The 144179-nt window shown below is 43.8% G+C and overlaps 3 protein-coding genes across 3 annotated transcripts; 1 reads left to right on the top strand and 2 right to left on the bottom strand.

The window, feature by feature from the left end:
• Nucleotides 1-10850: 10850 nt before the first annotated feature.
• Nucleotides 10851-24500, bottom strand: CALHM4 (calcium homeostasis modulator family member 4). The gene is made up of 2 exons (XM_066607343.1): nt 23743-24500; nt 10851-11431 (listed from the first exon to the last, which is right to left on the bottom strand). Exons 1-2 carry the CDS (start codon nt 24301-24303, stop codon nt 11009-11011), a joined length of 984 nt encoding a protein of 327 aa, XP_066463440.1. The 5' UTR covers nt 24304-24500; the 3' UTR covers nt 10851-11008.
• A 31663-nt stretch (nt 24501-56163) lies between these two features.
• On the top strand, nt 56164-113751 carry TRAPPC3L (trafficking protein particle complex subunit 3L). Its single transcript, XM_066607330.1, has 6 exons — nt 56164-56317; nt 89292-89339; nt 91034-91131; nt 94699-94798; nt 109058-109243; nt 113580-113751. Exons 1-6 carry the CDS (start codon nt 56276-56278, stop codon nt 113697-113699), a joined length of 594 nt encoding a protein of 197 aa, XP_066463427.1. The 5' UTR covers nt 56164-56275; the 3' UTR covers nt 113700-113751.
• LOC136632435 (calcium homeostasis modulator protein 6-like) lies at nt 113589-138789 on the bottom strand. Its single transcript, XM_066607316.1, has 2 exons — nt 137896-138789; nt 113589-117832 (listed from the first exon to the last, which is right to left on the bottom strand). Exons 1-2 carry the CDS (start codon nt 138451-138453, stop codon nt 117434-117436), a joined length of 957 nt encoding a protein of 318 aa, XP_066463413.1. The 5' UTR covers nt 138454-138789; the 3' UTR covers nt 113589-117433.
• Nucleotides 138790-144179: the final 5390 nt, after the last annotated feature.

The following is a 144179-nucleotide window of genomic DNA, read 5'->3' as shown; positions in this document are numbered from 1 at the left end:
GCTTGTCTCACAAAAAATAAGCCCTCACAGTGCTCCGTCCATAAAAAAATAATATAGGACTTTGAATGCAGCGATTTAGAAAAAATAAAATTCCAAAAAAGGGTTTTTATTGCAGAAAAGTGAAAAAACCTAAAAAAATAGAAATAGATTTTGCTATCCTTGTAACCGTACCGACCCGCAAAAAAAATGTATTATGTCATTTATGCTGCATAATTAACGCTTTAAAAAAAATCTATGGCAGAATTTATGCGTTTTCTCTTCCTGCGATCATAAAAAAATAAAAAAAGTTTTACAATATAGTCATTGTACCCAAAAGTGGCACCGATAAAAACTACAGTTTGCCGCTCAAAAAACAAGCCCTTATACGGCCGCATCGACGGAAAAAGTAAAAAGTTATGGCTTTTGAAAAATGGAGATAAAAATCCGCCAAAAATCATTTCGTCCTTAAGCCCAAAATAGGCCATGTCATTAAGGGGTTAAATAACCAGGAAGAAATTTGCAGCTTGCTGGGAAGCAGCGGTGGAGCAGGTCGGTACAAAAAGCTACTGGAGTTCAGTTTGATTCACATGGATGTTTGGAATGACGGCAAAAAGTAGTCACTTTAGGGAAATTCTGAAGATTTTGCCCAGTCTCCGGAATTCCCCTTTTAACCTATAAGAGGTTCCATCTATGACATTATAGCCTAAAATATAACTGGGAGATAATGTTGCAAAAAAATCTCACCCTTGCATTCCCTGTAAGCTACATGGCCGTGAAGTGTAATGTGGTGGAACCGTCCTGACAAGGACGACCCCACCCGAGGTCTAAAATAAAGACACAAATAGACCTGAACAAAATGTGCTATATCGCCTTCCCAGCGCTGTGCTTCACTCAAGAACAATGGAATCATGAGGGTATGGTTAAGTAATTGTGATTACAATAATGTGGCAGTGGACACCATATAAAGGGTATAAAAAATAAGAAAAATACCATCGAATATAGAGGGTATGACAGTGCGTATGACCACGCTACCATATACAATATTTGCTATTCTAGGCCCTTTTATTCCTATTTTCCTATACCCTCTATTTGGTGCCCACTGTTCCATTACTTATTTATTGAGGCTCTGGGTTTGTGCTATATTTACAGATGGCGGTAAGATTGTTCCATTACTTATTTATTGAGGCTCTGACTTACTATTTGCTGTTGTGTGTGTGTGTCTGTGGCGGTTCATACATGCATCTATTAGTTTTCTTCCTTCGGTTACTGTATGGTTATATATGGATTTTCTATTTTAATGCATATTTATAAAAAGATACATTTAATTGTACTACTTGTACCCTTCTATTACTTATGTATGTTCACACAGGGCGGACTTTGCTGCAGATTGTCCACAGCAGATCGACAGTGCAAAATCTGCATCAAACGTCTCAATGTTTGATGCAGATTTTGCTGTGAAAATCACCACCCCGTCTAAAGAGGTGGGACCGGCGCAATTTCCATTGCTATATTTGATACGCTGCAGAATAAAAATTCTCACCGCATTTTAATTTCCACAGATTCTTTGCAGATGTTTTTCCATAGTGTGTAGATGACATTTGGAGAATCGTATCCACTTTTCTGCTACTGTAAATGCTGTGAATTTTCCATGCAGAGGGTCCACACAGAAAATCTGCAGCAAATCTGCCCATTGCGAACATAGCCTGGAAGGAAAGAAACCGTTCCAAGGAGGAATAATCGCACAATACTCTCCTGCCCACTGCTCCTTTTTTCCTGGTCCCCTGCTTTTCCGATCACTACCTGGTAGGGTCCTGACTAGAGATGAGCGAACGTGTTCGGCTCCGCCCCTTTTCGCCCGAACACCGAACTTTGCGAGCAATTTCGTGCTCGGGCGAAAAAAGTTCGGGGGTCGCCGTGGCAGCGCGGGGGGGTGCGGCGGGGAGTGGGGGGGAGAGGGAGAGAGAGAGGGCTCCCCCCTGTTCCCCGCTGCTGCCGCCCGCGCCGCCGCGCCTCTCCCCGCCCCCCGGCGCCCGCCGAAGCTTTACGCGCGGACACTGAAGTCCTCGGCAAAGCCGGTGTCCGGGTGCGTAAGTGTTCGTTAAGAACACGTTCGCTCAACTCTAGTCCTGACATCAATCCTTTTGGTAGAAATATTGTGTAGCAGCTGTTTCTCATAACAGTCTGCTAGTCTCTGACTTCTGAAATGACCGCCATATTGTCACACGCCAAACCTTTCCAGAAAGAGATCATGTAGAAACAAGTGAATCAGGACTTTTGCAGACTCTGTAGAGGCTGAACTTTTAGGGGTGAGTTACACAGACCAGAAAAGGACATCATAGTAGGAGCCCAACTATTAGCCAGAATCAAAGCCTCCACAAAGGCCTGCTCTGGTGAACCCAGACCAACCATGATTTGTGTAGATTATTTTGGGATAGTCGGCAGTCTGGGTGTGTATATGGAATCTATAGAACAATTCAGTAATTCTTTTACGGCCTCATGCCCACGGCCATCGTGGGAGTACCGTGGTTGTAAAAAAAACACGGCCGCTGGCGATCGCGGAAAAACACACGTTTTTCCGCGGTCTCTGTTAATACTGTGTTAATGGAGACCCCACAAGGCGGAAATCTGCGAGAAATAGAACATGCCACGATTTGTTTCCCATAACGGAAATCCGCGGTAAAATTCTCCATGTTGGCATTGGCAGGTTAGTTTCAATAGAACCTAATTGCTGCGGAATTCTGCCTCGGATTTACGCCATGGGAACTGCGGTAAAAATCCAGTCGTGGGCATTAGCCCTTATTGTAACACAAATTGTATATTTACCTATTTAAATTTGATGACTAAAAATTAAATTTGGCTCCTACATTTTTCATTTTAGGTTCAATCAGTTTTTATTAAACTTTTATATCTTCACAACAAATAATAAAAATGCTTAAGTCCTAGCTGAGACCTGAAAACACCACAAATTCAAGAGCAAAACTCTGTAGCTGGGTGTTGTGGATAATAATTAACAATATTAAAACAAACAAACTTCAGGGAGCCTACCACTGAGGCATCTCAAAAATAAGGGATCGGAGGGGTTGCGGGAAGGGAAAGAAAAAAAAAAACAGGTAGGGGGGGAGGGTGTGTGTGTGTGTGTGTGTGTGTGTGTGGGGAGGGGGGGGGGGGGAGGAAGGGCTCCACTCTTTTCTGTGATCCCGCTCAATAAGCATACGACTCCCTTCTTCATATCTGCCCCAATTTGTCCAGGACCTGTGGCCCCCAGGACCTCCAGGCCACCCCAATCCAGCCTGAGGACCCATCAGGCCTGTCTTCAACCATCTCTTGAAAGGATCTGATGCCCTCATGGAGATCCATGGTCTCCAAATATTTTAAATCCTGTCTCGCTCCCTCTCATCTACTTCCTCCTCCTTCTCCTCATTAGCATGTTACATTTTTCCATTGAAATGATCCCTGTAGGAGGAGAGGTGGAGCGCCACAGGCCAGGGACCTAAATTTTTCAGTTTAGGAGTCAAGGCCTCTAGGTAAGATCTGAAGCACTGAATGGTAAGATGTAACTTCCTCTGACAGGACCTGTAGCCGGCCCCATGCTGATCAGATCATTGTTGGACCAGCTTCAATGTTATCAATTTAAAGTTTTGTGGCAGAACCTCATAGAGGTTATCTCATCAGTACAGCCCCTTTACTAAAAGCAGACTAATAAGTAACCAGATGATTGCTGTCGGTCCACACCAATGGTCGCTTCAAGCCCTCTGAGGCTAGGGGGGATTTTTGTAGAGGAATAGTCTTGATCCAAATATTAAACATTGATTACATATCCTAGTGACTCGCATATATTGTGATAAAGGGCAATGTAGTGTTCCAGAGTCATGGCCATTCAAGCCATATTGATATGTGTGGCCAGTGAAAGCTGGTCCGTCAGATTTGATCCCACAGAAGAGTTACTATAGCAGAAATTGCTGAACAAATGAAGGCAAGTTATGGTAGACAGGTGTCAAAGCACATTGTGCATCCCAGCTTGCTGTATATGAGACCATGTAGCCACAGACCTGTCTGGGTGTCCATATTGATCACTGTGAACCTCCAAATTTGCCTATAATAGGCACATGGGCTTTAAAACCAGAGCAATGAAAGAAGGTGGCCTAGTCTAATGAATCCCATTTTCTTCTATATCGTGTGTAGGGCCAGGTGTGTGTACGTCCCACTTACCTGTGGAGGAGATGGCACTAGGATGCACAATGGGAAGAAAGCAAGCCGGGGTAGGCAATGTGATGCTCTGGGAACCTTAGGTCCTGGCATTCATGTAATTAGTACTTTGACACATATTACTTACCTAAGCATTGTTGTGGACCAAGTGCACCACTTAGTGGTAACGATATCCCCTCATGGCAGTGGCCTCTTTCGGCCTTCCACCTTAAAAAAAATAGTTCAGTAATGGTTTGAGGACAAGTTCAAGATGTTCAATTGGCCTCCAAACTTCGCTGCTCTTACCTAATTGAGCGTCTGAGGGATGATTTGTGGAGGCCCCACCTCACAACTCTCAGGAGGTAAAAGATCAGAAGTCTTATGTAGTCCATGCCCCAACAGTTCAGGGTGGTTTTGGCAGGACAAGGAGGACGTATACAATATTAGACATGTGGTTTCATTGTTATGGCTGATTGGGATACATATAAAAAGTTACTTTTCATTTTACCATAGAGTGGACAAATTTAGTTAAAGGCCTTTTCCTCTCCAAATCCATGTATATTGAGCTGACAATTATTTTTGCCATGGGGTTTATTTAAATAAAACATTTTGCGCAGTTTGTCCTCTGTAGCCTTCATGTATCATTGTATATAGACACTGCAGCCGTGCATATGCTGGACTGATGGCTCAGTTCCCCTCTGCTCTCTCCTCTCCTGAACCTTCTTATAAGCTAATTTATGACCTCCATGAAGTTTGTCTTTATTGTGGTTATACATTAGCTGATAAAAAATGCAGGAGGTGAGAAATAAGGGCTGAAAACTAAGCTGTCAGCCCAGCACCCTGGCAGATCTGCTATTGAGACTTAGATTGCAATTTTCTATATACAGTGGTATGTAGAAGCTGCAGAAGACAAACTGCAATTTTTTAAAATTAAACCCTATTAAAAATTGATTTTCAGCCCAAAATACGTGCATTTCGGTGAGAAAAAAAAAATTGTCTTTAAAAAGTTTAGTTTTTAATTCCTATATGGCCATTAGAACGCAATGATTTTTGGGGGGATTTTAATCTCCATTTTACAGAAGCCATAACTTTTTTTATTTTTTCACCGACATGGCCATATGAGGGCTTGTTTTTTGCGTGGTGAGCTGTAGTTTTTATTGGTGCCATTTTTAAGTATATATAATGTGTTGAAAAACTTCTATTACTTTATTTTTTTTTAGAGCGGGGAGAGAAAACACTTAAACTTTACCGCATTAATCATACAGCATTAATGACATAATACATTTTTTGTGGGTCAGTATACTTGCAACGATACAAAAAATACTTTTTTTAGGTTTTCTTTTTTTTTTTTAATACAAATTGGGGGAAATGCCCCAAAATGGGTTTGTTTTTCTTGTTATTTCGTTTACATGGTTTTTTACACTATTTTTATTTTTTACATTTCTTTTTATATCCATGTAGGGGACTTGAACCATAACAGTAGAGATGAGTGAGCGTACTCGCTAAGGCAAACTACTCGAGCGAGTAGTGCCTTATGCAAGTACCTGCCCCCTCGTCTCTAAAGATTTGTGTGCCGGTGGGGAGGAACGGGGGGTAGATCTCTCTCTCCCTTTCTCCTCCCGCTCCCACCTGCTCACTCCCGCAACTCACCGCTCTCCCCCACCGGCACCCGAATCTTCTGAGACAAGCGGTCAGGTACTCGCATAAGGCACTACTCGCTCGAGTAGTTTGCCTTAGCGAGTAAGCTCACTCATCTCTACATAACAGTCATAATAATGCATTGCAGAATCTCTGTACTGCAACGCCTTTTTGCTTACAATAACGATAGCTATTACATAGGCAATGGCAAGCCAGGATGCCAGTATCTGGCATGCTGTTGCCATGGTAACTCATCGACCCTCCCCGATTACATCACGAAGGTCCATTGATGTCACAGAGGGAGCGTGCTTCCTCTGTGAACTCTTTACATGCCGCGATCTACATAGATCGCAGCATATAGGGCGTCAACAGAGAAGATCGCGCTTCAATCTCTGCTGTTGCAGCAGGAGGTGGGCGATCGGTAGCAGCTGGCTTCCACTGCGAAATGCTACGAGCTTAGCTTCTGATCCCGCTCTATCCACAGGACGTAAGATTATGTCCTGTTGCGTTAAGTACCTCGTAGCCAGGACATGATCTTAGATCCTGTGGCATTGAGGAGTTAATGCTCTGTTCACACCTGCACTTTTTATGACATTACTCTGCTCCACAATGGTTTCAGAACAATGAAAATCACAAAGTGCTAGATTCAGCACATCACAGACAGGAATTGGCACCCTGTCGAACACCACTGGCTATAATGAGGTCTGTCAGGTTTACGTCATGCTGTCTGTCATTTTACCGGACAAAAGACTGCCACATGCTGCACTAATTTCTCCTGCATTTTGAAGCCGATCAGTGATGGCGGCTCCAGATATGAACAAAGCCTACATTTTAGGTGCACATTGAATCCAGGTGATGGAAAGCCTAGCAATAGCTCTGTTATTCTCCCCTAGAAGCTGATTGTTGATTTTTCGGCATTAAAATGCTTGCTGTTTGGTTGGCTGTACATCTCCCCATGTGAACAGAAGCTAGTCTATGGGGGCGAACGATCATACTGGGTATTGTTCTCGGACTCTGTAACCAAAAACACCGATCACAATGAAAATATTTTTGACTTGGAAATGGTTAATTCTTATTGATTTCAACATAAAAATAATAGAGATATGAATGGTAAATACTAGTGAAGGAGTTTCCAAACCTGATTTACAGGTATGATGAGTCATTGGATGCAGTAAATGAAGGCTCTGATTGATTTTTGTTTTTCTTTCAATTTTGGAGTTGTAAGAAGCCAGAATGCCTCGCAAGTGTCAAAACATTACAGACAATTTTTGTTTATTGTGTCATGACATTTTTTTCCCCAGAAGCACCCAATTACTCCACTTGTGAAGACCACCTACCATCATTATTTTGGTGTCTAGGTAAAGGATCCGGACAAACAAAGGGCGCCTTATGTTTTTTGCAATACGTTCTGTGAATCTGTGCAAGAAAAGACAATCAGTACCTTTTGGTGTTCTACTGATTTGGAGAGAACATTCAGATCGTAAAGATAACTGCTTTTTCGGCATGGTACCTCCTCTTCAGCATGGAATGTCAAGAAAAAAGACAGGAAATATGGAATAGCTCAACTTCCCACCGGCAATCCGACCAGTGCCACATAGGAATGACCTCCAGAAGGGAACGGTGTACAGGCAGATGAAGAGGAGCACTGTGTGGGGAAGGAAGTGTAAGCTCAAAGTTCCGTATCATAAGATGCTGATTTTGTGCCGCACTGCGAGTCATCAAGCTATCCATACAGACCTACTCAGGGGGAGCTAAGTGAACTAATTAAAAACTAAAGGTACCCTTAAACGGGATGACTGTCAGCCACATAAGTGCCCGACAGCCATCCCAGGAACTATTGCTCCTGTTTTCTCATGCAGGAGCAATAGTTCAGTGAATGGAGGCGGGGCAGGCCAGAGATCTCTTATGGCCGCCTGACTCCATTCACTTCAAACAGGCAGTCACTCAAAGAATGAGTAACTCCTGTTCATACTGAGCCAGAAGTTGCTTAGCAGTCATTCCGTTTCAGAAACAGAACGACTAGCGACTACTGAGCAAATTCTCACTCAGTACCCTGTTGGGGGTCATGTATACACGGACCAATAGTTGATCATAACCGCTCATTTAAGCAATGCTCATTCGGGCAACTACTGGTCAGTGTAAGACCCATCGAAAGGCAGAACAGAGTTTGTAGGATCAAGACTCAAACAGTGGAATCTTCTACAACCTAATGTCAAAAAGATGAGATGTTTCATCATCTACATTATCAGAATATATTAGATTATTTTCCTTATTGTAGTACTATGGTGCAATTGATGTATGTCAAAAACTAAAGGTAATAAATAACTTTTTGAAGACATATATGTTTTTTCTGAGTCAAATTCAGTAAAGTCTGATTAATTTTAGAAAGGAAACAAAAATGTTTTTGTTGAACAGTGAAATTAAATAAGTACCGGTACTGATCAACATGGATGTCCATCGTGGGGCAAGAATTCACCTGGTCTACACACAGATGTAATAAAATTCGTCAAAAAACTGACAGTTTTGAGCGATCATTTTGCATAGTTACTAATGGGCTAAATCAGTCCTTTAGTACTTTATTGAATGTATTTAGAGAACAGTGGGTGGTCTGTTCTCTAAATACATCACTATTCTCCAAAGGGACAGCTGCTGTTAATAGCTTGTCAAGAATGTTATCAGCACCACCGTGGAGAACTAAGCATGCGGTCCCTCTTATCGTCCTAAGGGACGAGGATTTCATGCGGACCTGAAGTCAGCGATGGACGAAAAGTGCATGATGGGCACACATTTACACACAACAATTATTGCTCAAAAGATGGCTTCTGAGCGAATTTTGAGAGATCATCGTTTGTAAAAGGGCCTTTAGTCTCAGTTGTTAAAATATTATATTGTAATGGCAAGAAGGTTTAAACTTATGACAAAAGTAAATGTGCCATAGAAGACAATGTTACAATGATAGCAGGTATTGGGCTCTGAAATGTTAGTAAAGTTGAATAATGCCAGCACAGACACCAGATAGTAGCCCGGAGTTCTATCAGCCATCCACAGTTTGTCCTGCAAGAGATTTTCACACCCTTTAGTTGCCGCCACAATAGCAGCTGGAAGTGCTGTCATTCAGCATTTCTGCTAATGTAAGACTAGTAGGAAAATGCTAGAAAAGCAGATTCCTCACACTTAGTGAAACTGTAGCTGAAAGGTAGAACAATGCTGTAACTCTTAAAGAAAAAGGAAAAATCGAATGCCTTTGTTTCTCCGTCATAGCTTGCTCATTATAGCACATGCACTTGTTATTTGTGTACATTGAAAGAAAGGACATTACAGATAGGGTGATTAATAGAGATGAGCGAACGTGTTCTTCCGAGCTTGATATTCGTGCGAATATTAGGGTGTTCGGTATGTTCGTTATCCGTAACGAACACCATGCGGTGTCCGGGTTACTTTAACTTTCTTCCCTGAGACGTTAGCGCTTTTTTTTGGCCAATATAAAGACAGGGAAGGCATTACAACTTCCCCCTGCAACGTTTAAGCCCTATACCACCCCCCTGCTGTGAGTGGCTGGGGAGATAAGGTGTCCGCCTGATATAAAAGTCTGCCCCTCCCGCGGTTCGCTATGGATGCATTCTATATGCGCTCAATGGGGCCAGCGGCAGCAGCGCTGACCCCATTGAGAACATATAGAAGACAAATCCTTCTTCTCTGGCACAGCTGTAACAGCTGTAGCAGAGAAGAACGATGTTTGCCCATTGAATTCAATGGAGCGGCAATACAGCATGTTCCACTGAATGCAATGGGCTGCCGGCGATCGCAGGATGAATGGTCGGAAAGGGGTTAAATATATAACCCCTTTCCTGCAATTCATCCAGAAATGTGTTACACTAAAAATATATACCGGCGTATAAGGCGACGGGGCGTATAAGACGACCCCCCAACTGTCACCTTATACGCCGGTAATACAGTGGAGCAAAGAATAAAAATCATTACTTACGTTTTTAGATGATCTGCGGCGCTCCTGCAGGCTGTCACTCCCTCCTAATCCACGGCAGACAAGCTTTCTCTATGAAAGGCTTTAAATCCCTGCCTCCAGAAAGACACGTGCCTTCAGCCAATCACAGCCAATGACAATGATGTCATTGAATGGCTGTGATTGGCTGTGTTTCTGGAGGCGGGGATTTCAAGGCTTGAAATCCCCGCCTCCAGAAACACAGCCAATCACAGCCATTCAATGACATCATTGTCATTGGCTGTGATTGGCTGAAGGCACGTGTCTTTCTGGAGGCAGGGATTTAAAGCCTTTCATAGAGAAAGCTTGTCTGCCGTGGATTAGGAGGGAGTGACAGCCTGCAGGAGCGCCGCAGATCATCTAAAAACGTAAGTAATGATTTTTATTCTTTGCTCCACTGTATTACCGGCGTATAAGGTGACAGTTGGGGGGTCGTCTTATACGCCCCGTCGCCTTATACGCCGGTATATATTTTTAGTGTAACACATTTCTGGATGAATTGCAGGAAAGGGGTTATATATTTAACCCCTTTCCGACCATTCATCCTGCGATCGCCGGCAGCCCATTGCATTCAGTGGAACCTGCTGTATTGCCGCTCCATTGAATTCAATGGGCAAACATCGTTCTTCTCTGCTACAGCTGTTACAGCTGTGGCAGAGGAGAACGATCTTTATGCTGACAGTGGGGGGGGGGGCACTCTTGCCGCTATTGTGGCTTAAAAGTGGGACCTGTGAACTTGAGATGCAGCCCACCATGTAGCCCCTCGCCTGCCCTATCCGTCACTGTGTCATTCCCATCACTTTCTTGAATTGCCCAGATTTTCACACATGAAAACCTTAGCGAGCATCGGCGAAATACAAAAATGCTCTGGTCGCCCATTGACTTCAATGGGGTTCGTTGTTCGAAACGAACCCTCGAGCATCGCGGGAAGTTCGTTCCGAATAACGAACACCCGAACATTTTGGTGTTCGCTCATCTCTAGTGATTAACTCTATTTTAGTTTAAGATCTTTATGCACTATGGGTTTTGTTTGATGTAAATATACAAATGACCTTTCAGACAAGTTTTATTACTTGAAGTCAATCGTTTCTGTCCACAGTCTCTATGCATGAAATGATATACCTGCTGAGCCCCCATCAGTGTAAATGTCCAGGGACCTACATCATTTTCACACACTGAGCTACCTTTTTACAAACCATAGGAATTTTAGGAGGATTCAGCTTGGGGAAGCTGAGCCACGGGAATTTGTCCTACATCAATAGGAATAAATTTTCCTTCCGATAGGTTTTCTTCTGCCCATGCTTGAAGAAGACTGTAATGACAGTGGTCCTGACTGACTACCTTCAACAGGTCAAGGCCAGAGATTGACCTCCAATCCATACGTGAAGGGATACGGATTTCAGTAATGTTTTTACTCCCAGGGGAGAACCCCAAAAACTTCTTGATGTTTTGCATTGCATAAGCTTTTGAGTGCTGATCTGCTGCTTGCTCAAACAGAGTCTGTTCATTGTTGACATAGCTGGTCCAGTACCTCAGTTGAAGGTAAGCAAGAGGTGAACAACACCTAGCGATACACAGGGTTATGAAGAAAAAGACCGTCACAAATGCTATCAAGACCCATCCACTGATCTGTAAGAAATCACAGGAAAGGACGAGTAAAAGCCAATTCTAGTTTAAAAGTCTGAAAACAGTATATGAGCTAGAAAAAGCTGAGCCCTAGACAAAGTTGTAAGGGAACACAAATTAAGTGAAATTAGATAAGGTTAGCTTTTAAAGGGAATCTGTCAGCTGGAACATGCTGACCAAACTGCAGCCATGATGTTCTAGAGCAGTTTTACTTAAACCTCTGCTCATTCTGAGCTGGAGTCCAACGGGCGGTCCTATCAGTGATTACTGCTGTCTATGACTGATCATTGATAGGACCGCCCATTGGACTGTTCAGCTCAGAATAAGCAAAGGTTTAAGTGAATAAAACACAAGTTATATTGAATTTTTCCCCACAAAATATATATCAATCTGCTCAGCTTCTCCTGCTCTATAACGTGATGCCTGCAGATTAGACAGCATGTTCAAGCTGACAGGTTCCATTTAGAGGTTGTCCCACAAAATTAGGTTATCCCAGGATAGGTGATAAGTAGCGTTGAAGGTCCAACTGCTAGAAGAACAGAGGTCTGAAGTGTCCCCGATTGAATGAAGCACTTAAACTCTACTATCTCTGACAGTCCCATTGAAATGAATGCAGTGGTGATGATTATGTGGAACTATGGCTCCATTCAGTTAGAGACAACCAAACCCCCTTCTGCCAATTGTCAGGGGTTCCAACAATCGTACCCCCAACACTCAGCTAGTTATTCTCTATACTGTGGATATAGGGATAACAATTTTATGGGACCACCTCTTTAAAATATTAACAATACCATGACTGTCACAAGCATTTCATCCTCATGCTTTCACCTACCAAATTCTTGTTGTTTTCACCCGTTCATACCACTAGCCTCAATGTCACATTTTAGCATTCGTATTCTAAATGTAACTGCCATAGCAGTCACTGTTCTAGTGAATCGATCTTCCTTCAACCATAGGGTTTGATCAGGTAAGTAGAATCACAGGGGGTGCAAGTCTGAATAATGCTTGTGGATGTAGAATAAGACATAGCTTGATTTTCAGGATTTTTGAGGATGCAGAATGATTTTTCAGGCTTTTTGAGTATGCTTGAAAAATAAGCCCTGCTCCAAAATTAAGATCTAGTTACAGTTAATAAGAAAAAGCTATTTAAATAGTGTCCAGTCAGCTATACATGTAAAAAAGTTAAATCTTTTGGAGCAAAAATTAATATAAGACACTGTCTTATTTTCGGTGAAACGGGTATATAACACAGGGCTGTTTTAATTAACTTTATGCTGTCTTGAAAATTTCAAGCAAGATCAAACATGATTGCTATAGGGTTGCGAAACTCCACATGCATTAGTTGAAAAACAGCATCTACCGAAAGAGACAAGATGTAAGAAAAGTTATGTAACATGTATGGGAGGCTTCAAAAGGCCAATATGGAAGCCTGTCAGATAAGTGTCAGAATGATGAAAGACCTCTTCATCTCGATATTATTGGTTTCCCTCCCAATCTTTTTTTGTGTAGTATTCACAACAATTTAAGAGCACTGAGTGGGAAAAGATTACAGGATGAAAACCCAAAACAAATCGCACCTTAAAACTTTACTTTGCACTCATTACTTTCTTCCCAAATAATTAGCCATCTGTTTATAGGGAAATACTTTATTTCCCTATACATAGATTTGAATACTGTCACTGCTCTAAACTACAAATCCTACTAGTAGAGGTTGGCTTTATATACTGTGGCCCCCAAACAAAACTTTAGTTTCACTTAGGAAACAGCTTTTACAGACCTATTGTTGTCCCAAAACTACACAACATTGGTGTATATGCCTTATTAGGACATACAGACATCGTAGAAGACGTTCTCCACTCAGGACCCTCTACACTGAATGTGATGGGGTGTAAACAAAAACCACTAGTTGCATGGCTTAATCCGGTCAACTGTAATCATAGAAACATAATGGTTGCCAGTACTGCTTGAAGTAAGAGAATTACTTTATTTGAAACCCACATTTAGTATCCAGGAGCAAGGAGATTTTACTTTTCCCGGGCCCTCCTTAGCTTCTGCGCTTACGTCCGCCATTTTGCCCACAGGCGCATGCGCCAAAGTTGGGGAAAGGTCTGCAGGTAAAGACCCCGTCGGGGGACATCGCCGTAGGCCTTAGGTAAGTAACTTCACCTCCCCTCATGGATTGGATTCATGACAGGAGGTGAAATGTTAAATCTCTAGGCTCTCAGCTACGTTTGGTAGCCAGGAGCAGGGAGATTTTAAATTACCTGGGCAATCCAAGGGTTTTATGCATGCGTACGCCATTTTGGCGATGGGCGTGTGCGTAGAAGCCTGGGTGAGGTCTGCGGATAAATCCGGGGGCCTTAGTCACATAATTTCATCCTCCCTCACGGATATGATACATGAGGGGAGATGAAACATAAGCTTTTTAAACTTTTTCTTTTACACTTTTTTTTTACTTTAAATGATCACTGGTATCCATTGGATAACAGTGATTATGTCACCGTGAACCACATATAGCGGTTCTCGGTGATATATCTCTGCTCCTGGCTGTACATACTGGCCAGGAGCAGAGGGATTTTAAATTTCACGGCGCGCAAGCCCCTCTGTGCACGTGCCCGATGTATGACATCAAGCTCACATGCGCAGGAGGGAACGTCAGGTCCTGGAAGACCGGGACATCGCGGAGGACGGGGGTGAGTATTTTCACGTCCCCTCATGGATCCGATCCATGAGGGGAGGTGAAACTTTTACTTTATTTAACTTTTTTTTAACTTTTCTGTGATCGCCGCTACCCTTTGGATAGCGGCGATCACGGGTCCAAGGACTGGTCACTGCGGTCCCAAGTGACATCTCCTGGATCCCGGCTGCCTTTAGTAGCTGGGAACCAAGCAATTTCAAATGTCCCGCACCTATCTTCTCTTCTGCGCATGTGCCGCCACTTCTCCTTAGGCGCTCATGCTCAGAAAACGCCAGAGGGTCCTTTCCAGACCAGATCATCAGGGGGACATCGCGGAGGATGGGGGTGAGTAGTTTCAGCCCCCCTCATGGATGTGATCCATGAGGGGAGCTGTAACTCTAACTTTTCAAACTTTTTATTTACTTTTATGCGATCGGCGCTATCCACTGGTTAGCGCCAATCGCATGACCAGGTGGGCTTCCTGCACCCCCCCCCCATGACAGCTCCATGTTGTTGGCTACCTCCCGGAACTGACAGCATGGAGCTGTCACGTCCTGGCTTTAATCCTCAGAGGAAGCATGTTTTTACGTCCTCTAGGGTTAAAGTCCACTTAGCTAGGACGTAAAAACACTATGGGGTTAAACAATTGCATTTTTGCAATTTTCAGCTACGCACAAAAAGACACCAGGTTATATAAGAGGGACAAGGAAATATGTATCCTGAAAAAATATGGGGAAAATAAACTATGAATGTTCAAATACACCCAGAATACTGCTATATACATATGTACATATTAAGGGGGGTTGTCTGACATATTTTTTCATTAAAGTTTTGGGCCCTCACGCCACAAAGTATGCTTTACATAATATACTTGTCAGAGTGCTGTTTTGGCTCCATGGCGTCTGACAGGTGACGTTACCAGGTCTTCTGGCCTGTTGACATCGCTTAAATCTGTCACATGAGCTTTCAAAATAGAAGCCCAGGCAGGTTTATGGGACGTCCTTGATGACATCCCTGTTGTCCCTCCCTAGCTACAGCAGTCACACAGGTAAACAATGCATATGACCAATGCACACCAAGTAAAGCAACAATGGACTAGAGCTAGCGTGGGGAAGCAATGCAGCATTTTTTAAGTAAATATTTTGCTTGGCCACCCCCCACCCCCCTGCTACTAATGCATGTATATAGCAGAAAACCCCTTTAATTCACCACCTTTAATAATAAACTACTTTTTGACAGTCCTAGTTGCCAGGGATGGTCATATCAAATACCCTAGTATTAACTTGTAATACTGCATGTGTCCATGCAGGGGTTTATCAGATATAACTCATCCTGAATCTGTAGTCAGTAAAAGTATAGACTTGTCTGAAATCCTGGGCGGGGTTCATACATACCTGTTTTTCTTGTCTTTTGATTACAACAAAAGCAGTGACTCCTCAATAAGCTACAGCGGATATAAAAAGTATACACATCACTGTTAAAATGCCAGGTTTTGTCATGTTAAAAAAAATCTGACAAAATGAATAATTTCAGATTTATTGCCACCTTCAATGTGACCCATTATCTGTACAATTCCACTAAAAATCTTTTAGGGTGGGAAAAAAAACTAAAATTATGTGGTTGCATAAATATGCACACCCTAAAACTAATACTGTATTAGTTTTAGGGTGTGTATATTCAACAGGGGTGTGTAGACTTTTCATATCCACTGTACATACCTTCCAAGTCCGTAGAAAGATAAACAGGAAATCATCGTTGGGGCCCTTTTACACAAAATAACTTTAAATATTTGTTGGATCGTGCGAATTTAAACAATAACACTGGTCAACACTGAAATTGTTACCGACTTAACAAGGTCCTAATCTAGTATCTTGATGTGCTGAACACGAATATGACCATGAAATTTTTTTTTTGGCTCTCGTTTTAAAGATATTTCATATAGTGAATTTCATATAGGGAATTGCACTACTTGCGGAAGGAATGGACTCACAGACAAAATGTAGCAGTTGGAGAGAAGAATATCCAGCACCCAGCTCTGGTCGAGGCTCACAAAATCCTGCTACCACCCCTTCACATGAAACTAGGTTTGATGAAGAACTTCATGAAAGCCATGGGCCAGACTTCGCCAACTTTCCGATACCTTCATAAAAAATTCCCTCAACTCACTGAGGCAAAGATTAAAGAAGGAGTTTTTGTGGAACCTCAGATTCAAGAGCTCTTCAAAGATGACCGGTTCAAAAACTTGCTGCAGGGTGATGGAATGCTTTTCGCCTAGTGGCTACAAACTTTCTCGGGCATGTTAGGGCAGAAAACTACAAGGAATTAGAACAAGACATGCTGATGCAGTATCAGAAATTTGGAGCAATGTCTTTAAAGATCCACTTCCTTCATTCCCATCTGGATTGCTTCCCAGACAACTGTGGTATGATTAGTGATGAACATGGCAAATGTTTTCATCAAGATATCACAACAATGGAACAAAGATACCATGGAAAATGGTCCAGTACCATGCTGGCTGACTACTGCTGGACACTCCACAGAGATGCTCCCGAACAGCCGTACAAGAGACAGGCAAAGACTTAGACTAGGACTTAATTCTTTACAGGTAGTAACCATAGGCCTATTACTATTGATCTGCATTTTGTGATGTAAGCAATAATTGCAGATTACAAAAAAATAGCGCCAATTTTGCATTTTGACTGTCATATTTATGTTGGGCAGATAAGAAATGACTAATTTTATTTCAGTAACATGACTTTTGGAAAAATTTGTTGACCGAGTAATCATTCAGTGTAGACACAGCCAACAATAGAACATGAATTTGTTCATCGTTGATTTTATAAAAATAACCATTCGCTCGTTTCCACGTCATTGCTTGTAAACAGCAATCGTTCACTGCTACAGTGAATGTGAACCATTTGCGAGCGAACATTGTATCTGCCTGTACAAACAGGCATGTGCGGATGATAAATCGCTCTGTGTAACTGGAGCCTTAGAATGCAGAGAACTATAGTGCACAAGAGACAAAAGCCTAAGGCTTCATGTCCACGGACAAAATAGGATTTAAAATCTGCAGCGGATCACCTGCATGCGGATCCGCATCCCATAGGGATGCATTGACCACCGGCGGGTAGATAAATACCCGCGGATGGTCAATAAAAGGGAATTTTAAAAAAATGGATCATGAAAAAAAACGTGACATGCTCCATTTTCGTGCGGGTCTCCAGCGGGGACGGCTCCCGCAGGCTTCTATTGAAGCCTATGGAAGCCGTCCGGATCAGCGGGAGACCTAAAATAAGAATAACTCACCCGCAGCGGACGGGGCAGTTCTTCTCTTCTTCACGGCCGGGCGAAGAAAGAAGATCCGGCCGTGAAGAAGAGAAGATCTGCCCGGTCCACTGCGGGTAAGTTAATTCTTATTTTATGTGCGCGGGGCAGGAGGGACCCGCTACGGATTCTCCATGGAGAATCCGTAGCAGGCCTGATTTTCCCAGTGGACATGAGGCCTTATTAAATCATGATCAGTGCTTACACCTTCCAAGAGACCCTCTTTCTAGGAAAGTCTAATGTTCATCCTAATCTATTTGTCCCACTTTTTGGAGGTAATATTAACCCCTTAACGACCAATGACGTACCTGGTACGTCATGGAGCGTCGGGGTATGTATGAAGAGAGGTTGCGTGGCAACCTCTCTTCATACAGTGCGGGCATCAGCTGTTTATAACAGCTGACACCCGCGGGCAATAGCCGCGAGCGGCCGCGCGGCCGATCGCGGCTATTAACCATTTAAACGCCGCTGTCAATTCTGACAGCGGCATTTAAATCCCCCGAACGATGTTCGGGGGTCCCGCGCGGCCCCCCCGCGGTGAGATCGGGGGAGCCTTGCACGTATCATGGCAGCCGGGGGCCTAATGAAAGGCCCCAGGGCTGCCTTAGCAGACTGCCTATCAAGCCGTCCCCGTGGGGTGGCTTCATAGGCTGCCTGTCAAAAAGCAGTATGACGTAATGCTATAGCATTACGTCATACTGCAGGAGCGATCAAAGCATCGCATCTTAAAGTCCCCCAGGGGGACTTCAAAGTAAAGTAAAAAAAAGAATCAATAAAGTTTTTTTTTAATTGAAAAAAAAAAAAAGTTGTAAAAGTTTAAATCACCCCCCTTTTGCCATATCTATTATTAAAAAATCTAAATAATAAATTAAAAATATGTATTTGGTATCGCTGCGTCCGTAAAAGTCCGATCTATCAAAGTAGCACATAATTTTTCCCGCACGGTGAACGTCGTCCGAAACAAAAAATGAAGAACGCCAGAAATGCACTTTTTTAGTTACCCTGTCTCCAATAAAAAACGCAATAAAAAGCGATCAAAAAGTCATATGTATTCCAAAATGGTACTATCAGAAACTACAGGACATCCCGCAAAAAATGAGACCTTGCTCAACTACGTCGACGGAAAAATAAAAAAGTTATCGCGCGCACAAAATGACGACAGAAAATAATTGAAAAAAATTTTATGTCTTTAAAAAAAAAAAAGAGGAGTATAGTAAAAAAAAACCTAAACAAGTTTGGCATCGTAGTAATCGTACCGACCCATAGAATAAAGTTATCATGTCGTTTTTGTTGCCATTTGTGCGCCGTAGAAGCAAGACGTACTAAAAGATGGCAAAATGTCGTTTTTTTTCCATTTTACTCCACTTAGAATTTTTTAAAAGTTTTTCAGTACATTATATGGTACTTTAAATAGCACCATTGAAAAATACAACTCATCCCGCAAAAAACAAGCCCTCATACAGTGACGTGGATGGATAAATAAAGGAGTTATGATTTTTTTAAAGGGGGGAGGAAAAAACGAAAATGGAAAACGAAAAATGGCCGCGTCATTAAGGGGTTAAAGGAAACTGCTTCCACCAGTAGCATAGAGATGGAATGGAGGACCAGTATGTAGTTTCAATTACCGCTTCATTCAAACTCCTCCTCACCTCCAGTTTTGAGAATGAGGAGGAAGGTGTAATTGTGGACCCCATTTTATCTATCACCTATCCTGTGTAGAGGTAATTAGTGGGGAATCCCAGGTACAATTAACTAATACACGTCTCTAAGGCAATCACTATGTCATTTTGTTATGTTAGGCACTGCTTCCCCATTGTGTTACTATCCTGCTCATCAAAGTCTGAACACTGGGATTTCCACCAATTATGGTACCCAGTGGAGAATTGTATGGCCCTGTCTGAAAAAAACCACAACCCCTTTCTTTTGTGGGGTGTCCCAGCAGTTGATAGAGGTAAATTCCCCTGATGCGTGACTGATTCATAGGGTGACATTTTCTTGGCAGACTGTTTTTGTGGGGTGGTTTGCCATTGCCATCCGCAGTCATATTTTACCCCCGAGCAAGCTGGAGATTCATTTTACCAACCTTGGAAAGAAGGCTGAGTCAACCTAGAGCCAGATACGTGAACCACGTGGGGATTGAACCCACAACCTTCAGGTCATGAGCAAGAGATATAGGACTGCATTTCTGCTGCCTTAATACTCTGCACCACATAGGGCAGTTGAACCTGCACATTGACTGGATAATTTAGGGCTTGTTCACACTTGCTTTTATCTCAGTTATGGATTTCTGTTCCATTTTTGAAACAGAGAAATGGAAGTAAACTATCAATAGTTGAACGGCGTCTGTACACTGCTCACGATCCTCGCTAATTAGCTGATCCTCCGGCCCACTATTACTGCAGTGGGCCGGTCGTCGTCGGTGGACTGGAAGAATAAGCCTGCATGTCCATGGGCGATGATCGGATCACGCTGTGTGAAGCTTTCCATAGCGTTGCAATGGAAAAGCGCAGTGTCAGCGTCCATAAGTGGAGAATCATAGTAATTCTCCGCTTGCCGGATCTAAATCGCGGCACACTGCGATTCTCCGCAGTGAGCCTATCTCACCGCAGAGACCTGACAGCGCTCCCCCCTCATCCCCTGCGGCAGAATATTGCTAGCGATATTCCGCCTTGGCCATGGACAGGGGCCTAATAGACCCGACTGTAATGAGGAGCTGAAAGTGTAATAGAAGAGACCGTTTATTTAAATGGGAGTGAAGCCATATATAATACTTCTGTCAATGACTACTGATAGTGATAGGGGCCAAGAGGGGCTGAAGGAGTTAATATATTTTGCTTAATAATCTATTTGAATGAATAAGGTTGAATACTGCAAATATTCTATTCTGCTCTGAAGGACTCATGACTATTGAGTAATAGGCCTTACGCCTGTGGAATCAGGAAGTTAAGAGCAGATGTTGATAAATTTAGCAAAGATGGCCTAACCGCAAAGAAGATTATCAGCAATTTCTTAAAGATGTGTTTCTCTGAGTCATATATCACACGTCTAAAGTTAAATGTCAAGTTATAAGATGTAAAAGTCATATGAAATCAGCTATTTCTTTAATGTCATATATCACAAGAATTAAGTCATGTGTTTTTATCAGATGAATGTATGTATCACGAGGTTATTCCCTGTTTAGCCACACGTCCCGTCCTGCGAGAGGGGCTGGCTATAAAAGCCAAGAGATACAGACAATAAAATAGAGTTCATTGTTTCACCATATACCGTGTGTAATGGTCAGTACTTTGACTCTCAAGGAGCGCTCCTCCTGCTTAGGTCAATTCGGAACCGGACAACATAACTGACCAGTCTGTTTGAACAAATTAACCCTCGACAATAGTGACATCCATCCCACTGCACTGACAGCAGGCAGGAGGAACAGCTGATCGTTGGGGAGCCTGAGTGTCAGACCACTGACCATCAACTATTGATGACCTATCCCAAGGATAGGCCATCAATAGTAAATGCCCGGAATACCCCTTTAATGAATAATCTGTACATGTACAGAGCTTGCTAGACAGCCCGTAATTAAACCTGCATGACAACAAGCATGAGGAGCTGGTGGTACATATAGCTAACACCACCAGAATGTCCAACTGCTGCAGTTTACAAGGAAAGACAGCTAATAAGTGCATTTTGTTTCACATTTGGTACAAAAGGGGAAAAAGGGATAAACTAGTAGAGAAAAATAGGATATGGGGAAGATTTACTAGTCAAAATGTGCCAAAATTCTGGTCTTTCGGTGTGTTGAAAAGAGGGTGTGGCTTAGTGAATTAGTAAAATGGCACTACTGTAAATGTATTAATTATTTTGGCACAAAACCTGATCTAAACTAAACCAACCGTTTGTCTAATTTGAGAGAAAAGTATCTAACGTCTGTCAAGATGCACCAAATCTATAACGTGATGTGCATAGTGAGTGCTCCATTCATTTCAACAGGGCTGGAGGAAATACCTGAGTGCTAGCTAGTCAGCTTTCTCTGGCAGTCACATTACAAATGAATGGAGCTCCAGTGCGCTTGCAGAATTCTCGCAGTGGGACCCGACCCGAGCGCCTGCAGAGAGCACCGCGGACTCGCCACTGAACATTTGGCGTATTTTCTAACTGCATAATTTCACTTTAGACTACCTAAATATTAAACAGGATAAGTATCTCTGCCCCTTTATCTTCCTGCTATAGGTCTATTATCTTTATTTTAAAGCTGGTCACAACCTTCAGATAGTGATCTACTGTATTACCCCACCATACACATATTCTACATGGGGAGAGTGGAGTAAGCCGTTACCAGACACTTCTGGTGGCAGATTATATCTCCAAAGAAAAGGATTGGGCATGCTAAAATCCACCAGCCCCATCTTTCTTTCCCCTAACATCTACTGTTGAGAAAAATTTGGGGCGCTTCCATACAACTTAGCTGAGCAACATTTATATGTATGGCTGACATAAAAGGGTTGTAACAGAATCGCATATCATTTCCTATCCACACCACTGAGAACCCTGCTGATCTCAAAAACAAAGGTCCTGTGTCCCCTGTCCTCCTCACTGTGGGTTTACTGCACCCCTGCATTTAGGCCGCCTGCAGACAGTCGGAAATTCCGCAGCGGGATTCCCCTCAGAATTTCCGCCCCTGGACGCCTGCATAGGATTGCATTACAGTACGCAAAATCATGCGCAGCAAACAAACCGCTGCATGCTCTAATTGTGTGCGGGGCTCGCAGAGCCCCGCCCAGAAACGTCACTCACTGGCTGCCGGCTCCGCTCTGCGCATGCGCCGGCTGCCCTGCAGCCGGGACATGAAAGGAGCCGGAGCTGCGGGAGCAGGCAAGTCCGCGGTGCTCTCTGCAGGCGCTCGGGTCGGGTCCCACTGCGAGAATTCTGCAAGCGCACTGGAGCTCCATTCATTTGTAATGTGACTGCCAGAGAAAGCTGACTAGCTAGCACTCAGGTATTTCCTCCAGCCCTGTTGAAATGAATGGGGCACTCACTATGCATGTTCAGCCAGCGCACCATTCATTCTGATGTCACTGCATTGGGGATGGGGGTAGGGGAGCGACCCTGCAGTGGCAGGCAGAGAGGGACACTGAAACCCTGTTGCGAGATAGGCATCTCCGCTGCCTTGTGACAGCTCTCCTGAGAATCATATGCTGAAAGGCAAATACTAAATGTAAATGTCGCCACCACTGCCATATATGGTTACTGATACTGCCAGTGATGATTTTCAGGTATCCATGACCAATGTCAATAATTTATCAATTATTTCTGATTTTTATGTGTATTTGCATTGCCCAAACACTGTAAGAACCCAGTGTCCAAAGCACTAAGCATTAAAGGGATTGTCTCTGATGGGACAACCCCTTTCAGTATGTGATGCCCAAAACAAACTGCTGATTTGCCCTGGGTCCAACTCGTGACACCCCCAGTAAATAGCTAATTTTGTTGGCCAAGCATTTCTGCAGAATAAAATGTAGTATTTCAGGATAGACATTTGGAGGAAGGGCCACCTTGTAATACAAAGATGGCTCAAAGTCTACCAGAACAAGAGCTGATCTTGCAGAGCAGCAATACTTGCAGTCCACAGAGTAGGAGAACCGACGATATGACATTTATATCCCTTAGGGGCTCATGCACACAGACATATTCTGTCTGTATTTTTTATGCATGCAATACGACGGCATATACCCCATTGATTTGCAGTGAGGGATTCAGATGAGCGTTTTTTCATGCACTGACCAGTGTGAAAAAAATCGCAGTATATCCTATTTTGGTCCATAATCACGGACCAAAATCGCCCATTAAATTCTATAGGATCACATAAAAATGCAGCAAAAACACAATTGCATGTGTATTCACTGCATGTTTCCAGGAGATAGTGGGTAAAAAAATAGTGGCAACAATTAGCCTTCTTGCATTTTTTTTTTTTTGCGTTTGTGAAAAGTGCTGTGTATATGGATGCAACATGCGTGTAAAACGCAGACACCAAAAATTCAGTATATGCATATACATGCACAGTGTGCTTTTCATACACTATAATTGCATACGCCTGTATGTGTGAGCCCTGATAGAGTAAATGAACAAGTTCAGCTCTGCTACATGTGCAGTTGCACACAAACTGTCTTCCTATTTATGGAAATGTCCCAACTTCTGTATCGTTATGTAATTTGGAAGTCGTTTTCCTGTTGTATCGTTCCCTGCCCGCAGTATATGGCGTATCACCATTCACACACTAACTGCTATAAGGTTGGCACCAATACCTGACATTCACTTATACCTGCGACTCGTACTTGAGCTCCAGTAAAACTTCTTCTCTGATATTGGAGAAGTTGCTTGCAACCAGCTGGGCACAAGGGAACTGTGCCAGGATGATCTTCCGGCTGTCTGCACTCAAGTTATCAAAGATGGCATAGCGATCCACATTGGCAAACTCGCTGACAGCACACGAATAGTAAGAGCCATTGAGCAGGGTGACTGCCAGCCAGGTGATCGGAGCGACCACAGCTCTGCTAGTGATTTTGCCCAGCACGAAGCAGATGAGTTTGTACTTCATGAGGCGGCTCCTCCTGCTCCTCTCCTGGACGCTGAAGTCATAGGTAGAGCCTGTGAATAGTCTCCAGGTGTTGTCATTGAGCACGATGCCCACAGTCAGCAGGATCAAGGCTGGTACTCCCACGAATGCCAGTCCATATCTCACATTTTTACCGGGGCTGCACGGGCAGCTGAAAGCGAAGGAAGAGAAGAGCTGCTGCCCTCCCAGGGTCAGTAAGGCCACCAGGGCATTGAAGATGAAGGTCTCTTTACCTTTCAGGAATGCTATAACAGAATCTATAGCCATGTCTGCTGCTCCTGTAACCTCCTGTCCCTGCGCCTCAGACTCATCTGGGAGTTCACCACTCGTCCAGCCTCCACATACCAGTACCTGTGTATCCTCCCAGGTAATTGTATAGTACTAGTGATGACACCACTCCTACTAAACCTACACCCCAGGATTTACTAAGTACACCTCCTACCTATACACTGAATACACCCCATCCTATATACTGACTGTACCCATGCACTAATACTCCCACTACCATATGGAGACTACACCTCCTACCCATGCACTGATACACCCCCTGCTATGTACCTCCTACCCTTGCACTTATACACCCCTCCTATACACTGAATACACCTCCTACTATATACTGACTCTACCCATGCAGTAGTACACCCACTACTATATACTCACTACACCTCCAATTATTCACTCTTACACCCCCTCCGAAATACTGACTGTACTTCCTACCCATGCACTAATACACCCCTCCTCTGCACTGAATACACCTCTTACCAATTTACTAATACACCGCTTACTATATACTGACTACACCTCCAACCATGCACTAATACACCCACTATTATATACTGACTACACCTCCAATTATTCACTCTTACACCCCCTCCTATATACTGACTGTACCTCCTAACCATGCACTAATACACCCCCTGATATATTTGCTACCCATGCACTAATACACCCCTCCTATACACTTCCTACCCATCCACTAATACACCCCCTCCTACAGTATATACTGACTATACCTCCTACCCATGCATTAATACACCCACTACTATATACTGGCTGCACTTCCTACCTATCCACTAATACAACCCCTGTTATATACCTCCTACCCATCCACTAATAAACCCCCTGCTATTTTTTGAATACACCTCCTGTTCATCCACTAATACACCCCCTGCTATGTACTGACCTTATATCCTACCGATCTACTAATACATACACCTCGTATTGTATACTGACTACACCTCTTACCCATCCACTAAGACGCCCCTTACTATAGACCAATTAGACCTCATTCCCATTCACTCTTACACCACCTGCTATATACTGTTCACAAATGCTCATCCACTAATATACCCCCTGCTATATACTAACGGTACCTCTTACCCATACACTAATACATCCCCGGTTTTATAATGACTCTACCTACCCATCCACTAATACACTCTCTGCTATATAATGACTTCACCTCCTACCAATCGGCGAATACAACCCTGCTGTATACTGATTGCACCTCCAACCCATCCACTGATACACCTCCCCAGCTATATACTAACTATATGACCAAAACATCCACTAATACACCCCCTGCTATATACTGACTGCAACTCCTAAACATCCACTAATACACCCCCTGCAATATACTGGCCACAAATGCCCATCCACTAGTACACCCCCTGCTATATACTGAAAACACCTCCTACCCATCCAGTAATAAACCCCGCGCTACATGTTGACTACACCTCTTAACCATCCACTAATACATGCCCCTCTTTGTAATAACTACACCTCCTACGCATCCAGTATTACACCACCTGCTATATAATAAATACACCTCATTCCAATCCACTAATAAACTCCCGCTATAGAATACTACACCCCTTGCTATACAATAAGTTCATCCACTAATACACCCCCTGCTATGTACTGACCTTACCTCCTACCAATCCATTAATACACCCTCTGCTATATACTGACTGCACCTCATACCCATCCACTCATACACCTGCTGCTATATACTGACTGCACCTCCTTTCTATCAACTAATACACCCCCTGCTATATACTAGCAATACCTGTTTCCTGTCCACAAATACACACCCTGCTATATACTTACTGCACATCCTACCCATCCATTAATACTCCCCCTGCGATATACTAACAGCACCTCCAATCCACTAATACACCCCTTGTTACATATTGACTGTACCTCCTACCCATCCTCTAATACACCTTTGCTATAGACTGACAACACTACCTACCCACCCACTAATAGACCCCCTTGCTATATACTTGGTAAACCTCCTTTGCATGCACTAATTCACCCTCTGGTATATGCTGAGTACACCTCCTACCCATCTGCATGGCCTTATAAGTCACTCACCTTCTAGGTGCTCTCCTCAAGGAGAGTTGTTATTAGAGATGAGCGAGCACGCTCGGATAAGCCAGTTACTCGTGCGAGCCTCGCTCTTCTCGAGTAACTGCATTCTTGTCTGAGCGTGCTTGAGGGGGGGGGGGGGCAGGGGTAGCGGGCGAGAGAGTAAGAGATCCCTCTCTCTAACCCCCCGCCGCCCCCTGCTCACCCCCGCCGCCCACCCCCCAAGCACGCTCGTACAAGAATGCAGTTACTCGAGAAGAGCGAGGCTCGCTCGAGTAACTGGCTTATCTGAGCGTGCTTGCTCATCTCTAGTTGTTATCCCTCCCGACTAACGTCATAGGCCTCATACTAGCCAAGCCAGGATTCTACTGCACACTGATGAAGGGCAAACACCCCGAAACAGCTGTTCCTGTATGGCTTCTGGCTTAGTTTTCAATTCTCAATCACTGTTATAAGACCTGTATAAAGGGTCGGACATTGATTTGCAGGAATGCTGGCATCCTATTGGTGGTGCTGCAGAGGTATTGTTCCATCTTCCTTATTTGAATTAATTATATATATTATATGACATGACAGTTACTCGACCAACAGTATGTTACATGCAAATAAAGTTTATGTATAGACACAATAACAGAACCAAGTTTACTGCATAGATACGAGCAAAATCAATCTTTGAGGGGCTTTCCAAGTTGGAGGTACATTCAGAAAATATCCTTTTCTGTACCCACATTTAGGATGACTGAACGCCACAGTCACCTGATGTGACCGCTTGGTATTCCAAATACAGACCAGTGCAGTGGCAGTAGCAGGCCATGGAGGTGAAAGAGGGCATACACTAGATTGAAGGGTTGGGTAGAACTGTGTGTGGGCTGTGAGTAGGTCAGCCGGGAATTTATTTAATTATTAACATCTGCTGCTCATCTTTACTAGCATTTGATTGGGCTGGAATAGGGGCAATGCAGCGTCCAAGTGAGATGCGCTAAACTGGGGGAGACCATGGGGATTGCGAGATGGATGTCACAGGTGGCTCTGCAATATCTCCCGACAATTGCGGCAAAGGTGTCCTACTTGGTTGCAGCACAGTGGCACAAAATACACATAAATCTCTTGTTATAATGAACGGTGGTTTGTCACGTGACACCAGCACTTCATTCAGGACTACGGTAGTCAATGGCAAGAATTAATTTGACACGATTCCTGGTAACTTTTTTTTTAAAGTAAATACAATTTCCTCTTCAACACTCTCTCTATTTGAACTTGGAAGGTTACCCAGTATGAATTCCCACATGCCTAGTTATCTCTTGGGCTACTGGAAGGTGTTGAAATTAGAGCTAAGATGGCCGCTTTACTAAAACTGGCTTTAAATTCACCAGGTTTGGTGTAACTGGTAAGACTAGGGAGCTGGTGAATCCTGGCTTCCCTGAAGAGAAACACTTACTTCAGCTGCTCGCACTGCAGACCTCCTCCGTGCACATCCTCCTCCCACGACCTCATACGCAAACTGACTACTGAAGACTGCTCTGACTCCTCCTTCACTTCCTGCCTTCTTCCCGCACTTTTTCACCTCCCCCCCCCCCCTCAGCATAGACACTCACTGTCTAGTTTCCCACTCTGACCTCCAACCACACCCCATGACCAATCAGTGGGGGCTTGACATACAGCCAATTAGCAGCCAGCCATTGCCAATCTTTTAACTTAGGAAGGGGAGAAACAGGGTTTCTCTGATGTAAGATACCTCCTATGCATCCTTGAAGTACATAAGCAGCTGTGACAGGACAATACAGTCAAACCTCTAGTTTCATTGTCTTCTAGTTTAGCCGGTTTCAAGTTTCACTGATTTTTCAAGCCAGAATTTCACCTTTAGTTTCACTGTCTGCTTCTAGTTTCATTGGCAGACGCCAGCCCACGTGATCTGCTCAGCATCTCCTCCTCCTGATGCTGAAATGCTACCCATCCTTCTCCAGCGTCACTGTGGGCGCTAGTAAAGCAGTACTGTAGTGTAATTGCAGCGTCCGGTAGGGTGATCCCAGACACACGTTGAGGAGCTGGGAGGGTAGAGTGGTCACTTGTCACGGTGACCCTTACCAGGCTTCCTACCGGAGGGACACACATAACCTCAGCCAGAGCAGCGCTGTGCCTCTTCCAGACACTCCTAGGATAGGGATAGCAGATGCCACGGGTGACACCACCATTCTGTTACCCACCGGTATGACTCTTGGCAGTAAATAATGGAGCCGCAGACAAAAGTAACGTACCTCAGGTGTGTCAGGGCCTGGCAAAACTTTACTGAACACAAGTTCCAGATGATGGTACAAGTTACACAAAATTGGCAGTGCAGGTAAAGAAGCAGACTTGAGAGTACCTCCACCTGGTGATCCCAGACTTCTGGACGACCGGATGTGAAAACAAACGGGTGTACCTCTACGTGGTGATCCCAGACTTCAGGACGGCCACATAGGAAAAATAATCACTGAGTATCTCTGCACTAGGCCTGATCATATGCACCTTCTCTTATTCATGCTCTCTCTCACTCTTCTCAAGAGACTCACTCAGCCACGGTTGCTGTCACACAGGTAGTCAGGAACCACTCTTCCTCTTCCATTCTTCACCACATGGGAGTTGAAGGTACCTCCATGTGGCTGGCACTCTCTCTCAGTAACCCAGAAAACCAGAAGACCTTTTCCCGCTCTCACAGACTCCTATTTATAGTTTCACTCATACCACATGACAAGACAAATTAATACATTGCAAGCATATCCCACGCTCATGCAAACACTTAACTCCTAACTTACTGCAGCTGTGCAATGCACATAACAGAATGACTTGACATTTTTGCACAGCGCATCTACAAAAGACATGATATGTATGACATTTATGGAGGGGGCCAGGAATGGGTATACTGGGCCACTACATAATGTAAGTGTCCATTTTTACCCAGATAACACAGTGATAACTTAGGATACATAACCCAGTGATGTTACCTGCAGTCCTAAGTAACACCACCGAAAACACACAATGATAACGCTGAGGACAGATAATGATGCCACCTGCAGTCCTATGTAACAGCACAGAGAACACAGTGATAACGCTAAGGCAGTAGATGTGACCTGTAGTCTTATGTAACAGCACAGATAAACACAGTAACATGTTCAATAACATGTTAAATGTTCATTTATTCTTTACAGTCTTTTATAATAATTTATTATTGTTATTGTTTCTGGTACTAAAAAACATATTTATTCTGTATTAAATGTGGTTTGGTGTGATTTTGGAATGTCTAGAACAAATTAATTGGAGTTACATTGATTCCTAAGAAAATAATTGCCTTGAGTTTTATTGGTTTCAAGTTTGGCCGATTTGCTTTCGAACGGATTACCAATAAAACTAGAGGTTTGACTGTAATTGTGTGGCTATTCTGGAGGACCCTCTGGGCCACTACAGCTTCCCCCTACTTAAAAACACAGCCGCCCTCGGCTGTACTGAGCTGCGAGGGGCAGAAAGGTGTACCCACTGAATATGTGTGTCAGTACAATTTTAGATTTGTAAAGTACTTGTAAGTATTATTTTTAGAAGTTGCATTGGGCCAAAGCAAGGCCTTGGATGCCAGCTAGCTATGGGGCACCTACATAACTCTTCTCCCGAAAGATAGACATTATTAGCATAAACATTAATGCAGTAAATAAATGACATTTTCAAAGGCATGTACTGAACAGTAGGCAACCTGGAAGGGAAGGAATTAATTTTGTTAGGTAACAGTCACACATCATTATTTAATAAAGTACTGTGCAAAGTCCATATCCATATGAAGACCTGAAATGGAAGCATGCAAGAAGACAGTGGTTTTTCAAGCTTGGTGGCTACCTTGCTACAAGGGGTAGGCATGAGTCCATGAAAGGCTGCCTGTCCACTGGCGTTCCGAGCGGAGGATGCAGAAGAAAAGCGGGGTGGCCCTGCTTGTCTTAAGCTGCCTGTCAATGGGCGTTGCAGTATCCCATAGCAGATCTCCGCTGCAGGAGCCGTCACCCCAGGAGCAGGAGTCGGCAGACAGTAGGCTCACCGCGGAGAATCGTGGTAATTTGCAGCATGCTGCGAATTGCCGCCCGCGAGTGGAGAATTGCAACAATTCTCCACTCGTGGACAGGGGGCTGCGCTCTCCATAGCAACGCTATGGGGAGCGTTCACTGCGTTTCCCGCAGCCGGATTATCGCCGCGGGGAGCGCAATTCAAACCCGCCAGTGGACAGGCAGCCTAAATGAGCAGGATAAGCAAAGAATCCAAAGTGCTTTTAGTGCGTGGCACTAAGTCTAGCATTTTTGAAATAACAGGGCAAAGGTGAGCCTATGAACAACAAACAGTAATTTGTAGGATAATCAACTAGTCTCTTGAGTCACTTTACTTAAATTTTGCATAACTGGTAGAACACTCTGGGAAGTCTCTCAGGGCACAAATCTTGGTTACGGAACTTGAATAAATTAAACGGTTTCTGTAGTATCCATAGGATTTAAATAAACGTAAGCAGCAAAGTTAATCCTGCAGTCCGCAGGGGTAATTGTCCACGGGTACTCCTGGTGGATCTTCTCGGAATGGGAATTCCAGGTAATATTCTTCTAGGTGTTGCTGGTGTTGGTGCTGTGGGCACTTATAATGACTGAGGTGACGATGAAGTTGGGATTACTGGTGATGATGGTGGTAAGGAAGAAGTTAGATTTGCTGGTGGGGAGACTTGGGATCCACTTGGGGTTGGTGGTGCAGGTGCTGGTTTTTGGTATAGTAGTCTGGCAAAAGGGTTTTGATACCACATCATTTGTTTTTTCCAATCAAAGGCTGTAGGGCATTCAGCATCTGGACTTTTATCTATCTCAGCTTCTCAGTCACTGTCAATCTCCTCTGTTCCAGAATCAGTTGATACAGATGAAGAAGGTGGGGGCCACACAAGTTTTCAAGCGGTTTCTGTGGACTATTTGAATGTTTCTGTGCATTATTTGAATGTTTCCATTAGGATGTGCTATGCGATACAGTACTTTTTCAGCTGAGATGATAATGATCACAGTATAAGGTTGTAACTCCCATCTAGGGTCTAAATTTCTTTTCTCAACCATACTTGGTCTTCTACTTGTAGAATCTGCTGCATGGGCATTTCTGTTGAAGTCTCTGGTTTGTTATTTTCTGACTCTGATTAACCGGGTGTCTACTATTTCTTCAGCTCCTTTGAGGTGACGCTGGTGGTCTTGAATCCAGTCTGTTTTAGGTAAAGGGTTATTGCATTCGGAGACTTGTACTCCAAGTTTAAGGTCTGCTGGTAATTTCCCTTGACGACCAAACATTAGATAGTATGGGGTGTAGCCAGTTGAACAGTGAAGATTATTATTGTATGTATAGATTAGTTCAGGCGACAAGGTTGGCCAATTGGATCTTTGTCTTTTCAAGGATGGTCTGTTTTAGCTTTTTCCCATAAGCCATCTCCTTGGGGATGATACAATGTGGTTCTCAATTTTTTACAATCATAAACATGACATAGTTCCTGGAAAAGCTGGGACTCAAAGGCAGGACCTCTGTCAGACAGTATTTGGTCAGGAGATCCATAATTTAGAACTATCTCTAGTAGTGACCTACAATCTGCAGCTAGAGGAACTAAGGAAAACCGCAAAGAAACTCCACCATACCCTACACAAGGATGACTGTCTGAAAACCATATTCCCGGACCCTCCACTTCTGTGTTACAGGCAACCTCCAAATTTGAGGAACTTTATAATCAGGAGTGCATTGCACTCCAACACACAAAAAGGAACTTATCCATTTAATGTAAGGAGCTGCAAGACCTGCTCAGATTTACTGACCGTGAACAGGATACAATTCCCCAATACACAGCAGGACAATAAGATCCTGGGGACATTCACATGTTCCACGTCTGATGTTGTGTACCTGATCCTGTGCAGTATGTGTCCTTTATGTTGGAGAAACAGGACAGAAACTGAAAGCCAGGATGAGATCCCATTGCCACACAATTAAACAGAGAAAGAAAGAATTACCTGTGGTCGAGCACTTTTTTAGTCACGGACACAACATAAAAGATATGAGAGTTATGAAGAGCAGTTTCAAGTCACAAAGCCATAGAAGAATTTGGGAATATAAATTTATAACAACTTTTGACACTCTCAATAGAGGGTTAAATTCTTCACGAGGATTCATGCGTGAATGGGTGGTATGAGAAATGTATAGCACAGATAACACTGCTGGCCTGGTGACCCCTCAACAGTAATTCAGGGACCATAAAACTTTTACTCCCTTATCAGTGTCTAGTTAAACATGTTTGTGTTTCTGTTGCAGTATTCCTTTAAGTGCAAATTAATCCCATCCATGTAAGTGCCTTGTCATAAGTATGTGTGTATAAATATACATGCCTCTTCGAATCTATTTCAGTTAAACCTGAAGAAGAACTCTGCATTGGTTTGAAAGCTTGCTATAACATGTATTTTTGTTAGCCCTTAAAAGGTATCATATATACAAGATTACATGGTTTCTCTTGCTTGAAACAATCACATTTTAATTTAGAACAAAATGTTTCCAGACAATAGCGGCTGTGGTCCTGGTAGTTAAAGGGGTTGTCCCGCGGCAGCAAGTGGGTCTATACACTTCTGTATGGCCATATTAATGCACTTTGTAATATACATTGTGCATTAATTATGAGCCATACAGAGGTTATAAAAAGTTTTTTACTTACCTGCTCCGTTGCTAGCGTCCTCGTTCCCATGGAGCCGACTAATTTTCGCCCTCCGATGGCCAAATTAGCCGCGCTTGCGCAGTCCGGGTCTTCTGCTGTTCTCTATGGGGCTCCGTGTAGCTCCGTGTAGCTCCGCCCCGTCACGTGCCGATTCCAGCCAATCAGGAGGCTGGAATCGGCAATGGACCGCACAGAAGAGCTGCGGTCCACGGAGGTAGAGGATCCCGGCGGCCATCTTCACCGGTAAGTATAGAAGTCACCGGAGCGCCGGGATTCAGGTAAGCGCTGTGCTGTTCTTTTTTTCAGTCCCTGCATCGGGGTTGTCTCGCGCCGAACGGGGGGGGGGGGGTTTGAAAAAAAAAAACCCGTTTCGGCGCGGGACAACCCCTTTAAGCCTTTAACTGGTAGTGCTACTGTGAATTTGGTGTAGTGATCAATAAAAGTGAGTACATAACTGAACCCGGATTTACTCGTCATAATTTTAAGATGATCAATGGCCAAGAGTTCAAGTGGTTTGGTGGAAACAACAGGGTGTAAAGTAACTTTTTGGTCATTTTTAGTCCTCCTGTGGGTCTCGCAAATAGTACATTCTTGACACCATTTCTCAATGTTGTTGCGCATGCCAATCCAGTAGAATCTTTGACAGATGATGGCTTTGGTTTAATACACTTCAAAATGACCGGATTGATTGTGATAGACTAGTAGTACTTCACTGGCATCTCTATGAGGGATTCGAATTTGGTAAACTCTATTTCTAGAGGCCGGATCAGTAGAACTTCGGAATATGAGATTCTTCTTCAGGAAAAGTCTTTTCCTCTGTCCCCAAAAGAGCTGCAATTCAGGGTCATATGATTTGCGAAGGATCCCCTTGGGTATAACTCTTGATGACAAATGTTCCTGTAATTCACCAAACGTTCTGCTATCTTGTTGCAGCAGGAACCACCTGTGTAGAGTATGTGTAGATTCAGGTGAGGAATTGGAACAATTGGTCGCTGCGTAACAGTTTTGTTGGTCTTGATGGGCTGTGAAATTAGGTATCTCAATGTCTTCCCATTGATCCTTTTCTTGGGAGTAGTCTATTGTTTCAGGTAACCTAGAGAGAGCATCAGCATTGGTATTAGTCTTTCCAGCTCTGTATTTTACATTAAAGTTGAAATTGAGTCTTGAAAGCCATCACTGTTCAAGGGCTCTTGGTTTAGTGGAGTTAAGGTGTGTGACTCGGTTGTTGTCAGTATAAGTAGTGAAGGCAGCAGCAGCTAAATAGTCTTTGAATTTTTCTGTTACTGCCCATATTAGCGCAAGCAATTCTAAGGAATTGTAATTTTGGTAATTTTGTTCTGAGCTTTATAATGAGTGACTTGCATAGGCAACTACCCTTTCCTTGCCTTTAAAGCTAGCGTCAGTATAGATATTGAATGGAAGGGTGTAGTCTGGATATGCAAGAATAGAAGGAGTAGTTCATTTTTCTTTAAGGGCTTGGAACGCCTGTTCCTGCTCTATTTCCCAATTTATGGGCATGGGTCTTTTGTGGATTTCTTTAGAGTGCCCTCTTAGGACTTCTTGAAGAGGAGCTGCTATTTGTGCAAATTTTGGTATGAACCTGCGGTAGTACCCCATGAAACCTAGGAAGCTTCTGACATCTTTGAGGGGTTTTGGTGTAGGCCAGTTTCGGACAGCGTCAGCTTTGTCAGGGCCCGAGATAGTGTGCCTTAGTCTGGAGTAAATGGCACTTATAAGGTTTAATTTTTAGGCCATGGTCAACAAGGATTTGGAACACTTCCCTAAGGGGCTAGAAATGGTCCTCATAACTTTTAGAATATACTATGACATCATCAAGGTTTGAGAAAACAGATTCAAAGTTCTTTCGCCCTAAGCACTTCTTCATTAGTCATTGGAAGGTCCCAGGGGCGTTGCAAAGACTAAAGGGCATACAGTTAAACTTGAACAACCCCATGGGGGTGGTAAAAGCAGTCTTCTCTTTGTCCTTCTCACTCATAGGTACCTGCCAGTAACCCCTGCTCAACTCTAGAGTGTAAAAGTAGGCAGCAGTACCCAAGGCAGTTAAGGATTCCTCAATATGTGGTAGTGGATAGGCATCTTTGTGGGTCACATTATCTAATTTGCGGTAATCCCCACAGAAGCGGATGCCTCCATTTTTCTTTTTTACTAGCACGATTGGAGCAGCCCAGAGACTATAGCTGTTTCTAATGACCTGACTGTCCTTCATCTCCTTAATCATCATCTTCACCTGCTGATAAGGTGAACGGGGAATAAGCCTGTATCTTTCTTTTATAGGGGCATGGCCATTAATTGGAATGGAATGGGATATACCTTTTACTTTCCCAAAATCCGTGCTGTGCTGACTAAAGGTGGCTTGTTTCTCCATTACTACATCTCTGACCCCTTGAATTTTAATACTAGACGTCTGATCATTCCCTATATGGAGTTCCTGTAGCCAGGGAGGTAGATTACTGGCCTCTGGCTGGACAGACTGTGCCCCCTGCTGGAAGTTTTCTGCCTCTCTGTCTAGTACGTTGTCAGGCAAGAGCAAGGACACCTGATCTACAGCTGTGTACTTTTAGTAGTTGACCGGGATGTTACCAATGTTAATCAGGCGGATGGGGACTCTCCCATCTTTAACTGTGGCTAGTCTATGGGCAGCCATTAGGAATGGGTGACCACCTATAGGTATGGGTTCCACCAATGCCTCAAACTCACGGTCGTAAAGACCAGGCTGGGTTTGGCACCACAGAATGAACTAAGACCAGTCTGACGTTTTTTACACGGGCTCTACCAACATGGCCCTGGGGGTTGGTGAGCCTTTGTTGCGCCGTAAGGGCCTTAACCCCTTGAGTGGCACGCCCGGAAATTTTCCGGGGACGTGCTCCACTGCTTATAGCGACATAGCCTGGAAGATTTCCGGGCTATGTATCACTATGGGAGCTGCAGAGCACAATGCCACAAGCTGTGACAGTGTGCTCTGCCTGCACAGACCCACACAGAGCAGTGCAAGGGCTTTGAAAAACCAGCAGAAGATATTGCCGATATGCCGGCAATGTCATGCACTGGTTTGTTTACAGGTTGCCATAGAGACCAACGGCTTGTCAGAAGCAAGCCGATGGTCTCTGTGGCAGGGAGAGCTGGTTGTTAGCTGTCAGAGGACAGCTAGGTTCTAGCTCTTACAGCAGAGATCAGAGAAAACCTCTGATCTCTGCTGTGTTAACCCTTTACATGCTGCAGTCTATGTGACTGCAGCATGTAAAGGGCTGTCACTGCAGCATGTAAAGGGCTGTCACCATCGGACCCCCGGAATGTGATCAGGGGGTCCTGATGGGTCCCTGTTAAAGTCCCCTAAAGGGACAAAATAAAAAAAATAAAAATTAAAAAAAAAAAGTAAAAAAATTATAAAAAAAATAATAAAAACATTTGTCTCCCTTTACTTTGTAAAAAATCAAAAATATAATCACACATGTGGTATCCATACGTCGTAATGACCCAGAGAAGGAAGTTAATACATTATTTAACCCCTTAATGACATGGCCCCTTTTTTTCTTTTTTCCCCATTTCTTTTTTTCCTCCCCCCTGTTTAAAAAATCACAACTTGTCCCGCAAAAAACAAGCCCACATATGGCCGTGTCAATGGAAAAATGAAAAAGTTATGGCTCTTGAGACGCAACTGCAAAATTAGTTGAAATTCAATGATTAGACCATTTTAAAAAACCTGCCCTGGTGGGCACGACAGGGTGGTAGGAAACCCGCCACTCAAGGGGTTAATGGTTTTCAGCGCGGCCCATTGAGCCTGTGACACTGTGCGCATATTTCTTTGCAGAGCCTCCAGCATTTCAACATAACAATTTCGGAGGATGTTCATACCCAACGTTATAATAGGTGCGTTTTTGTCAGGTACGTCTACGACTAGAATACGTTGGTGATGCAAATCAGCTTTACCAGCTATCATGGTGGGTTCCCAGTATCCCACTATCGGGATCGGTAAACCATTACTGGCCACAACATTTATTAGCTGTTTGGGGGGGCTGTTTAGAACTTCAGGTGACCAGTATTTCTCAAAATCTATCTAATGATGGTCACTTGTGACCCAGTAGCTATCAATGCAGGAAGCGGCATACTGTCCACATGTAAAGTTATTTCAGGACGAGGGCCTACACACTTAGAAATCCCTTTCAGGGTGTGTGGACCTATTGGATGTCTTCCCGGGGTACCGTCCTTCTTCCCAGGGGTCGCCCGTTTAAACAGTAGCAGGCATTGATTTCTTGGCCAAACTGGTGGCAATCATCACAAAATAGCCATGGAGTGCGCGGGAAACTTCTGGCCGGCTGAGGTGGTCCAGGCAGTAGTCTGCGCTCAGGGACTAATGGCCGGGGCGATGCTTGTAAGCTCTCCATCTCACTGATCTTTTTGCAGAGAGCTGCAACACTGCTGGTTAACTAGACCATTTGCTGCTGCAATTCTAGCAGGGTCTCACTAGCAGCATCGCTGTACTGTTCAGCCTGCCTGTACACATCATGCTTGTGGGGGCGGGACAGCTTATCGTCACCCATGAAAGTCATCCAATACTGGGCTGCATACCGAGAATTTTAATGGCCAACTCTTTAAATTTATTAATAGTGCTGTCTGGGTGTTGGATGGACAACATTCTAAGTTGGCTCTGGAGGGTTTCTGTCAATGAGCCTGTAATAAATTGTTCCCTCAAAGCCTGGACAGCGCCACTGGACTCAGCACATACTACAGCCTTCATATTCTCCTGAAGGGACAACACATATTCACCAAATTTTCACCCACTTTCTATCTCTTATTAAAAAGGTTTCTTCATTGTATGTACATCAAATATGGCCTATAAGCACTCAAATATATCTTCTACTGTTTTCTAAGGTTCGCGCAGCCATGTCTTAGCTTCTCTGGGGGCAGCTCCTTCCAACTGTCCCATTAGTATTTCTACCTTTTGTTTAGCTGCTAACGGGTACAATCCAAATACAGCTCCCATCTTTCCTCTAAACTCTCTGAGGGTGTGTTTCTCAGCCATGGAGCTCCTAAACAGTACGGCAAAGCTAATGGCGTGCAATCAGTTGCACTACCGCCTACCAGTGCATTTTCTGCAAGCGCTAAAGCAACAGGTGCTACAGCATCTGGCGTGCCAGCAAGTGTGGGGTTTGGGGCAACTACCAGAGCGGTAGCAACTGCTTGTTGGTTGCCGGAGGCATTATCCTTGTGGTCAGACATTTTGGAAGAGTCATTTCAATTTTTGGAGTGATTGCGGGCAAGTTTTGTGTTAAAACAACCATGTGGATGAGGCACAAAGGTGTTTTATCCTGTTCATGATGCCAAACTGGTGGGTATTCAGCACCCGAGAGAGATGCGCCAAAGTGGGGGAGACCACAGGGATTGCGAGATGGATGTCACGGGTGGCTCTGCAATCTTTCCCGACAATGGTGGCAAAGGTAGAAATAGGAAAGTCCCGCAGCACACCTAACACATGCACTTCAGTGCAGAGGTTCCAGTCTGTATATGCCAAGCCACCTGTGGGGTCATGAACCAAACCCCAAATAAATGCAATGGTATCCAAGGAGGCGGCAGCATCAACGGTGTAGAGATTGTAAAAAAAAAAGGTTTTATTGCTCCATAAAATGGCGACGTTTCGACTTAGATTAAGTCTTTTTCAAGCCTAGACTAGGCTTGAAAAAGACTTAATCTAAGTCGAAACGTCGCCATTTTATGGAGCAATAAAACCCTTTTTTTTACAATCTCTACACCGTTGATGCTGCCGCCTCCTTGGATACCAATGGTGGCAAAGGTGTCGTACTCGGTCCCAGCACAGTGGCACAAAATACACATAAATCTCTTGTTATAATTAATGGTGGTTTGTCACATGATGCCAGCACTTCACCCAGGACTATGGTAGTCAATGGCGGGAAATAATTTGACAGGAGTCCTGGTAATTGTTTTGTTAGCAAACCAGAAGTGCACAGTTTACTTCAGTATTTTAAAGTAGTTAAAACACGGTACAATTAACAGTGGCAGTCTTGCAGAATAATAGCAGAGTAAATGGTTATGCACTACAGTTGATTTTCAAGTAAATACAATTTCCTCTTTAACACTCTCTTTTTATTTGAATTTGGAAGGTTATACAGTATGATTCCCACAGGCCTAGTTGTTTGTTGGGCTACTGGAAGAAGATTATGCAGGTGTTGAAATTAGAGCTAAGATGGCCGCTTTACTACCCTTGGCTTTGAATTCACTGGGTTTTGTGTAACTCATTGTTTTAGTGGAACGGCTTCAATCTCAATCCTCGACACTGCTGGTAAGACTAGGGATCCGATGAATCCTGGCTTTCCTGAAAGAAACACTTGTTTCAGCTGCTCGCACTGCAGACCTCCTCCCTGCACATCCTCCTCCGACGACCTCCTACGCAGACTGACTACTAAACACTGCTCTGACTCCTACTTCACTTCCTGCCTTCTTCCCGCACTTTTTCACCTCCCCTCCTCCTCAGCATGGAGGCTCGCTGTCTAGTTTCCCGTTCTGACCTCCAACCACACCCCATGACCAATAAGTGGGAGAATGACATACAGCCAATTAACAGCCAGCTGTTGCCAAGCTTTTAGCTTAGGAGGGGGAGAAACAATGGTTCTCTGACATAAGGCACCTCCTATGCCTCCTTGAAGCAGATAGGCAGGTGTGACAGGACAATGATTGTGTGGCTATTCTGGAGGACCCTCTGGGCCACTACAGCAAGACCATTCAGCCCAATGCCACCTTCATCCATGGGCCCCATAGCAGCTACATGGTCTTCCTCAATTAGAGGTATGCCACTTAGCGTAAGTAAGCTGAGCATTATACTGTATGGCTGTGCTACTGGAGAGTAGACCATCACCCTACCAGCTTTTTTCTTTGTCCTTTAAAACCCCTTTCATAGCTATTCTAGTGATCATTGTAAAAGCTGAAATTGACATAATTTGGTTTTATTTAAACTAGTTATATTTAGGGTCATTAACGTTATCATTATTAGCATCATCATCTCCCTCTGTAAGCATGCATGCCACGCGGGTGGCTGCCACGCGAATATAATGCTGTTATGAAGTATGCTGTAGAAAGTATGAGACAGTTTGACCATGGCAGTTAATAACATCCATCTACCTTCTCCCTCTCTCAACAGGTACGTTCATTTCTGCATCATCCTACTCCAAGCTGAACTGCTATCTCCCTCTGCTTAAATCCTCTGTGCTGCTTGCTTGCTGTGAATTGTGTATTTTGCATTTCATCTGTTTGCATCGGTACGTTCATTTCTGCATCATCCTACTCCAAGCTGAACTGCTATCTCCCTCTGCTTAAATCCTCTGTGCTGCTTGCTTGCTGTGAATTGTGTATTTTGCATTTCATCTGTTTGCATCGGTACGTTCATTTCTGCATCATCCTACTCCAAGCTGAACTGCTATCTCCCTCTGCTTAAATCCTCTGTGCTGCTTGCTTGCTGTGAATTGTGTATTTTGCATTTCATCTGTTTGCATCGGTACGTTCATTTCTGCATCATCCTACTCCAAGCTGAACTGCTATCTCCCTCTGCTTAAATCCTCTGTGCTGCTTGCTTGCTGTGAATTGTGTATTTTGCATTTCATCTGTTTGCATCGGTACGTTCATTTCTGCATCATCCTACTCCAAGCTGAACTGCTATCTCCCTCTGCTTAAATCCTCTGTGCTGCTTGCTTGCTGTGAATTGTGTATTTTGCATTTCATCTGTTTGCATCGGTACGTTCATTTCTGCATCATCCTACTCCAAGCTGAACTGCTATCTCCCTCTGCTTAAATCCTCTGTGCTGCTTGCTTGCTGTGAATTGTGTATTTTGCATTTCATCTGTTTGCATCGGTACGTTCATTTCTGCATCATCCTACTCCAAGCTGAACTGCTATCTCCCTCTGCTTAAATCCTCTGTGCTGCTTGCTTGCTGTGAATTGTGTATTTTGCATTTCATCTGTTTGCATCGGTACGTTCATTTCTGCATCATCCTACTCCAAGCTGAACTGCTATCTCCCTCTGCTTAAATCCTCTGTGCTGCTTGCTTGCTGTGAATTGTGTATTTTGCATTTCATCTGTTTGCATCGGTACGTTCATTTCTGCATCATCCTACTCCAAGCTGAACTGCTATCTCCCTCTGCTTAAATCCTCTGTGCTGCTTGCTTGCTGTGAATTGTGTATTTTGCATTTCATCTGTTTGCATCGGTACGTTCATTTCTGCATCATCCTACTCCAAGCTGAACTGCTATCTCCCTCTGCTTAAATCCTCTGTGCTGCTTGCTTGCTGTGAATTGTGTATTTTGCATTTCATCTGTTTGCATCGGTACGTTCATTTCTGCATCATCCTACTCCAAGCTGAACTGCTATCTCCCTCTGCTTAAATCCTCTGTGCTGCTTGCTTGCTGTGAATTGTGTATTTTGCATTTCATCTGTTTGCATCGGTAAATGAAACTTTACTTTTAGTCATTTCTGCCATCCACCTCCCCCAAATGGCATCTTTCACCCTTCCTTGCTGAGATGCTTTCCTTATCTAAGGAGAGCAATAAATTTCACCCCCCCCCACCTTTTGGTCATTAGGTTTGCAATGCTAAAGTCAGCTGGCCAGTCAATTGGAACCTGATTAGCCACTCCCAGCTGTTTCCTAGTCATACCTTAAACTTTTACTATAATATCAGTGTAAGCATGCATGCCACGCGGGTGGCTGCCACGCGAATATAATGCTGTTATGAAGTATGCTGTAGAAAGTATGAGACAGTTTGACCATGGCAGTTAATAACATCCATCTACCTTCTCCCTCTCTCAACAGGTACGTTCATTTCTGCATCATCCTACTCCAAGCTGAACTGCTATCTCCCTCTGCTTAAATCCTCTGTGCTGCTTGCTTGCTGTGAATTGTGTATTTTGCATTTCATCTGTTTGCATCGGTACGTTCATTTCTGCATCATCCTACTCCAAGCTGAACTGCTATCTCCCTCTGCTTAAATCCTCTGTGCTGCTTGCTTGCTGTGAATTGTGTATTTTGCATTTCATCTGTTTGCATCGGTACGTTCATTTCTGCATCATCCTACTCCAAGCTGAACTGCTATCTCCCTCTGCTTAAATCCTCTGTGCTGCTTGCTTGCTGTGAATTGTGTATTTTGCATTTCATCTGTTTGCATCGGTACGTTCATTTCTGCATCATCCTACTCCAAGCTGAACTGCTATCTCCCTCTGCTTAAATCCTCTGTGCTGCTTGCTTGCTGTGAATTGTGTATTTTGCATTTCATCTGTTTGCATCGGTAAATGAAACTTTACTTTTAGTCATTTCTGCCATCCACCTCCCCCAAATGGCATCTTTCACCCTTCCTTGCTGAGATGCTTTCCTTATCTAAGGAGAGCAATAAATTTCACCCCCCCCCACCTTTTGGTCATTAGGTTTGCAATGCTAAAGTCAGCTGGCCAGTCAATTGGAACCTGATTAGCCACTCCCAGCTGTTTCCTAGTCATACCTTAAACTTTTACTATAATATCAGTGTAAGCATGCATGCCACGCGGGTGGCTGCCACGCGAATATAATGCTGTTATGAAGTATGCTGTAGAAAGTATGAGACAGTTTGACCATGGCAGTTAATAACATCCATCTACCTTCTCCCTCTCTCAACAGGTACGTTCATTTCTGCATCATCCTACTCCAAGCTGAACTGCTATCTCCCTCTGCTTAAATCCTCTGTGCTGCTTGCTTGCTGTGAATTGTGTATTTTGCATTTCATCTGTTTGCATCGGTACGTTCATTTCTGCATCATCCTACTCCAAGCTGAACTGCTATCTCCCTCTGCTTAAATCCTCTGTGCTGCTTGCTTGCTGTGAATTGTGTATTTTGCATTTCATCTGTTTGCATCGGTAAATGAAACTTTACTTTTAGTCATTTCTGCCATCCACCTCCCCCAAATGGCATCTTTCACCCTTCCTTGCTGAGATGCTTTCCTTATCTAAGGAGAGCAATAAATTTCACCCCCCCCCACCTTTTGGTCATTAGGTTTGCAATGCTAAAGTCAGCTGGCCAGTCAATTGGAACCTGATTAGCCACTCCCAGCTGTTTCCTAGTCATACCTTAAACTTTTACTATAATATCAGTGTAAGCATGCATGCCACGCGGGTGGCTGCCACGCGAATATAATGCTGTTATGAAGTATGCTGTAGAAAGTATGAGACAGTTTGACCATGGCAGTTAATAACATCCATCTACCTTCTCCCTCTCTCAACAGGTACGTTCATTTCTGCATCATCCTACTCCAAGCTGAACTGCTATCTCCCTCTGCTTAAATCCTCTGTGCTGCTTGCTTGCTGTGAATTGTGTATTTTGCATTTCATCTGTTTGCATCGGTACGTTCATTTCTGCATCATCCTACTCCAAGCTGAACTGCTATCTCCCTCTGCTTAAATCCTCTGTGCTGCTTGCTTGCTGTGAATTGTGTATTTTGCATTTCATCTGTTTGCATCGGTAAATGAAACTTTACTTTTAGTCATTTCTGCCATCCACCTCCCCCAAATGGCATCTTTCACCCTTCCTTGCTGAGATGCTTTCCTTATCTAAGGAGAGCAATAAATTTCACCCCCCCCCACCTTTTGGTCATTAGGTTTGCAATGCTAAAGTCAGCTGGCCAGTCAATTGGAACCTGATTAGCCACTCCCAGCTGTTTCCTAGTCATACCTTAAACTTTTACTATAATATCAGTGTAAGCATGCATGCCACGCGGGTGGCTGCCACGCGAATATAATGCTGTTATGAAGTATGCTGTAGAAAGTATGAGACAGTTTGACCATGGCAGTTAATAACATCCATCTACCTTCTCCCTCTCTCAACAGGTACGTTCATTTCTGCATCATCCTACTCCAAGCTGAACTGCTATCTCCCTCTGCTTAAATCCTCTGTGCTGCTTGCTTGCTGTGAATTGTGTATTTTGCATTTCATCTGTTTGCATCGGTACGTTCATTTCTGCATCATCCTACTCCAAGCTGAACTGCTATCTCCCTCTGCTTAAATCCTCTGTGCTGCTTGCTTGCTGTGAATTGTGTATTTTGCATTTCATCTGTTTGCATCGGTAAATGAAACTTTACTTTTAGTCATTTCTGCCATCCACCTCCCCCAAATGGCATCTTTCACCCTTCCTTGCTGAGATGCTTTCCTTATCTAAGGAGAGCAATAAATTTCACCCCCCCCCACCTTTTGGTCATTAGGTTTGCAATGCTAAAGTCAGCTGGCCAGTCAATTGGAACCTGATTAGCCACTCCCAGCTGTTTCCTAGTCATACCTTAAACTTTTACTATAATATCAGTGTAAGCATGCATGCCACGCGGGTGGCTGCCACGCGAATATAATGCTGTTATGAAGTATGCTGTAGAAAGTATGAGACAGTTTGACCATGGCAGTTAATAACATCCATCTACCTTCTCCCTCTCTCAACAGGTACGTTCATTTCTGCATCATCCTACTCCAAGCTGAACTGCTATCTCCCTCTGCTTAAATCCTCTGTGCTGCTTGCTTGCTGTGAATTGTGTATTTTGCATTTCATCTGTTTGCATCGGTACGTTCATTTCTGCATCATCCTACTCCAAGCTGAACTGCTATCTCCCTCTGCTTAAATCCTCTGTGCTGCTTGCTTGCTGTGAATTGTGTATTTTGCATTTCATCTGTTTGCATCGGTACGTTCATTTCTGCATCATCCTACTCCAAGCTGAACTGCTATCTCCCTCTGCTTAAATCCTCTGTGCTGCTTGCTTGCTGTGAATTGTGTATTTTGCATTTCATCTGTTTGCATCGGTACGTTCATTTCTGCATCATCCTACTCCAAGCTGAACTGCTATCTCCCTCTGCTTAAATCCTCTGTGCTGCTTGCTTGCTGTGAATTGTGTATTTTGCATTTCATCTGTTTGCATCGGTAAATGAAACTTTACTTTTAGTCATTTCTGCCATCCACCTCCCCCAAATGGCATCTTTCACCCTTCCTTGCTGAGATGCTTTCCTTATCTAAGGAGAGCAATAAATTTCACCCCCCCCCACCTTTTGGTCATTAGGTTTGCAATGCTAAAGTCAGCTGGCCAGTCAATTGGAACCTGATTAGCCACTCCCAGCTGTTTCCTAGTCATACCTTAAACTTTTACTATAATATCAGTGTAAGCATGCATGCCACGCGGGTGGCTGCCACGCGAATATAATGCTGTTATGAAGTATGCTGTAGAAAGTATGAGACAGTTTGACCATGGCAGTTAATAACATCCATCTACCTTCTCCCTCTCTCAACAGGTACGTTCATTTCTGCATCATCCTACTCCAAGCTGAACTGCTATCTCCCTCTGCTTAAATCCTCTGTGCTGCTTGCTTGCTGTGAATTGTGTATTTTGCATTTCATCTGTTTGCATCGGTAAATGAAACTTTACTTTTAGTCATTTCTGCCATCCACCTCCCCCAAATGGCATCTTTCACCCTTCCTTGCTGAGATGCTTTCCTTATCTAAGGAGAGCAATAAATTTCACCCCCCCCCACCTTTTGGTCATTAGGTTTGCAATGCTAAAGTCAGCTGGCCAGTCAATTGGAACCTGATTAGCCACTCCCAGCTGTTTCCTAGTCATACCTTAAACTTTTACTATAATATCAGTGTAAGCATGCATGCCACGCGGGTGGCTGCCACGCGAATATAATGCTGTTATGAAGTATGCTGTAGAAAGTATGAGACAGTTTGACCATGGCAGTTAATAACATCCATCTACCTTCTCCCTCTCTCAACAGGTACGTTCATTTCTGCATCATCCTACTCCAAGCTGAACTGCTATCTCCCTCTGCTTAAATCCTCTGTGCTGCTTGCTTGCTGTGAATTGTGTATTTTGCATTTCATCTGTTTGCATCGGTAAATGAAACTTTACTTTTAGTCATTTCTGCCATCCACCTCCCCCAAATGGCATCTTTCACCCTTCCTTGCTGAGATGCTTTCCTTATCTAAGGAGAGCAATAAATTTCACCCCCCCCCACCTTTTGGTCATTAGGTTTGCAATGCTAAAGTCAGCTGGCCAGTCAATTGGAACCTGATTAGCCACTCCCAGCTGTTTCCTAGTCATACCTTAAACTTTTACTATAATATCAGTGTAAGCATGCATGCCACGCGGGTGGCTGCCACGCGAATATAATGCTGTTATGAAGTATGCTGTAGAAAGTATGAGACAGTTTGACCATGGCAGTTAATAACATCCATCTACCTTCTCCCTCTCTCAACAGGTACGTTCATTTCTGCATCATCCTACTCCAAGCTGAACTGCTATCTCCCTCTGCTTAAATCCTCTGTGCTGCTTGCTTGCTGTGAATTGTGTATTTTGCATTTCATCTGTTTGCATCGGTACGTTCATTTCTGCATCATCCTACTCCAAGCTGAACTGCTATCTCCCTCTGCTTAAATCCTCTGTGCTGCTTGCTTGCTGTGAATTGTGTATTTTGCATTTCATCTGTTTGCATCGGTAAATGAAACTTTACTTTTAGTCATTTCTGCCATCCACCTCCCCCAAATGGCATCTTTCACCCTTCCTTGCTGAGATGCTTTCCTTATCTAAGGAGAGCAATAAATTTCACCCCCCCCCACCTTTTGGTCATTAGGTTTGCAATGCTAAAGTCAGCTGGCCAGTCAATTGGAACCTGATTAGCCACTCCCAGCTGTTTCCTAGTCATACCTTAAACTTTTACTATAATATCAGTGTAAGCATGCATGCCACGCGGGTGGCTGCCACGCGAATATAATGCTGTTATGAAGTATGCTGTAGAAAGTATGAGACAGTTTGACCATGGCAGTTAATAACATCCATCTACCTTCTCCCTCTCTCAACAGGTACGTTCATTTCTGCATCATCCTACTCCAAGCTGAACTGCTATCTCCCTCTGCTTAAATCCTCTGTGCTGCTTGCTTGCTGTGAATTGTGTATTTTGCATTTCATCTGTTTGCATCGGTAAATGAAACTTTACTTTTAGTCATTTCTGCCATCCACCTCCCCCAAATGGCATCTTTCACCCTTCCTTGCTGAGATGCTTTCCTTATCTAAGGAGAGCAATAAATTTCACCCCCCCCCACCTTTTGGTCATTAGGTTTGCAATGCTAAAGTCAGCTGGCCAGTCAATTGGAACCTGATTAGCCACTCCCAGCTGTTTCCTAGTCATACCTTAAACTTTTACTATAATATCAGTGTAAGCATGCATGCCACGCGGGTGGCTGCCACGCGAATATAATGCTGTTATGAAGTATGCTGTAGAAAGTATGAGACAGTTTGACCATGGCAGTTAATAACATCCATCTACCTTCTCCCTCTCTCAACAGGTACGTTCATTTCTGCATCATCCTACTCCAAGCTGAACTGCTATCTCCCTCTGCTTAAATCCTCTGTGCTGCTTGCTTGCTGTGAATTGTGTATTTTGCATTTCATCTGTTTGCATCGGTACGTTCATTTCTGCATCATCCTACTCCAAGCTGAACTGCTATCTCCCTCTGCTTAAATCCTCTGTGCTGCTTGCTTGCTGTGAATTGTGTATTTTGCATTTCATCTGTTTGCATCGGTAAATGAAACTTTACTTTTAGTCATTTCTGCCATCCACCTCCCCCAAATGGCATCTTTCACCCTTCCTTGCTGAGATGCTTTCCTTATCTAAGGAGAGCAATAAATTTCACCCCCCCCCACCTTTTGGTCATTAGGTTTGCAATGCTAAAGTCAGCTGGCCAGTCAATTGGAACCTGATTAGCCACTCCCAGCTGTTTCCTAGTCATACCTTAAACTTTTACTATAATATCAGTGTAAGCATGCATGCCACGCGGGTGGCTGCCACGCGAATATAATGCTGTTATGAAGTATGCTGTAGAAAGTATGAGACAGTTTGACCATGGCAGTTAATAACATCCATCTACCTTCTCCCTCTCTCAACAGGTACGTTCATTTCTGCATCATCCTACTCCAAGCTGAACTGCTATCTCCCTCTGCTTAAATCCTCTGTGCTGCTTGCTTGCTGTGAATTGTGTATTTTGCATTTCATCTGTTTGCATCGGTACGTTCATTTCTGCATCATCCTACTCCAAGCTGAACTGCTATCTCCCTCTGCTTAAATCCTCTGTGCTGCTTGCTTGCTGTGAATTGTGTATTTTGCATTTCATCTGTTTGCATCGGTAAATGAAACTTTACTTTTAGTCATTTCTGCCATCCACCTCCCCCAAATGGCATCTTTCACCCTTCCTTGCTGAGATGCTTTCCTTATCTAAGGAGAGCAATAAATTTCACCCCCCCCCACCTTTTGGTCATTAGGTTTGCAATGCTAAAGTCAGCTGGCCAGTCAATTGGAACCTGATTAGCCACTCCCAGCTGTTTCCTAGTCATACCTTAAACTTTTACTATAATATCAGTGTAAGCATGCATGCCACGCGGGTGGCTGCCACGCGAATATAATGCTGTTATGAAGTATGCTGTAGAAAGTATGAGACAGTTTGACCATGGCAGTTAATAACATCCATCTACCTTCTCCCTCTCTCAACAGGTACGTTCATTTCTGCATCATCCTACTCCAAGCTGAACTGCTATCTCCCTCTGCTTAAATCCTCTGTGCTGCTTGCTTGCTGTGAATTGTGTATTTTGCATTTCATCTGTTTGCATCGGTACGTTCATTTCTGCATCATCCTACTCCAAGCTGAACTGCTATCTCCCTCTGCTTAAATCCTCTGTGCTGCTTGCTTGCTGTGAATTGTGTATTTTGCATTTCATCTGTTTGCATCGGTACGTTCATTTCTGCATCATCCTACTCCAAGCTGAACTGCTATCTCCCTCTGCTTAAATCCTCTGTGCTGCTTGCTTGCTGTGAATTGTGTATTTTGCATTTCATCTGTTTGCATCGGTACGTTCATTTCTGCATCATCCTACTCCAAGCTGAACTGCTATCTCCCTCTGCTTAAATCCTCTGTGCTGCTTGCTTGCTGTGAATTGTGTATTTTGCATTTCATCTGTTTGCATCGGTAAATGAAACTTTACTTTTAGTCATTTCTGCCATCCACCTCCCCCAAATGGCATCTTTCACCCTTCCTTGCTGAGATGCTTTCCTTATCTAAGGAGAGCAATAAATTTCACCCCCCCCCACCTTTTGGTCATTAGGTTTGCAATGCTAAAGTCAGCTGGCCAGTCAATTGGAACCTGATTAGCCACTCCCAGCTGTTTCCTAGTCATACCTTAAACTTTTACTATAATATCAGTGTAAGCATGCATGCCACGCGGGTGGCTGCCACGCGAATATAATGCTGTTATGAAGTATGCTGTAGAAAGTATGAGACAGTTTGACCATGGCAGTTAATAACATCCATCTACCTTCTCCCTCTCTCAACAGGTACGTTCATTTCTGCATCATCCTACTCCAAGCTGAACTGCTATCTCCCTCTGCTTAAATCCTCTGTGCTGCTTGCTTGCTGTGAATTGTGTATTTTGCATTTCATCTGTTTGCATCGGTAAATGAAACTTTACTTTTAGTCATTTCTGCCATCCACCTCCCCCAAATGGCATCTTTCACCCTTCCTTGCTGAGATGCTTTCCTTATCTAAGGAGAGCAATAAATTTCACCCCCCCCCACCTTTTGGTCATTAGGTTTGCAATGCTAAAGTCAGCTGGCCAGTCAATTGGAACCTGATTAGCCACTCCCAGCTGTTTCCTAGTCATACCTTAAACTTTTACTATAATATCAGTGTAAGCATGCATGCCACGCGGGTGGCTGCCACGCGAATATAATGCTGTTATGAAGTATGCTGTAGAAAGTATGAGACAGTTTGACCATGGCAGTTAATAACATCCATCTACCTTCTCCCTCTCTCAACAGGTACGTTCATTTCTGCATCATCCTACTCCAAGCTGAACTGCTATCTCCCTCTGCTTAAATCCTCTGTGCTGCTTGCTTGCTGTGAATTGTGTATTTTGCATTTCATCTGTTTGCATCGGTAAATGAAACTTTACTTTTAGTCATTTCTGCCATCCACCTCCCCCAAATGGCATCTTTCACCCTTCCTTGCTGAGATGCTTTCCTTATCTAAGGAGAGCAATAAATTTCACCCCCCCCCACCTTTTGGTCATTAGGTTTGCAATGCTAAAGTCAGCTGGCCAGTCAATTGGAACCTGATTAGCCACTCCCAGCTGTTTCCTAGTCATACCTTAAACTTTTACTATAATATCAGTGTAAGCATGCATGCCACGCGGGTGGCTGCCACGCGAATATAATGCTGTTATGAAGTATGCTGTAGAAAGTATGAGACAGTTTGACCATGGCAGTTAATAACATCCATCTACCTTCTCCCTCTCTCAACAGGTACGTTCATTTCTGCATCATCCTACTCCAAGCTGAACTGCTATCTCCCTCTGCTTAAATCCTCTGTGCTGCTTGCTTGCTGTGAATTGTGTATTTTGCATTTCATCTGTTTGCATCGGTACGTTCATTTCTGCATCATCCTACTCCAAGCTGAACTGCTATCTCCCTCTGCTTAAATCCTCTGTGCTGCTTGCTTGCTGTGAATTGTGTATTTTGCATTTCATCTGTTTGCATCGGTAAATGAAACTTTACTTTTAGTCATTTCTGCCATCCACCTCCCCCAAATGGCATCTTTCACCCTTCCTTGCTGAGATGCTTTCCTTATCTAAGGAGAGCAATAAATTTCACCCCCCCCCACCTTTTGGTCATTAGGTTTGCAATGCTAAAGTCAGCTGGCCAGTCAATTGGAACCTGATTAGCCACTCCCAGCTGTTTCCTAGTCATACCTTAAACTTTTACTATAATATCAGTGTAAGCATGCATGCCACGCGGGTGGCTGCCACGCGAATATAATGCTGTTATGAAGTATGCTGTAGAAAGTATGAGACAGTTTGACCATGGCAGTTAATAACATCCATCTACCTTCTCCCTCTCTCAACAGGTACGTTCATTTCTGCATCATCCTACTCCAAGCTGAACTGCTATCTCCCTCTGCTTAAATCCTCTGTGCTGCTTGCTTGCTGTGAATTGTGTATTTTGCATTTCATCTGTTTGCATCGGTACGTTCATTTCTGCATCATCCTACTCCAAGCTGAACTGCTATCTCCCTCTGCTTAAATCCTCTGTGCTGCTTGCTTGCTGTGAATTGTGTATTTTGCATTTCATCTGTTTGCATCGGTAAATGAAACTTTACTTTTAGTCATTTCTGCCATCCACCTCCCCCAAATGGCATCTTTCACCCTTCCTTGCTGAGATGCTTTCCTTATCTAAGGAGAGCAATAAATTTCACCCCCCCCCACCTTTTGGTCATTAGGTTTGCAATGCTAAAGTCAGCTGGCCAGTCAATTGGAACCTGATTAGCCACTCCCAGCTGTTTCCTAGTCATACCTTAAACTTTTACTATAATATCAGTGTAAGCATGCATGCCACGCGGGTGGCTGCCACGCGAATATAATGCTGTTATGAAGTATGCTGTAGAAAGTATGAGACAGTTTGACCATGGCAGTTAATAACATCCATCTACCTTCTCCCTCTCTCAACAGGTACGTTCATTTCTGCATCATCCTACTCCAAGCTGAACTGCTATCTCCCTCTGCTTAAATCCTCTGTGCTGCTTGCTTGCTGTGAATTGTGTATTTTGCATTTCATCTGTTTGCATCGGTACGTTCATTTCTGCATCATCCTACTCCAAGCTGAACTGCTATCTCCCTCTGCTTAAATCCTCTGTGCTGCTTGCTTGCTGTGAATTGTGTATTTTGCATTTCATCTGTTTGCATCGGTAAATGAAACTTTACTTTTAGTCATTTCTGCCATCCACCTCCCCCAAATGGCATCTTTCACCCTTCCTTGCTGAGATGCTTTCCTTATCTAAGGAGAGCAATAAATTTCACCCCCCCCCACCTTTTGGTCATTAGGTTTGCAATGCTAAAGTCAGCTGGCCAGTCAATTGGAACCTGATTAGCCACTCCCAGCTGTTTCCTAGTCATACCTTAAACTTTTACTATAATATCAGTGTAAGCATGCATGCCACGCGGGTGGCTGCCACGCGAATATAATGCTGTTATGAAGTATGCTGTAGAAAGTATGAGACAGTTTGACCATGGCAGTTCGACATGGTAGGAGACAGGTAGGCCACAAACTCTGCCTAAATACTTTGCACTTCAAAGCTATCGCTAATGCTGTCACCTCTGTTCTCATTCTTGCTCTCAGTTTCAGAACTTCTTTCAAGTGCCCACCTCTGGGGCACTCTATACACATTAGCCCCTCTCTCCTGTCCTCGCCTATGCACAGCTCTCATGCACTCTTTACCTTCTTGCTTAGCCTCAAACCCCCTAGTGCCACTAACAAAAATAACAGCCGCCCTCATAAATCTCCTAGCCATCTGCTAACCCTCTCTATCCTGCTGCTACTAGCTGCTGGGGATATCTCTCCCAATCCTGGCCCACCCTCCACTGCTCCTAGCTATTACCCCCTACCGGGCTCACTAATAAAATCCCCAAGCCCAACTGATAGCCCATGCATAGCCTCCCCTGACTCCTTTAAATGTGCCCTCTGGAACTGCCAGTCAGCATGTAATAAACTGCCCATCATCCATGACTTTTTTACTGCTAAATCTTTAAACCTGCTAGCTCTAACAGAAACGTGGATACAGCAGTCTGACACGGCCTCCCCTGCTGCATTGTCTTACAATGGCCTGCAGTTCTCCCATACCCCGAGACCAGATGACAGGCGTGGCGGAGGAGTAGGTGCTCTTCTTTCCCCGAAATGCACCTACCAGGTCATCCCCCCTGTACCCTCACTCACTTTTCCATCATTTGAGGTACATATGCTACGGCTTTTCCGCCCGCTGTCCATGCGAGTAGCAGTTATCTATCGCCCCCCAGGCGCTCCTCGCCTGTTTTTGGACCACTTTGCTGCCTGGCTCCCCCACTTCCTATCCTGTGAAATTCCAACCCTCATCTTAGGTGATTTTAACATCCCCACTAATGACCCTATGTCCCCTTCTGCCTCTAAGCTTCTTTCGCTCACCTCCTCCCTTGGTCTCTCTCAACTCACAGCCTCTCCCACTCACAGGGATGGCAACACTCTTGATCTGGTCTTCTTCCGTCTCTGCTCTGTTTCCAACTTCACTAACTCCCCTCTCCCACTCTCGGATCATAACTTCCTCTCTTTCTCTGTCACGCTCCCTACCATCTCTCCAGACCCACCTACCTACAGTACCTACAGGAACCTTAAGGCCATTCACACCCAGGACTTTGCTGAATCCCTACAGTCCTCTCTGTCCCCCATCTCTCTCCTCTCCTGCCCCAACCTGGCTGCCGCTCACTACAACACCGCTCTCAAACATGCCCTGGATGAAGCAGCGCCCCCCAGAACCCGAGCCATTCGATGTAGAACACGGCAACCCTGGCTCACACCTCATACACGCTTCATCCGGCGGTGCTCTAGAAGTGCTGAACGGCTGTGGAGGAAATCGCAAACGGCACCAGACTTCCTCCACTACAAATTCATGCTCAGAACCTACAACCTCGCCCTCCACCATGCCAAACAAGTCTACTTCACCTCTCTAGTCTCCTCATTATCGCACAACCCTAAACGGCTCTTTGATACTTTTCACTCCCTTCTCAGCCCAAAACCGCAGCCCCCAGTGACGGATCTCAGTGCTGAAGAGTTGGCTGCTTACTTCAAAAAGAAAATAGACGACATCCGTCAGGAAATAACTTCCCAATCCCAGACTAGCCCTGACCCTAGTCCTGTCAGCACTGCATCTAGCTCCTGCTCACTGTCTGTACTCAGACCAGCGACAGAGGAAGAAGTCTCCAAATTGCTCTTCTCTGCTCGCCCCACCACCTGCGCTAGCGACCCTCTCCCCTCACACCTCCTCCGTTCCTTCTCCCCAGTGGTCATCTCCCATCTCACCACTATATTCAACCTCTCTCTGACCTCTGGCATCTTTCCCTCTTCTTTCAAACACGCCATCATATCCCCACTGCTAAAGAAACCGACTCTGGACGCGACTGATGCTGCCAACTACAGACCCATCTCAAACCTCCCCTTCATCTCCAAACTACTAGAACGCCTAGTTTACTCCCGCCTTGTAAGCTATTTATCAGAGAACTCTCTCCTAGACCCCCTACAGTCTGGCTTCCGACCTCAACACTCGACAGAAACTGCCCTTACTAGGGTATCCAATGACCTACTGTCAGCCAAATCGAGGGGCGATTACTCCCTACTGATCCTCCTTGACCTTTCTGCAGCGTTTGACACTGTTGACCACAAACTCCTCCTCAGTATGCTACGCTCCATTGGCCTAAAGGACACTGCCCTCTCCTGGTTCTCCTCTTACCTATCTGACCGCTCTTTCAGTGTCTCCTTTGCTGGCTCTACCTCCCCTCCTCTTCCCCTTGCTGTTGGGGTCCCCCAGGGCTCGGTCCTTGGCCCCCTTCTCTTCTCTATCTACACAGCCCCTATTGGACAAACCATCAGGAGTTTTGGCCTCAAATACCACCTGTACGCTGATGACACCCAGCTATACACCTCTGCCCGTGACATCTCTGCACCCTTCCTCCAAAACATCACTAACTGTCTGTCCGCTGTCTCTAACACCATGTCCTCTCTCTACCTAAAACTAAACCTCTCTAAAACTGACTTACTGGTATTTCCACCCTCCACTAACCGACCTCATCCTGACATCTCCATCTCAGTGTGTGGCGCCACCATAACTCCTAGACAACACGCCCGCTGCCTTGGGGTCATATTTGACTCTGATCTCTCTTTTGCCCCCTACATCCAATCTCTGGCCCGAACATGTCAGCTGCACCTCAAGAACATCGCAAGAATCCGCTCTTTTCTCACTGTGGAGACGTTAAAAACGCTTATTGTCGCCCTCATCCACTCCCGGCTCGATTATTGCAACTCGTTGCTGATCGGCCTCCCCTGTACCAGACTCTACCCTCTCCAATCCATCCTGAATGCAGCAGCCAGGCTCATATTCCTGTCCAGCCGCAACTCGGACGCCTCTGTCCTGTGCCGGTCACTGCACTGGCTGCCCGTTAAATACAGAATTCAATTCAAACTCGCTACCTTCATCCACAAAGCCCTCCACAGTACAGCGCCACCCTATATCGCCTCCCTCATCTCAATCCATCAACCAGCCCGGGCTCTCCGCTCTGCTAATGAAACCAGACTGAGCGCCCCTTTAATTCGAACTTCTCATTCCCGCCTCCAAGACTTCTCCAGAGCAGCACCGGTCCTCTGGAACGCACTACCAAAGGCTACCCGAGCAATCCAGGACTCGCAGAACTTCAGGCGTGCTCTAAAAACGCACCTCTTCAGGGAGGCATACCGCATTCCCTAAACAAACCTCTCTGTACTCCGCCTGATAACATGCTCCCTGACCTACTGACTGCAATCCCTGCTAGCCATCATAAACCGCTCCTGCAGTCACACCGTTTCTGCCGTCACACGGCTAAATGTCTGACCATTGTCTATGTGTATAGCATCGCTCACTCTCCACCTCGCCATACTGTGCACATCTCCAGCCCCTTTACCCTCTGTATCACCCCATTACTTGGAGTATGTAAGCTCGTTGGAGCAGGACCCTCACCCCTATTGTTTCCATCAACTGATTACTATATGTAACCGTGGTTCTGTAATGTTTGTATTTTGTCTTTCTGTATTCCCCCTGTCTATGTAAGCGCTGCGGAATATGTTGGCGCTATACAAATAAAGATTATTATTATTATTATTATTATCAGTGTCCTTTCTAATTTGAGGATCTGTGAAGGCGCTTTGGTTCCTAACAATATATCATAAAATAGCTGCAGGAAACAAAATGCCTAGGGATAATTTTAGTATTTTTTTCCTTTTACCTAAATGGAACAGCCACATTATTTAATCTGAGTCAGGTTATTGTGCTTTCAAACCATCTTGCTGGCAATCAATTTGCTTTCCAGTGCTAAATGCATGCACATTGTAGGAGGAGCAGCAAAGTGTACAACATCATTAGAGACAAGGCGAAATACAAGATCAATGCAATGAACAAAAAGACAAGCAGAGGATACAGACAAAGTACCGCTGAGACCAGTTATCACCGTTCTCCTCCTATTCCCAGATCCTTGAGATGGCAAGGTCATCAAACCGAAAACAAGAAATCTTCAAAATAGTAAGACTAGTACAGCTAATATTTTATTACAAGATTGTGATGATATAACACAGCTTATATTTATGTCTTTACTGTGGATGGATTTAGTATTGTGTTTGCATAGTTTAAGGATAACTGCCCACATTCAACGGTATATATAGCACAGCCATATTTTCCATTTGCTGCTGAATGGTTCTTAATTGTGTAGAATACATAGCATAAATAGGAGAGTCTTGATGCATAACAAATGTATTAGACATCCTGTGGTTCGAGTGATTCTAATTACTATGTACCAGAGTTGTAGCTGGGTTTGTGGTATATTAGCAAAAGCAAAAAAAAGGTTTTATTTACCCCATTGCATAGAGGCCAACAAAGTATCCTTCTAAAAGAATGTAATGTAAATTATATCTTCCTTTTTCCAAAAGCATCAATTGCTTAATTTAATATACAGAAAGCTGACCTTGAAAATGATAAACTCCACAGCAGTACAGAACTGGAGATAAGAAACTTCCTAGTGTTTATGTTGTGCCAACCTACTCTTTAGCAAGTTACAGAGAATATATCCACTCACATTTGCCCCTTCCCCAGTGGACTTCAGTCTCATTCTCCTATCTTACTCACATGTACACAGGGGGCAATTTCATAGGAATCCAGCAGATATATCAGTAATTTTAATCTAATTAAAAGAAAAAGTCCATTAGGGAGACTCATTAGAGAATCTGAAAGACTAATGAATCATTACTATGGTAAAGTGTTTTTTGTTGTTCTTTTTAATTGGAAATCCATTACCATGTCTAGTTTGTTATTTAATTGATCTGCAGCTTATGTACCTAACGTTAATTAATTTTTTTATTTTTGGGTATGACTGTTTTATATTGCTATTCACTTCGGGTTCAACAAAAACATTGGTCTGATACAGTAGCCTTGTGTTATATGGGAAGTTTTATGTTGGCTCAGTAGTAAGCCTTGTAGCACTGGGAACATGGTTTCAAATTTAATCAAAGCAAATTTCTGCATGGAGTTGTTATGTGCAGGAGTATTATGATTTCATTCCATACTACAAACTCCTTGATTATGCACCGATCAGCCATAGATGAAGTAAATAACATTGATAATTATTTCATGACAATACCACCTGTCAATGAATGGCATAAATTAGGCAATACGGAAACAGTCTATCCTGGAGTGTGATGTGTTGGAAGCAGGAAAACTTGACAAGCATAGGGATATGAGCCAAAACAGTTCAAGGAAGGGCAACTAGTGAATCAGCGAAAGGGTCTTGAACACACAATGCTCATTGGTGCGTGTGAAGAGTGAGAGCTTACTCCATTAGGGTCGATTCCACAAAATAAGTTATGATGAAAAGGTGTCAGAACACTGACAGGGAGTAGTTTAAGGAAAATCAAAGAAAATAAAATCATTAAAGGCTATGTAAACTTGGGGGAGATGGGGAAGTTTTCTTTCACTAAGGCTACATACACAAACAATTGGTCCGAAAATCAGATGGAAATAGCGTACATTCATTTGAATGGGTGTATTCACATAGGCTTTTTTTACTTGAACGAATAGCTTGCTTTCTGCAGGTTCTATATATCGCTGTATATGGAATCTGCAGTCCACCATTATCAAGATATACAGTGTAATATATTTTATGCAATGTTAGAATTTAGAAGAAGAAAACCAACATAATATTTAAAAATGGACATTCACATTCGATTTATTCTTAGGGAAAGACAACACTCCTGTTCAGAGCTGAAAAGTTCCACATGTGTTTGTCTATCCTTCCACTAATGAAAAGACAAGTCAGCATTGTAGGTCTGAAAGATTTGTGCTGTAGCTGTGAAGAAATCATTATGGAATAGAAACAAAATTACACTAGAAGTGCAAAACTAGACATATCAGATGTCATGTCATTTATGGATTACTGAGTCTGAATGTGAACTATCTGCAGCCTCAACACAATGCATGCTGCCAAGGCAATGAAAGGTTCCTCAAACCCTGTCTACAGCTATCAGTCACTAATTGAGTTTGGTAATTCGTTTTTGATTCTAGAATGAAAGATTAAATGCAAACAAATTTTAATACCGAGCACAAGCACATTTGCAACAAAAAATTTGCTTGGCAATATGCAGAAAATAGAACCCATTGTTTTCAAAGGGTTCATTCACATGCACGTATTTTGCATCCGCATTTTGGTTGCACAAGAAATATGCAGCATGCTCTATTTTTCTTTGCATTTGTGCAGGAAAAAAAATACATATTGAACTAATTACACTAACTGGCCATTTCAATGGTTGGGAGCATGGTTGCATGTTTGTTTTTTTTTGCGCACACAAAAAGTAGATTAAAAAATACACTTACGCAGGCAAATACACAATGACCACTCTGCAAAAATGCAGCACGAATGTGCACGTAAGTATGCATACGCTCCTACGAATCCGGCCTTATTCTACTGCAACTTCAAGCACACTGCTATGAAGAGCTAGATCAGAGGTTCCCAAAGTGGTTTAACCCCTTGAGTGGCGGGTTTCCTACCACCCTGTCGTGCCCACCAGGGCAGGTTTTTTAAAATGGTCTAATCATTGAATTTCAACTAGTTTTGCAGTTGCGTCTCAAGAGCCATAACTTTTTCATTTTTCCATTGACATGGCCATATAAGGGCTTGTTTTTTGCGGGACAAGTTGTGACTTTTTAAACAGGAGGGAGGAAAAAAATAAATGGGGAAAAAAGAAAAAAAGGGGCCATGTCTTTAAGGGTTTATATAATGTATTAACTTCCTTCTCTGGGTCATTACGACGCATGGATACCACATGTGTGATTGTATTTTTGATTTTTTACAAAGTAAAGGGAGACAAGTGTTTTTATAATTTTTTAAATATTTTTTTTACTTTTTTTTTTAACTTTTGTTTTTGTCTCTTTAGGGGACTTCCACAGGGACCCATCAGGACCCCCTGATCACATTCCGGGGGTCCGATGGTGACAGCCCTTTACATGCTGCAGTGACAGCCCTTTACATGCTGCAGTCACATAGACTGCCGCATGTAAAGGGTTAACACAGCAGAGATCGGAGGTTTTCTCTGATCTCTGCTGTAAGAGCAGGTACCTAGCTGTCCTCTGACAGCCAAGCACCAAGCTCTCCCTGCCACAGAGACCATCGGCTTGCTTCTGACAAGCCGATGGTCTCTATGGCAACCTGTAAACAAAGCAGGAGATTGCAGGCATATCGGCAATATCTTCTGCTGGTTTTTCAAAGCCCTTGCTTTGTTCTCTGTTGGACTGTGCAGGCAGAGCACACTGTCACAGCTTGTGGCATTGTGCTCTGGAGCTCCCATAGTGATACATAGCCCGGAAATCTTCCGGGCTATATCACTATCGGCAATGGAGTTCGTCTCGGAAAATTTCCGGGCGTGCCACTAAAGGGGTTAAATGGACCCTCAGGGGTCAATTTTGACTTGCTGGGGTTTCATGTTAGCAAGAAAAAAAATTGGGGTGCACGAGATATAAAAGCGGGTTCACACGAGTGGACTCCATTTAGGCAGATCCATCATCAGCATTTAAGTGTTCTATAAATGACATAATACCCCTCACACGGATTGTGTACATAATACTTATAATAGACTTATTTACCTCTTTGATATTTCGTAAAAATGTAGAGCTCGCACAAAACTTCTTGGGTTCTGGCGATAGACAAAACAGACCTGCGCAGTCCCTAATTTACCTAGAAAGTTCCTATTGCGCATCGTTTTCACGTGATCTGCCAGAGCCACGAATGTTGGCACAAACTATACCCAGCTCCTTAGTGGTCTGCTGTGTTCATGTACAAGTTTTTACAAGTTCTCATACCGGAAGCAACGCATCGCGCACGTACCTATTTCTTATACTTCATTATGGGCTATCGCAAGGAAGTTTTTGATAGCTTTTCCATTTTTATACCTCGTGGAAAGGTGTTTTAGCACAGTTGCTAATCTTACGAAACACAGATATCGATTGCAAATCCCTGGACGTGGAGGTTTGAGACTATACCTCACTAATTTGAAGCCAAATATTGAACATCAGGCTTACCGCTCCCATTAGCAACATTATTTGTGTATTTATTTTATGTAAGAATTTTACTAGGTTCTGATTTGTTTTGTCCCAAATCCAAATATTTACCTGCATTTTGCATCTTTTTATTTAAAGATCTGAATGAAAATTGTACATGTTTTTTTTTTTTTTACAATTAATCACTCTACTAAAAAACTCAATCTAAGTGAGCAGCTCTGTGCCAGATGTGGAAAACCCATTTGACTTTAATAAGTTAAGGAAAATTCACTATTAGGCAGGCAGGCTGTCTACGGAAAGCAATAAAATTGGCAAGTGGTCTACGGAGCAAAACAGTTTGGGAACCTCTGATCTAGATGTACTTAGCAATTTTTTTTGCTGTTCTTAAAGGGGTTCTGTCAGAAAAATAAAAAAAATTATACTCACCTGTGCTACACGGGGCCAGTCAACGGGATCCTGCAGGTTTTCTCCTCTCCCTCTGGCAGCCGTCCGATCGCAGGGCAGAAGCTGGCAAAGCGCCAGCTTCCGACCCTGCTCCGACCACTGTCGGACGGCAAGTACTGCCGCCCGGGTCAGTGGTCGATGAGCCACAAGTGACGTGTTGCCCACTGATTGGCCTGGCCGTGGCTAACCTCTGCCATCCTCGGAGAGTCGACGGCGAGTGCGCATGCGTCCCCCTTCCTGGCGAGCTTGCGCAGTTGCCGTCAACTCTCTCTGTGGATGGCAGAGGTTAGACGCGGCTAGGATGGCGGGAGCGCACATGCGCACTCAGGAGCCACCGAAGATGCCCCCGAACGTGGCATCTAAACAACTGAGGGACCAAGAACAATGGGATTAGGTGAGTATGCTTTATTTTTTTTTAACTTTTCTGTTTCCACAGGTTAGATTGTAAAGTGATGCAGGGCAGGATGGAGGTGAGTATAATTTTTTTTATTTTGCTGACAGAACCCCTTTAAGCTCTGTTTCCAACATTATTATCTGAACTCAACTTCAAAGACTTGAAGAACCCTGCAAAAGTTAACAAGTTTATGTAAAAACACTAATGGCAATTTCTAGTAGCAAAAGTAGTGTCATAGAATCACAGAATGGTAGAGTTGGAAGGGACCTCCAGGGTTATCTGATCCAACACCCTGCTTAGTGAATCCTGCACTGAGCAGGGGGTTGGACCAGATGACCCTGGAGCTCCCTTCCAACTCTACCATTCTGTTATTCTAGTGTGAACTACAGCATTAGTGTGTTGAGCATTACAGGATTTGGCACATTTGTGTATTACATAGACAAACCATCAATTTCTGTCTGTATGGCTGCAGACATTGTTGACAAGGTATGTGGGCTAAATTTCCCATAGCAGCTTTTACTACCTTGTGTCATATGTTAATGATCTCTTGTACAATGCTAAAGGAGGGGATCATCAGGTAGATCCTGGAAGCACTGCCCCAGTATATTAAGGGTGTATAACATGGGCAGTATGAGCAGTGCCCGAGATTCTCATGTGAAAATCACTTTGCAAATGGACACCGCACATTATATGTCCTATTCCCATGCAAAACTGTGTCAAAAATAGGACACACAGCGATTTTTCAAACTTGGACCATCGGTTCTAGTAAAAAATCACTTGTGTGCATGAAGCAATTCAAATGAATGGATTCTTTTTCCATTTGAGTTTCGTCCATAACATAATCAGACAGAACTGGAATATCACCATTTGCTCACTGTGTATTACCCTGTAACACTCTCAACATCAACACCTATATTGGTATATCATAAAATCCATCCTCCATACAGCACTACATGTGGGAAAAAGCGCAGTGTTGTGCTAAAACTCCTCTATCTAAGTGAGAACACCCACACTGCTGTTCATGATTCTGCATGCCATGGCTGAGCCCACACAGGCTGAAACAATGAAGGTCATGTGTGCAATCAGGCCAACCAGGTCTTTGCCTTGGAAATCTTGCACATGTACCTTGCCTGGCCTACGTGATGAACCTAGTAGTCCCCCATCAACCCCCAAGTACAATAAACAGCTATAGATCTAATGTTTATATGAGGAGCACACTCTGTCATCAATGTAGTGGTGGCTCTGCTGCTGTCCTTCAACTTCCATCATGTTTCCCTCTCTTCCTACTTCTCCTTTCTCCTCCCCCAAATCAAAAATATTTCAAAAGCACAATAAAGATCTGTAGTGGTAATGTTTTTCCTTGGAGGAGGCCCATGTTTGGGTCTTCTCTTCACCTGGTATAATTTTTCTTATAAAAATTAAATTTATTGTAAGAAAGCAGCACATTTCCTATCTTACTTGGTGTAATTTTTGATCTAGGAGACCCTATGTGGGCCTTCTTTTGTCTTCAGTGACACCCTTGGGCTATAATTGATCTTATTTTGACCAATTTTTATGAGGAGCACAGTGTTTCCCCGATATGGGGCTGTATTCCTATGCAATTTATGGGCATTTGGCTGTATGAGAGACTTTCTGTAGAGCAAATTAATGAGCCCGATTTTTACCTTAATTTACTGGGAATCAGAATTGGATCATCCAAATTCACAATTTTAATTTTGTAAAATCTGGCCAGTCACTCCCAACCCCAATATTCCAATAATCGCTCATCACTAGTTACATTTAGAATGGTAATTCACAGGGTCTTTTGCTTTTAAAATGAACATTGTGCCCAATTACTTGGGGTTAATAATTTTAACAAGTTATAGTGGATGATCAGAACACCATTGCACAATGTCAGTTTGTTTAGGTTTCTGCTTTGTGATTGTCCTTTGTAAATCCTTGTTATAGAATAAATGAAACAAGTACTTTCAGTCTACATTTAATATGCATTATTTATTAAGTGGCAGACCTCAAGTACATTTAACTTTAGACTCTAGTTCAGGAGAACAGTGCGTTTTCACACTCAATCTCAATGAACACTTTGTTTTAAAGGTGACAGGTAAGTGAATGTGAAAGCATCACAAGCGTCAGTGTTTTGATGTTGTATACTCAATAAACGATATACTCTTGGTGATCGATGTGTTATTATTAGAGATGAGCGAGCACCAAAATGCTCGGGTGCTCGTTGCTCGAGTCGAACTTTCCGCGATGCTCGAGGGTTCGTTTCGAGTAACGAACCCCATTGAAGTCAATGGACGACTCGAGCATTTTTGTATATCGCCGATGCTCGCTAAGGTTTTCATTTGTGAAAATCTGGGAAATTCAAGAAAGTGATGGGAACGACACAGAAACGGATAGGGCAGGCGAGGGGCTACATTTTGGGCTGCATCTCAGGTCCCACTATTAAGCCACAATAGCGGCAAGAGTGCCCCCCCCCCAACAATTTTTACTTCTGAAAAACCCTCATTAGCAAGGCATACCTTAGCTAAGCACCACACTACCTCCAACAAAGCACAATCACTGCCTGCATGACACTTCGCTGCCACTTCTCCTGGGTTACATGCTGCCCAACCCCCCCCCCCCCCGCACGACCCAGTGTCCACAGCGCACACCAAAGTGTCTCTGCGCAGCCCTCATGCCACACGCTGGCCTCATATTTTTATAAATAGTCACGGGCAGATACAACTCCGCAATGGGAATTCCGTGTGCCCCCGACAGCATGAGTGGCTCCCTGGAACGTCACATTAAATGCAGGTGGGCTTCGGCCAAACTGCATGCCCCAGTCAGACTGGGGTTCTTTATAAGTAGACACATGCAGTTACAACTCCGTGTGGACCGACAGCATAGGTGGGTCCCAGGAAGCCACCGGCGGTACATAAGTAAATCCCATTGCAGTGCCCAGCACAGCTGAGGTAACGTCACATTAATGCAGGTGGGCTTTGGCCCACGCTGCATGCCCCAGTCAGACTGGGGTTCTTTATAAGTAGACACATGCAGTTACAACTCCGTGTGGACCGACAGCATAGGTGGGTCCCAGGAAGCCACCGGCAGTACATAAATAATTCCCATTGCATTGCCCAGCACAGCTGAGGTAACGTCAGATGAAATGCAGGTGGGCTTCGGCCCACACTGCATGCCCCAGTCAGACCGGGGTTTTTTATAAATAGTCACAGGCATGTACAACTCCGCAATGGGAATTCCGTGTGCACCCACAGCATGGGTGGCTCCCTGGAACCCACCGGCGGAACATAAACAAATCCCATTGCAGCGCCCAGCACAGCTGAGGTAACGTCACATTAAATGCAGGTGGGCTTCGGCCCACACTGCATGCCCCAGTCAGACTGGGGTTCTTTATAAGTAGACACATGCAGTTACAACTCTGTGTGGACCGACAACATAGGTGGGTCCCTGGAAGCCACCGGCGGTACATAAATAAATCCCATTGCATTGCCCAGCACAGCTGAGGTAACGTCCGATTAAATGCATAGACACTGGTAGGTACAAATCCGTAATGTGAAGTCCCTGTGGACCCACAGCATGGGTGGCTCCCTGGAACCCATCGGCAGTACATAAATGTATCCCATTGCAGTGCCCTGCTCAGCAGAGCTAACGTCACATACAATACAGGTGGGCTTTCGCCCACAGTGCATGCCCCAGTCAGACTGGTAATATGTACCTTAACAGTAACCGCGTTGGTGGGAAATGGCCTCGCCACCATCATGTCTTTGGGAAGCCTCCGTTTCCACACCACAGTGACATAGCATTAGCAGCGGTATAGTCAGAGCCCAGAATTAGTAACATTTCAGCGGTAGCATTAGGGACAGGCCCCAGTAACATATCACTAGCAGCAGTATAGGGGGAGCACAGTCAGTAGTCTACTACTCAGTAGTAGTAGCAGTCAAGACAGGCCACAGTAACATTCCCGTTGCAGCAGTTTAGGGAGATAACTTTCACATTTCAGTAGTTGCAGTATAGACAAGGCCCCAGTTACATTTATGTAGCAAAAGTGTAGGCCAACCCCACACACCTTGCTGTAGCATGAGTGCAGGCGAAGCCCATAAAAATTACTAGGATTACACTGTAGGCGAGGCCCCAAAAAAATTGGTGTACCAACAGTACTAATGTACGTCAGAAAAATTGCCCATGGCCAACCAAGAGGGCAGGTGAAACCCATTAATCGCTTTGGTTACTGTGGCTTAATTTGCAACTAGGCCTGGAGGCAGCCCAGTTAAAATAAAAATTGGTTCAGGTGCAAGTTTCAACGCTTTAATAAGAATTGAAACGTATAAACATTGTTTACAAAAGTCATATGACTGAGCCTTGTGGGCCTAAGAAAAATTGCCCATTCGGTGTGATTACGTGAGGTTTCAGGAGGAGGAGCAGGAGGAGGAGGATGAATATAATACACAGATTGATGAAGCTAAAAGGTCCCCGTTTTTTATGGTGATAGAGAACGATGCTTCCATCCGCGGGTGCAGCCTACATATTGTTTAGGTACCGCTGCTGTCCGCTGGTGGAGAAGAGAAGTCTGGGGAAATCCAGGCTTTGTTCATCTTTATGAGTGTAAGCCTGTCGGCACTGTCAGTTGACAAGCGGCTACGCTTATCCGTGATGATTCCCCCAGCCGCACTAAACACCCTCTCTGACAAGACGCTAGCTGCAGGGCAAGCAAGCACCTCCAGGGCATACAGCGCGAGTTCAGGCCACGTGTCCAGCTTCAACACCCAGTAGTTGTAGGGGGCAGAGGCGTCACGGAGGATGGTCGTGCGATCGGCTACATACTCCCTCACCATCCTTTTACAGTGCTCCCGCCGACTCAGCCTTGACTGGGGAGCGGTGACACAGTCTTGCTGGGGAGCCATAAAGCTGGCAAAGGCCTTGGAGAGTGTTCCCCTGCCTGCGCTGTACATGCTGCCTGATCTCCGCGCCTCCCCTGCTACCTGGCCCTCGGAACTGCGCCTTCTGCCACTAGCGCTGTCGGATGGGAATTTTACCATCAGTTTGTCCACCAGGGTCCTGTGGTATAGCATCACTCTCGAACCCCTTTCCTCTTCGGGTATGAGAGTGGGTCGAGCAGTGTGTACACCCAGTAATCCGTAGTGGCTAGAATGTGTGTTACGCGAGGGTCACGAGAAAGGCATCCTAACATGAAGTCCGCCATGTGTGCCAGGGTACCTGTACGCAACACATGGCTGTCCTCACTAGGAAGATCACTTTCAAGATCCTCCTCCTCCTCAGGCCATACACGCTGAAAGGCTGACAGGCAAGCAGCATGGGTACCCTCAGCAGTGGGCCAAGCTGTCTCTTCCCCCTCCTCCTCATGCTCCTACCCCTCCTCCTCAACGCGCTGAGATATAGACATGAGGGTGCTCTGACTATCCAGCGACATACTGTCTTCCCCCGCCTCCGTTTCCGAGCGCAAAGCGCCTGCCTTTATGCTTTGCAGGGAACTTCTCAAGAGGCATAGCAGAGGAATGGTGACGCTAATGATTGCAGCATCGCCGCTCACCATCTGGGTAGACTCCTCAAAGTTTTCAAGGACCTGGCAGATGTTTGCCAACCAGGCCCACTCTTCTGTAAAGAATTGAGGAGGCTGACTCCCACTACGCCGCCCATGTTGGAGTTGGTATTCCACTATAGCTCTACGCTGCTCATAGAGCCTGGCCAACATGTGGAGCGTAGAGTTCCACCATGTGGGCAAGTCGCACAGCAGTCGGTGCACTGGCAGATTAAACTGATGTTGCAGGGTCCGCAGGGTGGCAGCGTCCGTGTTGGACTTGCGGAAATGTGCGCTGACCCGACGCACCTTTCCGAGCAGGTATGACAAGCCTGGGTAGCTTTTCAGAAACCGCTGAGCCACCAAATTAAAGACGTGGGCCAGGCATGGCACGTGCGTGAGGCTGCCGAGCTGCAGAGCCGCCACCAGGTTACGGCCGTTGTCACACACGACCATGCCCGGTTGGAGGCTCAGCGGCGAAAGCCAGCGGTCGGTCTGCTCTGTCAGACCCTGCAGCAGTTCGTGGGCCGTGTGCCTCTTCTCTCCTAAGCTGAGTAGTTTCAGCACGGCCTGCTGACGCTTGCCCACCGCTGTGCTGCCACGCCGCGCGACACCGACTGCTGGCGACGTGCTGCTGCTGACACATCTTGATTGCGAGACAGAGGTTGCGAAGGAGGAGGAGGAGGGTGGTTTAGTGGAGGAAGCATACACCGCCGCAGATACCACCACCGAGCTGGGGCCCGCAATTCTGGGGGTGGGTAGGATGTGAGCGGTCCCAGGCTCTGACTCGGTCCCAGCCTTCACTAAATTCACCCAAGGTGCCGTCAGGGAGATACAGTGGCCCTGCCCGCCTGTGCTTGTCCACGTGTCCGTTGTTAAGTGCACCTTGGCAGTAACCGCGTTGGTGAGGGCGAGTACAATGTTGCGGGAGACGTGGTCGTGCAGGGCTGGGACGGCCCATCGGGAAAAGTAGTGGAGACTGGGAACCGAGTAGCGCGGGGCCGCCGCCGCCATCATGTTTTTGAAAGCCTCCGTTTCCACAAGCCTATACGGCAGCATCTCCAGGCTGATCAATTTGGCTATGTGCACGTTTAACACTTGAGCGTGTGGGTGCGTGGCGGCATACTTGCGCTTGCGCTCAAACAGTTGCACTAGCGACGGCTGGACGCTGCGCTGAGAGACATTGCTGGATGGGGCTGAGGACAACGGAGGTGAGCGTGTGGGTGCAGGCCGGGAGACGGTCGTGCCAGTGTCCTGAGAGGGGGGTTGGTGAGGCTGGTGGTGGTGGCTCCCCGGCTGATCTTTGCGCGACAAACCTTGCACACCACAGTTCGTCGGTCGTCTGCACTCTCAGTGAAAAACTGCCACACCTTTGAGCACCTCGGCCTCTGCAGGGTGGCATGGCGCAAGGGGGCGCTTTGGGAAACAGTTGGTGGATTATTCGGTCTGGCCCTGCCTCTACCCCTGGCCACCCCACTGCCTCTTGCAACCAGTCCTGCGGCTGCAATTGCCTCCCCCTCTGAAGACCGGTCCTCAGTTGGCTTATCACACCAGGTGGGGTCAGTCACCTCATCGTCCAGCGGCTCTTCCTCCGAATCCTCTGTGCGCTCCTCCCTCGGACTTACTGCCCTTACTACTACCTCACTGATAGACAACTGTGTCTCATCGTCATCGTCCTCCTCACCCACTGAAAGCTCTTGAGACAGTTGCCGGAAGTCCCCAGCCTCATCCCCCGGACCCCGGGAACTTTCCAAAGGTTGGGCATCGGTCACGACAAACTCCTCCGGTGGGAGAGGAACCATTGCTGCCCAATCTGGGCAGGGGCCTGAGAACAGTTCCTGGGAGTCTGCCTGCTCCTCAGAATGTGTCATTGTAATGGAGTGAGGAGGCTGGGAGGAAGGAGGAGCAGCAGCCAGAGGATTCAGAGTTGCAGCTGTGGACGGTGTAGAAGACTGGGTGGTCTATAGATTGCTGGATGCACTTTCTGCCATCCACGACAGGACCTGCTCACACCGCTCAGTTTCTAATAAAGGTCTACCACGTGGACCCATTAATTGTGAGATGAATCTGGGGACTCCAGAAACTTGCCTCTCTCCTAATCCCGCAGCAGTCGGCTGCGATACACCTGGACCAGGAACTCGGCCTGTGCCCACACCCTCACTTGGGCCTCCGCGTCCTCGCCCGCATCCACGTCCTCTAGGCCTACCCCTACCCCTCAGCATGGTGTATTAAGAGTAGAGCAGAAACAGAATGCTGTAATTAAATGTGCCGCTTATTGGCCTGTGGTTGGAGGCTGACTTCGCTTACGGAACGCACTGCAGAGCCAGGAAACAATTATGCGCAAGCCTGTAGTGAGACCTAGGTGCGTATGTCTGAGCTGCTGCAATTCACAGCGCAGAACCAGTGAAGTGGACAAAGCCCAGTGGTAGGCCTTAAGTATTTTGCCTCAATTTTTTTAAATGGTGAGGTGAAAAACCAGAGACACCGCATGCAGCGGATATAATGTGTACTGTTTCCCTGTGGCGGGATGACGGCGGTCATGTAACGGGCAGCAGAGCCAGGAAACAATTATGCGCAAGCCTGCTGTAACGCTTAGCTGGGTATTAATTAGCAAGTACTACCCCCAGCAGACACCGTATATTACGTATACTGTTTCCCTCTGGCGGGATGATGGCGGTCATGTAACGGGCGCAGCAGAGCCAGGAAACACTTATGCGCAAGCCTGTAGTGGGACCTAGGTGCGTATGACTGAGCTGCTGCAATTCACAGCACAGAACCCGTGAAGTGGACAAAGCCCAGTGGTAGGCCTTAAGTATTTTGCCTCAATTTTTTTAAATGGGGAGGTGAAAAACCAGAGACACCGCATGCAGCAGATATAATGTGTACTGTTTCCCTGTGGCGGGATGACAGCGGTCATGTAACGGGCGCAGCAGAGCCAGGAAACAATTATGCGCAAGCCTGCTGTAACGCTTAGCTGGGTATTAATTAGCAACTACTACCCCCAGCAGACACCGTATGCAGCGTATATTATGTATACTGTTTCCCTGTGGCGGGATGACGGCGGTCATGTAACGGGCGCAGCAGAGCCAGGATACACTTATGCGCAAGCCTGTAGTGAGACCTAGGTGCGTATGACTGAGCTGCTGCAATTCACAGCGCAGAACCAGTGAAGTGGACAAAGCCCAGTGGTAGGCCTTAAGTATTTTGCCTCAATTTTTTAAAATGGTGAGGTGAAAAACCAGAGACACTGCATGCAGCGGATATAATGTGTACTGTTTCACTGTGGCGGGATGACGGCGGTCATGTAACGGGCGCAGCAGAGCCAGGAAACAATTATGCGCAAGCCTGCTGTAACGCTTAGCTGGGTATTAATTAGCAACTACTACCCCCAGCAGACACCGTATGCAGCGTATATTATGTATACTGTTTCCCTCTGGCGGGATGACGGTAGTCATGTAACGGGCACAGCAGAGCCAGTAAACAATTATGTGCAAGCCTGCTGTAACGCTTAGCTGGGTATTAATTAGCAACTACTACCCCCAGCAGACACAGAGTAAACTGAAGACAGTCACAGGCAGCCCAAATATAGTATTTTTCCCCAATTTTTTTTTTAAAAAGCCCACTGCCTATATAGCCAGTATACCTCTTTCCCTGTACCACTGTCCCTGCCTCACCAGTACTGCCCCTATACTGAGTAAAATGACTGCAGACTGAGGACGCTATGGTCTGCATGCCCGATATACAAAAAAAAAAAAGTGCAACACTGCTAAAAGCAGCCTCAACAGTACTGCACACGGTCAGATGTGGCCCTAAGAAGGACCGTTGGGGTTCTTGAAGACGAATATAACACCTAACACTCTCCCTATAGCAGCTACAGCAAGACAGCACTTTCCCTGATCTCTGTCACCATGCATCTGTGCCGAGCCACGGGCGGGGCAGATTTAAATACTCAGGTGTCATCTGATCTCCCCAGCCACTCACTGCAGGGGGGGTGGGATAGGGCTGGAATGTCACAGGAGGAAGTTGTAATGCCTTCCCTGTGCTTCTATTAGCCAGAAAAGCGCGCTAATTTCTCAGGAAAGGAAATGTAATGGAGTGGAGCACCTATCGAGTAACGAGCATCTCGAACACCCTAATACTCGAACGAGTATCAAGCTTGGACGAGTACGCTCGCTCATCTCTAGTTATTATGCTTTGATAAAAATATACCTCTGCATTATAAAGTAGATTATTTCCATCCATGCAATAGTTGTGAATGCAAGTGCAACAATATTTTCCCTTCTGAAAGAAAAATCAACTTAAAAATGGTGTGCATGATGGTGATGAATTTGTTGGCTTGATGTTGCATGATAACATTCTACTTCCTAAAATATCCAAGCTACAAAAACGCTTTCACTTCAAGTTTCCAAGGGAGAGCACGTAGACAGTGAGTGAGGAGACTCAAAAGGCCATTCATGCTCCTCTGGGTAATATGCAAATAAGGGAGATGGAATAATACCTCCACAGTGCCACTTATTGGAAGGCAGCATTTCTTCAAGCCAAAGTCAGGCTCTTTATACAAGCCTTGTAACAAGGAATAGGAATTAAAAGTAAAGCCTGACTCCATGCATAGACATCTGTTTCAGGGTATTTGCCCTTCATTAGTGTACAGTAGCAGTCTGGCTTTGCTAGTGAGAAGCCTGGGATAGGGGGTCAGAAATGCTATCTTTTCTCCTTAGGGAGAGCGCCTAGATGGTGAGTGAGGAGATTGAAAAGGCCATTCATGCTCCTCTGAGTAATATGCAAATAAGGGAGATGGAATAATACCTCCACAGTGCCATCTTTTTTCCTTAGGGAGAGCATCTAGACAGTGAGTGAGGCTTGTATAAAGGCTCTCATAAAGGGTCTAACTTTATTGAAGGAATGCTGCCTTCCAATAGCCTCTCACTAGCAAAGCTAGACTCCTACTGAACACTGATGAAGGGCAAATACCCTGAAACAGCTGCCTGTGCATGGAGTCTGACTTTGCTTTTAATTCCTAGTCATTGTTACAAGACTTGTATAAAGATTCTAACTTTAGCTTGAAGGAATGTTGCCTTCCAATAGGTGGAGCTGTGGAGGTATTATTCCATCTCCCTTATTTACATTTATGTTCCAAATACACCCTTGAACTTGTGCAAGGGTTTGTAACCACAGAGGTGTAACCAGTGCTTTCTGCATATAGCCTGATGCAGCCCATTTGTGTGAAGGAACCAAATTGCAGTCCAGAAACTTCTTAACAAGTTAGCACTGAAGTGAGGTCCTAACTTGTTGCCCGCGGGAGCTAGGGCTGTATTTAAAGTTCATGCTGCCCTAGGCCATTTAGTGCTCATGTTGCCTATTGATGAGTCAGATTAAAGCTGCTATCCATACACTTTAGATAGGTGTTGGCCCAACGCTGGTTTGACCAACAGCTGTCATTTACAACTCCCCCATAAACATGCAGGCTCAGTGGAGCTTACTACATATACACAATATCAGACACTTATCCCCTATCAAATTTATTGCAAACTAAGTACCCCCTTCCTGGCAATGGTATTCCTTCATGGTGGTGGCCTATTTCAACAAGATAATTCACCCTGCTACAATTTTTCGGGAATGATTTAAAGAACATGACAGTGTTCAAACTGTTGACTTGTCCTCTGAATTCTCCAGAGCTCACTTTTCAGTCTGACTGATCATCTGTGGAATGTGCTTGAAAAATAAATCTGATTTGTGGAGGCCCCACCTCACAACCTATAGGACTTAAAGGATCTGCTGTTAATGTCTTGATGCTACATAACAAAGAACATACACTTCATTGTTCTTTGGCATTAGGGGGACCTACATAATATTAGGCAGGTAGTTTTAGGCCAGATGCATGTTGTACCCAACAAACTGAAGCGCAACTTGCATTTGACACAGTGATACTCGTCTGTGTGCTATCCAATCTCCTTGGACCCTGCACATTGCAAGTCCTATTGACGTACGAGGATGGGACGTGCAATGTTTGTTTTTGCACAGATGATCAGTATGTGTAAGAAAACTCGGATTTCTGAATAGCCTTATAGGTTTTTATGGGGCCACATACTCTCCCTGGAATACATAAACAGCTCACAGCCCAAATACACAGCCATGTGACCTTTTAGTGATGGCCAATATGCCTTTCTAATGACCTCCCTAATGGTCTTTAAACCTGTACACACATCTTTTTAAGGCGGTGGCTTGACTGACTACTGACTGCCAGGCTCCTGCTCTAACCCCCAGAAGCAGAGAAACCTCAGACCATGGCAGTTTAACCCCTTATACGCCACAATTGTAACTTCAGCATGTAAGTAGTTAACAGTGAGAGCGCTTTTTTGTCATCCATCAGCGCCATGCTGTGCGATTGTAAGGTACCAATGAGTTCTCATGGCAGGTGGCAGTCTGACAAAAGCCTCCATGTCTGCCATGTAACTCAGCCTACTAGACCCTGCCTCTGACAGAGTCTAATAAGCTGCTGTCATAGGCTTAGTAAAATGCACTACATAAGTAATTCAGTGTACTGTCCAAGTGTCACGTGATCCTGGGACCTCTAGTACTGTATTCTTCCAGGAGCACACTGCTGTAGGTGTGGTTGATTTGGCTGGCTGATGGTGTGGAGTCCTCAAGCCAGCCAATCACCATGCATCTGTATATGTAAATACCAGCCCTTCTTACTAGATGGTGCTGTTCAATATCCATTCCTCATCTTTCCCTCTCAGAACTCTGGTGTTTGGAGTCATGCATGCTAGTTTGTGTTGTTCTTCTACACTCTTCCTGAAGACGGTCTGGACACCTAATTACCCTGTTTGCACATTCTGCAGGCCCTGACTTCCTTACCCTTCTGTCAGGTGTGTTTCCAAACATTGGATGTCCTTTACGCTGCCAGATGGGTGATGCCTGATACCTTCTTCCATCTCTGTCAGATGGGTGAAGTTTGATACTCTGTCCCTTACGTGTGTGGGTGTGGACATTTAAACTATGTCTGTTTTGGTGTATGTATGCATACTGGCTTGGACTCCCCTGTGTCTGTAGGTGTGCAGACATCTGATGTGTGTTATGTCCTATGTTGGTATTCCCCTGCCTATTCCTATCTAGGTTGAGACAGGTGTCCCTAGGTATCAGTGTGGCGCTGTCCTTATTGGGACAATCACCCACTTGTAAGACCTTTCCTGGGTTTAGTTCTCTTGTTAGGCCCCCTGCACACAGGCGTAAATTCTGCAGCGGGATTTCCCACAGAATTTCCGCCTGTGCACACCTGCATAGGATTGCATTGCAAAATGCAATTCTTTGCACACAGATGCGATTTGTCTATGTGAAAACGCACGCTGAAAACAAATCACGGCATGTTCTACTTCTGTGCGGGTCTCGCAGAGGCCCGCACAGAAATGTCAGTAGTGCCGGGCCAGCCCCGCCCTGCGCATGCGCCGGCTGGCCGGCAGCCGGCGCATAGCAGAGACGGTAGACGCCGGGAACGGGTGAGCCGCGGGCCTCTGCAGAATTCTCGCAGCGGGATCCAACCCGGCCGTCTGCAGGCGGCCATAGTGTAGGTATTCACAAGACAACATAGACTGAACTTAGGTACTTTGGCCAAAATACTAATTAATACCTCATACTTATTTATATTCCCATCTGCCTTGTTGTGGTAGTGCATTTGATAGGTATTTTGACAGCTGGTGTTGGTGTAGGGTCTATATCCCTGTTTTCCATTTGTTGCTTGCACATTCGATTTATTTTTGGTGTGAACATTGCAGATCGTGTGTGTGTATAACCCTATATTCTTCCCTTTATCCTTAAATATGTTACTTTCATGTGAGCAAGGTGAATAAGACCTGCACTGAACATAACAAAATAATCAAGCAGTCACATCTTCAAGCCCTCTTCAGGGACTAAAAAATTGCATAAAAAAAAGTTTAATAAAGTTTAATTTAAAGGAAAAAAACAAACAAACACATTTTCCCCACAAAACCTATTTTGAATAGATAAAATGCTTTAAAAATCAACACATAATAGGTATTACCAGGGGCGTAACTATAGAGGATGCAGGGGATGCGGTTGCACCCGGGCCCAGGAGCCTTAGGGGGCCCATAAGGCCTCTCTTCTCCATATAGGGAACCCAGTACTATAAGTAAAGCATTATAGTTGGGGGCCCTGTTACAAGTTTTGCATCGGGGCCCGGGAGCTTCACGTTACACCTCTGGGTATTACCATGCTTGTAACAACTCAAACATTGAAAATATTTTGTTACTTATCATGCATGGTCAATGCCATAAAAATAGTTTTTGAAAGTAATGTCAAAATTCCTATTTTTGTTTTGTTCGCCTCCCAAAAAACACAAAAATCAATCCAAAAGTCACACGTAACTCAATAAAAACTATAACTCTTTCTGCAAAAAACAAGACATCACATAGCTCTGTTGCTGGAAAAATAGAAATGTTATACATTTTAGAATGTGACGATGCAGATTCAGTTGGAGTAATTAACCAGAGCCAGCATGGGTTTGTCACAAACAAGTCATGCCAGACAAATCTAATTTCCTTCTATGACTGTATCACTGACTGGGTTGATCAGGGAAATGTGGTGGATAAAGTTTACCTTGACCTTAGTAAAGCATTTGACAAAGTATCTCATACCATACTTATTGAAAAAATGACCAAATATGGCATTAACAAGGCAACTGTTGAGTGGATTCACAACTGGCTGAGTGATCGGACTCACAGAGTGCCCATAAATGGCTGTACATCCAAATGGAAGAATGTATCAAGTGGGGTACCACAAGGCTCTGTCCTAGGCCTAGTGTTGTTCAACGTTTTTATAAATGATCTGGAGGAAGGAATTGATGGGAAACTGATCACATTTGCTGACGAAACAAAGCTAGGAGGGATAGCTAACACTAGGGAAGAGAGAGAGAGAGAGTATTCAAAAAGATCTAGAAAAGCTGGCACAGCGACTAACAGAATGGTATTTAACAAGGAGAAATGCAAAGTCCTACATCTGGGCAAGAAAAATGAAAAAAGCACATACATAAAGGGAGGAATTGAGCTAAGGAGCAACACATGTGAAAAAGACTTGGGTATACTAATAGATCATAGACTGAAACACAATTCTGGGATGTATTAGGAGAAGCATAGAGTCAAGATCACGTGAGGTAATTATTTCTACTCTTCCTTAGTTAGACCTCATCTGGAATACCAGTTCTGGGCACCCCACTTTAAAAAAGACATAGACAAACTGGAGCAAATACAGAGAACAGTTACCAAGATGATGAATGGTTTGCAAATCATGTCCTATGAGGAACGGTTAAATAATCTGGGAATGTTTAGCTTGGAAAAAAGAAGGCTGAGAGGAGACTTAATAGCCGTCTACAAATATCTGAAGGGTTGTCACAGTGCAGAGGGATCAGCCCTATTCTCATTTCCACAAGGAAGGACTAGAAGCAATGGGATGAAACTGAAAAGGAGGAGACACAAATTAGATATTAGAAAAAAACTTTCTGACAGTGAGGGTGATCAATGAGTGGAACAGGTTACCACGGGAGGTGGTGAGTTCTCCTTCAATGGAAATGTTCAAACAAAAGCTGGACAAATATCTGTCTGGGGTGATTTAGTAAATCCTGCACTGAGCAGGGGGTTGGACCAGATGACCCTGGAGGTCCCTTCCAACTCTACCATTCTATGATTCTATGATCAATAAATAGATAAACTGTAAAGTCAAGTCAGCCCCTGCTATTTCATTTTATACTTCCTAATATGATCTGAACAATGCTAAAGTATAATGGGAGTTGTCAGTTAACAAAGAAGAATGCTATTACCCATCATCCTTCTACAGACCATACAGTGACTACATGACTGTTCAGAGGTAGCCAGTGGCAGAAAAAACAATGACATTGTGACTGGACAGGGCATCATCTCTAATACGCTTTGTCGATTTCTTCTCCATCGATTGCTAATCAACATGACAACTTCTGGACACAACTTGTCTCTTCAGAGTCTGACACACAGATTACTTTGACACTTTGCTTTTTCATATCCGTAATCTCTTTTAATAGTGGCACACATAGTTCCCCCTAAATACTCTATAACATTGCAACTCACAGGACCCCCCTGCGTAATAAATAACAAGCTGCACTGCCCCCCTGTAATGAACAATGGCCCTCAATGTCTCCCTGTAGTAAATAAGGAGCTATAGTGACCCCCTGTTGTAATATATAACCATAGTGCCATAGTGACCCCCTATAGTACTATATAGCCATACTGTCACCCTGTGATACTATATAGTGTGAGACAGTGACTGACAAAGTGCTGGAGGGCGGAGACATGCCACCGAGCGGCCTGGGCTTGGTGGAGGAAGCCAGCATTTGTGTGTCAGTAACACTAAGTTACTGACACAGTGTGGTTTGTAAGTGGCTGCAAGCTGCATAGTCCTGGCTGGCTTTTCCTGGAGTGGTCAAAGCGAAGGGTGGGATGGCCACTCCCACGTACCAGGTGAGTCTGGTACCAGTCCTTATAAAACCCTGGGCCTGCAGGTCTTAAGAGGTGTGTGGCTGAGAAGGCTAGAGGTTTACAGGGAGACGCCCCTAACCTCCACACCAAGAAGATGTTGACTGAGAGAGCCAGAGAGATGGCTCAGTTGAGCTAGGAGCCCGGCTAGCCCAGGAGGTGGTGAGAATTCTGCAGGTCTGAGGACCAGACTGGCTGTGCGCAGCAAGCAGTGTTTTTTCAAGGGAGTAGTCAGGGCTGGTCTATGTATAGAAAGTGCTCAGACGAGCAGGTGTTAATTTTATGTTGGCCTGGCGTTAAGGCCTGTTTTACTTTATTTATGCTGCAATAAACCCAGGCGAAGCCTGGACTAAAGAACTTTATTTCCTGGTGTCACTGTCTCTGGCCGTGGACGCCCAGGCCGCTACCTTGTCTTAACGCTAATCCCTCACAATAGCCATACGGTTGTAGTGACCCAGAGTTAACAGGGCCCCTCCATAAGTATGAATACATTTGTCTTGTGCCTATGTGTTATGAGTGTCTTCTATGTTGCATGAATTTTATGTGTATTGCACCTCTGCAGCACTGAATGGATTACTGTCTGGGGTAGGTCTGGAAAATGTATCATGTCATGTGTCACGTGACCATGTAATATATATGTGATTGCAAGGTGTATGCAAGTTAGTCTAGTGAGTCCAAGAAAGTTGGAGCTATGGAGTCTGAGAGTGGAGACTTCTGGTGATTAGGAGAAATTGTGTCTTGTCCTACAAGGGACCCCAGGATGGAAGAGGCTTAGTGATTGCCTTTTGTGTACCCTGGGCCCAGTTTACCCAGGCTTTCCCGCTGTTGACCTGGAGGACTGAGAAAGTGAGAGGAACCGCCATGCAGTGCTGAGTGCTTTCTTCCTAAAAGTGAACGTTGACCGGTAGAGAGCTGGAGAGAGTGAAGGCGATGAGCGACATTGCAGGATGCTCAGCGTGGCTTCTGCCACTGGCACTACCTCTGTTAATTGTATCGATGCTTGAATCCCTGACGCGAATACCACTAACCTCAAATTCAGCCAGAGAATCAGCAGGCTGTCGACAGCCCTCTCATCCCTGGGAGCAGTGTGACCCTCTAAGAATCTGTCGAATCGGGAAGATTACAAGTATGGGCCTGAATGCAGGCAGCAGAATTGCCATCCCCTGCATTTGGGAAGGGGCACTGCCTGAGGCAGAGTGCGTAACTCTCCTCATAGACGGGGTGCCCTTGATTGTGATGTATGATGTTAAGAATACATGAAATATATATATATCGTCATGTTGACAGTGATAAACCTTTGACATAGAAACCTGGCATAGAAAAATACCCAATGAAAAAACATAATTCAAACTGACCAACAGTTCAATTAATAACAAACATGTGGTATTTGTATATCAAATTAATTCTTATAGACAGAAAACCCACTGCTATATATCTTTAGTAGAGTACTCCAGACCAAGTTCTGCAATATGACTGTAGCTGAGTAGCCATAAGCGTTTTTACACTCTGTGGCAGTTTTTAATGCAGTTTGTTGAGCTAAAGCCAGAAGTGGATACAGAAGGCATGGGAAATATAAAGGAAAGACTTATACTTCTCCTTCTGGTTCTACTTCTGGCTTTCGATGAAAACAGTAGGCATAAAAAGCTGTAGTTTTTCTGTGGCAGGTTTTGATGCACTATGTGTGAAACCACACTCAGCCTGGCATTACACGAGTGCCAGCAGCATCCACTAGTGCTTAGGTTTTTCCTTACAACTGCTGGTCTGCATTTGAGCTTACAAGTGCAGCAAGGCAATTGCCAAGGAAAATTTAAGCGCTAGCCACTAGCATGTAATGGCACCCTAAGGGCGGAGTCAGGCAAGCGTTTTTTTTTGCGTGCCTATGTGTGCAAAAAAAAAAAGCGTGTCTAACAGAACCATTGGTTCCCTATTTAGTGTTCAGATGTCCATCTTTTACAGGCACAAAACACTTGCACCTGCAAAAGATAGGACATCTCTGCGCGGGGAAGGTTCGTGCTGCACATAAAATATCTCCACAGGGGGTCACCTCATCACTGAACACTGTGACAGCTGTGGCAGAGGATCGCGATCTTCTCCCATTTCTTTCAATGGGGCTATTGCTGCAGCCACTCCATTGAAAGCAATGGGATGCAGGCAAGCCCCACAGTGATTTTAGGGGAAGGGCTTGGAATATAAGCTCTTCCCTGAAAACCATCCCTAGCTGGTGTAAAAAATAAATAAAAATATATATCACCTCTCTGCCGCTGTCGGGGCTCCAACACGTCTTGTCGCTTGGTCCCCAGTACTGTTCTGAAGCTCTTTCAGCAGGCGGGGATTTAAAAATCCCTGCCTCCTGAAAGAACTGGGTTTGATTGAATTGAATAAATGGCTGAGTGCTGCCTGTGATTGGCTGAGCGCTGCCTGTGACCAATCACAGGCAGCGCTCAGCTGTCATTCAATGAATGGCTGAGCGCATTTTGCACATCTGTGCAGCGCATTTTTTTTCGCAGCACAGATGCGCACAAATGCACACTTGTCTGACTGAGCCCTAAGCATGGTTTGACACAGTTTTTTATTTGTTTTGTTTTTGGTAAGGAGCGGTTTTTATGGTAATTTTCTTGCAGTCTTTTGAGACAGAAGATGTCTAGAGGAACGAGAAGTATAAAAACTGCCCTACTATTTTCCTTTTTTAAACAAAATAAAAATAAAGAACGAAAAAAACTTTGTGTAATTATCCTGAAAAAAGTTTGGAGATGCAGATGAGTCCAGTACTGCACTTGGCACACAAGTCCTTTAAAAATGTTACCAGTGAAGGCTTGACACATACCATTTATATAGTAAAGAGCCTAGTTGTGGACATTGATAGGTTTGAAAAAGGTAGTTTGATTAAATGTCATTAGTACCGTACGGAGGATATTATTGGTGCTGCCAGTTTTAATACAGTCACATTTAATTTATCATATTTGTGTTATATATTTAAATATAATATATAAACCATTTTACATATGCCAGACCATCTTACACAGTGTGCATTTTCTTCAAGGACATTTCATTTATCTTGAACTCTGCAGCAAGTGGCTTATTTTGGATTATATTCAAGTCATGTAGTTAAAAAGAACCATAATATTGCTGTGTCACATCCAAATGCTTTTAGTTGCTCATTGTTAAATATTGATGCTTCCTTTGTGTACCCATAGAGAACATTAATAAAAGTACAAAAGCATTATGGGTTGTTTTGTTGAAGCTTTTTTAGCTCTAATTTTTACACTCTCAACTATATCCAGCCAAATATTAAAGGGAAACTGTCAGGCTCCCACAGCACTCACACTCTGAGAAAATCGTTCAAGATTTGTGTGTTGCGAAATGCACAAATCTCGCTCGAATATGAACCCCATTCTTTTGAATGGGGTCATACACTTGAGCTATTTTTCAAAACCGCGGCATGCTCTATCTTAGAGCGTTCCCTCAGAATGCATCACCCATTGTTTTCCATGGGGAGGGCACAGCATTCCATGACGTGCAAGGTGCACACGAGTGTGATAGGAGGTTTATCCATTGAAAACAATGAAAAACACTCTGCGATCCTGAAGTGATGCAAGGCGGTTTTAACACAAAAATGCCTTGCACCTGCAGGAACATTGCACGTTGGCAAGCGCGATATTGGGCTGAGTTCTACAGCTTGATATCGCATTTACGGGACGTGTCAGGAAGCCAGGTGTGGTATTTTTTACATTCCCCTGCTCCAGAGACGTAGCATTGTCGCCCTCCAAAGATCATGCAGCATTGTAAAGTCTAACTCCGGCGATTAGACGCTGAAAATTAGACGGCACCATGGAGACGAGGACGCTAGCAACGGAACAGGTAAGTGAATAACTTCTGATAACTTCTGTATGGCTCATAATTAATGCACAATGTACATTACAAAGTGCATTAATATGGCCATACAGAAGTGTATAACCCCACTTGCTTTCGCGGGACAACCCCTTTAATTATAAGGCACCATTTTTACAGCCGATGGCATAGGAGACAACCAGGAGTTGAAGGAGGAGAAGTGTTGTAATAACATTGTTCTCCAGCAAGTCCAGTCCTTCTCCAATAAGGGTATGCGAACACAGCTGAATTTGCTGCTGAATTTTCAGCATGAAATCTGCCTCAAAAAAACATTGTCAAATTTCTGCCATGTGCAGGATACCAACGCGGAAACTAAAAGGAAGTGCCACATCGATTCTGCGTCGGAATTCCACATGCCGAGTTTTCCATTGACAGAACAAATTCCACATGTGGATCCGTGCCAAAACCAACGCAGGTGTTTTGACAGAAATTCTGCTTTCTGAACATAGCCGAATTGTTCTTATTTTAAATGTTCATGCATCCATCCCACCAGGGAGTCTGATAATAACAGGAGCAGGTTGCTGCCTGACCTTTAAGTCGTAGTAAGTCAGCAGGTTAATATACTGTGCAAAAACCTACATACAGTAGAGTAGCTAGAGTCAAATGGGCCTTAGGGCAAATTATAGACCTGAGCTTCTCTGCAGCTTGCAAGCCTTACAAATTGTCTGCAGAGCTTACAATTATAGTAAAATTAAAGTGGCTTATGGGTTACATCGTCTCTGATTTGGGTTATTTACTTTCATGTTTCCTCTCCATCTGGCCCAGATACCACTTCTTTCAGTTACAACTTATCTCTTCAGAATTTAATACACAAGCTTCTTTAGGCTCCTTGCTTTTCTAGCATATCCCCACCTCTACACAAGTACTCCATCCAGCAGATGGTAAAAATGCCTCCCATGGAGTAACAGTGCCCTTGAAACACTAATATTGCCCCTTGAAGCCACACACAGTACAACTACTCCCTTTGTGCCCCTACACAATAATAGTGCCCCCATTGTGCACCAGAACAGCAATAGTGCTTCTATCGTTCCCCCATACAGTATTAGTGGTAAAAAAAAAAGTTTTGTCTAATGAACATTTCCATATTGTATAATGATGTTGAACCACAGTGAATTTAAATGTTTTTGAAGAGGAGGTTGCAAAGTGATAACAGCTTGATAAATGTGATGGCAATTCTCACAACAATTGCAGGCATAAGAATACATTGAGTTATTTGAAAGCCACACATGTAACTTTAATAAGACTTAAAAATGACAAAAGAACAAAGTAACATCTGCTAATAAAGCTGTTATGTTGCAAAAGTATGTGTAGCCACAGCCTTGTATTTAAAAAAATGCTAATTATATGATGTCTCACTTCTCACCTTTCAAGCTGTAGCTCAATGTTTTACTGTGTCACAGCAACTGGAATCATATCTACACTGCTCAGTATTGCTGCTGAGGCTTTATGAGGCTGGATATAACCTGTAATGATTTGGTAGCAGAATCATCTCTTCTCTATGTGTGTAGTGTATGAAAAACATTATAGCAGTTAGTTTCCACTACCAGCTCAGGGAAATGGAAATGGAGCCTGCAGAAAGAAAAACTAGTGAAACATGCAGGATACAAGTCATAAAATGGCCAGAAATTGTGCTACTGCTCTACACATACGTGATAACTTATTCTGAAAAGTCACTTGAAAGGTTAGGTGCTTATTAAAGGCTTAGGAAAAAAAAGGTACATGATACACGCATATAAACCAATTATCAACACTCTTATATGAATGTAGTACTGTATATCAAAACTTACGTGGATGTTAACATTCATGTGAGGGCTCAGTCACACGGGCGCATCCAGGCGCCGATGCATCCGTCTTCCTGCAGGTCATGTGTTCTTTCTTTCGAGGCTGCGGAGAGTCGTCCGCACCTGCAGTGCGGTCGTCTTCTTCGTGCAGGAAGACGGGTGCATTGGCGCCCGGATGCGCCTGTGTGACTGAGCCCTGAGTTCCACCTATAATTATGTGATCTGTCCAGTTTTTACAGTAGCTTAATGAGTTATTATGAATAAAAGTGAGATCTTTTGTAAGGCCTCTTTCAGGTGAGTATATTCCAAATCTGTGCTTGATTTGTGTTTTGCAGACCATAATATGGAGCTATTGATAATCTGCCAATCTATTTACATGGGCATATAAAATACATATGTACTTGCAAAAATGCAGCATGTTCTACTTTCATCCATTTTATGGATGTAATATGCCCATTAAATCTATGGAAAGCGATTAAAACTATCCATATTTTATCAGCATTTCATCTGTATTTGCCTCTGTATTTGCAAGCATTGGTATTATCTCTTTATCAAAAAAATGGATTAGTTTTTGCCAAATAGAAAATAAAACCAAAGAAAGCTAGTGCAGAATAAATACTGGTATTGATGCAATTTCGTCTGTCATACATCTGTATTGCAGATCCATATTATGGACGTATTTAATATGTAGGCATTTTTCCCAAAAAGTAAATCAGTATTCAAAAAACAGGTGGGCAAAAATAAGTACACCCTATAATTTGTACAACCACTTTTATCAACCATACCTTGAAATCATCTTATTATTACATGAATACAATCACAGAAAATGGCCTGCATGATGAGAGGATGCAGCTATCTGCCCTCCTTAGTCAGTAAGTATATGGCCATTTTCTGTTTTTATATTTCTCCTTCTGTGACGTATTAATACATAAATAGTTTATTCTTCTGTCATATTATTATGCAGACTTTTCTCTCTGACTGTACACAAGGGTAATGGGCTATTTAAACTAAATGATTGTTGTTCAAATTTGCTCAAACAAGCGAAAGGGAATGATTATTGTTACGTGAACTGACCACTGAATGACTAACGAGAATCATACACTTCTCGTCAGTTGTTCAATTTTAACAGAAGTAAAAATCATGGTTGGTTTGTTCGATTGTCGTTCGGTTTAATCAGCCCTCATTTAGTTGTTCGAATGACTTGAGGGGAGGGTTGATTGGTTGTCAGGGTGTTTTTTCATGCACCACAAAAAGTTTAGCAATAGGCTGCCAGGAGAACAAACGCAAGTCTTTTTACATGACTTCTAAGTGCTCTACCATTGGCTATTAAATCATCGACCATTAAAACATACACCACAGGAACTACACAAAAACCTTTAGTGCTTATTTGCCATTCCCTTCACCTGTAAAGGTTACGCTACCGTATCTTTTCTCTACTGCGAGAATTTTACTTTATTAGGTTGCCTGCAAGTTTGCAACTTCTTTAAGCATATATTTGTAAGAGTAAATGCTTCTAACTACAAAGGTGAGTTTGCTTGCTTGTATGTTCTGTTAGACCTAGTGCCCACGGCCGTGACGGGCTCCGCAAGCGAAATTCCACAGCAGAGTCCGTCACAGCGCCCCCCATAAGACCCCATACTCACCTCCGAATCCACTGCCCGATGTCCCGCATCCCGTGCCGGCGCGCATGCGCAGTACAGCACATAATGCGCTGGCAGCGTCATATGACACACCCACAGCGTCACATGACGCGCCAACTGCGTCATATGATGCGTGGACCTGTGGGAATTAGACCTTAACGCAATCCCCATGTAGCCTCTAGTAGCTGTCTGAATACTGTTACCTTACCTCTCTGTTGCAGGGAACAAACATTGTAGTACCCATTGAAGTTGAGAATGAAAATGGCTCACAGGTGGCAGCGCAGAAATCATAGAGCACGTAGCGGCGATGGAGGAAGAAGAAGAATGTCCCCGCAAGTGTCAGTGGAAAGCTTTTCCAAAAACAGTGGCTGCAGCAAAGAGACAGCTTGTCACACATTGAACTTTTAACAGAAATGCAGGAGAACAACCCAGAGGATTTCAGAACTTTTTTGCACATGTCTACGGAGTCATTTTCTGTTTTGTTGACATTTGTGAAACTGTTCATTGAGAAGCAAAACACCGTTATGCGTGAAGTTATCTCAGCAGAACAGCGGTTGGTGGTGGCTTTGCGTTTCTTGACTATCAGTAGATCCCTGCGAGACCTGAAGTTCTCAGCTGCCATCTCCGTTAATTCTCTGAGCGCTATTATTCTGGAAACTTGTGATGCAGTAGTCAGAAGTCTTAAAGCATAGTATTTCAAGGTAGGTTGATACTTTTCTGGTCTGAAGAACACTTAGCAGCTTTTAAGCAAGCAATTTGAGTGAGGAATATTGTTGTGCAATCCCATAGTTGAGCAAAAACTTTTGACTTTAAGGACATATTTACATGTCTCTTAAACCTGTGCAAATTTAAAAAATTTCCTTTCCTCAGGACCTAAGCCCTGTCTGCATTCCCTATTTTTGACAGAGAATTGCACAATACTAGGGCATGTAATGTGCAGTGTTACGCTCCTGTATAGGAAACCTAGCAGAATGTAGCGCAAAGTGGTTGATAAATGTTTTCTTGTGAGCTTCACTGCTGTATTAATTCTTGTAACCAAATTTATTTTTCTACAGTTCCCAAGAACCATGCAGGAGTGGAGAATGTTGCTAAGGAATTTGATCATCAAATGTGGTGGGGCCCTGGATGGCAAACATGTTAGGATTAGAGATGAGCGAATGTACTCGTTTCGAGTATTTACTCGATCGAGCACCGCGATTTTCGAGTACTTCAGTACTCGGGTGAAAAGATTCGGGGGGCGCCGGGGGGCGGGGGAGGCATGGCAGCACGGGGTTAGCAGCGGGGAACAGGGGGGATCCCTCTCTCTCTCCCTCTCCCCCCCACTCCCCACTCACCCACGGCGCCCCCCGAATCTTTTCGCCCGAGTACAGAAGTACTCGAAAATCGTGGTACTCGGGCGAAAAAGGGGCATGGCCGAGTAGGTTAGCTCATCTCTAGTTAGGATCCTGAAAACTCAGGATTGTAAAGCTACAACTACAAGGGCTAATTTAGTTTAACCTTGATGGCCCTTGTGAATGCTATGAATTCTTGATGGTAGATGTTTGCAAGAATGGGCGAGTATCCAATGGTGGTGTTTTGGAGCACACCAAATTCATGGAGATGTTGCAAGCAGACAAACTAGGACTACTGAGCAATGCAGATACCAAAGCAAATTTAAATTGCGTATTCATTGGAGATGAGGCCTTTGCTTTCCTACCCCCCTCCATAATGTCAAACATGTCATGTGTTATGTTGGTGCACAGTGCAAGTATGTCTAGTCATTTCGTTATGTGTATTGCACAGCTGCAGCGTGTGAGGGGTTAAGTGTCTGCAAATGCCTGGAGATTGCCTGTGAATGTATCAATTTATGTCCTGTCACGTGGTATGAGTGAGGCTATAAATGTGTCTGGGAGAGGGAAAGGAGTTCTTCTGAGTTCTGAGGGTTCCATTTTTTATGGGTTCTATATCAAGAGTGCTGGCTGCATGGGGTACCTTCAACCCCCATGCAGTGAAGAATGGAAGAGGAGGAGTGTATCCCTGGATTGATTTTTCTAGCATGAGAGAAGAGTGAGCCCCAAAGAGAGAGAGAGCATGAGCAAATCATTAGTGTGTTTCTTCCCAAGTGCATAGGTACTCATCTTCAATTGCTCACGCCCAAGCATCCTGAAGTCTGGGGTTGCTGCTTGGAGGTACGCATCCTAAGTTGTTCACACACGGGTCTCCTGAAGTCTGGGATCCCTGTGTGGAGGTACTCTTACTCAAGTCTGTTTAAATGCCTGCACTTGGAAAATTGTCTACCTTGCCTTGTACTGTTGGAGTTATATTGAAGTAAAGTTTTACCTGGCCCTGACCGTTCCCAGGGACCTGAGGTATGTTATATCTGTCTGCGCCTCCTTTATTCTCCGCCGAAGGTCATTCTGGTGTGTTGCGTAACGGTGGCATCACCCGTGACAACTACTATCCCTGTTCTACCATTTATTGGGCATCCCTCTCCTAGGGAGTCCAGAAGAGGCTCAGCGCTGCCCTGGCCCAGGCTATGTGCATCAGTGTGGGAGGGAGCGTGGTAAGTGCCACCGTTACAAGTTAGCACCTTACCCTCCCCACTCCTCAACGAATGCTCTGTGTCCGGGGTCATCCTATGGTACGCTGCACCTTGCACAATTTCTTATGACGCCGTGATACACTGTCATACTCCCCATCTATAATGCTCTATAGCGAAAATATGGACAGCATGGAAATCAACTACAGAGCGTGGAGTTCTGAAGCACCAGGGATGTCACCTCTCCAGCCCCTTCAGGTTCTCCATGCCTATGAGGATGCCATTCTCTGTCATGAGCAATATAGATCACATTTGGTTCAATCTCATGGCAAGCTCGAATGATATGATATGTATGCGATGCTTGTCCTATGCAAGGTTGCATTTAAAGGGAGTCTGTAGGTAGCATGCTATAGAGCCAGCTGAGCTGAGCATGACTAATATGTAGTTTTATGGTGAAAGACTCAGTATGAGTTGTATTTAGGATTCGTTCATATCTTGGCACGTCCAGAGCCAAACAGTTCAATGGCCAGGATGTGCGTAAACACAAAAGAATACAAAAACTGACTCTTTTACCAAAAAACTGTATATCAATCTGCTCCTGCTCTCTAACAGACTCACTTTAAACGCAACTTCTAAAGCAGGATGTGCTGATAAGATTGATATATAGTTTAATGAGTTGTATAAGTTGTACTTTGTTTCATGTATTTAATTTATTACTTATGGATGAATAAACGCAGTTTTTATAACTTATTAAAGTTTTTATAGAAAAGTAAACAACAAACTGTGCTTTACTTGGAACACAGAAAGACTTTACTGCCTAGTCCAGTTAATGGTCTAGCATGATGATGACATGAGATGGACCCTGTGAGCACCGAAATACTGTAAAGAAAGGATCCTCCTCAAAATTCTGCGTGCGCTGTATAGAACGTATGGCATTGTCAAGAAGTGGAACGACCTGAAGCTCAATAGTTAAATCCCTCTTCTGCATACTTCTAATTTAGCACTGCATCAGACAATGCTGCAGAGTGCGGCGTCGGTAGGCTTCCATATAAGGCATCCTCGACCTGGGAGGGGGATTTCCTTACACCGCTGTGGGATGAAAAATAATTGTCACTAACAGGTGCACAGAATTTCTATGAAGAACTGTATTCATAACAGTATTATAGCATTGTGTTATAGCATTAAATAAGGGAGATAAACTAACCAGGCACAGAGCAGGCCTCCTCCACCACCATCACATCAGGATCCTCCATGCACTATGGGGACCTAAGAGGAGCCATCGGCTCCGGGGAAGAATACGGCCCTGGTAAAAATTCTGCTGGACTTTCCTTCCCTTCAGCTGCTTGAGCTGCAAGCAAAAAAAGGTGGTAAGCAAAATAATTTTGGACAGCGGTACACAGCAAAGCAACAACTTGCACTGTGCTTATACCTACCGGGGAGTAGGACATCAGGATGTGGTAGCCTCTCCATTTCTGCGCCATGCCTGCGGTGTTTGGCTGTAGCCAAAAAACAAAAGGAAAAACAACATTAACAATGACATTATACATAAATGCCATAGCATTCACATATTATTCCCACAGCTACACCTACTGTTTATGAATGGACGGTTGTTTGCCAAGACCTACATGAAAACTGCAATTCCACACTAATCCCAGTGAATACAATAAGCAAACATTCGGCAAAAAAGAGAAAGAAATTATAAACCCCAATGAATAAAAACAGAATACATCTGTACTGTTCAATACTTATATTTCCATTGGGTAGTGCTGACCTTTTTAATTCTTTTTTGTACTGTTCAATACTTGTCACAAAATCATTCCCCAATATCAATGGGAACACTAGACACCCCCACACTGCAACCCATTGCCTATTATGAATTAAAATTCACAAAAACAAAAAAACCTTTGCAGGATTCACACTTGCAGAGATGGCCCGCAGCATCAGAAGTCTGTTTGCTGAATTTTTGGTCACTTAATAAAAAAAGGTTCACCACAAGACACGCACAGCAGCCATAAAAGCCCACCGTAGTGTACCTCTATTTCTGTGCCAGGATTTTATTCAACGACTTCTACATGACTTTATTAGTGACACATGGATTTATTTGTTGGACAAATGTAAAATCTCAAGAAAGTGATTTTTGTGCAACTGAATGGACTGCAGTAGCATATTTGTTGAATGTGTGTACAGCAAACCATAACATTACTAATCGAAATTGCTTTATCATTTACTGTTTCAGGACTGGAATTTACCAGCTATCTCATCCTCAGCCTCAGCACATAACATTGTAAGTACTTCTCCATTCGATTGAGTTGTTTATTATGCCAGGTGGAAGATGTTCTGTTTATCTTTAAATTGCACCCTTTGGAAAATTGAAGGTATCTGTATACAAATAGAGCTGAATTCTTATAGGAAAAAAGCTGTTGTATGACACGCTTTTTGACCTGGGCAAACAACAATAAATTCTATCATGCCCTTGCCCCATGTCTATAACCATCTGATCAGTAGTGCATATGCCATCATTTGGGAGGTTTGGGGTAAATTAATAAAATTACAAAGCGCAGGTTACATTTTCTATGCCAATATATTTTTTATAAATGAAGAACAGGCCAGTTACATTGTTAATAAGTGCCATACATCCTCTTTAACATGTATAAATAACAGAAGACAAATGTTGTACAATGCATCCAATGAGTCTACCAAATAATTACAGTACATATACTAAAACAATTTATATTACAGCACACAAAGCAAAACCGTAAATACAATTAAAAAAGCAGCACTGTGCTACAATTACATAGAGAAATGTTTACAGAACATTAAGTAACGTTACCTTAAGTGACCCTGGATGACGGTAGATACAAGAGTTAAATAAAGTGCATACAATGTAATGTAAGTGGTGACAGTATCAGAGTGAGAACATAAATCCTGACAGAATGCATAGGTATGGTCAGACAGTGATACAAACACCTATGTAAAGGTGAGCATATCTTCTCATCCCTATTGCAACCTCTGTGGCATCCTCAGGGGTACATAGATTGAGTGCTTTTAATACCACATGCGATAAATAACACCTGAAAAAATGAAGTACCTGACAGGTTCTTTTTAATAAAGGTTGTGTTTCTGCTGAGACTTCCTTTCTACTGAGCTGTACCATCTTGTTTACCCTTTACAATCTAGTGTCGTTGGACCTCATCTGACATTGAGATTTCCCTGCATAGCTCCCATATTGGCCAAGGCCCGAAATGTTTCTAGCTCTATGCAGGAGAGACCTGTGATGTCAGAGCTCTCTTCTGTATATGTATGTCGCAGTATACAGGAGAGAGGTCTGACATCGAAGTTCTCTTCTGTATATGTACACTACAGTATGCAGAGGAGAGCTGTAATACACAGAAGAGAGCTTCAATGATGGACCTCTCTCCTGTATAAAGAAATATACATATATAATATACATATGTATATTATGCATATAATAATGCTATACAATAATATTTAATTATATACATACATATGTAATATACATATTAGCTCAAGTTTAATTTTCCAAAAATTGCTAATAAAATCATCATGACAGTTTATTTTTATGAGTTTCTGTTGAGTAATTCCAAGGAATCCACAATGCGCTTTCCCACCCAAACTAAATAAGAGCTGGGTAGTGTGCAGATAGCAGGGAAATTGGAGTGTAAAGGGTTAATATAAGCTTTCTTTAGTAGTCCAAGATGTTACATTTTATAGCTGTCATGGAAAGTGGCCAAAAGGGAGCCTCTGTGGTCAGATACCTGAATTATGTATCATCTATAGCTGAAAATAATTTGTTTGTGGGATAAAAAGAGACAGCGGGGGTCATGTATAAAAAAATATTATAAATACACATTCTTGGATAGTAAGTTGCAAGTATGTGAGGCATGTTTTCATATGGAAAGAATATGAAATAAAATGCATTGTTTTGACTATTAAAAACATTTTCCCCTTTGGTTTTAGAGCAGAGATCTCTTTGTTCTCACTTACGGTGCTTTAGTGGCACAATTGTGCAAAGATTATGACAGTGATGAGGAAGTTAACAAATACTTGGATGCAATGTAAGTAGTGTATGACTTAACTTTAATACATCTTTCTTTATAGAAGAAATATATTATACTGTGAATACATTTTAATAAAACAAAGCATTAAGGTTCTTCTGTTATAACAGAAATTGTTTTATAATAAAAATCATTGGGATTACAATATTTTTTAATAAATGGAAGGGATCCTTTTGACAAGAATGATTATCATTCAATACATTGCTGTATTGTGTAAAACTGAATGATATCCCTTCAATGTAAACATTGCCAGTCACTGAGTTTATGCAGGCATAAAAATCAAACAACCATCAGCCTCTGAAAACAGGCAGTCATTCATCTGCAAATGACTGCCTGTTTACTGTGAATAAATGTGGGTGCGGCATCTGAGCAGAAGGCTGGCTGTTGTGGGGGAGACCTCAAGCGGGCATACAAGATGGATGGCTCTGTGATCTCTACCGACAATGGCGGAAAGTGGCCTAGCTCGGTCGCTTGCAGTGATATAGACAGAATGAATATAATAGCTAAAATAATGGTTTTGTCACGTGACGCCAGTACCTTTGTGGATGAATTAGATTGGATGAAAATGAAATGACTGAGACAAGTCCACATAGCTTGTGGTGTATACTGAAGGCACACAGCTTATTAAGCACTTTTTACACTGTTTAACAATTGACAGCTCATAGTGTTGCAGATCGGATCATGTTGTTGAACTTTAACAATTCTCTGAGCACAGAATATCACAAACAGTTTCTCTGGAACAATCTCTCTATTTGGAAATTATCCAGAAAAGAATCTCTTCTTCAGTCCTAGTTATATAAGGGATGTTTGCTTAGGATTACTTAGTAGATAATGGAGTTACTCAGATATGGCCACTTGCACTTTCCCTGACTTTTGTATTTAACAGGGGCTTGCACAACTCACCAGTGTGTAGATGGTTCCCAGAACCTTGTAATGCACTCAGCACTTGTCTCGAATGCTTTCCTATTTGGTCAGTTAGCACCATTAACTGCTGCTGTGCTGCAACACACCTCCTCTCCCCTCCATGTCCCAACAAAACCCCCTTCACTTCCTTCTGCCTCCCTGCACTTTTTCTGTACTTTCCACCCCACATCTTGCCCCATTCTGCTCACTTTCCCGGGCTCGTTTCTGCTCTTACCCTCTCTACCAATAAGGGAATTCAATGACAATCAGCCAATAGGAGCAAGGATTTCTTCAGTTTGTGAAAACTAGATGAATGAGTGACCATTTTGGATGCAAAATTTAAAATACTGTCAGAACATGATTAATGGCACACTTTGTTCAATTAGAAATAAAGGAAAGAATTAGACTAACCTGTGATTAATTAGATATTAAACTCACCAGTTTCCAACTTGTCTGTGCTCACATGACTTTAATTAGCCTATAAATGGAGGTTTTAATGCTTAAAAAGATCAGTTTTATTCCCTGTTCCTTGTTTACAATGGAAAAGAGAAGAGAGCTGTCTGCGCAGACCAGGAATACTATTATCACCAAACACAAGCAGTCTAAAGGGTACAAGACTATCGCCAAGGACCTAGGCAACCCAGCTTCAACAGTTCGAATGATTATTAAGAAGTTTGTTAATAATGAAGCTGTCAAGAATCTTCCAGGACATGTTGGACAAAGTAAAATTGATGAGAGGACTCTAAGAAAGTTGGTTCAAAATGTGGCAAAGAAATCACGTTAAACATCTAAAGCACCTCAGGCTGAGCTGAAGATGTCTGGAGTGATGGTTTCATCCTGTACCATACTCTGCACACAAAACAAAATGGCTCTATGGGCGTAGTCCAAGGAGGACCCCACTGCTTAAAACAAGCATAAAAGAAAGCTACTGGATTTTGGTAAACATTACACAGACAAACCATAATCCTTCTAGGAAAACATTCTATGGACAGATGAAATCAAACCAGAGCTCTTTGGCGTTGCTACCAGCATTATGTTTATAGATAATGAAATATAGCCTATAAATAAAAGTGCACCCTACCTACAGTGAAACATGGTGGAGGATCCATAATATTGTGGAGCTGCTTTGCTGCCTTGAGTTCTGCAGGCCTTGAACGTGTTACAGGAACAATGAAATCAGAGGATTATCAGAGCATTTTAGAGCAAAATGTGCTCCTAAGTGTAAGAAAACTAGGTTTGATTGGAACAAAATGGGTTGTTCAGAAAGATAATGATTAGAGATGAGCGAACGTACTCGGTAAGGCCGATTTCGCAATCGAGCACCGCGATTTTCGAGTACTTCACTACTCGGGTAAAAAGTACTTGGGGGCGCTGTGGGTGAGCGGGGGGTTGCAGAGGGGAGTGGGGGGGGGGAGAGGGAGAGAGAGAGTTCCCACCTGTTCCGCGCTGCTACCCCCTGCTCCACCATGCCACGCCTCGCCCCACAGCGCCCCCGAGTACTTTTCACCCGAGTAGTGAAGTACTCGAAAATCGCGGTGCTCGATTGCAAAATCGGCCTTACCAACTACGTTTGCTCATCTCTAATAATGATCCAAAGCACAAATCTAAAAGTACATAAGAATGGTTAAGAAGGGAAAATTGACTATTTTAAACTGGCTACTAATGACACCTGATGTTAACCCAATTGAAAATCTTTGGAGAGAGCTGAAATCTGCTATTGGGAAAAGGAGCCCACAAACATTCAAGATCCTAAGAGAATTGTAGTGGGAAAGAAGAAGAAACTACAAGAAGACAAGCAAGATTCTCGCAGGTGGCGATACAAAAAATGTTTGAGGCAGAAATTGTTGCCAAAGGTTGTGCAGCCAAGGATTAGGGAAGGGTATCTCTCCTGCCCATGTCATATACTATGTTTATTTCTTTATAAACATTACTGCATGTATGGTGACAGGTAAACTTATTTGTTGAATGTATATGCACTTGCTACCAAAATATTCTAATTACATAAAATTAGTAGATATGAGCTTATTTCTAAAGATATTGGCTTTTCTATACTAAACAATGAAGGGTACCAATAATGTTGACCACAACTCTAAGTCATAAGTAATTAAGAAATTAATGGAGAACATTATAGCTATAAATTGATTATCTTATTTTTTTTCCTTTCTTTGATTATAAGGATATTCCCACCTCATCTCTTTGCTTTCCGAGGCACACAATCTTCAAATGATGGCCAAGTGTTTTATGAAAACAGCCAAACATTCTATGCTACACTGTTTCAATACCTCCAGTAGACGTTAGTGAGAGTTGTATAAACAGCGTAGCACACTGTTGTCATTTGTCATAAGTGGAAACAGTGAAGCTCACTGTGTAATGCTGTTTATGTAACTCCTATCCACTCCTATGAAAGCTACAGAAACAGTGTAGCACAGGTTGCACAGCTTTTTCGTAAAAAAAAACCTGGATGTGAATGAGGTGAGCCAGGTGTGGCTCCAAGAGGTGGGACCCGCACCTATCAGATATTTATGACATATCCTGTAGATATCTCATAAGTGTCCGGAATGGGACTGCACCTTTAAGCCTGATGTTCATATAATGTACAGTTCTAGTAGCCTTTTATTTAATTGAATCCATTATTTTTATCTACATTTTTAATTCTATTTTCAGGGGGTATAACATTGGAATCCGATTAGTAGAAGACTTTTTGGCCAACTCTGGCATAAAGAAGTGTCGCAGTTATAGTGAAACGGTGGATATAATTGCAAAGGTACTATTAATGCATGCTTATTCTAAACTGTATATGATGTAAAATGTCTTTTAGGCTGTTTTCACAGTGGATAATATAATCACTGATTACTTCAGAAGGGTTGTTGATCCACAGATTATTCTGATTGCTAGATTGGAGTTAGGAAGAGATTTCTTCCCCTAAGGGTGTGTTCACACGAGCGTGTTTTTGTGTGTACTTAGGTGCGAACATATGTCCGCACCTAAGTACGAGCAAAAACATGCGTGAACACAGCTGCGTGCTTGTTGCCAATGGAGCCGCGGCTGCTGCCGGTGGCTCCATTGAAAACAATGCTCTGCCGGCCCCTGCATTCTTTTTCAGGGAAAGGCTTTACATATAAGCCCTTCCCTGAAAAAGAAACATTTTAGTGCAAAACAGAAACAAAAAAAAAAATTACCTCTCCGCCACTGCCGTGACATCCGCGGGCCTGAAGAACACATCTGCCACATGCGGCAGATGTTTCCTTCACCTTTGCTATTTAAAAGAATTCACTGCTGCTACATCTGTGGCAGATGAAGCAAAGGGAATTCTTCAATTCTCAACCGTGCTGCCGGCATCCCGTCAATGGCTTTTCAGGGAAGAGCTTCATAAGCCCTTCCCTGAAAAGCCATTTTAAAAAGTGTATTAAAAAAAAAAAAACTAAAACAATACTCACCTCCCTTCAGCTGCCAGGGCTCAGATGCGACTTCTGGCGCTGTCCCCGACTCTGTAGTTCTGAGCTATCAGCAGCTCGGGATTTAGAGTCCCTGCCTGCTGGTAGCTTTGATTGTGATTGGCTGAGCACTTCAGCCAATTACAATCAGAGCTACCAGCAGGCGGGGATTTTAAATCCCCGGCTGCTGATAGCTCAACAGCGCTACAGAGCCGGGAACAGCAGCAGAAGTCGCCGCTGAGCCCCGGCAGCTGTCAATGGCATTTCAGGGAAGGGCTTTAGAAGCCCTTCCCTGAAAAGCCAATTAAAAGTAGTGTAAAAAAAAAAAATACTAACCTGTTGGCCGCTGCTGTGTCCCCCATGGGGATGAAGAATCCATCTGCATGCGGCAGATGTTTCCTTCATCCCCACTAGGTAAAAGAATTCTCTGCTGCTACATCTGCCACATCTGTGGCAGATGCAGCAGAGGAATTCTTTAATTCTCTACCACAGCTGTCACACATGTCAGCTGCGGTAGAGGATTCTGCTGCCAGCAATTGATTTCAGGGAAGGGCTTTGAATATAAGCCCTTCCCTGAAAATCAAGTAAAAGTAGTTTAAAAAACAAAAAAATAGATACTCACCTCCCTTCAGCTGCTGGGGCACAGCTGCATCTTCTCCTGCTGTCCCCTGCACTGTGGTGCTGATCTACCAGCAGCCGGGGATTTAAAATCCATGCCTGCTGAAAGAGCTGAATGTGATTGGCTGAGGTGCTCAGCCAATCATAGGCAGCTCTCGCCCGTCATTCATTCGGGGAGAGCTGCCTGTGATTGGCTGAGCACCTAAGCCAATCACATTCAGCTCTTTCAGCAGGCGTGGATTTTAAATCTCCGGCTGCTGATAGATCAGCACCACGGTGCAGGGGACAGCAGGAGAAAACACGGCTGAGCCCGGGAAGCTGAAGGGAGGTGAGTATCTATTTTTTTTGTTTTTTAAACCACTTTTACTTGATTTTCAGGGAAGGACTTATATTTAAAGCCCTTCCCTGAAATCAGTTGCTGGCAGCAGAATCCTCTACCGCAGCTGACATGTGTGACAGCTGCTGTAGAGAATTGAAGAATTCCTCTGCTGCATCTGCCACAGATGTGGCAGATGTAGCTGCAGGGAATTCTCTTAACTAGTGGGGATGAAGGAAACATCTGCCGCATGTGGCAGATGTGTTCTTCATCCTTGCGGGGGGGAGAGCAGCGACGGACAGGTAAGTAATTTTTTTTTTTTAAACATTAACATTTTTCGTTTTCAGAGAAGAGCTTATATGTAAAGCTCTTCCCTGAAAAATAATTCAGGTGTGCCAGCAGACCATTGTCTTCAATGGAGCCGCCAGCAGCAGCTGCAGCTCCATTTAAGAGAATGCCTGCATTTTTATTTTTTACACTAAAATTTTTCTTTTTCAGGGAAGAGCTTATAGGTAAAGCCCTTCTTTGAAAAAGAATGCAGGGAGCCGGCAGACCATTGTTCCCTATGGTGCACGCATGTCCTATCTTTGCAGGCACGCACCTGCAAAGTACGGATATGTACACACACCATAGGGAATGCATTGTTGCAAATAGAAGCGTGTTTTTGTGCGTGCGTATGTACGCACAAAAACACGCTTGTGTAAATGCACCCTATATGGGGAAAATTGGCTTCTTCCTCATTGAGTTTTTTTTCCTTTCTCTGGATCAACATTGGGGGGGTAATAGGCTGAACTAGATGGATTTATGTCTTTTTTTGGTCTTACATACTATGTTGCTATGTGGGTGGGTGAGAGGCTTCCGATATTGAGATCATGAGACAAGAGTTGCTTTATATGCTGACAATCTCCTGCTGTTTGTGGCCAATGTCGGATTGCATTTGGGGAACATTATGGCTATCATAAATTACTTCAGGATATATTCGGGTTTACTTATAAACTGAACTTTAGTCTGCACTGTTACAGATGGTGGTGTAGACTGGTAATGGTTGTAGTGCCCTGGGTGGAGATATTCAACTATCTGGGTGTTTGGGTGAGTGGAAATGTACAGGAGTATATAGCACTAAATGTGCACCCTTTGCTTGACAAGGTGAAACATAAGGTTAATATGTGGATTAAGCTGCCATTATGTCTGGTAGGAAGAGCTAATATAATTAAAATGACTGTAATGTCGCAGATTCTTTATATTTTTCATAACCTCGCATTGTGGACTCCCTACAATGCAGTATTATTAGGGAAATAAATACTGTAGTTTATTCTGAGATTTATTCTGGAAAAAGCAGGAGCCACAGAATAAAATTGAGAAATTGCGATTGGGCAAAGAAAAGGGTGAGTTGGCATTACCGAATGCTTGGGCACATTTATTGGCCTCACAAATGCAGCATATGCAGGGGTGGAAGAAGGATAGGGAAGAAGCTGGGAAGGATTTAAGGGTCTGGATAATAAGGTGTATGCTGGGGAAGGGGGGGTGACCATTATTGGACTCATTGGAGGCCCATAGATTTAAGCTTTGTCAGACAGCAGCTCCTACCATGCTTTTGATTCATGAAGTGTGGTGGAAATTTTGGAAACTCTTTGAGTTTATGGGTTGTACAAGATATATGCTTATGCGCAGAAAAGCACCTAGCATCGACATGTATATGGCTACAGAACCAAGATTATTATATAAATATAATAACCAAATTGAGCTTACTTCGCAGATACAGTAGTAGAACCAAGCTAACTACATAGATTCTGTAGCAGAACTGAGCTTTCTAAATGGATATGGTGCCAGATCTAAGCTTATTGCATAGTTACAATAGCAGAAAACAACCTTACTACATAGACACTGTACCAGAACCAAACTTACTATATAGTTACAGAACACGCTTACTGCATACATACAGTAACAGAACTGAGCCTTTTACAGATGCCTTACTGTAATTTTTTGGGGAGAAAAGTGTTCAGGTGCTAATGGGGTAAGGTGCAAGCAGATGTAAGAGAGAAGGCACTTACTCATATGGGAGGCCTCTCTCCTGGAGACTCTCCAGAGAGCAATTCTCAAGAAGAAAAAAGATTCTTTGTGTTGAAGGTTTAAAAGGTTTTTAATATTCCAAAGCAGGGTACAGAATTAACAAGTGGGGAGCGAAGGGAGATCCAAGGGATGAAGTTTGCAGCACGTTTCGGAACTTTTCAAGCCTCCTTTATCAAGCAAATCTAATACAATTCAAACAAAAGGTGAAAGAAAAGTGTAAGGTATACAGAAATGGATATTTCTGGATATATTATAAATCATATATAGTCATATAAAATCATTTTTTGGATATTATAAATCATATATAGTCATATAAAATTAGTACATTATTTAACCCGCACAGTGCATGCCATAAAAATAAAACAAAAAAAACATGGCAAAATAGCTAATTTTGTCTATCTCGTCTTACAAAAAAACAGAATAGAAAGTGATCAAAATGTTGCATGGATCAGCAAATGGTATTATTAAAAAGTACAATTCATCCTGAAAAAAAAAACCTCACATAACACCATTGACAAAAAAATATATATATTAGGCATCTTTGAATGTGTTAATAAACAAAAAATTCCTTTTTTATTAAATATGAAAAAGTTGCAAAAAGAACAAAAATGATATAAATTTGGCAGTGGTGTAATCGAACTGGCATGAAAAAATAACTTAACATATTATTTATTTTTCCTGCTGAATAGAGATGAGCGAGCGTACTCGTTTAGGGCGATTTCGCAATCGAGCATCGCTTTTTTTCGAGTAACTGACTACTCGAGCGAAAAGATTCGGGGGCGCCGGGGGGGCGGCGTGGTGGGGCGGGGGGTAGCAGTGGGGAACAGGGGGGAGCTCTCTCTCCCCCCCCTCTCCCCTCTGCAACCCCCCGCTCACCCCCGGCGCCCCCCGAATCTTTGTCGCTTGAGTAGTCAGTTACTCGAAAAAAGTGATGCTCGATTGCGAAATCGCCCTAAACGAGTACGTTTGCTCATCTCTACTGCTGAACATCGTTAAAACTAAAAATAAAAAACACGACAGAATTGTAGATTTTGCTAGTTTTGCCTCTAGAAAAAAAATTAAATAAAAAGCAATCAAAATGTTATATGTTCCCAAAAGTTGCATAAACGAAGGCTAAAGTTCATCCCACAAAAAATAAGCCCCCAAATCTTTATAAAAAAGTGTTTTTTGTGTACAAAAATAGCAAAACTTAACAAAAATTTATAAACTTGGTATCGCCAGAATTGAACTGACCCAGAGAATAAAGTTATCACGTTAATTATTTTGTACACTGAAATCAGTAAAAATGAAATCTAAAAAGCAAATGACAAAATCTTTTTTTCCCAATTCCCCTAAAAAAAAATTAATAAAAGTTATACAATACATTAAATGTACCCAAAAGTTATGCAATTACAAAATATAGCTTGTCCCACAAAAATAACAAACCCTCATATGGCTATGTCGATGGAAAAATTAAATAGTTATGCCTCTAGGAATGTGATGATGAAAGAAATTAAAAAATTAGCTGGTCATTAAGTTGCACACAGGCTTCGTCACAAATGGGTTAAGGGTCTAGAAATCAAACAGAGATGTAACAGAATGACAACTCTTAAGGTGCAACCTCACAATGATGCAGATATAGTGTCATGCTGAAGCCACATAATGTCTAATCACTGTGACCAAATGTCGAAAATACAGTGTAGCCCTACACTGTACCATAAGTGTCTCATATTATAATGGCATGACTATCCAGGACAAACAAACAGCAAAAATGTAGCCAGGCATAAAAAAAACTCACATATGTCAGGATATACCAGAGTAGGGGTGACCTGACATTTATGCAGATATATTGTCGCGCTGTAGCTACTTATCATGCAATGCCCGTGACCAATTACCACATATACAGTGTAGCATCACAGTGTACGATAAATACCATATGTTCCAGATTATAATTGTAAGCATATCCAAGACTAACAAGCAGTTAGAGTATAGCCAGGCATACGAGATGTAAACATTTTTGCTGATGTGATTCTTGCTAAAAAAAATCACATCCCTTCAGATATTGCACAAGTTAAACAGCACTGGGCCCAGGACAGGGCATTATGGCACTCCACTTGAGACATTTTTCCACTTGGATGTGTAGCCATACAGTATATGACCACTCTTTGAGTACGATCATTTAGCCAGTTGTGAATCCATCTAACAGTTGCCTTATCAATCCGATATTTGGTCATTTTTTAAATAAGGATGGCATGAGATACTTTATCAAGTACTTTACTAAAATCAAGATATACTATGTCTACTAATTTTTCCTGGTCAACCCAGTCAGTGATTTTGTCATAGAAGGAAATTAGATTTGTCTGGCATGACTTGTTTGTTACAAACTCATGCAGGCTCTGGTTAATTACTCCATTCTCATCCCAGCACTTGCATACATGCTGCTTTCCCAGTATAGAAGTCAGGCTCACAGGTCTGTAGTTTCCTGGACCTATCTTATTCCCTTTTTTGAAGATAGGACAACATTTGCCCTTCTTCAATCTTCTGGGACTTCTTTTATTCTCCAGGAATTTTCAAACATTACGGCAAGTGGTTCAGCAATTCATCTGGACCTGGAGTCTTGAATTCATTTAAGTTAGCTCAGTGTTCTCTCAGCAAATATCTGCTTATAGATAGCCTGCATTATTTTATTCCTTCAATAGCACAGGGAAGATCAATTGATGTTACATCTACTTTCTGAGAGAAAACAAATACAAATCCTCTAAACATCTTTTGGCATCTTTGACTTTTTTTTTTGCTTTTGACATATCCCCAAAATCCACTTTAATTGCTTTGCTGAGCCTCAATTTATTATTAGCTTTAGCTTTTCTGAGACTTGCACTTGACACTTCTTTCTTTTTAGTCTTTAAAAGGGCAGGTTATGCATGTGAGCAGGAGAAATGGATGTCACTAATAAACACGAAGTGGGCTATTGCTAGGGAAAAGTGATATGGAAAAAGACCTGGGGGTACTAGTTGACTGTAGACTTAACTGGAGCAATCAATGCCAGTCAGCTTCTGCTGTAAAAGCAAATTAAGTCTTGGGGTGCATTAAAAGAGGTATATAGGGGCAAAGGACGAGAACCTTATTTTTCCACTATATAAGGCACTTTGTACAGTTCTGTACATCGGTGCTCAGGAAAGACATTGCAGTGTTTGAGGGGGTTCAAAGAAGGGCAACTTAATTAATAAACGGAATGGTAGGACTGGGATACCCAGAGATGCTATCAAAATTGGAATTATTGCCGTGGAAAAGAGACAGTTAAGGGGTGGCTAAATAACTATTTATAAATACATTAGAGGACAATACAAAGATCTCTTTCATGATTTGTTTATACCTAGGACTACAACGGTAACAAGAGGGTATCCTCTATGTTTAGAGGAAAGAAGGTTTCATCCCCAACACATAAATGGGTTATTTACTGTAAGAGCAGTAAGACTATGAAACTCTTTGCCTGAGGATATGGTAAAATCACCGAGGGGTTTAAGAGGGGAGTAGATGTCTTTTTGGAGCGCTACAACATTGCAGGATATAGACATTAAATAACCAGAGGAGTTGTTGATCCGGGTCTTGGAGTCAGGTTGGAACTTTCAGATGTTGATCCAGGGATTATTCTGACTGCCATTATAAAGTCAGGAAAGAATTTCTTCAACAAATGGGATTAATTGGCTTCCGCCTCATTTGGATTTTTTTGGCCTTCCTCTGGATTAACAATGGGGGGTGGAAACATGCTGAACTGGATGGACATTTGTCTTTCTTCAGGCTTGCATACTATGTTACTATGTTTAAGTTCTGTGCTCATCCATCCTGGTCTCTTTAAATGCTTCCCATTCTTCCTTCTTTTAGGGATTATTAACGATTGTGCTTTGAGAATCTAATTTTGCAATATTTCCCAACATTTTTGGACATTTCTGTCCTTAAGAACATCCAGCCATTGGATCCTTCCTACTCTCTTTCTGAGTTCATTAAAATCTGCCTGTTAGAGATGGGGTTTCCACTAGGGGCGCCGGCGTCTGGGTGAGGCAGAACCCTTGTCCTGGAGCTGGGGGGCCCGGCCTGGCGGCCGTGTCCGGGGGTTTCCCCGCTCTGGTCGTTGGTCAGAGCGGGCGGCGGCCTGTCCGCTGGTCGGCTACGTGGTGCTCTGGTCAATGCGCGCCTCCTGGGGGAAGCGACCTTGTGATTCCCCCTGGTGTCATATGACCTTTCCCCACCCCTCTGGGAGAAGAGTTCTGCTTATATACCTGGCTGGGCCAGACACTGGTTGCCTACACCCGCATGATTGACCTGACTACTTGTATTCTGACTTCGGCTTCTATTCTGACTCTGTTTTTGGTTTGTCCTTCTCTACTGCGCATGGACTTTTGTGGTTTGACCCGGCCTGTTTCCCGACTTCTCTCTGTTTGCTTGTTTGTTTACATCTTGTCTGCTACGTGGTACCCACCTGCCGGTTTTCCTTTCCCTCTTTCCTTGGGGTCCCTAGTGCAGCGTAGGGACTGTCGCCCAGTTGTTGCCCTGGGCCTAGCCCAGGGGGGCAAGTAGGTAGGGATACAGGAGAGGGCTGGCATAGGGACCCCTGTCCACCTGTCTCGGCAAGCTGTAACAGAAACACTGGCCAATTTTGCTGCTGGGCACCTGTTTCGACCTCCCCGCTTGAACCCTGAGATGGAGGCGGTTGCGGCGCTTGCCAACCAGGTGCAAGTCTTGACTGGCTTGGTGCCGGACTTGTCCGCCTGGCTCTAGCTTCAGGAGCAGTCTTCTACCAGCGCTTCGGTCGCTACTGCTGCAGTCCCGGGGACGAGCCTAAGGTCTCTCTGCCTGACGTTTTTTCGGGTGACCATAGGACGTTTTTCTCGTTTCAGGAAGCATGCAAGTTATATTTTGAATTACGTCCCCACTGGTCGGGTTCGGAATACCAGAGGGTGGGAATAAGTATTTCACGGTTGAGGGGCGACCCTCAAAACTGGGCATTCTCGCTACCTCCCAACTTACGGCCCGCCCATCAGTAGATGCCTTTTTTACAGCCCTTGGGCAGATTTATGATGAGCCAGATAGGACAGGGTATGCCGTGAGTAAGTTATTGAGTCTTCGGCAGGGAGGATGTTCCGCGGAAGAATTCTGCTCCAAGTTTCGTCAGTTTTGTGTGGAGTCAAGATGGAGTGACCGCGCTCCGAAAGATTTATTTCTAACGGGGTTGTCTGAGTCCATAAAAGATCTGTTGTTGTCGCACCCGGAACCCAAGACGTTAGAGCAGGCTATGACTATCGCGGTAAAGGCCGACCGTCGTCTTAGGGCCTGACGCAAGACTCGCACCGAACTGCCAGTGAAGCGGTCCGAGAATCCATCCATGACCTCAGCTACCAATGAAGTCGAGGTAATAGAAATGGGCTCTATATCCCCAAAGGAACACAAGGAATTCCAACCTAGGAACCGATTATGCCTTTTTTGCGGAGGTCCAGGTCATCGGGTCACCAACTGTCTCAAGAAACAGCCGCCGGAAAACTTCCGCTCTTAGGCCATGTCTGGAGAGATTGCCTAGGAGCTCAGGTACTTCCGTAATGTTCTAAATTGTTTTTGCTGTTTTCTATTTCGTATAATACTCATCACCTCAGCTGTCGAGCCTTCATTGTTTCGAGGGCTGATGCGAACTTCATTAATTTTGAATTTGTCAAGTCTATGTCTGCATATCTTTTGCCATTGAGACCTCCGATCCGGGTCTCGGGTATTGATTCCACTCTGTTGTCATCGAGGGCCAATCAGCGCGAGAACCCCATAACTAGTCTTTTCTGTAGGGGTGCTACATTCTGAGGTGTGTTCTTTTCTGGTAATAGAGAGCCTTTCAGTTGATTTAGTCCTTGGGTTACCCTGGCTCCGGCTGCACAATCCCCAGATCGATTGGTCCACCTCTGAATTACTGCAATGGGGGCAGGGTTGCAGCGAGCATTTGGTTTCAGTCCAGGTGCATTCTAGTGAGTGTGAGGTCAAGGGGTTACGTTCGTATATTGAGAATTTTTCTGACGTGTTTTCAAAACAACTTTCTGAGACGTTACCTCCACACCAGGAATGGGATTGCAAAATCGATCTTATTCCCGGGAGCGAGATCCCCATGGGGGAAATATATAATATTACAGTCCCTGAACGCGAGGCAATGAAGGAGTATATCACGGAAAGTCTCGCCAAGGGACACATACGTCCTACCGGATCACCCGCAGGGGCAGGGTTATTTTTTGTCGGGAAGAAGGATGGTGGTCTTCGGCCCTGTGTTGATTATAGAGCCTTGAACAGGATAACCATCAAAAATCATTACTCTTTACCCTGGATTCCTGACCTCCTCAACCAGGTTATAGGAGCCTGTGGGTTCTCCAAGCTTGATCTTCGGGGAGCCTATAATCTCATCCGTATCAGAGAGTGAGACGAATGGAAAACGGTGTTTAATACTCCTTTGGGGCATTTTGAATGTCTAGCCATGCCATTCGGGTTATGTAACGCGCCAACTGTTTTTCATGGTCTTATGAACACCATTTTCCATGACATTTTGGGCACGTTTATAGTAGTATATTTGGATGACATTCTGATATTCTCTTCTGACTGGGAGAGCCATGTTAAGCATTTACGGACAGTTTTTTCCTGCCTTCGAGACCATCACTTATATGCTAAGTTTGAGAAATGCCTTTTTGGGGTACAGGAGATTGCATTTCTGGGATATGTCATTTCTCCATCAGCCATCCAGATGGACTCGGACATGATCAAGACCCTCACCGAATGGGTGCAACTCGCCAACTTAAAGGTGTTACAACGCTTTTTGGGGTTCGCAAACTTTTATCGGAAATTCATTAAGAACTTTTTGTTGGTGACCAAACCCTTGACTGACCTGACCAAGAAGGGGGCAGGGGTTGATTCCTTGTCACAGGAGGTGGTCAAGGCCTGCACACTTCTCAAGAGGTGTTAAGGAGGTGCAGAAGTACCCGGACCATTTCGGAACCTTTTTCTGTGGGCCAGTTAGTATACTTGTCTTCCAAAAATTTGAAATTAAAAGTGCCTTCTTTGGAACTGGCTCCCCGATTTGTGGGCCATTTTCCAGTCACCAGAGTGGTTAATCCTATGGCATACGAGCTGGCCCTGCCGGACACGTGGCGAATCCATAGGGTTTTCCACAAGTCGCTGCTAAAAGGTACGTCCCTCCAATTCAAGGATAGCATGATCACTGCCTCCTAAGGTCCCAGCTACCCTTACTTCCTCAAGCATTTCCTCTCTGTTAGTAAGAATTAGGTCCAAGATTGCAGATCCCCTTGGCTTCTTTTTTACCTTTTGGAAAATAAAGTGTTTGCGGATAAGAATTTGTTGGACCCATTGCTTTTGCCTGAGAGAGATTCCTAACAAATGTCTCCCATAGTCACCATGTCATACTTCTTTAAGAACTTGGCCATGTGATGTAGAAAGAATTCATCCATAACTTCTGCTTGTCCAGGCAGCCTATAGTAAATGCCTACAATAGTATCCTTTCTGTTGTTCTTTCCTTGTATTCTTACCCAAACAGTTTTTACAGAACTACCATGCTCTGAAACCTGAATCTCTGTGGAGAGGTTTGCTTAACTAACATGCAATGCAACACCATCTCCCCTTTTATTAGGTCTGTTTCTTATAAATAAGATGTATCCTTCAAGCTTTGTATTTCAATCATGTGTATCAACCCATCAAGTTTCTGTGATGCCTATGACATCATATTTCTCTTCGTGTGTTAAGGTCCTTTTACACGCAATCACTCAAAATTCATTCAAACAGCCAAAAATGAGTGATAATCGTTACATGGGCAGTCGTGTACTTTTCTTTTAATGATGGAATTCAATCCGCATGAAATCCATCATTGAAGCCACTGATAGACTGAGCTAATCGCCTTCATTTAAATGCATTTTGCTGGGTCTTTCAAAAGACTCCATGATGGATTTGTTTACCTTTCATACACAATGAATTAATTGATTATGCAAGGCAAACAAATGGCTGGAAAGAACAATGGAATACCACTGGGCAGGTAATCCCTGGCAATAAACACAGGCTTGAGCTGCTACTGAGTTTATTAACTAGCCATGAGGAGAACTAGTTATGAGGGCCTTTAGGAGCTCTGATTCTTCTTGTTTGCTTGCCATGCTCTGTGCATTTGTGTAGACACATTTTAGTTTGTGATCAATGTCTCTTGTTCCTCTACTTTCCTTCTGAATTTTTGCCATAGTTCTTTCTTTTCACTTCTAATAACAAGGTTCTCAGTTGTATTTATTAGCTGTATACTTTTGCCTGGTCTTTCACTTCCCTTCCCATATTGTTGTAATTGTCATCCCCTGATGAGCACAGCTAGGTGCCTGCCAAATATATGCTTTCCTGTCTTTCTAAGGTGCAATCCGTCTCTAGCAAGGAATCCATCATATAGGTAATTCACTCCATGGTCTAGAAACAAAAATCCTTTCTGATGGCACCATCAACATAGCCAGTTGTTCACCTCTTGAATCCTGTTCCATCTCCTTACTCCATGGCTATCCACTAGGAGGATGAATGAAAAGACTACTTTTCTCCTAGTTCCTTCACTTTCCTGCTGAGGTCTTCAAAGTCTCTGCAGATAATTGCAAGGTCCTTTTTTGCAGTGTCATTGTTCCCTACATGTATTAGCAAGAATGGGTAATTGGCTGTAGAACTGAAGAGTCTTGATAGCCTATCAGACACTTCTTTGATCTTTTTCACCTAGAAGACAAGCACCTCTAATCATGTTATATCAGTTCTGCAGACAGTTGCCTTTGTCTGTTGAGATAGGGAATCCCCCACAACCACCACTCTCATTTTCTCCTTCATAACACTTCTTTGTTGACTATTCTTTGTGGGCAAAGTTATTTCTTGATGTACATCTTCGTTGTTCTTCTGCGTGAGAGCCTGGTACGGGTTCCTGAGCAACATGGGTGCTGACTGACTCCTGATCCTCCTGCTTTTTTGGGTCACATACTTCTATTCCTCTGCTTTTGCAGATGCACTGAGAAAGTATTTTTCTTCAACATCTTAAAGAGTTACTTCTGCTCTATCAAAGAAATCCTCATCTTCCTGAATGAGTTTCAATGTAGCTATTCTCTTCTAAAGGCTTTGCACCTTTTCCTCCAATAGAGACACAGGCTTACATTTCTGGCAGGTGAAGTTTGGCTTTTCCTATGGTAGGTCTGTAAACATATAACATACGTTGCAGTTCACCATATGGCTACTCTCCCTTTCCATGTTGCGCATAGACAGTTGATATCTATTTCCAGACTTCTAAAAGTCAAGAATTTTTGTGACGATATATAATCTATATGATGTTAAGCGTTAAACTTTGCACACCATAAAGCATGCAATCTGTCGATGATGGAGCAGCTAGACCCTGCTAATCCTAGCATTATTTAACTTACAGAAATAACACATTATACAAACCATTTTATAGAATATAGAGCAACACATAAAAGGTTTAACAGAACTCTCACAATAGTATTCATTACCAGACTGTCAAGCATTCCAGTATTTGCAACTTATGTAAACTACGTATGTGACTGAAGTGTCAGTTAATTCTTTTGAAAAAATAATAGGTAGCACTTCCACCAGAAAATCAATTTCTGACATCTGTAATACAAGTTGAGTAAGATGATATCCCAAAGCAGAAACCCTGACCTTGGAGGATCATAGTTTGAAGGTCTATGACCTTTGCCAGTGGAAAGGGGTTTGTGGGGGGCAAAAGATTCCAGCTGTTGGGTTCCTAATCAACATTTACTTGAAGAGCTCCTTTAAATAAGATGCAGTTCTCTTGCACAGGCTCTCAGCCTAGGGAAGCTATACATGACCTGCCTATGGGATCTTGTAAGAGTTCTCATATGGACTGTGTATAAGGCACTGTGTAGTAGACCTGAGGAACACTGTAGGATAGTACATGCAGGCTATGTGATATAACTCTAGACCCAAACAGAGCCAACAATTCTACAATAAACTGCTGGATAAAAGACTTGCTTCCACTTGTTGTTAGCCATTTAGTCATTCACGACCCTCGGCGACCCTAAAGGCTCCATCCCTCTCTCCATGTTTTTCGGTTTTGCACTGCTTCTTTCAGTTGTGTGATATCCATGCCAGTATCAGCTCTGACAGTATCAGCCATCGTCTCCTTTGGCGGCCAGGTCTTCTACTGCCACTGCTCTGTCCAACCATTATAGATATTTCTAGCAACTATGCTCGCATTATATGGCCAAAGTACGTTAGTCTGAGTCTGTTATCCTGCCCTCTAGTGATATATCGGGTCTTATACGATTCAAGACTTCTCTGTTTGTTACTCTCGCCGTCCAGGATATACACAGCAGCTTTCGCTAGCACTACAGCTTGAACGCTTCAATCCTCCTTCTATCAGCTTTTTTTGCAGTCCAGCTTTCACATCCATACATGGCTATGGGGATGTGAAATGCTTCCACTACCTTTTACCTTATATACATCTTCCTCCAATACTTCTTTAATGGAGTTTATTATACCTATACTGTGACATTATCTTGAGCAATATACTGTATGAACTATCTTTTTTACACAGGTGGCCTTCAAAATGTACCTTGGGATCACCCCTTCTACAATTGGGGGTAATCAGAATGGAAATGGATTTTCTCTCATATTGGATAAAAATCCGCTGGTTGACTTTGTTGAAGAGCTTCCTTCTGGCAGATCATCTTTGAGCTACTGTAGCCTTCTCTCTGGAGTCCTAAGAGGCGCACTGGAAATGGTACTATTTTCATGTATTATGTTTTAATAGCATATGCTGATTTTCTATGTATCACATTGTAAAGTAGTTTGGGTAGCGTGGTTTCCAGACTTCTCCAGGACATCACAGCATGTTCTTTCAGAAATTAAGAGCTGAGTTGTTTAACCCGGATAGTATGAAGTGGTCATAAGAGGTAGTACTGTAATTGGCAGCATAGCATACTGTAGTCCATTATTCCCCATTCTAATATTTTGTGGTTTAACCCCTTCAGTGGCGGGTTTCTTAGCACCCTGTAAGACATACCAGGGCAGGTTTTTAAAATGGGCCAATCATTTAATTTTAACTAATTTTGCAGTCGCATTCCAAGAGCCATAACTTTTTCATTTTTTCATTGACACGTCCATATGAGGGCTTGCTTTTTGAGGGACAAGTTGTATTTTTTGATGGCATGATTTTTGGGTATATATAAAGTATTGCATAACTTTTGTGAAAAAATTTGTAGGGAGATTGGGGAAAACATAGAAATTCTGCCATTTGTTTTTTGGATTTCATTTTTACGGCATTCAGCGTACAGAATAAATAATGTGATAACATTATTCACTGAGTCAACACGATTCCGGCGATACCAAGTTTATACAGTCTCTTATGTTTTACTATTTCTGTTTTTACATTTAAAACATTTTTTTTTTTAAAGTTTGATTTTACGTCACCACATTCCATTCTTAGCCTAAGCTGGCAGACCCAGAAACTTGAATATAGCCACAGAGACCCATCAGGACCCCCTGAGCACATTGCGGGGAGTCTGATGGTGACAGCCCTTTACATGCTGCGGTCGCATAGACTGCAGCATATAAAGGGTTAAACAGCAGAGATCGGAGGTTTTCTCCGTTCTCTGCTGTAAAAGTTAGTGCCCGGCTATCCTCTAACAGCCGATCACCAGCTCTCCCTGCTATGGGGACCATCGGCTGGCTTCTGGCAACCTGTAAACAGTGCAGGAGTTTAAAAAAAGAAGCGGGAAGTTGCCTGCAGATCGATTATATTTATGGGTAGTGGAGCTCTTCCCGGAAGATTTCTGAGCGTGCCACTGAAGTGGTTAAAGGTGCTGTCTAGGAATATAATATTGAAAATCTATCCACTGCTTAGGATCCCCACCGATCAGCTGCTTGCAAGGCCCATGGTCATTCTCTGCCCCTAATCCAGTGGCCCCGGTTGGTATTTCAGGTGCAGCTCCCACCATATTTTATGCGAGCTGTACCTGCATTGCCAAACTGAACTTCTGCACTATGAACAGAACTGTTTGTTTCTGGCTCTGTCTGCAATGACAACTAGTTTAATATCAGCTGATCAGTGGATATTCCAAACGGCAGAACCCAGCCAATCAACTATCAATACTATTTTCAGTAGTAAAGTCCCAGAAAATCCCTTTATTATTGTCTAAACTACTTCAATGGGCATTTACAGACCCTATTTTGATGTTGTAGGTAGAACTCAAGGACAGACCAAGATCGAGCTCCCAGAACCCATTGCAAAATCTACATCTAAAGCCATGCCTTATCCACCTTGACATTTGCACTGTATATGATAAAATTAGAGATGAGCGAGCACCAAAATGCTCGGGTGCTCGTTATTCGAGTCGAGCTTTTCGTAATATTCGAGAGCTCTATTTGAGTAACGAACCCCATTGAAGTCAATGGGAGACCCGAGCATTTTTGCAATGAACCCGCCGGTGCCAAGCTTTTTTTTTCTCTCTCTCTCTCTCTGGCATGTCACAGCAGGAAATGGTAATGCGGGGAGGGGTCAAAACAGGGAGGGGTCGAACACGGCATGGTACACCATCGAGTATGCTAATACTCGAACGAGCATCAAGCTCGGACGAGCATGTTTGCTCATCTCTAGATACAATGCTTCATACTGTATGATCTGTATCCAATATAAAAATTTAGAGCTCGTTTGTTTTCTAAGAAAGTTGCACATTGTGAAATTAACCCTTTGCAATCCAATTTTGGATTCAGGGTTTCCTAGTGGGTTTTCTCTTTCTGCCATTATACAATAGTGCCATCTGCTGGCTGGAGCCAGTACTGCGGTATGCGACATGCTGGAGAGGCCCCTGACAACAGAGAGGCCAGTAATATACAGTAAGAATACCCTGCCAGACGTCTTCCGACATCGAATCTGTACAGACTTCAATCAGAATGTCCTTAGATGTCAGACAGTGGATTGGAAAGGGTTAACTGATATGTTTTATAAAGCTTGTCTGCTGTGGACAATTATTTTTTGTTAGAAGAGTTCCCTGAAAATAAGATACTCACAGGGTGTCCTCCTGCTGTAATAATCAATTAATTGTATTGTATAGACAGAGCCTGACAGCAAGTGTTACTTCCCTTGTAGTGCCACCACAGCAGAAATGAAGCATTACACATTTGCTATTGAAATTGCATAGATGTGCCAGATATCAGGGAGAGAGAGCCTCTTTTTAGCCACTCTGCTTTCATTCTATTCATTCAAAATTCATTAAAGGCCACCATTACACTTGAAGATTTTCGGCCAGGAACAAGCACTGATCAATGTGTTTGCAAGTCAACTGGCGCTCTTTTAGCTCTATTTATGTAGATCAATCAGCATTACCGTATGTACTGAATGATGGATAGTGCAATCCTTCTGGCACATATTGTTCCATAATTGTCAGCAGCTCGACCCTGTTTACGCAGGGCAATGATTTTTGGTGCCAAATAACAGATGATTTACTCACTTGAATGCTGATCGCTAGCTCCTTCACATGCACCACTGATCCAGTATATGAAAGTTTATTCCTAATCACTGGCCCATATAAAAGGGTCTTAACATGGTATTGGAGGTAAGTTTCTTTTAAAGGGGTTGCCTTATTAAGGCAACCGCCTCCATATTTTAATAGTAGGTTATATGGATGTCTTATCAGCGCGGGTCTTCAGCTTAAAACATGTTTTTAAGAATATAAGTACACTGCATACTGCTGCATACCGACAAATCCACATACACTATCTTGGAGCGTAATACACACTACGATAGAGCGCTGTGTGAGAGGCACCATTGCTGATAATGTAAAGTTAGTTATCGTGTATTACATGCGCAAAACCCATGCATGTGATGCGCAGTAGTATGAGAGTGGCCTTACACTATGTCTGAACAATATATGAATTCTTTTTTGCATTTATTACCAGTTTCCAATATCTCTAATTTCAGTTCTCTCTAAGCTGGTCGGAGGAGCCTGCTGCTATGCTGCTTCTATACACTGCATTATGACAGCATTTAGAGATATGCATTACAGCAGAAATCATAGGCCCTTCAGACAATGGACAGGAGAGAACTCATATACATGTTCTATGACCTGTGCAGAGGTCACTATACAGGGAGAGGCAGTAGATAAACTGTGTCCTATTGTGAATGGTGGATCCTGTGTTATCTTCATACAGGTGTTTTCTTTTATTGTAATCCTGTCATCATGATGATGAATGACTGCTGAGAAGCTTTCTCTACAGAACAGGAAGTGTCAAACTATTTATCATTAGGTTTAGTGGTCAGTGTGAAAACTGCAAGATTGCACATATGATTCTTTGACTATTTATACAATACACTGTTGTCAGTATTCACATTTGATACTTAACCCCTTGACACTTTTGGGCATACATGTATGCCCCCCAGAATTGGGGTTTATATGGAGCAGGATTGGGAGCCAATCCCTTTACATACACATTGGGTGTGTATGCCATAAAAACAAAATCCCTGCAAAGATGTTGAAAATGCATTTTTTCCATTTCATTCCGTTTACAAATTTCTAAAAGCTTTTCAGGCCTTAGGCCTCTTTCACATGGGTAACAGCAATATGGTTGCTACAAAATCGCTGCGATATCGCTGTTATGTACACATGATTTTGTAGCGTCCGTGATGCTTTTTTCTTGGGAAAAATGTGGTATCATGTTGCTGCTACCTGCGATTTTCTCACGCAATAAAATTGTGCGATTTTATAGTGAGAAAGTTGATAGGATTTTCTAATGTTAAAATCACATCGCACTAAAATCACAAATTTGTGCTATGAGGTGCTGTGGCGGCCGAGCAGTGCCTAGCCATTGCGAGGGGAAGCCTCGGGGAGTATGATGCTGTTGTTAATGATGGCTCTGTAGCCCCTCCTACTGCAGTGGCTGTGCAGGGCCTAACTGGGCTGCACACAGTGGTAATACCAAATAATGATGTTGCGGTATGTGGGTGGAGTGTCACGTGACGCCAGTACCTTTGAGGGGGAACTCTTTTTTATGTTGGGTATTTATTTTGTTACTAAATTGTTATTAATGGTGAAAACATTATAGTCTCTTTCTTTTTACAGATTCATTTACCGGCTGATGTCACATTTGTTCAAGACAGACTAAAGGGGGATGATGTCACAGAAATAGGAATAACATTCCTGAGAAAGACTGATGAAAGGAAAGCAAAGAAAAATAAATGAACAAATCATTTTCAGCTGCTAGAAGAACATTCCCCTCATCTGTAAAGCATTCTCCCAAAGACTATAGAATTCAAGATTCTTTTTTTTTGTCATTATTTTATTTTCATTGAATATTATTTCATTATTAATTAAAATTAATTGGCTTTGTTAATTATAATAGCATTGTACCTATTTTATGATCTCTAATATAAGTGCCACGGACAAATCCAAAAGTTGGAATTTAGGAAGGGGTATAAAGGTAGCTTTATATAATGTAGTCTGTGGTGAGTCTGGCTTTCTTTGGTCACGCAACTCTTAAATATGTAGACAACACGATCAATAGAAGACGGAAGATAAAAGTGGAACATAGAAGCACCTAGTCGTATGGTTTAGAGTGTGCAGGATGGTCCCCTCACCTTGCTCACTGTAGATGCAATTTGTTGTCTGAATAGTTTATTTTCTACAGCTTATCTAATTGTATAATTACATTGCTATTGGTGGTGTTTTCCCATTGAGTTAAAGTTGAAAACTAAAAACAGGTGAAGTCGCTGTGGTGTAATTCTTGCTACAGAATATTGACTTTAAATTTATAATCAAATAAAACATTTACAATATTCCAAATATATATTAATTTAAATTTAATCCCATAAATACAATGCCATAATTATGCTCATTGTGACAGTCTGACTGCTGGGAGAATGGCGCTCTAGCATGTCTTGATGTGAAGGCAGCAGCACTTGCACATCTGCACCGTCGCTCCATTTATTTCACCAAAACTACTCATATCTATCAGCTTTAATATGTAGTGGACTCCCTAGATGATGCCAACAATAGAAGGAGGAGGAATAGCATAAGAGTATAGGCCTTCCTAAAACTTGTACAGCAGGAACAATTGGTGGAGACCCCTCACTATATATTCAATATTATCTTTGATGTCTTCCACAATACCCCCTGGAACTAGACTGGCCACACCATTCCCTGAGCTCCAGGGCCATGGACCCAGACTGTCCTTGAGATGTTTTTTTCCAAGTTTCCAAGTATCAAGTGAAAGGGGCCATCATGCATAAAACGCAGGAGATGCCCATAGTATTAAACCAAGTGCTGCTTATTCAGCTGCTACCAGAACATTCATTACTCATGCTCCAAATGCCATTACCTCCGTTTGCAGTGGTGTCATGAATGACGAAACTGGAGTACTATGGATTGTAACCTTGTATTCTTCAGTGACTAATCCAGGTTTAGTTTAGGCAAAGATGACAGCTGTGATCATTTCTGGGGACCTAGAGATGAGCACCTCAATTCTGCCTTTGCTGTGGAGCAGCACACTGCCCCCACTGCTGGTGTGATGGTCTGGGGGTGTAAACGCATACAACAGCCGGTCACCTGTAGTAGTGGTACGAGGCACAATGGCAGATCAGTGATATGTTCAGGACATCCTGCATGGGAGTCATGCAAACAATATAGGATAGCGAGCTATGTGGTTTTCGCTGCACTTGAGTTACATAAACAGCATAGCTCATTGTGCTATGCCGTTTGTGTAATTCCCATAGACCAATATGGGAGTTACAGCCACACGGTAGAGCAGGGAGCTCTTCTGTTTCTATGCTCTAGATTACCCCTGATCAGCACATTCAGGATGGCCCGGGGCAGTGATGGCCAGAACAGAAGATTGGTGCAGGTCCGAGAGGCAGGACCTGCACCTATCAGACTTTTATGGTATATCCTTTGCCAATGCCATAGAAGTCTGAAATTGGAATATATCTTTAAAGCAACCCTCTGGTCCCAGACAAACGAAGATGGTTGCACCACTAGTCTGATTACCTTATGAGAAATTTACAATGGTAGTATATCAATAGCCTGAGGTCGTCTTCACACTGGTGATAAAATCGCTCAATTTTTGTGCGATGCGAGAGTGAGTGAAAACGCAGAATTATGAAAACATTGGTTTGCTTCACATTTGCGGTTTTCACTCATGCAATGTTGCAAGAGAAAAAATCGCAACATGTCCTTTCTTTCTACATTTTGCTTTTTTTATCTCCCATTTTTCCCTATGCAAGCTCCTTTTTATCGCATCGCAAAGCGCAAACTTGCATTTTTTGTGCGATGCGTTTTTAACATTAGAACATCCTATTGACTTTCGTGCAAAAAAATTGCAGCAGAATCACGCAAAACACACAGGAGAAAATCGCAAGTGTCAGCAATGTATTTGGGTACTGAGTAGGGATGAGCGAGCACGCTCGTTTAAGGCAGATATTTGAGCGAGCATCGGTCTTCTCGAGTAACTGATTACTCGTCCAACAAATGCGGGGGGGGGGGGGGGGGGCGGGGTGGCGGGGCGGCGGGGGTGAGAGAGAGATCCATGTCACACACCACCAGAGCCCTCTGAAAGCCAAAGAGCAGACTTATAACTGTATTTATTCCAGTTTTACAGATTTGATTTTTTATTGTTACTTTTATAGTGACATCTTCCTCTGCTGTGTTATTCTTTCAAGTGATAAGTCATTTATGAATATACCATGATTATATAATGCGAATGTAAATATGTTGAAATTACTATTTTTACTGTTGCTTACAGAAAACTGCTCACAATAAGGGCTCTTTCACATGGCAGTTGGCTCTTTTATCTACTGTTTGTGCGCCCATTCAGATGGCACGGGCCTTGCGCATATACTGAGGCCGCAATGCCGTTGGACGGGGGAGACAGTTGAGCTCTGTGTTCTCCCTCTTCCCTCCCCCTCGTAGGCTCTCTGCAAGGGGAGGAGGCAAGATAAAGCAAGAGCTAGTGTGCTAAGCTCCCGCCCCCTCTCCGCCCCTTGGTGGCAACCAGCAATGAGGGGGGGGGGGGCGGGATGGGGCAGAGCTAACAGCCAGCAAGGGGCGGAGAGGGGGAGAGAAGGGGAACAGAATTTAGCAGTTACACTGCTAAACTCCCTCCCACCTCCCTTTTTGGGCATCTGTCATTGGCTCCCATAGGAGTCTATGGCAGCGGCCGTATTCCGATCGGGAAAGATAGTTCCAGGGCTATTTTTCCTGCCCAGCGCTATATTGGTCCGCCGGGTGCTTTTGCACTGTGGGAATACGCTTGTGTGATCTGATGCATTGGAATCCAATGCATCAGATGTTAGAGTATATCAACCAGCAGTGAAAATGGCGACCGATATACACTCATGTGAATAAGCCCTAACGGTGGATTCATGTATTGTAATTTCACATTGTGGACAAATCTGCCACGAAATCTACATATTAGGCTGGATTCACATGGGTGTATTTGCAATAAGCCATGAATAGAGCCCATTTGTTTCAATAGGTTTGTTCACATGCGCGTATTTTTCCTCCACATTTCAGTCGTGTAATATAAAGGCTGCATGCTCTATTTTCCTGTGCAATACACTAGGAGATGCATGGCACACTATGTAATTGTGCACAAAAAAGAACACATCTTGAACTTAGTAGACTTTTTGAATTATGGCTGGGAGCATCATTGCATACTTTTTTGCGTGCGCCTGCAAAAAGTACACTAAAGTACATTGATGGCAATGTGCATGCAGAAAAAAAGCAACGTTCTTTCCGCAATAATACAGCACTAATGTGAATCTGGCCTTACATACAGATATTGATAAAGACTTGCAGCAGACATCCTGCAAGCTTTGCCCTTTACAAATTGAAAGCACTTTCATAGCAAAACTGCAACACAATCAGCTTGTAAGACATGGATTTTCCATGGATATATCCCAATTACACTTCATGCGACTCATTTAAATAGCTGCCATTGCGAAATTGACTTCAGCTGGTGGAAGAACACTCCTGATGGATGCTTTCATACTATCAGTTTTTCTTTCTATAAATTTATGCAATGGCGTATAATACGTTTTTTCGTTGGTCCATTTGTTTGCTGTTGAGATGCTGCTCCAATCCTTGTTTTCAGGTGTCGAAAATTTTTCTTGAGTTTCCTGGTTGAAGAAACTTTTCACATTCCTTTCCGCCAGTTCTGCAGCATGCCGTTTAGAATCTTGATCCAAAAACTTCTGCTCATTTTCTACGTAAGTTTTCCAAAACATCAGTTGAAGATGGCTGACTGGTGATTGACATCTGCTGATGCAAGTGGCGACCAAGGCAAAGAGCAAGACACTGGCTATCAAACACCAGCCAAGAACCTGTGTAATCAGAACATAAATAATTAAACACATGGAAAACTACATATTAGGTCATCATATTTTGATAATTTTAGAAGAGCTGCTGACTGACAGCATATAATTTACTTTGTTAGGCCGGCTTCACACAGGCGAGAAAATCGCACAAGATTTGTGCGTTGTGAGATGCACAAATCTCGCACAAATATGAACCCCATTCTTTTGAATGGGGTCATACCTATGAGCATTTTTTTCCTGCACGCCACCGCAATGCAGGAATCAATTTGCAGCATGTCTTATCTAGTGTGTGCTCTCGCATTGCACCACCTATAGTTTTCAATGGGGCAGGCGGCATCGCATCATGTGCAAAGTGTATGCAATGCGATGCTGTCGACCCCACATGAATATTGCACTTTCGCTATCAGCTGCAGCTCCCTGCGGCCGACATCCTCTTTTAGCGCATCCCATCATTGTGATGGGTGATGAGGTGCACTAAACGGCCCAAGATAGAGCAGGCAGAGCTCAAAAATCACAGAGCTGGAAAAGCGGTGTCCAGCGCTGCGATCGGACGCATGTCTATGAGGTACCATTGATTTTAATGGGATCATTATACCACAATTAAAACGGTGTTCAAAAAGCTGCGTTAATCGCAGTAAAAAGCACCCATGTAAGAGAGGCCTTACTGTTTAGCATGTAAAGTGAGGTAAGCAGTTTTCGTCTTCCTTTACATAAAAGGATGAGTGTTAGAGCACATTCACAAGGGTATTTCCCATCCATGTATTTCATTGACAGTATACAGACCCATTATAGCCATCAAACTATTCGCACAGTGGTGTGAAAAAAATAAATGCAGCATGTCCTATTCTGGTTTGCAACACGGGCAAGAATTGGATATGCAATGTCCATTGACCATGGGGATCAGGCAGCACATGGACAGGATGTCTATGTGCTGTCTGATAAGAGTTGTGTCCCAAAAACTTTGGTCACAACATGTGTAAATGGGCCCTTATTTCTGTTTAAGAAAATGTTTTTAAGGCTTCCTGCACACGGGCGGATTTGCATTGCAGAATCTGGAGCGGGCATCCGCCTCCGGATTCTGCAGCAAATCCAGCCCATAGGATGCTATGAAAATAAGTGATTTCCTGCCTACACATGGAAATTGATTGCAATGTTCCACTTGCAGGGAAGAAATCGCGGCATGCTGCAATTTTTTGTGGGCTACGCATGGACAGCTTCCATTGAAGTCAATGGAAGCTGTTCATCCCGAGGCCATTCTGCAAGCATCACCTCTAATGTGCATGTGCGTTGGCATGCCGGCTGGCACATCCGCAGCAGAGAAGAGAAGACTCTGGGGAAGTACGCTGGGGTCGCCTGCCGGGCACCGGGTAAGATCCGCCTGCAAGATTCCACATGCGGGGTTCAACCTGTCTGTGTATAGTGGCCCAGAGTTAGGGGTTCACCTTCATCACCTCAGAATATATGTTTTAGGTTTGTCCTGTGCATTGTCTTGTACCATGTTGACCCAAAAATAAGACCCTGTTGTATATTTATTTTTGCCCCAAAACAGGCACTAGGTCTTATTATACTTACCTAGCAGGCTCAGTCCAGGTCCCACCCGCTGCTCTCAACATTCATACTATCGCGTTTCCAGCAGTATTTCGGCCACCCATACAACATCACTTCCTGGTTACAGAATTCATAAATCCAACCTGCAGGAAGCGATAGCTATGATTCGTTCTTCGACCGCTGTTCAACCAATCAATGGAGCGCTGGATCAACCAATGAACAGCCATCGCATTGTAGAGGCGGAATTTATGAATTGGCTGAGCCACGGCCAATCACAGCTATCGCATTGGTTCATCCAGTGCTGCACTGATTGGCTGAGCAGCGCTCTAAGAACCAAATCACAGCCATTGCTTCCCGGAGGTGGTATTTATGAATCCAGTAACCAGAAAGTGATGTTGTACAAGTGGCTGGGGACTGCGGGAACACCGCAGAACCTCTAGAGAGCAGCAGGAGGGAACCGGACCAAGTCTACTAGATAATGTATTCTTTTTTTATGTAGTGTAACTAGGACTTATTTCCAGGGTAGGCATTATATTTCAAGCCTCCCCAAAAATTCAGCTAGGGCTTGTTTTCAGGTTAGGTCTTATTTTCAGGGCAACTTGGTATGTGAAATGCATCAAATTCATGTGTGTTGGATGTCAGCAGGCACGAATGGGTTAATGTCTGGTCATGTCTGGGAAATGTATTGTTATGTCTTGTGTGTTGAATAACAGAGAGGGGATATGTCTATGTCAGAAGAAGTGAGAAGTGAGGGAGAGACATGGAGAAGGCCGAAAGGTGGTCTGCTGTTCCCACTTGGTCCTATCCTTCCCAAGATACCCCCTTTAGTGACTAGTCAAAGTGTGCATGAGTCCAGACGCGAGAAAGAGCCGCCCACATCCAGAGAAGTAGAGAAACCAACAGAGAGTAAGAAAACCAGTGAATGACTGACAGTAGAGAGTTACCGGGTGAGGTCCTGCAGATAACTATGACTGTGGATGTATAAATACCCTGAGAATCCTCCCTGCTTTACCACTGTAAGAACTGTGTTATTGTTATTTGTTATCATCATTTAAAGGGGTTGTCCCGCGAAAGCAAGTGGGGTTATACACTTCTGTATGGCCATATTAATGCACTTTGTAATGTACATCGTGCATTAAATATGAGCCATACAGAAGTTATTCACTTACCTGCTCCGTTGCTAGCGTCTCCGTCTCCATGGTGCCGTCTAATTTCAGCGTCTTATCTCCCGATTAGACGCGCTTGCGCAGTCCAGTCTTCTCCCTTCTGAATGGGGCCGCTCGTGCCGGAGAGCTGCTCCTCGTAGCTCCGCCCCGTCACGTGTGCCGATTCCAGCCAATCAGGAGGCTGGAATCGGCAATGGAACGCACAGAGCCCACGGTGCACCATGGGAGAAGACCTGCGGTCCACCGTGGGTGAAGATCCCGGCGGCCATCTTCGCAAGGTAAGTAAGAAGTCACCGGAGCGCGGGGATTCGGGTAAGTACTATCCGTTTTTTTTTTTTAAACCCCTGCATCGGGTTTGTCTCGCGTCGAACGGGCTATTGAAAAAAAAACCCGTTTCGGCGCGGGACAACCCCTTTAAGTAAACGGACAGAACCAAATGTTCCTATGACAAGGCATTTCTCTACCCCGCTGTCTCCTCAGCTGAGGGCCAGCTCCTCGGTTGCTTCATGTGCAGGCAGCCTTACTCTGCTGTAAATGTCTTGTATGTAAATAATGTATATATACTGTAATGTACAGTGTATATACTGTGTTATATTGCGGGCCTTGTGTTCTAAGTTGTAGTTTTCTCATGAGCTTCACTTAGATTCCTAGCTGTCAGTTTGCAAGAAGAGGATCTAGCATCAGCATAGGCCCAAGAAGAGCCTGACGCTAATGTAGGTGTGAGCATTATGGCAAAAGATCATTGCGCCGCAGTGGCTATTTAGGTGCAATGTTTGTCAGCAGAGGATAATTGATTTTTATTTTTTAGAAATTCTTTATTTCTAATTTTCATTTACAGAAACATTTGCAGATCAGTATCAGTGGAGTGGCACGCATGTCTAGACAATTAGTACTATGAAATCCAAACTTATCATGCCATGACATTCAAGTAAAATAAGCCATATAGCCATGAATCAAATATGAAAACACTATTTGCAGGCATGTTAGTGTTTTTTTTTCATAGATATTATCTTAACCGGAACCAAAATCAGGAACCGTGATGGAGCGGAGGGGGGATATAGGGGAGGAGAAAGAAAAAATTGAGGTAAAGTGGTTAAAGGAAAGCAAAAGGTTAAGGGTGTACAGGAGCAAAAAAATAAAGTAGGTAGCCAAGAGGACCAGCAGTTATATATGTGTATTAGGCACAATGTAAACATATTTATTTTGAGGAGTTTGGGAATTATTTCCAATAAAACCATGCTTTTAGAAATTTGCCTTGTGTTCCTTTAAGAGATGCCGTAAGGTCTTCCATCTCTCTGATTTCCTGTATCATATTAAACCATAAAGAGAGCCGAAGTGGCCCTGACTCATGCCAAAGCTTTGGGATACATGCCCGAGCTGCATTCACCAGATGATGTACCATACAGCACTTATAGGTGGATATTGGAATGTCGCTTAAGTGCAGCAAAAACAACGATGAAGATTTAGGCAATAGGAAATTTGTCAATTTAGATGTAATGCACCAGACCTCCGACCAGAAGCCAGCCAATACAAGACACTTGCAAAAGATATGCATCGGAGTACCTCGTTGTCAGGAGGAGACTCACGGTCGCCAGTGGTGGACCAGACCTCCGACCAGAAGCCGGCCAATACAGGACACTTCCAAAAGATATGCATCGGAGTACCTCATTGTCAGGAGGAGACTCACGATCGCCAGTGGTGGACCAGACCTCCGACCAGAAGCCGGCCAATACAGGACACTTCCAAAAGATATGCAGCGGAGTACCTCATTGTCAGGAGGAGACTCACGGTCGCCAGTGGTGGCGCGCGGCGCGAGCGTGGCGGCTTGCCCGAGGCCGTTGTGGGTCATGGTGGTGTCACCCGGGGGGCGCCTAGGGTGGTTGGCTTCCGGGCTGGTGTCGGGTGCGGGGTCTGTGGTGCTGCTGGGCAGGGCCTTGGCGGCTGGGCTCGGAGTTCCCCTGTTAGGGGGTGCGGCCGGAGTAGGGCCGGACTTTATGCAGTGTCGGCCAGCGTGTCACCAGGTCCTCTCCTGACCTAGGCGGGGCTTTGGGTATTTAGCTCCGCAGACACTGTCAGTCTTTGCCAGTGTTTGTTAATGGTTCTCCAGCTAACACCCACTCAGGTCGCCGTTTCCAGTTTACAGACCCGGTTTGCTCTGACCTTGTTTCTGCCTGTTCCTTTGGTCCTTGACTGTTCTTTAGTGGTTATTTGGCTTTCTAGTTCTGACTTGGATTTTGTGATATTTTGTCTTCTGGTTAGTTGGTCTCCACTGTTCCTGTCCCCGGGGTTCCTTCAGGGCAGGGTAGGGGACTGCCACCCAGTTGTCGCCCCGGGGGGTTAGCCCAGGGGGGCAAGTAGATAGGGACAGGGGAGAGGGTTGGTTGTAGGGACTTCCAGTCTCCCATTCCTAACCAGCCCTGACACTCGTTCTCTCCCGCATCTCCAGCAAAGTGGAGATACAAAAGGTATCAGGGAGGGCACCCTGCACCAACGAGAGAGAATCTTGAACCCTGAATCTTGAAATCTACTGGATATTGAGGATTTATGCGTAAAAGTGTAAAGCTTTTGCTTTTGATCTTCCGTAAATGACATTGAGAGAGATCTCTCCCATTTTTTTATGTAGATGAGATCTGATGATTCAGACTGTGAATTTAGTAGAATATAAGTACGTGAAAGGGTGTTTCCAACTGGCTCTTTTGCATTGCACAGTTGTTCAAAGGGCGTCTTAATACGAGAGAAAATTTGTTGGGAGGGTAGTGAAATGAGAAAGTGACAGAGTTGAATGGTCTGCCATGGAAACAGCGGTACTGGGTTGGTGATTTGTGATAACGTTTCCATGAACATCCATAATCCAGAGAAAATGGAGAAAATAGTGTGCTTTGTGGTTATCTCACCAATGTTGAAATATCCCTTTCTCCATAGCCGGGGGTAAAGTTGGATAACCTAGGACAAGGAAAAAAGGGGAAAGGTGCCGGAGATACCTCCAATCTTGGAAAGGTCTTCAACATCACTCTCAATGTGGGTCCCACTGTCATGTGATTTTTAATACCTATGAGAATTTTATCTAGAAGCCATGGTAATGTGGTTAAAGGTACAGGTGTAACACTGTTTTAGAGATATCCAATGTTTTAGATCTTCATGCCTATGCCAACATGTCTATGACTCATGCTAGATGTGATGCTTGATGGTAGGCCATGATGTTTAGCAATCCCAGGATCTCCCTCAAGTTTAGATTTGTAGAGTACACCTGGCAATACATGGAGATTTATCTGCTCAGATAAATTTGTTCATTAAAGAGTTTAGATGTTTCAAGAAGAGCCTGGGTAGTGCTCGGTAGTGCCTGAAAGACATAGAGGATACGTAAGGGAACATTCATTTTGAAAATGGAACATCTGCCCAGCCACAAGAATAGGCCTTTTGTCCAATTGTTCAAATCTGATCTAATTTCGTTTAATAGGTTCTGGAAATTAGCTGTCAATCACTTGATCTGCGGTCAAGTGAATGCCTAAATATTTTATGTGAGTAGTAGCCCAACAAAAGGAAAAGGAGTCATTGAGCTCTGTCACCAATGATTGGGGAAGAGAGATATTAAGTGCTTCCGATTTTTGGTAATTAATTTTGAAATTGTAGAGTTGAGCATAATTGCAGAAATCCAGTAATAAATTAGGAAGTGATATGCGTGGTGAAGAGATAAAGAATAATAAGTCATCCACATATGCTGCAACTTCGTGTTGTTTCCTATGTGAATCCTGGTATATTGGGGTTGGATCTGACATATCCTAGAAAGGGTTCCAGACCTATAATAAAAAGGAGAGGTGAAAGCGGGCATCCCTGTGCAATTTTTTTATGCTAAAAGGGGAGGAGAAGTGTCCATTGGCCTTCACTGTGGCTGTTGGAGAGGAGTAGAGGCTAGTGATCCAAGTTAGTATATTAGTGCCCATTCCTATCTACCAGAGAGATTCTAACATAAAGTCCCAATTTATTCTGTCAAATGCCTTTTTGGCGTCTGTTGAGGAGACTCAATGGGAGAGCAAAAGTTTTTTGCATGGCTAATTAAGTTGATGGCTCTGACAGTGTTGTAACGTGCTTTATTTAGTGGTATAAAACCCACCTGATCTCTGTGAATAATGTGATGAAGGAAGGGGACATTGGAAAAGCGCTCGAAAAGCACGGCGCTAGAAAGCGACGTCCAGCACCACGTTTGGCCGCATGTCTGTGAAGCCCCATTGAAATCAATGGGAGCGTTATACTGCAATTACTGCGGCGTTCAAAGCCATTTTTGGACCAAATCTATCATGTGAAGAAAGAAGGTTCTTTAGAAGAAAATAACGCTTCATAGGAAAAGTGCAGCATTCTTTATAACCACATGGTGGCGATAGATAACCAAATCCACATGTTATAAAAATAAACATGCATTATAAATGAGTCAGACCCAGTTTGCTTTCATATTCTTTAACTTTCATAAATAGATGATTTTACAACAGGACTAAATGCAGAATAAACATCGCAAAGGCCTCTCAGTCACAATTTTTCTGTGCCCTCAGTTTTCGTAGTTCCTCAATTAGATACAGTTTGGATAATAGAAGTTTTCAGCACCTGTTGCAAGTTAAAATTGTTCAAAATGTTCTAAACAGTCACAAATCAAAAATATTTCCCAATATTGATAATATTACTCCTATCTCTATAATGGCAGATTTTAGCCAAATTTCCACGTAACCCTTCAACCCCTTAATGACATGGCCCTTTTTTTCCCATTTTCGTTTTTTCCTCCCCCCTTTAAAAAAATCATAACTTCTTTATTTATCCATCGACGTCGCTGTATGAGGGCTTGTTTTTTGCGGGACGAGTTGTAGTTTTAATGGTGCTATTTATTGTACCATATAATGTACTGAAAAACTTTAAAAAAAACTTGAAGTGTAGTAAAATGAAAAAAAAAATGGCATTCTGCCATTTTCTGCGGTCATCTTCTGCGCGCAATAACTTTTTAATTTTTTCGTCAACGTAGTTCGGCGAGGGCTCATTTTTTGCGGGATGTCCTGTTTTTTTAGTAGTACTAATTTGGAATATATATGACTTTTTTATCGCTTTTTATTGCGTTTTTTCTGGAAGACAGGGTGACTGAAAAAGTGCATTTCTCGTGTTCTTTTTTTTACGGACGATGTTCACCGTGTGGGGTAAATAATGCGCTACTTTGATAGATCAGACTTTTACGGACGCGGTGATACCAAATATGAATTTTTATTTTATGATTTTTAATTACAGATATGGCAAAAAAACTTTGATCTTTTTATTACATAACTTTTAAGTCCCACTTGGGGACTACAATATGTGATGCTTTGATTGCTCCTGCAGTAGCATTACGTCATACTGCATTCTGACAGGCAGCCTATCAAGCTACCCCAGAATTGACAGTGGCATTTAAAGGGTTAACAGCCGCGATTGCAGCTATTGCCCGCAGGTGTCAGCTGTAATAAACAGCTGACGCCCGCGCTGTATGCAGAGACCTCTCTGCATACATACCCCGACGCATCAGGATGTAAATGTACGTCCTGGAGCAGTAAGGGGTGAAAGATCAGGGTTTTCGGCTCAAAATGACCAGACACTCTTTAGAAATGTTACCCATGTGGTGGTTTTATGGCCCGATTTTATTTTTTTGCTTGGCCTGCCAAAATTATTTTTGCTGCATTTTTTTTTCTCAACACATACTGGGCTATATTTTAGTACTTTTTTCACAGCAATCTTTTCAGTTTTTTTATTTTGTTAGGAGTAAGATGTACAAAAAGCAAAAAAAAAAATAATTTAAGTTTGTAGATCTTTAAATTATTATATTCACATTAAGGCTGCCTGCAGACAGCCGGGTCGGATCCTGCTGCGAGACCCGACCCGAGACCCTGCAGGGACCATTGCGGCGCTCACCTCTCCAGCGGCTCCGGCTCTCTGATGTACCAGCTGCCGGCCAGCCGACACATGCGCAGAGCGAAGCCGGCAGCGACATAGAGCATGCCGCGATTTGTTTTCCGCGTGCATTTGCATGCGGACAAATCTCGGCCATCTGCATAGGATTGCGTATTACAATGCAATCCTATGCAGGCGGGCAGAGTCGGAAATTCTGCGGGAATGATGTGCTCCTACCAAAAAATGCCTCCACTCTTCAAACGCCCATTTAATAGCTAGCAACTCCCGATTGCCTATATCGTAGCTCCGTTCTGTAGAGAAAGACCTTCTAGAAAAATAAGCACACGGTCTAAGATTCGTGAGTATGGAAGGACCTTGAGAAAGTACAGCCCCTACTCCAAACTCGGAGGCATCCACCTCCACCACAAAGGGGCAGGAAAGGTCTGGTTGGACGAGAACGGGCGCAGAAGAGAAGGCAGTCTTCAGGGTAGTGAGGGCCGCTAGCACATTAGAGGACCAAGTACTCACATCCGCCCCCTTCCTGGTGAGATCCGTTAAAGGCTTAGCCACCACAGAGAAGTTCTTAATGAGCCTGCGATAGTAATTAGCGAGCCCCAGGAAGCGTTGCAGGGCCTTCAGGGTGACTGTTTGGGCCCATTCCTAAAAACTATATTTTCTGCACACCAAAAACACATTTTTCAATCTTAGCAAATAACTTGTTGGCCCTGAGTCAAGTCAGCACGGTTTGAACATGTGCATGGTATGTCTCCCAGTCGGAGGAGAATATCAGAATATGATCCAGGTACACTACGACAAAAATACCCATGATATCCTGAAAGATGGAATTTATGTATCCTTGAAAAATGGCAGAGGGGTTACACAACCCAAAGGGTATAACAAGATACTCAAAGTGGCTGAGAGGCGTATTAAATGCTGTCTTCCACTCATCCCCCTCACGAATACAAATGATATTGTAAGCTCCCCTTAAGTGAAGCATAGAGAACAACTGAGTACCGGCAACCTGCTTAAGGAGGTTGGGGATGAGCGGAAGAGCGTATTGGTTTCTGACCGTGATCTTATTTAGCTCCCTATAGTCAATACAGAGTCTGAGACCCCTGTCCGTATTTTCCACAAAGAAAAACCCTGCACCTACTGGAGACTCTGAGGGTCAGATGTGCCCCCTGGCCAAACTATCTTGGATATATTCCTTTATGGACTCTCTCTCCGGAACTGTAACGTTGTAGATGCAGCCTTCAGGAAGCTTGGCTCCAGGAATCAACTCAATCTTACACTCCCATTCCCATAAGGAGGCAAGACTTCAGATAACTGTTTTGAGAAGACGTCCGAGAACCGTGAGAGGTAATCTGGTAGCCCAATCCCCTCACAGGTAAAGATATCTACCTCCACTGGGTGTAGGTGATTGGCACAGTGTAAACCCCACTTGACCAGCTCCAACGTGTCCCAGTTAACTATGCGGTTGTGTTCCCTTAACGGGGGTAGCGATCTGACAGGCAGCCTATCAAGTCACGCCACGGGGATGGCTTAATAAGCATACTGCCAAGACAGCTCGAGGCCTTTCAGAAGGCTACCGGCTGCCATGACACCTGCACGGCTCCCTGCGATCTCATCACAGGGGGACTGTATGGGATCTCCAAATGCCTTTCAGGGGATTTAAATGCCACTGTCAGAACTGACAGCAGCATTTAAAGGGTTAACAGCCCCAATCAGCTGTGTGGCTTGTAAGAAACAGCTGACACCCGCGATGTATGGAGGAAGGTAGCTGTGCGATGGGACCGTCACTAAGGGGTTAAACAAATTAGAAACTTCTGATATGTCATACTGATACTTTAGAAGTTTAGATCGGTTGGGGGCCACGTGCTGCTCATCTGGGCTGCCACAAGAGTTTGGAGTGTGTCAGTGGGAGGTTATGCCTATTTAATTGAAAGTGGATTTATGAGGTAACGCACGATTTTGGATGAAGTCTGGCCCACAAGTGTTTCAGTTTATCCCAAAACGTTTTAGTGGGTCAAGGTCAAGGCTCTGCTCTGGACACTAAAATTCCTCCACACCGAAATCACCATGGCTTGTGTGTCAGAGTTTGTGTGGGGTACAGCTTCCATTTTTTTTTCTCTTGTGACTCCTTTGTTTCTAAACTTGACCAAGGAGGGAACCGCACACACTATTTACAAGTTTGTCTTGCATGGAGCAAATGACACTAAATTCTGGACATAGATAAGAGTAGCAAAATGTGCCATTTTTAGTACCCCGTAACATTTTTTTTAACACAAAATATTAGTATAAAGCAAGCCATGAGCAAGGTGGTGTAACAAAGACTCTGTTCAGGATACACAAGTTCCTCCTCACCAAACCATAGTTGTGAGTGTGAACTTAAAATGCTAGTTTCCCGTATTTAAAATGTAGGCATGATGTGGCCGAGTGTGCACTTGCAATTTGACTGTGACAAGCACCGCACAGGAAGTTAGTATTGCTAGAGAAGTTGGGCGAAGCTTGAGTCATGCATTGTTATGCTGTTCCTAGTGAGTGTCACATACAGCGAGGCTAGGGGAAGGAGGAAAGGCCTTAGATTGTGGAGTGACTGGTACACAACTTTCCGAGACCCGGACAAGTGACCATGAGCCACAGCCACAATCCTACAGCAATCCACTTGGCCATGCACTGTAAACCAACTTGTCCTGCACTGGACAAGAGGAGAGAGGGGAAGTGATGTCCTCAAACACTCTTCAGTATTGTAAGCTGGCAGTCTTTAGAATGCAGGATGATTTGTACCCAGCTTTTTGTGCTTCTGCACGTATGCAAAGCAAAAGTTCAAATTATCCACCTGATCTGTTCTAGCACACCCCAGAGCTCTACAATATGCATACAAAAACGCTGCCATTACCAATTTCATAACAGTAAATTGGTACCTGATTTATGAATACAATATTCTCAGAATATGGCTTTGCATTAACAAGGACGAGGTTCACTAATTAATTTAAAGTTTAATTCTCAAAGAAAAGAGCAGTACTTATTTATAAAAAAATACAAAAATGATGTTACAAGATAATTGGCAAGAGACTTACATATAATATTACAGACAGTAAAATAACAGGGATTAAAATAAGACTGTTACCATTCTTATGCGTGGAGTCTCACGGGGTACTATGGACCAGTCATCACGTATAGTGACCTCCAAGTGGTTAACCATTTGGGGTCCATGAGCTCCCACTTTTAAAGGACCCCTCAGTACACACCTTCACCCTGCCCCCTCTGAGGTCACACAGAGAAGGGAGGGTTGGGTTTCAGTCATATCTTCATACGCAGCTAACTGATTGAAAATATAGGCTCGGCGTATTTTTAGTCACGACTTTACCTACGCCCCGAGTCCACACATGAACAGCTTCGGGTGTATCCCGTCCGAGATACGAGATTCTCGGTTCCTGAACATCGTGCAAATATGGGAGTCCGTGCATTTTATTCATGGTGATGCAACATTTCACAAGATATCCTTGTCAGCAGGCTACAGTTTACTGATCTTTCATGATTTCTAAATTGCATTTTTTCTTTGTCTTGAGGGCTCGTCCTTTGTTAACTTTTGGAGCCAAAAGCCTCCAGGTCAGCTGGACCAGTGGGAAGGAAAGAGCTGCTGGGGCGGGAAGCCTGTTTCCTCTCCTTATCTCCTAATATAAACATTTTTTGGCTTTTGCTTCAGCAAAGGACATCCGAGACACTCTGGGAGGAGTGTTACAGCCCTTGCTGCAGTCTTCAAGGATATTTCAGCACTCAGCTTTTCTGGGAGCTGAAAAGCATTCAACTCTTTTATCTATTGATATATCTATCAAATATATATATCTACCTGTCTAATATCTACCTAGCAGGCTGATTGATACTGGACGGCTGGGGGGACACTTTATTTGTCTCCTTATATTACAGTGAGTGCTGACAAGGACCTATATGCCGCATGTCTGCCAGAAGTTGAGTGGATGTCCAGGCAATGTTGAATACTGAGAGTGTGTTGCGGAGACAACCAAGCAGATGGGAAAAACTGAGCAGGAGAGCTTTTAAGCAGCTGCCTTTCTTCTGCCAAGTTTGCTCAAATTGTATACTGCCAACCTACTGCATTACTGGGTTAGCAATAGACTGTTCTGTTATGTGGACAAGCCACCACCTTTATGATGACTGTCAGTATAATTTGGTGTTTTGTTGCCTTCTAGTGACCAAACTCCATTGCTATACTCTATAGTGTTGTGTTATGTCCTTAGGACATTATAAAAAAAAGCAGTAAGAGCGTGCCATAGTCAGTCAGTCAAATAGTGAAAGCGACATAGCATCAGTCAAGAGAAGGCTGTTCTGAAGAAAAGCATGCATGTGCTGCATGTGAAGCAGCATCTCTTATTGGGTGTGCAGATAGGACTCTCTGCACATGCTAAGAAAGGGGGGCCAAGAATCCAGATCCCAAAGTTGGGGCTAGAAAAGCAAGGGCCCATGATGAGTGGGGTCGAGTAACTGGCTATACCAACATGGTCAGTGTCCAGTAGTAAAGCCTTGTGTAGTGGGGCACTGCACAAGTGAAGGTGAGCAACAGATATTGGCTGCAGATGACTGTGTAGCTCAGTCCAATGAACAGATAATCAGGAAAGAGGTTATGTTGCAGATGACACATGGGGCCTATGGCAGTAAAAGCGTTGGCACCTGAGAGGGGAGGAAGTCTCCTTTCCAACAATGATCAGGTCCAGTGATAGATGGCACAACAGGCTATGGTGCTGGGACACAGTTGTAGATTGCCACAGTGTCAATGAGGCATTGTGGTAGGGGTAGAAAGGAAAATCTAGTGTACAGCCAGAGGAGTGCATGCCTAGGTGACGAAGTGCCACATGCACCATAAAAGGCTTCAGACTAATATGCATGTAGTACGCAGCCTAAATACGCTTGTGTGAGTGAGCCCTACGTCTGAGTAGCCCATGAGTGGATGTCACCATCATCGCCCCTGTATTAGGGAGGTCCCCCATGTGCCCTAAAGAGTCTGCATTCTTGTGGGCATTAGGCCATATTTCTGTGTATTAAGAAACTGCCCCAGCTTTCACCTTATACTCACCCGTTTGGTGTCTTATCTCTCTGCACTGCAATGTGCCCGCTGGCACACAGTCGCACATGCGCAGAGCAGAGCTGGCATGTCAGTGCTGACATTTCTCTGCGGCTCCTGCAAGGCTTGCACAGAAATAGGACATGCCACGGTTTGTTTACTCCGCGAGTTTTCACGCGGTCAAATCACGGCTGTTAACCCCGAGAGACACACGATACGAAAAGTATGATTCTCCTAAATAAATTTAGACGTAGCCTAAATGCCTAAGTAAATTCATACCCCAAACCATATTGCACATTACAGTAAACAAAATTATTTGAACCTCAGACCACTGGTGTAGCACTAGGGGTCACAGGGACTGCAATTGAGACCCAGCTCCTCATGCTGTATCACCAATAGGGTCCTCCCTTCTACTGAAAGACTGCAGTTGTGATTTGTCACAACCATAGTCTATCAATGCACTGCGGGCCACGTGATTGGTCTGGTGCTGATAGTGAGGAGGGGAGCATAGGGTGTAACAAGGTAAGTACTGCATATACAGTATAGCTGGTATAAGTTATACTGTATAACCTATACCAGCTGAACATATATAATTATATACAGGAGTTACCCAGGTTATACCAGCATGCTCCACGTCACTGTATACAGGGGTATCTTCTGTATATAATTACATATGTACAGCTGGTATAAACTATATACCCTGTAAATGGTGATGTAGACCAGCCTGGTATAACCAGGGTATCTCCTGTATATAATTATATATGTACAACTGGTATACGTTAGACATCTTCCTGTATATAGTAATATGCACCATGTTGGTATAAACTGGGTATACCCTGTTGATGATTGTGCACTTTACATACAATTAAAAAACGTATCAAAAACCTGCATTCAGTTTTAAAAAAAATCATGAATTGTTTAAATCCACATGCAGTTTTCAATAGTGCATGCAGTTTCTTAAAAATTCATGTGTTTTTTTTAATACTGAACACAGTTTTTTTTACTGTGGTTCAGAAAGGCAACAAAAAGCATGAACATAACCTGAGGCTAGCTTCACACAGGCGAGCATGATATGGGGCAGAGAATCCCGCCCCCATATTGTGCTCCCCACCATGTGAATTCCCTGTGGATGTGAGGCGTTTTCATGTGAAAACAGCCTTGCATCACTTCAGGGATACAGGGAACCTCTGGCGTGGCTGTCACAGCTGCCGCAGAAGATTGCAGAGTTTTCCTTTTGCTTTCAGTAGGGCTGACGCCAGTCCCATTGAAAACAATGGGACTGCCATCCGAGATCACACAGCCAGATAGAACATGCTGCGATGTGTTTCCTGCACAGTATCGCATCGCAATACCATGCATGAAAACATCGCTCATGTGTATGAACCCATTCAAAAAGAATGGGGTTCATATTTGTGGCTCTCAAAACGCATAAATCTCGCACGATTTTATTGGCTGTGTTAAGCCGGCCTAAGGGGCTACAAATGACTAATTTCCTGGACTACATTAAAATTTATATTTGGAAAGCTAATGCCAAGAGCCTAGATCATTCATTGGCAAGATGAATTCAATGAATGGCTGAGCGCTGCCTGTGAGAGTTATTGCAGCTGTGTCGTAATCCTGTGACAGCTGTGGCTGTGTCACTGAACACTGTGACAGAATTGGTGCGTCAAAAATTTGTGTCTATTAGCACCAATGGTTTGCTATAGAAACGTTCAGATGAAGAAATTTTTTTAAATATAAATTCTTTATAGATTTGAGGGGGTACAGAAGGAAATGAGGGTACGCCTGTCACAGCAATAATGTTAGATGCACAAAAAAACTCACACCTTGAAAAGATGGCTTTAATGCCCGCATCTATGGTCCGTGCTGTGAAAAGATGGGACCTGACCTATCTTTGGTGCGCAATGCACAGGAGTTTCCATAGACTCCTCCTATAGCAGCTGTAGACCGAAGCTGGGAAAAGATTACACGTCATAAGGAGAATTCCTGCCAACCGAGGGAATTCCAAACGGCAGCGGCGCCACTAAACCCAGAAGCACATTTTAAATGTCCCGCTGTAAACTCCTGTTAGTCTGCAAATGGATGAGGGGAAGCCCAGAGGGTTCAGTTCATCTTCCCGTGGGGAATAACAGGAGTTTACAGTGGGACATTTAAAATGTGCTTCTGACTTCCGCCCTGGACACCAAGGGAGCAGGATGTGCCCAGCAGAGCTCCTGTAACACCACATTCCCCAAACACATTGGGACCCCTCTGGTGCTCTGAAAACAGCTGTAGGGGACAGATATCCCCCCTACTTGCTGGGAGGAATCCCTCTGTGCAGCCTGAGAGAAGATTGCAGAATTCCCGTGCACTGCCCAACGCGGCCTAGCTGGACGTGGAACCAGAGCGCAAGACCCAGAGAGTGGTGCTCACCTAGCAACCGGGACACAACATCCCCTGGGAGTCCTCCACCGCCAGAGAACCCTGGTGGGCTTTATCCGGCTACAACTCCCTGCTCGCACCTCATCACAGTGTCTGCCGATGTGTCCTAAGGCCGCGGCCTGGAGTTCTGGCCGCAGCTCCCATAGTAGCCCTCGCTGATTGCCGCAAGGGGAGGAGAGGGTGCGCGGTGCCCCCAGACTACAGAGGAGGCCCCGCTCGCCTCACGTGCTGCACTTAGAAGCCCCGGCCACGGTGGTTGCTGCGGGACCTGGGGCACAATGCAAGAGGACACTGCTAGAGGGATCATACTGGAGTGACGGAGAGGAGACCAACAGCAGCAGTGATCGCCATCTTGCTGCTGCAGAGCAGAGGTGAGGGACACGCCCTGGCTGAACTACGTGTGGCTCTCCGCACACACCATCGCTCTATCAGAGCCCATAGAGATTGCGGGCGGCTTCCCCTGCTATGCCTGGTCCGGATTGCCAGTGGCCTGCGTGGTTCCGCCGACCAGAGGCTATCCCACAGAGCTTGCTGCTGGGGGCAGTAGCACCCATCTCCCTACTGCTGACGGCGCCCATATTAAGGCCTAATGGGTGGCCCTGACCCCCCCCCCCCGGCATCTAAACCAGGACAGCGGAGTACATCCCACATCATTGGCTCAGGAAGGTCCAGCTGCTGCTGGAGGGACCACCTGGCCTGTGGCTTCCATTCTGCATGCAGTGGAGGGGGGGGGGGGGAGAGACACCCCTCTATAGCTGTCCTTTTCCTTGTGGCGCCAACACAGGGGCAGAGCACAAAGCTCACAGTACATTCCGCCTCAGCCCCCCCCCCCCCTGACAGCACCATCAGATTTATAAAGGCCAGACATCTATAAGAGACAAGAAGTTTCTATATATAAAAATCCAGTTACCCATTAAACACTGGTGTTGCTGCCACCTAGTGGAGTAATAGAAGAAGACACCTATCTTAACAAATACAATTACCAGCTATAAACCAGCTCGGTGGGGAATCACACGTACACAGTGAATCCGAATAAATTTCAGATGAGAAGCCACATCCATATCATTAATCTATCTCAAAAATTGAGAGCTGGACAGGATTTTTAACTTCTGTATACACGATTTGCAGGACATAAGTATGGACAGATATTTAAACGAACGCAGTGTGGGCACCCCGACGCGAACAACACACCAATTGGAGTCCGAAAGAACATCAACAACTGAAAAACAAGAAAATAAAACAGTTAAATCTAAAGAACACAAGGGAATTCAACAACCAGCATCCCCCTCGGCGCCTGTTCAACCGCAGGCCACAGCTGTGTCCGACTCCCTCCCAGAGGACATGGAAAGCTTCACTATACAGATCTCCTCACCCCTAAATGGAGCTCCTAATATGATGTGGGTGGCACAGGCAGCTTTGATAGCACAAATACGCAAAAATACTCCTTCCCCTATTTGACAGTAGGCTAGAGACTTAACATAAGTCAATAAATTCGGGTCGGTCGCAGATTACGGATAACGCCCAACGGGTAACAGAGCTGGAGGTGAGAACCCAAAGTGCAGAACAGACCATCGCAACCCTAGAAAACTCATTTTCAAGAAGATAATCAGAAACTGCCTTACTCCGAGATAAAATAGATGACTTAGAGAACAGACATCGCCGAAATAACTTGCGTTTCATCAGGATACCAGAGTCAGTGGCCAACAACCAACTGATAACATATTTGACCACGGATCTTCGACGAGCCCACCAGCTTGACATGCCTAATGACCCTCTGATAATAGAAAGAGCTCGCATTGGACCACTCAGAGAGGGACGAAATAACGACAGGGCACGCACGCGCCTGGGAATAGCCAAATACTTACACTGGACAACTAAAGAAACCATCTTACAGGCACACAGGCACCGAGGGGAGCTGCAAATCCAGGGGACAAAGATCCTATTGTTTCAGCACTTCTCCATGATAATCCAACAGAAAAGGAAGTTGTTCACCCCAATTTGCCAAACTCTGCATGAAAGAAACACCCGTTTCCAATTATTATACCCGGCGAAACTCCGAGTTTAGGAAGGCAACAAATCTCTTCTATTTAACTCCCCAGAAGAAGCCAGAAGACACATGGGCCTAGAGGAGGCCAGAGAACAGGGCTAATGTACAGGAGAATCTCTGACTTTGAATCAAATCTAGTCCAGGCTCCAAACAACATGGATGTGGGGATTCCTAATTACCATAGGCTAATGTTTATGTTTACTGTCAATACGTTTTTAATTCTACATACTAATACTTACTTTAACATGGGCGCATTTATACACTGAGCAGACCCTGAAAATAACTACATAATGCTTAAAGAATAACAAATAAAAAGAGGAAGATGCCACATAATTTTGAGGCCACAATAGGTCTAAGTTTGTTTTCATGTGTTTTTATTTTAATTTTTTATTAGTTTAGGGAAAAAAATATATAAAATGTGTATCGAGAGAGTATCTACGCACTAATCTGCTGTCATAATATATTCCGATTGTACAAACGGATCCAGATTTCTGATTCTGGAAAAATCAAGAATGACTAACTGATGTAATGTGGAATATGTACCTCGATTGTTTAATAAAAACATTTAAAAAAATAAAATGTGCTTCTTGGCAGCAAATTTTAAATATCCCACAGTAAGCAGCAGGGAATTCCTCCAGCCCCACCCAGAGACTCCCTCAACCTCCTCCATTGGGTTCCCCAAGGAATGTCCCCTTAGCGAGGATAGAGAGGGGGTGGATGAAAGAGCTTCCCCGAGATAGGGGGTGGGGCTATAGGGTGCATCCTATCTCCTTGCTATGGGGATATCGCTTGGGAATCCCCATTGCCTTGCTCTCTCTCCCTGCTATGGGGAAATCTCAAAGCCACGCAGGGCTTCATCTTCACTCCTCCTTGAGCAGCTGCGCTTTTTTTTTAAGCAGCATGCTGCTCCAGTGAATGCACAATTTTCACACGCATCAAGCTCGGGTCTTCTGCGCAGGAAAAATTGCCCATTCACGTGATTTTTAGTGCAGTTTAGCTATGCTTTTTTGACGTGCCTATTTTGCGCTAAAACTAAGCCCGTGTGAAAGAGTCCTGAAGCAAGAAGTGAAAGATTCTCAACGATGAGCTGCCAGTCTAATACAAGCGCAAACAAGTTAGGCCTCATGTCCACGGGGAAAATCGGGCCCACTACGGATTCTACATGTAGAATCTGCAGCGGGTCCCTCCTGCCCCGCGGACATGAGCGCTGAAAATACAAATAAATGACAATAAACTCACCTCCCATCCGCTCCGTTTCTTCTCTTTGCGGCGGCGTCATCTTCTCTCGTCGCGGCCGGATCTTCATTCTTCGGCTCGGCGGATGTGCACGATGACGTCGGTGACGTGCCCCGCGCATGCGCCGGGCCGAAGCAAAATGATCCGGCCGCGGCTGAGAGAGGATGGCGCGGCGCCGAAGAGAAGAACCGGAGCGGGTAAGTAAAATGTGATTTTTGTGTCCCGCGGATCCGGACGGCTTCCATAGGCTTCAATAGAAGCCCGCGGGAGCCGTCCCCGCGGGAGACCCGCATGAAAATGGAGCATGGTCCAGATTTTTTCATGCTCCATTTTTTTTAAAATCACTTTTATTGACGATCCGCGGGTATTTATCTACCCGCGGGTGGTCAATACATCCCTATGGGGTGCGGATCCGCGCGCGGGAGAAGAGTTAAAATCCGCTGCGGATTTTAATTCTTCTTTTCCCCGTGGACATGAGCCCTTAGCGGTGATGTCACTCGCTCATGCGCTTGTTCAAACGAGAATCAGAATAGAGCCTTTTCTGTTTTGAAAACAATGGCAGCCTGAGATTTTACCAATGTGTTTATTTTTCACTTCTTAACAATTTGTACTGCTAAACATAAATGTAATTATTATACAAACAAATCACTTCTAGAAACAATATAAAGAAACTCACCTGTGACTCAGCCGTTATGTTACCCCGGATCTCTTCCAACATAACCTGGGAAATGTTCAGTTTAACAGATGATCCACAGGGAATGAACGGTAATTCTTTCATACACACAGCATGGCTGCCACAAAATCTTGCTTTTATGTAGTCCAAAGGAAGTCCTGACATAATGCATTCATAAAAACTGACTTTTAGGAGAGCCAAAGCAATCCAGGTTAATGGAGGCAATGCTGACAAAAAGGTCACCTGTAAAACTATATACAGGCAGTGTACTCTTTTACCGCACCAATAACGGAATCCTCTGTGAAAAGCATGGCTGTTGCAGCAACCGGTGACTTGCTTCCATAGAGAAGTATTGAGCATAAAGCCAAGGAGGAAGAAAAGCAGCGCTGGTACCAGAAGGAAGACCAGACCATATGCATGGTTCCAACTGTTGCATGGGCACTTGTAGACTATGGATGAGAAGAGGCTTTCGCCTACAGCTGCCATCAGGGACAGGGCACTGTAGCCAAGAACAGTCTGGTACTTCACAGCTAGAGCAGAAAGACTTTTAAAATTCTCCATTACTTACTGACTGATGCTTTTGTCTAACAAAACCTTGTTGTCTTTTGCTTTCAATTCGACTTCACCTAGGGCTTGTGAAAGAGGAAGCAGAACTTGGTACAATAAAGGAACTGAATCTGCATGGCCTATCAAAAGGTTTCTTGTTCACTGAAAATAATCAAAAGACAACTTTTCACATGAAACAACATGTGTTAGGAGAAATGAAAGTAAAATTTGCTAATATATCTCTTGTGCTCTTCCTGACACAGAGCAACGCTGATAGTACTATTCTTATTGTCTCCAATCTCTTTCCTGACATCACATGGCTGACTGTCCATCCTGGATCTTCTTCAGCCTTAGGGCGCCCACCCACTGGCGTTTGCGATTTCCGTGCGTGAAAAACGCAGCGTTTTTGGCGCGGTTTCCACGGGTTTTTTGCGGCGTTTTTCATGGCGTTTTCGCGGCTTTTTCGCGCCATTTCCATTGACATTCATGGGTGCATTAAGAGAAAAATAAGGACACATATGCAACTGACAGTTCCTATGTTAAAAATCGCAACGGACCAAAAAAAAAACGCCAGTGGACAGGAACACATGTTATCTCTATGCCTGTGCAGGAAAAACGCAAAACGCAAACGCAGGTAAAAAAAACGCCAGTGGGTGGGCGCCCTTAGGGCTCGTTCACACGGAAGAATTTGCACCGTAATATGCAGTGAAAACTACCCATTAATTTCAACAGATTCGTTCACATGAGCATATTTTTTCATGCGATGTTCGATAGTGTAATAAAATACGTACATGTAATATTGTAACACTAAAGAAAGGCGTCCAGGCCCCTTCTGAACTCTTTTTTCTGATACAATGCTCTAAACCACCAGCTTCACATTAACCATAGAGTTAAAGGGGTATTCTTACCTGAGACTTTCATGCATCAAATGGGTAGTGTATATCAGCCTGCCATGAAAACGTGGCCGATATGCGCTTGTGTGAAAGAGCCCTAAGGAGTAACATGATCTCCGGGCTCAAAAGTACATACTTTGCCCCCTCTGTCAAAACTCAACTTTTGGGCTGGTTGAGCCTATTTAATGTGTTATTTAACAAAGGGCATAACAGCTGCAATGCAACCATGCATTTCGGAGATATGTTCCACAACAGTTTTAAAAAAGTGGTTTGATACTTCCTGACTGTTTTAGCAATGTCTAGTAGACCCCCGGCCTTCTTCCATACAGTAATTCAAAGGGTAAAAAACCCCATGGATGACACTGGCACCTCTCTGGAAACAACAGGTATGGTAATAGAAAATCCCAATTCTTTCCATCCCTGTCTTTCACCTTTTTTAGCGTTTGCTTAAAATTTTTATTAAATCTACCATCCCATCCGCCTGAGGATGGTAGATGGAGGTGCACAATTGCTCTATTTTTCATATCCTGCGTTTTTCCTTCATCACTCTCAACATGTATCTGGTCCCCTGGTCAGTGAGTGTCTCTTTAGGAATACCCACCCAACTAAACACCTGGACAAATTCCTTTGCATAAAACTTTTTCCAAAGTGATTTCAAAGGAATAGGCTCAGGGTAGCATACTATCACCAAAATATGTCGGTGCCCCTAGAAAGACTTTACCAATAGGCTAACTAGATCCATACCTATGTGTTTAAAAAGTACCTTAATAATAGGCATAGGGACCAGGGGACTATTATATTGAGGCCTCGGGCCTGAAATCTGACACATTGGGCATGAATTCAATACTTTATTTTATATGTCATGTCTCTTCTCTTTGCTAAAGAGGAGGTTTCAGATGGATCCAGGTTTACCCAGGATGTCCCTGTAACCAATGCATAATAGGGGCAAATGAAGTGACCACTCCGGACCTGAGGCTCCATGGGGGCACACGACTGTCCCAGTTTACTACTAAACTTCCAGCCGCAGAAAGAAAGGCAGGGCTTAAACTGACACTCACAGCTTTCCATCATCAGGCCTTCCCCTCCCAATGACATCCTGCTTTGCTCCTGTAAGCTTCCCAGGCAGAGAAGGAAAGCTGTGAGTGTAGTAAGGAGTTTAATCTTCCCTTCTCCTCTCCTTGCAGCCAAAGGTTTAACAGGGGAGGACTACATTGCATTCATAAGGGCAGATTCAGACGAACATTGTTTGCTCCCCTCATGCGGCCATGATACTCACGGCTACATTACACGACAAAACAAAACCACTGATTTCATTGGTTTCGTTTCCACTATCGGGATTTTCAGCCGTTAACTGTACGACCTGCCCTATCTTTCATGCAGCAACTATCTTCCTGCTGTTATTTTCAAACTCCTGTACTCTGGCGCCGAGTTTGAAAAAAACGGCGAATGGCAAGAAATTCTTTATGTTCAGGAGCAACTATACTTTGTGGTGCCAAGCGTAGTTGCACTCACTCTCGTCTGAATCCACCCTAAAAGTGCCCAAGGCAGGCAAATAAACCCCATAAATACCATCACCTAAACATTTTGGAATAATATAAAATATAGCTAACAAATTATTTCTAAATATTTAAAAGGAATAACTCATGGGCAAATTAAAAACACGGATCTTCAGGTGCAGTAAGAGCTTCTGCACACTTGCGTTTTTCTAGTGCGTTTTTTTACGCAAAAGTCAATAGGACTTGCTAATGTTTAAACCGCATTGCATCACACAAAAATCACAATGCGTTTTTAACAGAAAGTCCTATTGACTTTTGCGTAAAACAAAACGCAGCAAAATCACATGAAAAAAGGCAAGTGTGCAGGAGCCCTTAGTGTTGCCAAAAATTGCAGCTTTACCACTCATGTAATAAGGCACTGCATACATGACCTATTGTGCCATGGCTTTGATACCAAATTTGCATCAAACCAGTGAACCGTTCCAAAAAAAGACCTATTGACACAGATGAGCCATACTGAAGTATGCAGAAATCCATGCCCACACTAAAGGCTTGTTACGGCACTCTGCCCCCCGAGCGCCAGGTGGGGTGCCCTGAACTTCCCGCACCCCACTGTCCCTGCCTACTTGCCTCGGCCCTGGCTAACCCCAGGCGGACAACTGGGCGGCGGTCCCTGCTCTGGCTAGGGACCTGGCGACTACCTAGATGGAACTAACTAAGGGGGACAGAGTGCCGACAGAAGAGGCAGGTGGAACAGACCAACAGAACTTACAAGGCAGAGTAAGGCTGGAGATGAAGCTCACAGGCAAACTGGAAGGATACTGAGTAGCAACTAGTGCTGAGACAGACTAGACTAGAGGCTAACAGAACCAACAAGAACAAGACTGAGCAATAGGTAACTAAAAGGAGCTGACCGGCAACTAGGGACTGGCTGAGGGTAACTGCAGACAGACTGGCTAGATGCAAGCAGAACATAATAACTGGCCCTTAAATAGTTTTTATTTCCATGGCGGCGATCAGCGCCCTCGCAAACCAGCTACAAGACCTGGTGCCGGTGATCCGGGATTTATCAGCTCACATGGTGGCCCAGGAGCAGTGGGTGTTGTCGCAGGGGCGGGACGCCTCAACCAGTCCCGAACCCAAGTGCCCTCTTCCCGAGGTGTTCTCTGGGGAGAGGAACAAGTTTTTCGTTTTTCAACGGGCGTGTCGCCTGTTTTTTCGCATGCGTTCCCGTTCTTCCGGTTTGGAGGCCCAGAGGGTCGGGCTTATAATGTCCCTGCTGTGGGCCTTTTCCATTCCCGAGGGTTCCCCCTCCCTGCAGTCGGTGGACTCCTTTTTTCAGGAACTCGGGGGTATCTTCGATGAACCGGACCGAGTGGGGTTGGCAGTTTCGCGGTTGCTGGCGCTCCATCTAGGTAGTCGCCAGGTCCCTAGCCAGTGCAGGGACCGCCGCCCAGTTGTCCGCCTGGGGTTAGCCAGGGCCGAGGCAAGTAGGCAGGGACAGTGGGGTGCGGGAAGTTCAGGGCACCCCACCTGGTGCTCGGGGGGCAGAGTGCCGTAATAAGGCCCATTTAGACTCGACGATGATCACTCAAAATTCGCTCAAAAGCCATCTTTTGAGCAATAATCGTTGTGTCTAAACGTGCTGCTATCGTCTACTATTCGTTCATCGCTAACTTTTAGCAAGCTAAAAATCAGCGGTGAGCCTTATCAGCACCTCACACTGAGTTCTCAGTGAGATACCGCTGATAGTATAGTTTCAGCTGGTATTCTGTTCCGAGAATACAGCAGCTGTATACAGAAGACAGCGATCCAGCTGTCTTCTGCATACCCTGCTCAGAGCGCTCAGCTGGATAACAGTTGAGCGCTCCAAGAAAACAGCAGCTTTATACAGAAGACAGCGCTCCCGTTGTCTTCTGTATACAGCGTGAGCTTCATTTGCACACTAATAAGCTCTTAAGTAGCTAATTAGCTACTTAAGAGCTTAGGCAAAGTGAACGCTCAAAACTGTAACTCAAACTACTGTTTGAATGAATTTTTAGCGATCATATTGCAGTGTAAATGTACACAACGATTATCGCTCAAAAGATTGAGCGCTAATTGTTACGTCTAAAAGGGCCTTAAGGCTGGCTTCAGATGCGTGTAAGAGCAATTATGCACGCATTTCTGCAGCCATTGTGTATAGAACTTCATTTGTTGCGGCACCTTTTGCTTGTGCAAATCATGTGCATTTGCGCGCACAAGATAAAGCCCCTGCCACAGTTTCATACATTTAAATGGTTAATTAGTCAAATTAGTTTCAGGTCATATTTCCCTGCGCAAAGGCACAGGAAAATAGAACATGCTGCGTATGTTATTGCATACGTAAAATACGTGGTTGTAAATGAAAGCCTTAGTATCAATGAGTTTTATTCTCTGCACATTGCGTGTGCAAATAAAGTTGCATGAATCTGGCCTAAGGCCTCATTCACATGAACAGTTTAGGTCCATGAAATACGCAGCGTTTTACCAGACTGAAACTGTGCCTATTCCCTGCGTATTTTTACCCTATTCTTTTGTTTTCTTTTGTGTGCACATATTCATTAAGTGTTTCATTCTTTTAGACACCTGTATAAAGGGTTGGGCATTGATTTGCCAAAATGCTGCCAACCAATAGGCGGTGCTGCAGATGTATCATTCCATCTTCCTTATTTACATAGATATTACCCAGAGGAGCATGTATGGCCTTGAGTACGTCTCCTCACTCAACTTCCTGGTGGTCTCCTTAAATTCTTAAGGGCATTGCCCCCCCCCCCCCCCCCAATCGACGTAGCCGGAGGCCTTATTTTTTGCAGGACGAGTTGTATTTTTCAATGGTACTATTTAATGTACTAAAAAGAAACAAACAAAAAAAAAAAAACAACTTGAACAAAACAAAAAAGTGGAGTAAAATAAAAAACTTCTGCCATCTTTCAGTGCGTCTTGTTTTTACGGCGCACAAACTGCAACACAAATTACATAACTTTATTCTATGGGTCAGTACAATTACTGCGATACCAAACCTATATAGTATTGTTTTTGGCTGTACTACTTGTATTGTTTTTCATTATATAAATTTTTTTTTACATTTTCTGACACCATCTTCTGCACACAATAACTTTTTTATTTTTTTATGCGAGGGCTCATTTTTGTGCGACATCCTGTAGTTTGCATTGGTAAAACCTTGGACTACATAAAACTTTTTGATCACTTTTTATTGCCTTTTTTCTTGGAGACAGGGTGATCAAAAGACAGCCAGCGCCTGTGTTGTATGAAGAGAGATCACCCCGCGATCTCTCTTCATACATACCCAGACGCTGCAGACCGTACCCTT

The sequence above is a fragment of the Eleutherodactylus coqui genome, chromosome 1 (assembly GCF_035609145.1).
Source record: "Eleutherodactylus coqui strain aEleCoq1 chromosome 1, aEleCoq1.hap1, whole genome shotgun sequence".
In the NCBI taxonomy this organism is placed as follows: domain Eukaryota; kingdom Metazoa; phylum Chordata; class Amphibia; order Anura; family Eleutherodactylidae; genus Eleutherodactylus; species Eleutherodactylus coqui.
The sequence above is the reverse complement of the archived record's forward strand: the minus strand, read 5'-3'. Positions and strand labels throughout refer to the sequence as shown.

What these genes read in the sequence shown, in the direction of transcription:
- CALHM4 (XM_066607343.1), bottom strand. Translation starts at nt 24,303, where the DNA reads ATGGCTATAGATTCTGTTATAGCATTCCTGAAAGGTAAAGAGACCTTC. An exon ending in AGCTCAAGTACGAGTCGCAG is followed by an intron (nt 11,432 to 23,742) that starts GTATAAGTGAAT and finishes GATTTCTTACAG; the next exon opens with ATCAGTGGATGGGTCTTGAT.
- LOC136632435 (XM_066607316.1), bottom strand. Translation starts at nt 138,453, where the DNA reads ATGGAGAATTTTAAAAGTCTTTCTGCTCTAGCTGTGAAGTACCAGACT. An exon ending in ACATAACGGCTGAGTCACAG is followed by an intron (nt 117,833 to 137,895) that starts GTGAGTTTCTTT and finishes CTGATTACACAG; the next exon opens with GTTCTTGGCTGGTGTTTGAT.
- TRAPPC3L (XM_066607330.1), top strand. Translation starts at nt 56,276, where the DNA reads ATGGCAAGGTCATCAAACCGAAAACAAGAAATCTTCAAAATA. An exon ending in AACAAGAAATCTTCAAAATA is followed by an intron (nt 56,318 to 89,291) that starts GTAAGACTAGTA and finishes TTACTGTTTCAG; the next exon opens with GACTGGAATTTACCAGCTAT. An exon ending in TAAGAGGCGCACTGGAAATG is followed by an intron (nt 109,244 to 113,579) that starts GTACTATTTTCA and finishes TTCTTTTTACAG; the next exon opens with ATTCATTTACCGGCTGATGT.